This window comes from Prosopis cineraria, unplaced genomic scaffold (genome assembly GCF_029017545.1).
Source record: "Prosopis cineraria cultivar Desert tree isolate PC_DT_omini unplaced genomic scaffold, ASM2901754v1 PC5, whole genome shotgun sequence".
Classification (NCBI taxonomy): Eukaryota; Viridiplantae; Streptophyta; class Magnoliopsida; order Fabales; family Fabaceae; genus Prosopis; species Prosopis cineraria.
In genome coordinates this window covers 38155034-38299212 of record NW_026555336.1, presented here as the reverse complement: position 1 = coordinate 38299212, position 144179 = coordinate 38155034, and the positions used below count along the sequence as shown (strand labels likewise).

General features: G+C 31.9%; 8 protein-coding genes, 1 long non-coding RNA gene and 1 pseudogene across 12 annotated transcripts; 2 read left to right on the top strand and 8 right to left on the bottom strand.

Annotated features, from left to right (window-relative positions):
• Positions 1–268: 268 nt before the first annotated feature.
• LOC129312063 (arabinosyltransferase XEG113-like) lies at positions 269–8565 on the bottom strand. Of its 3 annotated transcripts, XM_054954628.1 has the most exons (14): positions 8118–8565; positions 6857–7132; positions 6537–6742; positions 6030–6135; positions 5325–5581; positions 5008–5143; positions 4630–4724; positions 4483–4536; positions 2876–2989; positions 1748–1846; positions 1530–1649; positions 1234–1273; positions 950–1036; positions 536–673 (listed from the first exon to the last, which is right to left on the bottom strand). In XM_054954628.1, the coding sequence occupies exons 1-13, from the start codon at positions 8302–8304 to the stop codon at positions 954–956; spliced, it is 1773 nt and encodes a 590-aa protein (XP_054810603.1). In that variant the 5' UTR covers positions 8305–8565; the 3' UTR covers positions 536–673; positions 950–953. The 3 variants fall into 3 exon arrangements, with proteins under 3 accessions (XP_054810601.1, XP_054810602.1, XP_054810603.1); XM_054954626.1 differs by lacking the exon at positions 1234–1273 and having other exon boundaries at positions 269–673; XM_054954627.1 differs by lacking the exons at positions 950–1036; positions 1234–1273 and having other exon boundaries at positions 269–673.
• Positions 8566–41469: 32904 nt separating this feature from the next.
• Positions 41470–45294, top strand: LOC129311945 (abscisic acid 8'-hydroxylase CYP707A2-like). Its single transcript, XM_054954456.1, has 6 exons — positions 41470–41757; positions 41839–42231; positions 43447–43621; positions 44263–44369; positions 44458–44576; positions 44923–45294. Exons 1-6 carry the CDS (start codon positions 41488–41490, stop codon positions 45026–45028), a joined length of 1170 nt encoding a protein of 389 aa, XP_054810431.1. The 5' UTR covers positions 41470–41487; the 3' UTR covers positions 45029–45294.
• A 2719-nt stretch (positions 45295–48013) lies between these two features.
• LOC129310622 (uncharacterized) lies at positions 48014–56258 on the bottom strand. Its single transcript, XM_054952519.1, has 8 exons — positions 55980–56258; positions 54963–55031; positions 54396–54425; positions 53664–53696; positions 49845–49915; positions 49421–49502; positions 48539–48631; positions 48014–48414 (listed from the first exon to the last, which is right to left on the bottom strand). The coding sequence occupies exons 1-8, from the start codon at positions 56103–56105 to the stop codon at positions 48379–48381; spliced, it is 540 nt and encodes a 179-aa protein (XP_054808494.1). The 5' UTR covers positions 56106–56258; the 3' UTR covers positions 48014–48378.
• A 7819-nt stretch (positions 56259–64077) lies between these two features.
• LOC129310887 (AP-4 complex subunit epsilon-like) lies at positions 64078–77265 on the bottom strand. The gene is made up of 11 exons (XM_054952787.1): positions 77254–77265; positions 75522–76322; positions 75095–75310; positions 74890–75000; positions 74427–74624; positions 74213–74344; positions 74056–74112; positions 73841–73957; positions 72776–72853; positions 66259–66402; positions 64078–65580 (listed from the first exon to the last, which is right to left on the bottom strand). The coding sequence occupies exons 1-11, from the start codon at positions 77263–77265 to the stop codon at positions 64513–64515; spliced, it is 2934 nt and encodes a 977-aa protein (XP_054808762.1). The 3' UTR covers positions 64078–64512.
• Positions 77266–85362: 8097 nt separating this feature from the next.
• LOC129310386 (uncharacterized) lies at positions 85363–92929 on the top strand. 2 transcript variants are annotated; one of them, XR_008593105.1, is made up of 5 exons: positions 85363–86020; positions 86285–86352; positions 87442–87493; positions 88071–88194; positions 92769–92929. It is a non-coding gene; the product is annotated as an uncharacterized LOC129310386 (long non-coding RNA). The 2 variants fall into 2 exon arrangements; XR_008593104.1 differs by lacking the exons at positions 87442–87493; positions 88071–88194; positions 92769–92929 and adding an exon at positions 86515–87389.
• A 2237-nt stretch (positions 92930–95166) lies between these two features.
• LOC129310886 (long-chain-alcohol oxidase FAO4A-like) lies at positions 95167–101197 on the bottom strand. Its single transcript, XM_054952785.1, is given in 4 exon segments — positions 95167–97088; positions 100257–100397; positions 100399–100508; positions 101182–101197. Coding segments are annotated over 4 exon segments (2124 nt in total). The 3' UTR covers positions 95167–95231.
• An 11582-nt stretch (positions 101198–112779) lies between these two features.
• Positions 112780–113912, bottom strand: LOC129311821 (NDR1/HIN1-like protein 12). The gene is made up of 2 exons (XM_054954294.1): positions 112999–113912; positions 112780–112912 (listed from the first exon to the last, which is right to left on the bottom strand). Exon 1 carries the CDS (start codon positions 113741–113743, stop codon positions 113117–113119), a length of 627 nt encoding a protein of 208 aa, XP_054810269.1. The 5' UTR covers positions 113744–113912; the 3' UTR covers positions 112780–112912; positions 112999–113116.
• A 2236-nt stretch (positions 113913–116148) lies between these two features.
• On the bottom strand, positions 116149–123974 carry LOC129310713 (probable DNA primase large subunit). The gene is given in 20 exon segments (XM_054952629.1): positions 116149–116426; positions 117137–117244; positions 117333–117426; positions 118047–118132; positions 118806–118880; positions 119198–119257; positions 119856–119915; positions 120046–120135; positions 120219–120266; positions 120341–120389; positions 121143–121207; positions 121332–121415; positions 121898–121917; positions 122276–122333; positions 122464–122523; positions 122611–122692; positions 123106–123209; positions 123290–123351; positions 123837–123920; positions 123923–123974. Coding segments are annotated over 20 exon segments (1374 nt in total). The 3' UTR covers positions 116149–116393.
• Positions 123975–126152: 2178 nt separating this feature from the next.
• On the bottom strand, positions 126153–129357 carry LOC129310365 (pentatricopeptide repeat-containing protein At1g77360, mitochondrial-like). Its single transcript, XM_054952187.1, has one exon. It carries the CDS (start codon positions 129045–129047, stop codon positions 127560–127562), a length of 1488 nt encoding a protein of 495 aa, XP_054808162.1. The 5' UTR covers positions 129048–129357; the 3' UTR covers positions 126153–127559.
• A 6106-nt stretch (positions 129358–135463) lies between these two features.
• Positions 135464–137267, bottom strand: LOC129310389 (DEAD-box ATP-dependent RNA helicase 35-like; annotated as a pseudogene).
• Between the last annotated feature and the right edge of the window lie 6912 nt (positions 137268–144179).

Sequence of the window (144179 nt, the reverse complement as noted above, 5' to 3'; positions counted from 1 at the left end):
TAAAATTAAAAACACGACCACTTGAACTGCCACTCATAACTAGAAAAAGCATGTACAATTGTGTGCGTTTTAAAATAAAACTAATATATGTCGCATTCATGATTTATTAATAATAAAAAATTTTTATAAATTTTAATTATATATTGATATTGATAATGCGTATACAAACAAGATAAAACCAAAAAAAAAAAGGAAAATATTATAAAGTGTTTTTTTTTTTAAACCTTCCATCGTAGAGTTCTATTCTCCTAATTTACAAATGCGAACCTAGTCAAAAAATTTTACTAGTGCTAAACAATAATCATATTGTCTCGTCTTTACAGTAACCTAAATCCTCCATATTGATACAGATTCTCCACTTATTTAAGCACATCTTGACTGCCAGTTAAGTGAAAAATAAAATGAAGATTAAAGAAAAAGGAAAAACTAAACCATCTTACTTAAAATCTCTCACAGTATCCCATCCATTAGGGTGGTTTAACAAATATTGACCTAGAGTCAGAACTCACCAAGGTGGATGATCATCCTCAGAAGTTGGAGGAGGGATTGGTTTCCACCCAGGTTTCTCGTCCCAGTACATATCATAATATATGTGACCAGGAATGTGATCGAGCACACAGCACCATATGCCCACATATCGCTTTACACGTCTTCTGAATCTCTCCTCCCTTTCCTGTAAGGTAATTTTTGGGATGGCTTCAACACATTATTAGTGAATTCTTTTCCTCTCGTCCCCAACGTTTTACTCGGAGAGAGAAGGAAAAATCGAAATTAGATTCTTTGCAGCAGTTCTGTAGGACAACAACGTAGTGACTGACACAAAGGAGTAAAAGTTTATAAGGCCCGTTTCTTTTAGCACACTCATTTCATTTTCTTCTTTTTTTTCCCCTCTTTCTTACAACACTATATCCAGCACAAAGAATTTTCACTAAGAACAAAATAGCCTAACCTTATCAGCAAAACCAGTGAAAGCATTTTGCATCGAGGAGAACTGGATAACTTTGACATCTTTGAATGACGAGAATACTTTGATGAACTGCAAATTCAAGTGGAAACAGACATGTTCCTTGGCTCTTTTCGTAAAAAGAAGAGTATCTTTTTGAAAGAAAGTGCATGAGACTATATTCAACCCCAAAAGAAAAACAATTTTATCAAATGCATTCTAATTTGTGGATAAATTAGTAGACTCAGAGACCAGTCTCTGAATGTAGATAGATACAAATGCATTCTTACTTGCAGAACTGGTCCAATACGCTAATATCACTTCTAGGTTCTGCCACAAGAATGTTGTAAAAAGGAAATTATGGTTGGCCCGTTAACTAGCCGAAACAAGCATAATTTGACCCGAACAATTTTTTTAATCACAGTTGTCTACGTGAGCCTTGAAACTAATGCTCTAATGCAGAGACTTAATTAAATAAATGTATCTCACAGTGACAGGACTGATCGACCATGCAGAGTTAATTGTATCAATGTAAGTTGAAAGCTTATTTTCGAAGAATTCAGGCAAAAATATGCACTTGAAATACCGTTTCTTCATCGCTATGCCTTGGAAATCTAAGTACTCCCCCAACAGCAGAATCATTTGATGCATTACAATCATGTATTCCTTCTTCACAGAGATGAACATCAAGCCAAGACTTCTTTACCTGAATTTCAGAACCAGGCAAGCAGATTTCCTTTAAGCAACTTACACCGGGAAAAGAGACCCTGATTCAGAAATTAGATGTAATTGGACACAATTCACCTCTTCGGGCAGAGAGGGATTTTCAAGTATTGAGTACTCTCTGATATTTATTCCAGGGCCAAACTCTTCCTCTGGAAGTTCTTTCAACATGGCATTCACCTGCAATGGTGGTGCATTTCCTTAGCAGTACAAGGCAGTAGCTGAGAAAATGCACTAGTAATGTGGAGAAAACAGCTGTGCATAGGAAAAAAAGGGAAAACAGTGGTCAATGTGTGAAATTGTTGAGTTTGTGGCATCCTTTGCTCAGCACCCTACTCAAATGGCTGTCTTGAATTAATTTGTTATACCAAACTCAAAAAAGGCACCAAGAAAAAAAAAGGAATTATTTCAAAATTGGTCAAAACACAATATATGAAACCATATAAAATAATTCAAAACACATATATGCTCTTCCTTATTCAAGTACACTGTCTAAGCAACAAGTTGACAAATAAGTCGAACACCTAAATTACTCATCTATTGGAAATGTTTTAGACTTTGTTGTGTTTATTGTTATTCAAACACCACAAATTAAAACGTTTTCACAAACTAAAGTGGAATTCAATCAAAATATTCTGTCTTGTAACTTATATTTTACTAGATGTCAGCTTGACCCTGTTTTCATCACATGTTTCTATTATTACTACAGCTACAACCTACAATTGTGATAACAGACTTCCAATCACATATACGAGCTTATTCAAATCTTTATCAACTCTAAATTGATTTTCTAATGTTTATTATATTTTTACAACAACTAACAACACATGAACGTGCCTATATATGAACTTAATTAAATTTCTGTCTCAAATTCACTTTATCAACCCCATAACATGGATTTCTCTTCTTATTTATGAAGAATTCTCCTGAATTTTTAAGGCGGGGACCAATTATCCCCAACAGAGTTGAGGCACCATTATGAAAAGCATCAATCCTTAGGCTATAATTTCAACAGCTAAAGTGTAGCATTACCAATGTCTTAGACGGAGCTATCTAACATGGTCCAGATGCTGCACTAAAATTGTTCTTAAAAGTGCTAATAATGGTTACTTAAACATCAATAAGATGAGTTGTTTAATTCGCCACATTACCAAAAGCATATGTGAAGAATGACATTCAAAAGGAGTCACTTTAAAAAGCAGGAAATACCTCAAATACATGATCCAAAGGGCAAAGAAAGGGTTGCCTAGTCATAGTTCCCTCCAAAACACCAGGATGTGGAAACCATAGCCTATCTAACCTGCACCATAGCGGAGGCATGACCTAAACATACACAAAAATAATCCAGCTTAAAATGTAGTTATAAATATAAAAAGTGAACATGCACTAGGAAAGCCATCACACATGATAACGCAGTTTTTCTTTACATCCTTATTAATTGGAAAGCAATTACATCAATAAAAGTAGGAAATGAAGAGCTTTCTAACCAGTTAGAAATTTCACTTATACTTCACTAATGCAGGTGAAAAGAATGTGCATTCTGTTTTCAACTATAGCAAAGGGAAATGCAATAAAATCTAGATTAACAGTTTTAGAACTCTATACAGAAGATTTTAATACTTGGCTCATTAATTGATAAGGGCATAAGGATCTAGAATAGTGATGAAAGTGACACAAACAGTATATTTCTGCACTTCACAGGAATAACAGTAAAAACTAGCTAAGCAAAAACTGCTTATGATGACAATTACAATATGTGATATGATCTTGTGATTTTAATAAGTAGCACAAAACAAATCTAGTCATAGAAGCCCACAATCAATTATCGTCTGTCACTTCAATAACTGTGCAATATAAAACCCTTAAGCTTATACTGACAAATAAATTTCGTGTACTGCAAAAGTGCCAGGATTAATATGGATCATTGAAATTTTTAAGTCATGTGAAAGCGACTCCTCTACCTTCAAACTCGACAATGAACCCCAAACTCTATGTAGATAAACCTACAGTTAGTGAATCCATTAATTCACTAAAGGGTATGTGTTTGTTAAATTTTTGCACGACTAATCCAAGAGTCTTGTTCATATAACCCCTTAATATGTCATGTTTGGATTGTGAAACAAAAGGACACATTAATGGCAAAGGTTTTTTTTTTTTTTTGGATGAAAATGGCAGGGGGTTACTAACATAGAATCTCAAGTTTTGGGAGTCCATTGTCAATTCTTGGAAGTCAAGTCCATACAGGTTCTATACAGAATGTCATATGAGTTGTATAAGGTCAGGTTTCCAATCTCAGTCAAGATTTTTGGGCACAATCAGGACCTCTAGATGGGGGCGTGCTGGTAAAAATTATTAACGCCCCAAAAATAATAGTCTTCATGTAAAACCTTATAAAATTACATTTTGTTCCCAAGAAAATAAGGCTTTCACTTAATTCCCTAGATTTTAAAAAAAGAAGAAGGAGAAGAAGGATATAGATGACCTTGTCATTCAAAACTGGCCAACATTATTGGCCTAGTGCCCAGCACTCCCCAATCTAATCATTTTTTTCTTAGCCCAATCAAGCTCAATGTTGCATTCTATTTTAAGGTACAACAATAACAAAACTTATCTCATTAAATTGGGTCGGCTATGAAAATTGCACAATGTAAAAGAAAATTTGAAAAACAAAAAGTTTATTCCTATCTCATATATTAGGAGTGATTGATTAGTTCACAGAACTCAACAAATTTTAAGATAATGATAGCCAATAGTGTTAACATGAGAAATTTTGTACTTTAAGTTTTGCAATTATAATGCTGGAAAACAGTACTCACCAGAGTTCTTCTCAGAAGAGAAGCAATAGCAAGTGCTGTCCTTATCAGTTTTATCTGGACAAACCCATGCACAACATAATCAACAAGATGCAATATAATTTTCATTCCAATGCTGAAGTGAAGAGGATCAGGTCAATACATGCATACTTGATAATTGATCAGAGAAAAATGTGAATCAATGGTATGCTTCCCACTTAGTAACAAGCTCCTAGGAATAGATGGCTTAAACGACAAGAAACCCCCTGCAAGAGTTACTAAGTAAGCTTGCAATGCTATTATGCATAGGAGTCACCAAAGAAGACATAACCAGATACAACAACCAGATTAAAGTGTCAATTTTCAGTCATCAGTGTCAAAGAAGAAAGCAAGCTTCAACAACAGAAGGAATAGAAAAACCTCAATACATGATAAGGATTGCTACAAGAAAGAGTGAAATGAGTGTATTGTTACTTGCAAGTAATTTTTTCTTAAAATAAAAAATGAATAGCCTGAACCTAAATTGAGGAAGAAATCAGAAATTATTACCAGGTGGATTATAGTATTCTGGTGGGTCATAGAAAAGCATTGCCTCTCGAAGCCGATGGCGCTTTCCTTCAGTTCCTCCATATTGAAATGTTGTGTGCACAGCATATGGCTCTAGTCTGAGTTGCTGATGCATAGCCTGTATAATATACAAATATATTCCTAGGGAGAACGGATACAAGATTTAACGTTCCTACATTATAGATTTACAAAAAAGATTCCTCCAATTGCATAGAAGAAAGCTAAAGGCATAGTGCGTACAAACCACAAAAAGAAAAGGAAACCAAACTGTTAAAAGCTATTAAATAGGTCGTACCTACCTGCACAAAATATGCATGCCCACTACAAAATATACTTGCAGGCAAAATTCCCAACTTCAGATTTCCATCAAAAGCATAAACAAGTCTAATGGCCTCATCAACAGACGGTCCTAACTGTCTGTGTAGAATGTCATTAAAACCATTCTGATCCCATATCTTGTCATTATCTAGAAGCATTTCTTTCCATTCCTTTGCCAATTTTTTTGCAGACTCTGTAGGCCTCCAACGAAATATTCCTATGTTGTAGGCAGCATTAACTATTCATGATGTAGCACAATGTCATCAGTAAGGTAAATGTCTATTTGAGAATAATTCAATAAGTGCTATGTCTGACAACAAAATGAAGAGAGGAGCAATATGTAAAATTTAAAAATAAATGTAAAAGGCTTCAATGTGTCTCCTCCTTCCAATTTATAGGCAAAGCAGTATAGTAAGAAGGCATTCTAAAGTGAAATGGGGTATCTAATAATTCAACTAATATCAATTGACATAGAAGATCACACTACCATTCAACAGGTCACAGATCTAAGTCCAAAGATGTCATTTGACTGAAAAGTGATCAATTGAGAGGTTTGTGGTATTCATAAGATGTGGCTTGCCTTTAAAATTAAAAAAGAAAAGAAAAGAAAGAGTTTAATATGAGAACTAACGCAAGAAACATTGAAGAGATATATCAGTAAGTTCTGCTCATGGCATAATCATCACCTTCTTGCCAAATTTCCAGACTATCATCAATAACTGTTGGTATGACTTGATCACTTGACGTTAGAAGATCTGCGTCTGCATAACGAGCAATATATGGAAGTGGATTCTGTCCAAGAACCATGTAATGCAATGTATGTATTAGAAATAACACAACAATCACATAACGGGTTTAGAGAGATAAAAGAAGATGAGCTGAAACATGATAATTTATGAAGAAAATGACATAAGAACTCATAACCACGTCGCAAGATAATGTGAAGAAGCAAGGTAAAAAAGATATGACGCTTTAAATGATTAAGAATTGAAGCAGATGTTTTAACAATCAAGAAAAAAATTAAAAAGTTATCTCTGATAATTTTATCTTACGTGGTTGATGGAAAAAAAAAAGAAACTAAGAAAGCATTTACGCTTCTTGAGTATCACTATAAGAAACTATGCAACCATAATAATCACACTCATGCAATTTCACTTATGAGAAAACAAAAATTTAGAAATGGAAAAGCACACCTTCAACCAAACCATGTCAGTATCACACATCAGCAGCTCAAAACCATAAGGCAGTATTGAGTTTATCAGAGTAACTTTTTCTCTCCCCATTTTGTGAAATGTTGGAGACCCCCAACCAACATCTTCTGTACTCACACGGCTGCCCATGTCAAAGACAGGTACCCCTTTCCAATATAATGCCTGCAATAATTTGGCGTCCATTGCACCTAAAAGGGTAGATTTCAAAGTTATTATGTCAATTCTAGTCAACTGTACAGGAAAAATAGTAGCAAATGAATATAACATTGAACAGGACAAATGACAGAAAAGATTACGCTCACCAACAAGAAAATTAGAAAGTCCAAGATCCGCCAAGTGTTTAACCCAAGTCAGAATAAAATCCATGAATGCATAGTTGCCAAAGGTCACAATTACAATATTATCTTTCACCCGTTGTTGAACCAATTCTTTCGTTAATTGGAAAGCCTCCAAAGGAGGCATATTCTTATTGTGTGCTGGAACTTCCCATACAGGTTTAATCCATACACCTTGAGGACCTAGGGCATGTGTGGGCATAGCATGCCCTTCATCTGCCAGAGAAAAGTTGATTGTTTGATCTGTAAGACAAAATCTTCATCAGGAAAAGTTCAGTTAAGCTCTAAAATCAAACTTGCAGATGAAGGGAGCAAGACTACTTCTTGGTGAATTGAAAAGTATCTTGCCCAAGGCGCGGTTAACATAAACTGAGGAAGGTAACTAACAAAATATACATGTATATATATATATATATTCAAAATTCTACTAGTAAGGAAGGAGCACTCAATAATAATTCAATCACGCACTTACACTTAGAGAAACAGAGCCTAATTGAAAGACTGACGAACGACAAAAACATGCTACCGCAATTTATTATAAACAGAACAAAGGTCAGTCCAGAAATCAGACATAATTAGTTGGTTCTCTTCCTCTCTGTCTAGTTATCTTCAAATCCTCCCGTTCTGCACTATCGAGAAGGTTTGTCACATCGCAAAAAACAAAAGGAAAATGCTTGCAATTCCAACTTTCCATGTCCAACGACAAGTAGGTAAACATTTCGAGAAGAACTAGATAATCGATTGCCCATAAATTGATATACCTTCAATTTAATGGTTTAGTTAATGCTTAATGGCTCAAACACCCTTGAACACTCCTTGCATTCCCCACCCCGGCATTTAAATACGTCACAACAATGGTAAGATTAAGAAACAATACAAGAGAGAGAGTAGGAAAGGAGCTTAAGTTCAACGTGGAAGGAAAACATCAATGGCATGGTTTCCCGACAAGGAAGAAGGAGAAAAACTACACGCAAATTATTAATAAAGCGCTAGCATTTCATGTTTCACCTAAAGGGGGCGGCATAAATGTCGTGCAAATCAATGACTAATGTTTAATGTCATTACCAAAATCCTTCCAGCAGAAAAATATGGTAAATTGTTCTCAACGCACCGTTCAAATAAGCTATACCTTCATGACTACATTGTCACAAAAAGAGAACTCGGAAGAAATATGCAGTTAATGCATATATTAAGTGAAAAGCGCAAAGCTGGGAAGTTGAAGACATACGCGAAACTGAAGGTAAGGAAGAAGGAGAAGAGAACCAGCCAGAAGAATCAACAGTGGGCTTGCTTGAGTATATGGCAGAGAAGACATAAAAGAATGAAACCACGACGCCAATTATCACAATAGTGTAGACCGTCAAGAACAGAGGCTTCGAAGGAGTTAAGTCCTCGCACACACCTCTGCAGGCCATCTGATTCCACTTGATTTTCCTCTCTGTCTTTCCTTTTCTATCAACATTACATTCAGGAATTAGAGAAGAACGACCAACTCCGAGTTCTGCATCGTCACTACAATCACCGTCTTACTTCTAAACGCCAAAGAAAACGAACATGACAGTGACAAAGAAGAGAATTGGGGAAGAAAAAATAAAGATACAAATCCCTGTTGAGCAGAGATACCAGAATTTGGAATTGATATTATCAAGGGGGGTGGGGGACAAGAAGAATTTGGAGTCGATCACCATTTCATAGCATGAAGCAGGAGGACGATGGGTAAAGAAATTTATAAATTTGTTAAACTTTTATCAGTGCATAAAAGTTGTTGAAATTAACAAAAATAATAGTTTTCCTTTTCTTTACGGGAATAAAAAATAATTAGAAAATGCTCCCTGCAATGTACGGGATTTAAAAAATTTCATTTATTTTTTTTTTTCCTGAACATCACGTTGGTGTGTATATATTTTCATGAGAAATTTTGATTTAATAGAATGTGACTTTTATATTGTATTTAATACTCCTCTGCTAGAAAAAAAGTTTTTTAAGGGTTGAATATTAAAAATAGTAAGATATTTTTAATCTTTTAAAATATAATTATTACTTTTTTTCAGTATCACTATTGAATAAATTATTTTATATTTATTTTATGATAAAACATATTATTAAATAGGGGTAAATATGAAAAGATAAGGTTAATTAAAGATAAGTAATTACTTTATTGGGGGTAAAATTTGTAACATTTCAAATTTTAATTATTAGATTATTAAAAAAATTAATCAAGTTTAATTATGATAATTGAGTGAATTGATGTCATGTTTGATCAAAGAGATCTAATAAATATATTCAGTTGTGATTTCAGCCCTAATTATATATTCAAAATGAAGTCGGGCCACCTGAGTATCGAAAGAAGAGGAAAAACATGAAGGATTGTCTCTTCGCCATGCAACACGACCTTCGCAATGCATAGACGACAAAAGGATAGAAAGACCTCTCTACGTCATACATCGCGGCTTGTGCTGAATGCGCCACAACGCATGGTCCCTTTTATGGAGAATTTAATCACAAATTGAGATAGAAACAAAGAGAAGAAACAAAGAAACTAAAGAGGACGCCCTTTTGCTCTGCTATGGTTTTCTACATTGATAGTTTGGGAGTATTTTAGTGCTAAAAAACACTTAAGATCACTGTCTTACACTATAATCTTTCTTTCTCTTCTATTGTTATGAGGTTTTTTGTCAGAGTTTGATAATGAGAAATGATTTTTGATTCATATAAATTATATGTTCGAACCCATTGACTTAATGAAGTTAATGAGAGTTATTTAAAGTATTTAAATATAGTATTAATGGTTTTAAAAGTTGTTGGCTGGTAAATGCCATAATTATCTAAAAATGACATTAATGAGGATTGTTGGAGGAGTTGTAATGCTATTAATGAAGGTTTAATAACTCATTAATAATACTGAGAGCTGAAGAGAGTTAATAAATCTATTGGATAAGCCTAAAGATGAGAATTAAGGATATTAAGTATTTTAGAAGTGAAAATTTGAGAGAAAAAATATGTTTCTGACAATATTGATGAGTTTGGATTTAATTAATCATAAATTTATTGTTCGGACACCATATTTGGCTTGCAAATCAAGCCTGACAGCTAATTATTGAGGGGTAAATATTTGACTTCTTAAAAGTTTGAGGTAACTGAAGAAATCTTACTTTTGGTAGTTGTTTATTAATTGTACGTTAATGTAAAAATGAGTTTGCGTACGTGAATGATTGAATGTATTGATACAATAACATGTTATGAAACATGAGATAGTATATTTATTTGATTTGAACTAAAGATGTGAAAATGAATTTGAAATGAATTTTAATTTACAATATTGTATTGGGATCAAGATAATTGTGTTGAGATTGATTCACTTGGGTAGCATATTATTGTGAGCTCAATCTACTAATAATGAATAAATAAAATTGTGAAAATAAGTAGGCATCACATATAGCATGATTAGTTAGCGACAATTCGCCTAAGGAGAAGAGTAGTTAAAATTCATAGTTTGTCCCGTAGTTTAACGTAGGACTATAACTTAGCTATTTCCACCAATTTATCGAGAATATTAACTTAGGGTATATGACACCCAAAGATTTAAGAGTGGAGAAAGTTGTGATCTGAGAGTAAGTCTCATGATCTTTGACTGGATCATACTTCACAATTGTTGAGTTTAGATAATTCAATCACACGAACGAAGCCCTATTTAATAATATAGCCCATGGTTTTAGTTAGAAGAAACAAGAAGGGTATAAGGATGGTTGATCATGCACATGTGATTATATGATACGTCACATTGTTGTTTAAGTTTGTAACAAGTCGTGATAATAAATTAGGTAATTGTCTCATGTCTATGTGTCATGTGACAATATACTATGTGGTTGCGATAAGAATGAGAAAAGAATTATGAGAAATGACAATTTGTGTTACACGTGCTAATGTGTATATTTTGAGAAAATCAACTCTATTTTGTGTATTTATTCAATTGATATACAATTGTATAGAGTATGTATACCTTGATTATGAAGTGGCTAAACTCACTCTTCTATTTTAACATTTTACATGCTCTATCTCTATTGTAGAAAAGGAAAAGGCTCCACAAGTTTAGGAGTCTAAGTATTCCTATTGTGATACCTCTTTAAATCATTTATTTGGTGTAATAGTTTAAATATTATCAATTAGGATGTATTTTATTTACACTTGCACTATATTATTGTTTATGATGTCTGAAATGTATTTTGAATTTTGAGATGTGATTTATAATAAATTATAAGTGTTGATAGGACCAAAATACTAATGTAACTATAGTGAGGTTGTTTTTAAACTTGCTATTGATGATTTTTGAGAAAATGCAATGCTAATAACCTCCCCTTTATGTTTTTAGTATTGAATATAATCTAATGAATATATGTACATGTGCTGTGTTGCATTGTTAATCCCAGATCTAACGAATATGACCTGGGTGTTAGAAATAACTTGTATAGGGTTTTGGATATTCTTTTATTTAGAAAGTTAACAAAAATTGTAAAAATATATTTGGGCGTCCAACATCTTAGTGTGACTTCATTTGGAAGTAAAACCCATGTCATTAGTTAATTTATGTTATAAGCTTTCTGTAAACACCTAAATCATCTCATTCGAATGTCGGATGGATAAATGGGACAGGCCAGAAGTTGCTCGACTTTGTTGTCAATGACAGCAGAATTGCTGTTATGAGCATGCAATACTTCGTGGCACATGACACTTGCCCTGTAGCGCGTGGCACAAGCCACAATACACTGCTCTATTTTAGGAACCTTGAGATTTTTTTCAACTCCTTTTATTCCTTTAAGGTATACCATACTTCCGTAATAATATTTTACTCTAATTAAAGGTTTAATGAATGGTTTTGATTTGTTTTAAATTATGAAAACTTGAGATTTTGTTATTTAAAATTTCACTCTTGGTAATTCCTTTATAAGTCAATCCCTAGATTACCTTGAGTTATGATTTTAAAGTAGAAGAATAATGACTTGATGTCATGTTTGCTTACTTATTGTTGATACTCTTTTAGCCTAAAGATTACTTATAATTACTATCATAATATATAATTGTGATTAATATAATTCAATAATTAATTTTAAATTATTTTAATTTATGTACTTGTGTTGTTTTGATTTTAAATTTAATAAATTATATGATTTAAAATTTTAATAAATATTATTATCCACATCTTTCACCAACATTGTTCGATTTATCAAGACGACGGAATGTCTCAATCTCGTTACAGTCTCATTCCAATTTCTAACGAGATGAAATGACTTTTGAAATAAGATAGAACATGAGATAAAAATTTAATCCTATTTTTTTTAAAAAAAAAAAACTGGACGGCTAGACAAAAGTGTTTTGGACCTTTCTCCTCCCTAAACACCCTTAGGTTTGAATTGGAAAACTTGCGAGGGGAGCGTTTATTTTCAAATATAATTTAAATAAATAAACACACAAAAAATGAAGTCAACTGCAGTCACGGTACAAATGAGTCGGCTAAAAAAAAAAAAAACTACAGAACAAATGACAAAGTTAGAGATATTAGGATGCCTTCTGATTAATTTTTTTTAAATCACTCTAAAATCTAAAATATAAAAAAATAGTATATTGGAAAAGTGACAAGTAAATATCTATAAAATAAGGAAATGATAATTTAATTTTGTGAAATGTGATAATCTCCTTTGAGTTCTAAGAGACTTATCTATCAATAAGTTTTAAAGTGAAATGAATTTTTATTTTTATAAAAGAAAAAAAAAAGAAAAAAAAAAGACAGCAATTCCAATCTAATATGAATCGCATTGATCATCAACAGTATCAAGAACAAGCAGCTAACGATGTTCTTGATGGCCACAACCTTATGCATCAATCTCAAAACTTTCATGTTGACATTGGAAAGCCTGTGTTTCACTGCATAACTTTGCTTCTTCTCCATTCACATTCACTCTCAAGCGTTACAACTCTGTGTGTTTGTATCTTTGAATTTATGCATTGAATCAATATCATGAACTTAATTATTAATAATTGAAATCAAGTACAAAAAGATGCTTCGATGCTCCTTTTGAAATTTGAAACTTAGCGCAGATTCAGAGTTTCACCATGATTTATGAACTAGTAATCCTTTTGAACAACCTTCGAGTGATTATTTTCTCATTAATTAAAACTTTAGGAACCGGCTATCACGAGATATCGTATTTTTCGTTGGCTGCTGGAATTATGGCTTCACGTAGGATTGCACAATCTTGAACCGAGTGTTGTTCCACCAATAACTAAAATAATTTAAAAAATCATAACTTTCTATTAATAATTTTCTTCAAGGTCCAACTAATTTTACATTGATGTGTAAGGTTGTGGCCATCAAGAGCAATGTTGGCTGCTTGCTCTTGATACCATCAATGATCAATGCAATCACTGTCTTTCTTCCTTTCTTTCTTTCTTTTTTTTTTATAGAGTTAAAAATGTCATTACATTTTAAAATTTGTTGACAGATAAATCCTTTGAAATTTAAAAGAGATTATTACATTTCACAGGATTAACTTATCAATTTCCTATTTCAAAAGGATTTATTTGTCATTTTCCTAGTCAATTTTTGTTTTAAATTCAACCTTCTCACGTTTCATTATCAGACTTTGGTGCGTCAATTTTTGTGATAAATAATCTGATAATGTGTTAACAACGTGGTGGGGCTTATGGGTCTTTTTTGGACAAAAAGTGAAGCCCAAAAACGTCTAAATTTTTGGATACAGTCAGGCCCTCGCTAGTTTAGGCTTTGTTGGAAATAAATATTGGACGCAAACTAGAGTAGAGGGCTAGAGGGGAAGGCTCGTGTAGTTGAGCTTATGGATACTCATTAACTCTCATGCATTTTGTTGATCAATAATGTAAAGTTACAGTCATGATATTTATAAATCATAAATAATGGCAGTTATCTCTCAATCTTCCTACATTTATAATGGAGACATGTATACCTCTGCTATGACTCTTAATGGTAAAAATTACCAATGTTCTAGCACTTGTTCATGGATCTTGATGAAAGAGATAACGAAGGGACAGTAAAAGTCCTTTAGTTTCCATTTAACATCGATGGAATGAACGGAAAAAATAATAATTAATGATAACTCTTTTAATTTTACAAATGTGTTGCTAATAGAAAACAGCTAAAAAATGAGCAGAATTTTACTTCCAGCATTTACAATGAAAAAACGCCACCAACCAACATAAATGCAACAAACTTCACACTTATCTATTTGACTTTAGTTTTGCACTTTTAGAATTAATAAAGTGAAAAAGGGTACACCGTAGATGCTGCACTCAATAATTTGATTGAATAGAAAGATCATTAGAGATTTGTTATATGATATTTAGAAGCAGCAAATTCAAATTTTTTAAGAGAACAAACATACGTGATCGAAAAAATGTTTTAATTGTAAAAGTTGTTTTGTTTTTTTTAAAAATTATATTTTAATAATTTTTAAGTACTGATAACATTAAATATATAAATGTAATTAAGATGCTAATTAAACGAGTGACTTGGCGTCTGTGAAAGACAAGTATGGTTTTGGTGAGGCGGTTTGGCCATTGGGAATGTGAGTGATCTGGCAGGAGGCTTGCCTTCACTTGTCAACAACTCGACACATCCATTGATGATACATAGATACTGATTAAACCCTACTCACATGCATACACACACATATGCATATATAGACGCAATATTTTCTTTTGTTTTAATTTAGATGTCAAATTTGGTTGAATTTGTGTGGGTGGTATCTGGTCGGTTGTTTTCCTTTTAGCTACAACACCACCCCTGCTTCTTTCTTTTATTATCGGCCTTTCCACGGCAATGATAACGAGTCTAGTTTTGCCATTTTTAGAGCTTGTGTATGTATAGTATAATCTTCGATTACAATGATATATAGTGCAGTGAAAGAGAGTATATGGACTGGCCATCATCAAATGATAAAATACATAAATTCTGATGAAGAGATAAAGAGCTAAAACCGCGTATGTATAATTAAATGTGGGTATTGCATAGTTGCAAGTGGGTTTGATTTTGCCTTGTTCGTCATTTCGATCGAGACCTGTTTATTTAACTCTCTCGTGCTTCCAAAATCAACATCTCATCATGTTGTTTTCTTTAATCACACACACACACACACACACACGATCTCAACGCGTTCTTCTTGATTTTGCACTCCATTTGCATTCTCTCATCCATTAATGCATATGTTTCTGTTAGTTTTTATTCAAGTGGCTCACTTTTTGTCGTGTATTCCACACGCACACTACACTATACTATAAGACGACTCGTTGGATGTGCTTCAAATTCTTCAATTAAAATTTTGTTGAAAATTAAAACTAGTTTATTGCCATTATTCAATTATGACCAGGAAATTTTGGCCAAAAAAAAATTATGACTAGGAAATTGATAATTAGAACAAGGTTTAAATGTATTTTTTACAAGCTACAATTAAATATGAAGGCCTAGTCGTGGTTTAAATTAGAGTAAGCCACCATTAAATGAAGAGAGCTTGCTGTAAGGTTGACAAAGATATGAGGTAAATTATGACATATGATAATAATTTTGAGACTCCAAATAGGCAAATAATAATCAGGACAAATGCCTAACTGTGATTGGCCAAACTATAGTTTGGCTTAAGAGGGCCTAATCGTAATTCGCTCTGAACCCCACATTGGACAAAAGTCTAATTATGATCTAGGCCTAACCACAATTCAAAAGGGTGTAATCGTAGTTTGGCCCAAATTACAATTAGGCCGAACGTCTAATTCTGATTTTAGCCGACGCCATCAAACCTATGTAATCGGTTAATTATTAGTCGCTGGTTGAACTCCAATTCTTCTCATTCGTCAAAATGAACGTTTGCATTTAATATATATTTGCTCCAATCTTTATTATAAAAAAGAAAACTATGAAAAAAAAACTCATAAAATTAGTAAGAAAAAAAAAATTCTTGCCTATTTTCTCTCCACTTTTCTTTTCATCCAAATTAAGGTTGTGCATATATGCATGTCAATTTGGTCATGGTAGGAGTAGAGGCAAGATTTAATGCTAACGAGAGGAATGAGGTTGGGAAAAAAATAAAAATAAAAACCCACACATACACATATTTCATATGTTTTTGGTGATTTTTATCATCAAAAGTTTCGTTGTTAATAATTTTTAATAATGATAAATATAGTTATTATCAAAAGTTTTTCATCACTAACAAATATTACCATAAAAAGTTTTTTTTTTTGTAAAAACATAAAAGAATCATTACATGTCATGTTACCCCCACATATACACAATACATCTTCTCATGTCATGTCTTTTGCTAGGGTTGTCACCACATCTCATATCACATGTTCATTATGAAAAATGTCAAAATGCCACATGTTCATTATGGAAAATGTCAAAATCAATATTCGAGCCTTTAATTTAAACTTCATCTTTTAAGCCTTTATTATTTTTCAATTGAATTGAAAAGTACTTACTAATATTATATATAAAATTAAATATATATTATTTAACTATATACACATATATAAAATAATATATTATTAAAAAGATATACATATATTTTATTTTATTTTTAATTTTTAATATAATAAAATAATTTATATGATTATATATATTATATTTTTAATAAGATATAATTTTTAGTAACAAATATTATGTTTGTTAGAAAAATGAACTTAAATGAAAAAAATTTAAATATTAAACAATTTTTTAAAATATTTTAACCAATTTTAAAATTTTATTTTTACTTTTAAAATAAAAAATTAAGTATATAAATTATTTATAAATATATATTGTATTGGTTTATGTTAAATAACTTTTTTATTTTTATCTTTATCTTCTCCATATTTTTCACAAAAAATAATAAATAAATGATAAATTTTTACCTTCTCTCAGGTTAAATGTTCCCCCTTATTTTATTAAAAATAATTTTTTAATTCTCTTAAAAAAGTATTTTGATAAAAAAATTGATTTTAACCATTTAAATTTTGTTATTAGTCATTTTGAATAATTTTAAATTTTTAATAAATAATAATAACTTTAACAATACAAAATAATTACAAGAATCTTATATGTGATTGATTGAGCTAATCTCTAATTATTCTCTACCTTATAAGAGCAAGGAATATTTGAATAATTTTTCATATCCTTCTAAGTAATAATATGTTATAAAAATCTCATTGGTAACTTCTTTTTTTATAAGGCTAAAGTATATTTTTAATCCTTTAATTTTGTAAGTTATCTTTTCAATCCTTCAATCCTAACATCGTTAGATTTGAATGATTATTTTTTGTGTCCATTATTTTTATTTTTTTAAAAAATTAAATTTAATATGTCAGTATTTGAGAATATTTTATCAATATTTAAAAGTTTAATGTAAAAATTTATTAGAATAAAACTAATAGTGTTAAGGTTAAATAACTAAAAAGGCACTTTATAACATTAAAGATTAAAATAAAATATTGTGTAAAATTAAATGACTAAATATATACTTAACGCAAACATTAGACACAATTATAAGACATCCTTCAAAAAGTTATTAGTGCTCAATAGGCAGTGCAAACACCATGTGCATACTAGGCCAAGCATCAAATGCATAATATATCAAGTAGTTTACAATGCCATTTGTGCATCTCACAACATCTGTGAAACTTTAATGTCCATTACCATTCATGTAGTTACATGCAAATAAGTATTTATGTAGCAATTTTTCGTTAAAATTTTAATTATGTCATATTAAAATAATAACTTAATAAGCTAAATCTTAAAAAGGATGAACTGTATATGTCTAAAAATTATTATATATAATAAAAAATTTAAAAATAATTTAAAAATTAAAGTTAATACATCTTTATTATTATTTCTTTTATTTCCTAATCTTACATATCATTTATTTTTCATTCTATATATAAAATAAAATTTTTTTATTTAAAATTTTAAAATAATTCATCAAAAAAAAATTTCCAGTAACAATTTTATAAATTGTTTCATAACTTTAAAATCATATTTAATTTTTTAAAAAATACTTTTTGTGATGATAAATGTTGTCACCAAAGAAATTATATGAATTATTTTTAAATTTTAAATTATTTCTAATAAAAATATTTCTAAGGGTGACATTTTATCACTACTAAAATTATTTTTGGGTAAAGGGATAACAATATTTACAAAATAGTCAACCACGAGCACCCAATATTTTAAAGTGAGAAAAAGGGTAAAATAATCACAACATTATATAGATAGGTGCAAAAGTAACCAAACTGTTAATTTTGACCTAACGTCATTAATTTTAACCGTTAAATGTTAACTATATATGTCACGTGTTAATTTTTGTTAATATGAACTAATAAATGGACAAAAATATTTACGAAATCATCGACTAGGAGTAAAAATACCCTTAAAGTCGTAGGTTATGAGTAAAAATACCCATAACATTATAGAATTGGTGCAAAACTGATCAATCTATCTAATCTCTTAAATGTTAATTGTTTAACTGATACCTATGTAAAAGTTAACTATTTTTCACTGATGTAGACAAATAAAAAAAATTCCTAGATGAAATTCTCTGGAGATTAATTGGTCATTGTATGAATATCATGTGAGAAAATATCATTTTGATTAAATATCAAATTAAATCGCATGTTCCTTTTTAGCAGTGGTAAAAATCATTTGAAAATTTTGAACTTATCATAAATGCAATTGCTAAGGTTGTGACAATATTTTTAAGCTAGATATGCTCAATCTCAATTTTTAATTTTGTACAACCTATCTCATTATATTAAATCTCAACTTTTGCAGGCAAGAAAAATAACTAGAGAAGGAAAAAAGAAGGGAGTGAGATATGTGGTAATGGAAAGAAACTATGTGACACTGAGTTTGATTGATTAGTTACTATTGCATCCATTAAATTAACATTACAAGTATTCATATGATGATCGATCAACATTCATAAAAATTCATTTGGGAATATTTTTTATCTACATCGACAAAAAAATAGTCAACTTCTGCTTAGGTGTCAGCTAAACGATCAACATTTAAGGGATTGATATATTAGTCACTTTTGCACCGACTCTAATAATGTTATGGGTATATTTGCTCATAACCTACACTTTGTAGATATTTTTGCTCCTAACCGACGACTTCATGAGTATTTTTGTCCCTTTATTAGTCCACATTAGCAAAGACTAACACGTGGCATATACAATTAGCATTTAATGATCGACGTTAATAACGTTGGGTCAAAGTCAATAGTCTGATTACTTTTGCACCCATTCATGGAATGTTATGAGTATTTTTATTATTTTTCTCACTCTAGAATAATGAGTGCCCATGGCTAACTATTTTTTGAGTATTTTTGCCCCTTTGTCCATTATTTTTTATAGTAACTGCTAAGTCACTACCAAAAAAACTTCATTTGTTTAAAAAGGTAAGGCATTTTTAGCTGAATATCACCCCTCAATAAAGTAGCTACCTACTTTCAAACTAATCCTCTTTTCATATTTACCCTTCTTAAATACCTTATAATAAATATAAAGTCATTCATTAATAGAGACACTTTTGAAAAAAAAGAAACGATTATGTCTCGAAAAATTAAAAATATTTTATATTTTTTAACATTTAACTCTTTAAAAAATATTTTATATTTTTTAACAAAGTGAGTATATTTGATAGTGGCAATTAAAAGTCACTGTCAAAAATCACTGCTGAAAAAGTCGCCACTTCCAAAAGTAATTTATTTTGTAGTGATAATTAATCATTTTCTAATTTGAATAGGAAAAGAGCTTGCAATGAGATTTAATTATTTAAAAAATGACGTATTAAATAAGAATATGAAATAATAATTTTATTTTTTTAAAACAATATTCATAATTTACCTGCCCTCTTTAATTTCAACAGGGTAGTTACAAATGATTTGCATATATGACTCACAGGGTTAATTTTTTTTTATTTGAATGACTGAGTCAAATTGAAAACTTGGGGCCATGACCCTCACGGGTCCTTTTCCCTACCAGTACTGTTTATGTGCGATTCATTCAACTGGTAAAAGCGACCATTACTCGAAGGTGCTGACTTGTGATTTCCTACCACGTTGATCCACCAATCAATAATAGTCGAAAACTTACCAAAAGAGGGGTATGGTTTCTCTCCCTTCCCTACCCGTCTTCTTCCATTCTTTTTCCTTTCTGGCCACTAAATCAAAATTTAGGTCCTGTTTGAATATTTAAATAAAATAATTAAAAAATAAAATAAAAATAAATTAAATTACTCTTTCTTTCATGGTAAGTGTAATAATTCACTAATATATACTATAAATATATAAATAATCACACTCTTCAAAAATATCATGAATCATGATTTTCAAATCTATAAACTAAATTTCCTCCTCTCTTATGAATGCACTCACCTATATAGTAACAATAATTTAAAAATATAATAAAAGTAAACTAAATTGAAATATTTTGAAGGAGATCAAATTTAAATTATTTAAAATCTTGATCTAATAACTAGAAATTAAAAAGAGGAGGGAAAGAGGATGGGAAGGAAGTGAAGCCCCAAAAGAGAATGCCAACACATGCTTAGTGTACTTTTCATCGCTATGTGATTAGTTGCATTTGGTTGTAAATAGTGAATCATGACATTGGCTTTGCGAAATTCTTGCATATTTTTATTGAAAAGAGTATGAATGATATCGCCTATCAGGTCTATACAAAATTTATCAGTGTTCCCCTGCTGTAGCTGACTCTTATCTCAAGTCTAACTTTGTGCAAACAATTTCAGCTGGATAAATTTCAGTGTCATATGGACTCTCTACAAACACTCCACCTAACATTGGACAAACGAATTATGGGCCAATTCACTAGATAAAACGGGTTGAAAAATTCAATCCAACTCATTTTCGCAAAAAATTATTAATTTTTTAATAATTTAAAATTTATATAATATATATATATATATATTTCATATTTTAAAGCAAATTAGCAATTAAAAAATTTGTAAATAAATAAAATAAACATAGAATTTAACAAACAAATTTATTTTGTTAGATTTTTACTATCAATCATCTTCTCGTCTAGGTGTATTATCTTTGTCATTGATAAAGAAAATTTGAATATAAACCCATATTATTTTTCTCAGTGAATTTATATTTATAATTTTAATCAATAGATCTTATGAGATTAAGAAACAATATATATTCAAAATATTTCTATAAAAACTAATAAATCATCTTCAAAAACTATAACAAAAATTTTATTTGCAAATTGTAAAAAAAATTTATATTATATTTTAAATGTAAAGAACATATTTAAAAGTCATAAATTATATATTTAAGAAATATTATCATTATTGCAGATTTATAAAGAGATATAATGTAATTAAAAAATTATTTTTTTAAAATATATTAGCCTGCGGACCATCTCCTTTTAGCCTAACCCGTTTTAAAAAACAGGTCAATTTTTTCAATCCAACTCGTCAAATTATGCGGGTTAAATGGGCTAGGCCGCAGGCTCAACTTATTTTCCCAACTCTAACTCCACTTACTTCGGATTGGGAGAGGACTGGTGCACCCTCTGCGATCAAATATTATTGAAGTGCAAACTTGCTATACTCTAATTGGGAAGTGGAGGTTTTTTATTCTAACAAAGAAAATCTACAAATGACTGACTTTCTAGCCAAAGGTGCTCAACATAGAGAGAAAGATACCTACCTTTTGATGGAACCTACTGTTGGTTGCTGTGTCTTTTATTGGGCTGATAAATTTAGAATTACTTATTAGGTGAATTTTGTGTAGGCTGTGGCTTGTCTTTTGTATGTCCAAAGAAAAACTATTTCTCAGTGTTGTAGTTGTATTAATTTAGTATTTTCAATTTTTCAAATCCAAAATGTCGATTTTTTAAACAAAATTTCCATTAATTAGTAATTATATTAATAATTGCACCTACGTGTGTGCGTGTGCGTACACGTCCATCGATAGGCATGGGATAACACTTCATTGGAAATGTGTAAGTTCCTCCTCAACAAGTAAATGAACACTTCAAAGGTCCTTAAAGCTTGATATGTTATATATATATAATTTATTTGGCTTGTTTCTTTAATTTCTTTCTGGGTAGCTGCACCTTCAGCCTTCAGGGGATATGGTTGTAGCGTCCTCTGGACTAGGAGCTTATAATTAGCTGTGAACTGGTTGTAGAATGTACATATATATGCTTACGTGAATGATAAGATCACCGCTTAATATTTACGCGTGTGTGTGTGTGTGTTCTCGATTTTATATGCGTGTTTTTAAAGTATATGTCTACTATAGTATAGGGTGGCTCATAATATATGTAAATGTTACTGAACTGCATTATTGATGATCTGACCAAGTAGCATGATTAAACAAAAAAAAAAAAAAACAGAGAAGGTGAACCCCGATCTTTATCCATATTAGAAGAATAGATCGATTAGATCGATGCAATTAAGTGCGTCAGGTTTCACGCATTCGAACCACTTAAGTAACAACAACACACATTACTGAGCACTGAGCAGCGGCTCTGATCTCTCTCTCTCTCTCTCTCTCTCTCTCTCTCTCTCTCTCATAATTGTTCTCCCCACGTATGTGTATACACCTGCTGGTTCAATATCAGCCACATATGTATGTGAATCAATCATCGGATATATGTATATATGTCGACCGAAAGGAAGATAAAAAAGTCGATGAATTGGACAATATTATATATATTATTATCATATTTTAGTGTCCTTTGTTTGCATTTGAAATTTTTAGATATACGCATATGCTTGTTCATGCAGTCTTTGCATATCCTTGACTCTTCGGCATCGTAATCTGTAGGTAATTCGTAACCTCTCTCTCTCTTCAGAATATATATATATATATATATATATGTATTTGAAAGCAGTATAGCTATATATGTGTCGTCAAACGTCAATAATGAACCGATCCATGAGTTATTTCAATTATTTGAGTGAGACATAAGTTGGTTCTCGTTTCTACGTACCTGATCTCATCGTCATCATGAAAAATGAACACCGTATTATGGACACGTATTTTCCGATGAAAAAGGATATATATGTGTCTTCGAAAATGTAACAAAGAATTGGTTTCTTACTTTTACATATATCAACTAGTTTTTCTTAGTTTCAGTTGTATAACTAGTATAACGTAACATATTTCCTTTATAATATCTTATTGGGTTTACATATATCAACTAGTTTTTCTTAGTTTCAGTTGTAATATTTTTTTATATTTACATAATACACTTTCAAATGGGAGGTTGTTAAATTAATATTAATGTCAACGCCCTTGTGGAGTACCGTTAACGTACGCCGTTCACCCTCCGCGCGCCTTCGCTAGTGTTAGATTGCGAGTTTAATCCTACCTAGCTACAACCCTTTCTTTGTACAAGGATGGATCTGGAATCAAATTTATGTGGGACCAAAATGCAAAACTACATTATAGTCGAGGGTTAAAATTAATTTTAATATTTTTAATAAATAAAAACAAATTAAATTTAACAAATTGTTTGTACTATGTGGGGCTAGCATCCCTGCTTGCCTCCCTAAATTTGTCTCTGCTTTTGTAATTAAAAAAAATTTAATAATATAACGAAATCAATTATGTGTAGTTGACAATGATTCAAAAGCAATAATTATAAATGCTTTCAAAAGAGTGGAGGAAAAGATAAAACCCGCATTACCCATTTGAGTAAAAAATTGGGAAAGATGGGAAAAAAGAAGGCTTAATTGAGCTACGGTGCGTCGATATTTATCATATTCGTTGATACTTGATAGGTAATGAGAATATGGCGCATAATCTTAAGCCATGGCTTTCTTATTTTGTGTTTTAAGAAAAGTCTCAATGCTGGCTCGATAGTAATAGAAAATATCTCAGTATTAAAGAAATGCTTTTATGTGACATGTACAAATCATTGATTAATAAAATTTTCACATATATAACGTGCGATGAATTGTTTCTTGTAATGAATATAACATAATGGTGACCATGTTGTCTTGATATTCGTCTGTATCCTGATATTTGTGGGTTTTGTTTTGTTTGTTGTGTTTTTTTTTTTTTTTAATAGAGGTACCTTTTTATTCTTAAAATATTCTTTAAAAAACATTCAACACACCTTAAACTATAGTTAGAGCATTAATTTTGCTCTTAAAATAATTAAAATCGAACACTTTCACCCTTGCCGTTAAATTTTCTTACAGTCAATATTGAAGTCTTAATTAACATTTTCTAATAGTTAAAATTTGGAATTTAACGGCAAGAAAAAAAATTTCATTTTAATTACTTTAATAGTAAAATTACTCTAACTAATAATTTAGGCTCTTTGGTGCTCATCGGAGAATACCTTAAGAACAAAATACAACTTTATCGATTTTTTTAAAAATATTCATATAGGTATCTTAGATTTTCCATTTACTAATTATTTTATCTTAATATAAAATTGGTTTATATTAAAAAAAACATAGGAATATTAAGTGTTTTTTTGTTATATCCGTATTGGATTAGTTTTTACTGTTAATTAGTAGAAGATACTTTTAATTAATTTAAATACACACACACTCCCTGTAGTCTGTGGTATAAGAAGTCTTCTAGAAGAATATTTTTATTCTTAATATAAAGTACTCGATGGAGTATTAATTACATTTTTAATATTAATATTATTTAAATTCATTAATTATGATAGAAAATGTAATGTAAATTTAAAAATTCTTCATTTAAACAGGGATAAAATTAAATTTTATTACATTTTCAGATGAAGTGAATGATTTAACCACTTTTACTTGGTTTTGAAGAAGCAATCAGATACTCCCTTTATTTCTATTTATAGTAAAAACTATTACTTTTTACTTTTTTTATATAAGCAAAATTATCTATTACAATAAGTATTTATTACACATTTTCTAAATGATCATTTATAATTTACATTAATAATAAATAATTAATACATGCTTATATTAATTAATATAGGGCATTTTAGTCTATTTTTTATTTTCAAACATAATTATTATGGTTAACTAACTTTCTTAAACTATGTGATATATTTTTTTTCTCTTATAAATGAAAGGGAGGGAGTGTGTCTTCTGATATGGACCTCTCTACAAACCAAAAAATAATGTATTGGTTACTAATTTACTATTCTAAAAAATGTTAGTTAAAACTTTAATTTTTTAAAAAAAATTGCTTCCTTTTAATTATACTCTTATTAAATATCCTATATAAGTGCTTGGTAATAATAATTAAAATTTTAATGTATTATTTTTAAAAAAAAGTCAAAAAGAGAATAGCAATATAATTAAAAAAATTATAAAAATGATCTAATATTTTATATTTTAAATTAAGTAAAAATCTATAAGATATTCTATATTATAATTTAGAGGAAGTATATAAATATGCATGTATGTAAAAATTTCAACATTAAGAGTTAGCAATTTAGTCAACCTCGCGGCATGCATGCACCGGGACAGGGAGCTCGTGCGACGTGGCAAAATCCCAATAATATATAACCTTTCTATATTAATTCATATTAATTGCGTGGGGGTAATGTTGTCACATGGTTGAATATCTAGATCTGGAAGAACCAAGTAGGGTATGGGGGCGTGGGAAGTCAATAATCCAAATTTTACAGGTTTAGTTAAAGAATTAAGGCTGTTTTTTATTTTTAAATTATACATGAAAAATCATAAATTTAATTAAGGGTTAATTTTATTTGTTAACCTCGGAATTTTAATTCCTTTAGACCCCAGGCAATAATTATATGCTAGTGGAATCCACATAAAATATATATATATATTTTAATAATAAAATATAATTGTGAGGTTCACTTTGTGTTTTTTTTTTCTATATATATAAATATATGGCGTGACAGGTCATCACAGCCTCCAAACATTGCTGCAGCTCTTTCTATCAAGGTTTCTACTACGTTGTACCAACACTTACCTTCTTCTTCCACCTCTTAGATCAAACCCTCCCTATGCACTCAATTCCTTCATCTCCTCTGCTGCTCGTCTCATCAGACTCCTTATGTAACTCTTTACCATCTTCTACTATGTCAAATCCAACATATTTGTCACTCGGACCATAGACCACAACAAGCTCACCATCACCTTCTTGAAGAAGCTCTCATTAGAGTATCAAACAATGTAGTAACTGTACCAATATATATGTTGCAAACAAATTACATGCCCTTGCCCAAGAAATAGTCAAAGTGAATACATTTCAATCCAATCCACCTGTGAATATTCATTTGTTGCTTATCAACCTGTCACGTCGTATCACTCTCGTCTTGTTTGCAAGCATTTACAAGCTTCCTAATAAAATTTGGGATGTTAGATGCATCACAAAGGGACTCAAGAAGAGCAAGGTCAATGACGATAGAGTGCCGACTGACATGGGAATAGTGAAGGCAGTGTCTACTGGGTAGGACAAAAGAGAGTGTGTGAAATTATCTTTTGTTATGACGCTCTCCTAACAATGAATAAGAATGTAGGCTTCCCAACATCACCTACCTACATAAATGAGCCCTTTCACGTAATAGATTGACTCCATCATTGCACCACGCAATCGTCTTCTCCGAGTGCCCTATAACGCCTCTTGAGGCATCTTTGCATATGTGGGTGCCTTAAATGCCGCTGCTTAATGTTGGTGCATTATGCTTGTGCCGGCTAAGCATGTTAAATGAGACAGAGCTTAGAGAGAAAGAACGAGAGGGAGATGTGGAGAGAAGAAAGAGAGAGTGGAAACATGAGAGAGAAGTGAGGTGTGTAACATCTTCAGTTTTAAATCAGGTTAATTAAGTTTAAATAAATTAATTAAGTGTATTAATGAGTTGTATGGCCAGAGGGGTTTAACTTGGCAGGCCAGAGGGGTTTAACTTGGCATAATTGTTGTGATTTCAACCCAAGAAGTGCATCTAGATCGATAGCAGGCTACCCAAGTAAGGAAAGAAGAAGAAAAAGTAAAGATTTACTCTCTGTGCTAGATGTCATGACGCGTGGTCAATCCCCACGGTCCATAAAGACAGATTTGAATCCAACAGGCTCCTCTATGCCATGTGCCACAGCGAAAGGCAATGTGCACTGCGGTGCACGGCCAAAATTTTAATATATTAGTTTTATATCTATGCGAGAAAAATGAAGAGAATTAATGAGCTAAGCTAGGGCTTGAAGAAACTAACTTATAGGACTAATTTGGAGTTCATAAAGACCAGAGGTAATCTTCCTTATTTAAATATTCCTCTCTTCTTCCATTTTCTTGATAGTAAAAGTTAGGGTTTGAATGATAATGGTGATTTTCAATTCATAAATGCTATGGGTCCAAATCTATTGACTTAAAAAGAATTAATGGGAGTAGATTTAGCTAAGTAAACTTGGTATTTATGGTTTTATAATAATTAGTGATTAGAAGACATTAAATATTCAAAATTCTCATAAATATAGTGGTTAGGAGCAATGTGGTTTCATTAATGATCATTTAAGAGTTCAATGTTATTAATGAGGGTTAAAGGAAACTAAAAAGCCTTATAGATACTTTTACATGAGTCAAGGTAGAAGCAGAGAAGATCATGGAGAGGAAGGCCCAGAACTTTGTTTGGAAGTCTATTGTGTGCCGCTTCGAGGTATCGCGGATCTTAGTTACCAATAATGGGAAACAATTTGATAACAGCTCATGAAGAAATTTTTGCACAGAACTTGGCATTGAACACAGGCTCACCTCGGTAGGTCATCCCTAATCACCCAACCAAGAAAATGGTCAGGCTGAGGTAACCAAGCGCACCATATTGAAAGGGCTCAAGACTAGATTAGATAAGGCGAAGGGCTATGGACAAATGAGCTGCCTAGTATAAGTCTTGCGAAAAAGGGCTCACTGGGGAAACATTCAGAATAGCTCAAATAGCTATTAAGAAATGACGAAGTGTTAGTAAAAAATAGCTCAAATATGGATACTGATATTTTGCATGGTAAATGCTTATAGAGTAACTACCATTGACACCATTCAAGCTTCTTGGAAGCTTTAGAAGTGAGAAATAAAGGGGTGAAACCTTTGACCTCTCTAAGGTTTAAGGTAACTAGAGAAATTCTATCTTATAATTTTATTTATTAGTTTATGAATTTATGATTGATCATTGAAATGTGTAAATTAAAATGAAATACAAATATGGCTTGATTTGTTAGAAAACTCACTAGATCAAATTTGTGAGTTTTATGCCTTGTGATGTAAAATTTTTTTGAGAACAATATAAGTGGATTTTTGTATTACGTTTATTTAAAGTTTGATGACTTTGCGAATTGAGAAGTAACATGAATTTTTATTTATGAGAAGTTTAATAATGTTAAAAATAGTGGAGTTCAATGATTTTGAAAGTGTAAAGTACAATAATTGTGAGATTGGAGTTCAATGACTTATTTGGTTTGAAGTTTCATGAAAATACATTTAAGAAGTCCAATTATTTGTGTAAAGATGAACTGCAATGAAATTGAAAATGTAAAGTTCTATTAAAGATATAAAGTGTGAATTATGGCAGGAATGTGCATTGCATGATCTTGAAAGGTGGGAGTTCGCCTAAGAAGAGGAGTAGATGATAAAATCCATATGGTAAGGCCCATCTGTGAGATGATTTACCAGATTGATTATATCTATATTGTCCTACTTATTCAATGAGAGACTATCTCACTGGTTCAATGAGAGACTCGAACCTAGCTAATTATCCACTGGTTCAATGAGGAGGCTAGTCTAAGATATATGACAACCCATAGTGTGAGAAATGGGAAAAACTTTGTTCCCTAAGTGAGTTGGGTATGCCTTAATTGGTTAATCCCCTTACGAGTATTTAGGCAAGGGAAGTCATGGAATATGAACTATCCCATCATATTATGGCCCATAGTTTCATGTCAGAGAAATAAGGAGGATATAAGGGAGGTTTGGTCATGCATATCATGAGTAAGGGCATCTGGTTGTCTATACTATATCCCTAATGATGATCTCACGAGTTGAGCCTTAATTTCTTCTAATGTAATTGTCAGTGAATTATGTGACCAACTCTCTTTATATGAAAAGTGCTAAAAAATATTTTTTCTCAAGTAAATGCTATTATGTGTGTAGACTTATGAATATCTATTTTTAAATGTTTTACATGGATTAAAGTATTAATATTATTTGTCACTTGTATTTTAAATTGATTAACATGCATTAATATGGGTTAGTCGGACCTTGGTTACTGAGTGGTTATACTCACCCCACTATCTTCAATATTATAGGAAATAGCTTAAGAGGTGTAGACAAAGGAAAACACCTAAAGGCTTAGGATCGTGTTCCATTTATAATAGGCCACTTTATTTTGAGTAATTATATGTATATGACAATTTCAATTGTCAATTAGAAATTCTCATTTGTTCCTTACTTGCATTATATGAATTGTATATTATAAATTTATTTTGAACCTTAGGGAGTAAGTTGATGAATATGTGTTATTGTAATAGGGCCAAAATACTTATACAAAATACTTATATTATGAGATAATTTGGAAAACTTGATGAAAATTGTGATAAACTCCCCCTTGTATGTTTTTGAGTTTAAGGGGTTGAGTAGTGTGAGTATTTATGTGATATGATGCATTGCACGAGCTAGTCTTAACGATTTGTATGTGGTCAAATTGGTGTTGGTGGCTATTGGCATTTGATATTTGGTTTGGACACTTGATTTTGTAAAAATTGTTGCAAAAATGTAAGTTTTAAAAAGTGTGTTCAATTTTTGTTTTAGAAAGAATTTGAACTTGAGACTAATGCCATTAGTTAAAGTTTAGAAAGAGTTTTTTATAAACACCTAGTTCGCATAATTCGGATGTTGGATAGAGATTTGAGGAGCATCAAAAATTGTCCCTAATGCTATCAAACTGACAGCAAAATTTGTTGTCAAAATTCGTGTAATTGCACCGTAGCACATGTTCAACAAGCTGTGGCACATGCCTCAACTTTTCAAAAATTTTCTTATTTTAAATTATTAAACAAATGCACTCACATATGTAATGATCCCATACTTTCGCATATTGTGAACTCTAATTTGTCTAATTACAAGACTTTAAAAATAATTTTAGTTTTGTAAATTTGGGATCCTCATTTTGCTAACTATTAAAAATTTGATATTTTGTTAATTAATATAATCCATTCTTTAATTACTCAAGATTTGGTTTTAATTATGGGATTAGAAGGAGGAGGATATTACAAGGTGAGGTAAAAAATATAATAAAAAATATAAAGTGAGTTCCACTATTATATTTTATTATTAAAAATATTTAAAAAAATTTTATGTGGGTCCCACTAATAAATAATTAACACCAAGTATACTTGAATGAAAATTATGAGATTGAAAAATATAGTTAACCCTTAGTTAATTTTAGGATCATTTGTACACTTTTACATATAAATTAAGAGCAAAAATAACTCTTAAACTTTAATTAAAATCAGAGTGGGGACATTAGTTATATGGTATGGGGGCGTGGGAAGTCAAGAATCGATTCATATTGATGAGGATAAACGTAACAATAATTGAATATTAACTGTGGTTATTAATAAATTAAAATAATGACAATATACACAGGGATCTTTAATGACACACTCCTTAACGTAAATTTCATGTTTTTAAGATACGTATGTTATGTATTTATCTTATAATTTACTAAACATAATAAACCATGTTGCTACTTTCTTTTCATACATAATCTCTCATTTTTTATTTAACTGTCCATTTAATTTAATTACTCCTCCGGTCCTTATATTAGTCACCTTCTAAAAATATAATTTAGTACACTTTATAAGTCACTAGTTGATGGAATTGTTTTATTTCAAATTAAAATTTTCAAACTACTCTTAAAAAGTAAGAGAAAAAAAGATAAAAAATAATATTATATTATTTATTTATTTTTTGCTTTTTTACTTGAGGCTAGATTTGAAATTTCATGTACTTTTATTTCTTATATTTTAATTGTATTGATATTGATAAAATTGATAAAAATAATTAATAAATATAATCAAAGGGACTATACTATAGAAGCATCAATGACGGTGGCATTAAATCAGGTATATTATATTATCATATATTATAAGTAGTCAATGGCAAGTTGTTTTGGTGGCGGCTACATGGGTTCAGATCTACATGGGTTTGAATATGGCATTGACATATTTTTGTGTGCATCTATTTAATTTAATTATATATAAAAAAAAAGGTGTATTATTCTTTCTATCTTATATCATAAAACACTCACGTGAGAGATTTAATATTTTAAAATATAAAATATTTTAATAATATTAATTTTTTATTAAATATGTTTATTTTAATAGTACATTCTCTTTTTATTTAACTTCTATTACTCTTTCTTTTCAATATATTAAATAAATAATATTTTTAAAAGTTTATATTTTTATTTTAAAAAAAATAATATTGTGTTTTAATAATATTTATTGATACGTGATATTTTATCATTTTATAAGAGGAAGTATTATTTAGTCAATGTTTATAAAAAATAATTATATAATCTTGTTTTCAATCATTATGAATTGAGCAAAATAAAAATTGTGTGCAAAGATTGGTGTAAATCTTGAGACCAACCACTACTGATTCAAACTCTTGAGATAAGATCGACTTTTTAGGGCAATGCAAATTAAGAATGTAGATTACCCTCAGTTTAAGCCACCGTTTTCATGCTATATTTTAAACCTTGATTTTGATGCTAGTGTTAAGATCCATTGAACCATCTTTTTCATCGTTAGACTCTAAAATATACACAAGTAAACTTGATATTTTATCTCGATCCCATTTAAATGTTAATTCATTAAATTTAATGTATCGGTCTTTTTGCAGGTCAACGAAATATCGGTGGTCTTTTAATCTACATATACTTCTCTGTGTTTAAATACACGCCTCTTCTTCTTCTTCTTCTTGTTTTTTTTTTTTCCCCACTCATAATGTTCTGGATCCTTTGGAAAAGGCTAAAAGCTATTGATTAATTATTCTTCATTAACGTACGTTGTAAAAAATTACGTAAAATTAATATGCTAATAAAATGTTATATAGAAGAGGGAGGTATGGTTTATGAATTGAACAATACTTAAAAAAATATAGCACGCTATCTTCACACATATCAAATACTAGCCAGTATTGATTCAATCATTTTAACATGGAAACCAAGGAAATACAAAACTTAATTTGAGCCATGAACAAAAATTTATCGATGCAAATTCAGTGTGCGACATGAAAACGGATTTACGTGCGCCTAATGGAAGTTTCTTTTTTTCTTTTTTTTTTGGGGGGGGGGGGGGGGGGAAGCGCGTAATGGAAGTTAAGTCATTGAAATGACAAAACTAAAGTAGGTGCACTAACATTAGAATTGTCGCGACACAGCGATTTAAACTATATCCGGATTAGCATGCCAGCTTATAATGTGACTATCCAAGTACTATTTATAAGTCTTAAATTATAATAAACCAAAAAATATTTTTTTTTCTGGCGAATGTGAGCAAAACCCTACTTTATTCCATCACTGAAACTTCTTTTGAGTGAGTAACACCCAAAAAATCATTACACAATAAATCCTGTAAAGGATCAGGAGGATCCCACAAAGAAATAAAGAAAAAATCATGAGAAAAATTGTAATTAACAAATCAATCCGCACACTGGTTGCCTTCTTTACACACATGACTAAAAACAATATTTTTAAAAAAATCAAGAACTCTACTAATATCATCAAGAAAAATACTATCAGGCTTCTTCTCCACCCAAGCATCTTTCAGCATTGATAAGACAGCAATCGAATCTCCTTCAATGATTAAATTTTTTACTAATAGCTCATTCGCTAACCTAACTCCCCAAAGCACGCCCCATGCATCTATAGCTGAACAATCACCTATTTTTTTAAAAAATCAGTCATCCAATCTTCATTATTGTTTCTTAAGAGACCACCACACCCAGCCATACTTAAGCTATTTTTTCGCCACACCATCAAAGTTTAATTTAAATCATCCCAAAGGGAGACAAGACCATCCAACATCAATAGTGATTTTTCTAAACATAATCAAAAAATCACCACTCTTTAAATTATCCAATTTTCAGATATAATGATTTATAATGCCTGTTGGGTTCTTCGGCATCACAAAATTAGAATCAAATAAAGTTTTATTATGCCAAAACCATTGCCACCAAGTAGCCATGGCAAAAATTTTGCTCCAATCAAATTTACCCCTCATATTTTTGAATGAAGGGAGTATAGCATATCTAGCCATAAGATACATAAAGGAAATATCAAGAAAAGTATACTCATCAATATAAAATATAAAATTTATCAGGACATGCTATTTTTGTTGGCCAAATTGGAGGATCAGTGTTTCATTAAAAACTCAGTGAACTCACACCAGATCTAGTGTGTGCCGGCTAAAAAGGATCCTCAACTAATAGTTAACAAGGAGAAAAAGACAGCACCTGGCCATCAAAAGAAAGCCTGAGTTATTTAAAACGTGATCAAACATATCGAGTTCGTTATAGAGCTCACAGTCTCATACTCTCATTTCTTTTATTACCTATTTTTAAATACATTATAATTATGCGCGCGCGCATGGATAATATTTGAATAATGTTATGAAAGACATGTTCTAAATTATTAAACTCGAGAATTTAAATAAATTTATAATAAAAATGTAAACCCATAAATTTATAAGATTTTACTTTTATTAATAAATAATCTTTAAAAACAGAATTAAATAATTAAGATATTAAATATAATCATCATTTAATTTAAATATGTTTTAAATATAAATTATTTAAATTAAGTCTATCTATATTTATAAATTATTATACTCAATATAAAAATTTTAAAATATGACAACTTATTTTTAATTTTTTTGTTAATATTAATATTTACTTTTTTTAAGTTATATTTTTCATTGAACGAATTCTACCACTTTTATAAATTAAAATTTACATAATATATATATATCTTATTTAATGACTTTGTAAGTGAATTAATATAATTTTATAAATTAAAAATATAAAAATAATAAATTTAAAAAGTTAATTCATGAATTTAATTAAATTTTATTTAATTTAAATTGATGAGTAAGTTAATAAAATTTTATAAATTAAAAATATAAAATCAACAAACATTTATAATTAACTCAAAATTTGAGATAATGATGTAGCCACCTAACCTGTCTGTGTTTTTTTTCTTTTAATACTAAAGAAATTATTATATTGTAATAAAAAAGACAGCTAATAAATCAATATCAAATATCAGCTACTATTAAAGTAAAATCTATCACCTTAGCACTATCGAACTACAGTGAATACACTATAGAACTGAAGTAGATGTAGACGCTTCGATTTGGTAGTTATTACATTGTCAGGTCTTGCATTGCTTTTTTGTGCCTTGTGGTTGCAAATGTGTGGGCATTGAGAAGGATAGAAAAAATCGCACATTTTTTAAACGGTTGCAGCTAATGTTTGTGGTCCTCAAATCTATATCAAAATCTTGTTAGTTAGTAACCTATTTGCCTTTCCAACGTTAGTCTATTAGGGACGTACCTATGTCATAGGTTATAGGGATAATTGTCCCCCACAAAGCAAGAAAAAATTAAATATAATTTTTAAATATTCTTTTACCTTTTTTAGAGAATTTCAATTGCCCCTCCCCTGTGAGGAAAAGTTCATTTTCTCCCTTAAAAATTTTTTTATCTTCAACAAAATTTATTTAACTCAAACCTTATCCATATGCCATTTAATATTAAATAATGAGAGCTTGAAAATGAAAGGAATAATAATTAATTAAAAAAATAACTTTCTTTATTTATTTTTATACTGTTATAATACATTGCCTTGATCAGGGGTGAACCCACGTAGTACAGCTTGAGGGAGGAAAGCCCCACAACCACAGCCACGTGTATTTGCAGCATGGATTGGGTTAGGTGGGCCCCTCCTTTTGTTTTTTGTTTTTTTAAAAAGTTCTGCTCTTTATCCCCACCTCATACGAATAAAATGTACACACGTATAATTATAATTTTTTATTTGTATATTAGATAGAAATAAATTGTACACTATATTGTTTATATACAAGAATATTTTTATTATTGATGCATGATTAATATTACCTTTTCATTGACAAAAAAATATAACTTAATATTTATGAGTAAAAATACACTACCATTTTTCTATTTTGTTTTAATTGTATATGCATCTCTTCTATTTTAAAAACGTATAAAAAAATTTTAGAGAATGAATGTTATAAAATACAAACTTCTCAACTATTTATAAAATTTTGTTTTTATCTATCTAAATATTAGTTGATTGTTAAATTATATATATTTGATCAAAATACTTCTCTTTAAACATTGATGTTTTCTAAAAGTTATTCAAATTATCCAAAAAGAATTTTTTATGATACATATACTTTTTACTTTATATAATTCTTATGTTAAGATTTTTTAAATTATAAAAATATTTAATAAAATTTTTATTCTAAAATTTAAAAATAAATTATTGACATATATATATGTATAATAATTTTTATTTAAATTTAGCCTCCACACTGGTTTCCTCAATGACCTTGCTATCATAAAGCAAGGGAATACGCTGTAGAACTACAGTAGATGCAGACACTTTTGTTTGCTGGTTGTTAGGTATTACATTATAAAGTCTTGAATTTTATTTATTTATTTATTTATTTTGGCTTGGTGATTGCAAATACATGGCATTATAAAAGAGAGAAGAAATCATACATTTTTTAAATGGTTGTAAATAATGTTTGTGCGTCTCAAATCAATATAAAATTTACTCCCTTCATTTAAAAAATATCTTATTTTTAGATAAATTAAATTTTAAAAAATATAAAATATTGTTAATATTTTAATATATAATTATTATATTTTTCAAAGTATCCCTAATAAATAAATTATTTTATATTTATTTTAAAGTAAATTTTCTATTTAATAGATAAAAATAAAAAGATGATGTTAGTTTAAAAATAAGTATTCAAATAACTACTTTATTATAAATTAAAATTTAATTAAAAATATTTTATTTTTTAAATAGAGGAATTACTTCTTTCATTTTTTTTTATAAAAAAATTATTACTTTAATTTTATATAAACAAAATTAAATTTTTAATAAATATTTATTATAAATTTTTTAAATTATCCTTCGTAATTTTATTATTTATAATTATAAAAAATATTTTCTCAACAAATAAATACGTAGTGAGTATCCGACTATCTGTTAGTAATCTACTACCCTTTCCAACACTAGTCTGACATGCCTACATTATAGTCTATGGGGACAATTACCCCCACGAGGCCATTAAAAAAAAAATTAAAACATAATGTTTACCCTTCAAAAAAATGAAATTACCTCGCATTTCAAAGGAGGAAAAATCCCTCCTTGGAAAATTTCATTTATCAACTCCAATCTCATTTATATGTTATAATTTTAAATGATGAAAGTTTGAGAATGGAAGGGGCAACAATTTAAAAAATAACTTTCCTTGTTTGTTTTCTTACTCCTATGTCAAAGAGATTATTTAAATATTTAATAAGAGTATATAGATATAATTTAGTAACCGCTCCCTCCATCTAATTTTATAAAATTTTTTTAGTGATTTGACATTTTATAATACAAAATGTATTAAAAAAATATGAAAAAAAATCCACCGAGCACCCCTTGATCAAATTTATCCATGAATTTTTTATATCACTAAAAGTCAAAGCTACTGATTTAATATTAAATTTTATAAAAAATTACAATATTATCCTGAATGAAAAAAGATGGATGTAGATGAACGACAATCTAGAAGATGGACAACTTATATAATGACATTGGAGATTACAAACACCTTCGTCATCAGAGATGAATCCCTTGAAGACATGAGGCGTTTGAAGATTAGTGACACCTCCGTCGATTGAAACGAATCTCTCCATAACTTGAACTAAATGATAAACTTTAATATATAATTAACTACAAGTGAGATTTATTCATCATTTTTACAAATCTTAAAATACAAAAAAGTATAAATAGAGATCCGAATTTCTTCAGGACTTGAACTAGGGTATCTAAAAATCAACGATACCTTCATTGTCAGAGTTTCTGCCCAAGAATCATTTGACGAAAGAAGAACCATGGGTAATGTGCAAACAACTACAACCAATTCAAGACGAAGAAAACACACCTATCACACCAGTATGTCATCATACCTTAAAGTTTTTATCATATTGGTGGCTTCCCAGTCTTCATCAACCTCTGCCCCAATGGTATGTTGTTTTAATACCAATGTGAGTGATTCCTACCCTAATGGTTCTTAGATATCAGTAAGTCTCCTCTTTTCTCCTTAATTGTTCACACTAGTGTGTATCAATTCTAGTAGTATGAGTGTTGGTTTTATATTTAAATGACTTGTTTGTCACTTTATGTCAATTATTAATTCTCCTGTTGTACTTATTCGTTATAACAGTAATTTGAAAAAATGCAACCTCTAATTGTGGATCTCTTATTAGCTTCCAATTGTGATATGTTTTATATAATGCAACAATTCCATTCCAAAGAAATGAACATTGAACAAAATTTAGTAGGGGAATAAACAAAATTTGTCTATGGTCTAATGAAATTTTAGTTCATTTATTCTTGTTTTTTTCATCTTTCTCATAATCCTCTATTCTAGATTGAAATAGAAGAGAAATGATAAAAGCATAAAGACGAGGTGGTCACTCTTGTTATTGTTTTTGAATTGGGAGCTTCGTTGTTTGACTAACGATTTGGACAACTTGTTTAAAGAAGATGTGTTTGTATTATAGTTGAGTCAACGGATAGTTTTTTTTTTTCCCTTACAATAAGAGACAATATTATCATTTAGTTATGAATTTAATATAAAATGATTGCTCTTGCCTTACAGTGACATATCATGAATTTTGAATTTTTTTAATATTTATGGTGAACGGATTTTCAGTAAAATAATTTCAAAAATATGACTTCATAATGAAGAACTACAGTAAATGCATTGTTGAACTTAGTAGATGCAGACACCTTTATTTGGTGGCGATTGCATCGTGAGGTCATGCATTGTCCCCTTCCCCCTCTCTCGTGGTTACAAATACGTGGCATTCTAAAAGACCGAAAAAATCGGACATTTTTTAAATGGTTGTCTAAGCTCTAATCTTTGCGGATCTTGAATTTATTGAAATTTCATGGGTCAAAAACCTATCTGCTATCTGCCTTTTCATCATAAGTCTATCAGGGAAGGCTGTACTTGCATTATAGCATATGAGAACGATTCGCCTTACAGGATGTGAAAAAATAAATAAAAATGTAATCAGGAGAATATCATTTAAAACTCTTAATATCAAATAGGGATAAATATTAATAATTAATAAATGAATTTTAAATTGTAATGAGTATTATATCCATCCAAGTCATTATTTGATATTAATTTTTTAAAAAAATCCTTAATTAATATTCTCCCAAAATAATCCAGCACATCCTCTTTGTTCTTGTCAGAAAATTACAATTGCCGTTCTCTCCGTACAGAGAGACACGCAAGAGCTGTTTGGTTTTTATTCTCTCTTTTATTTTAAAACTATTTTACAATACCGTTTTTTAAATTATTTCTTCAAAATGAAAAATAATTGCTTATATGTGTTGATTTAAAAACAATTTTAGAATTGAAAAGTTGGTTGATAGTAATAGTTATCTGCAATTAATTGTAATAGCTTGTGATAACTATTGGTTAAAGATTATAGTTTTCAATAATTAAATGTAATGTATTTTAAACATAAAAAATAAAATAAAAACAGATTCAAGATTTTTCTATTTTTTATTTTTAATAGTTTTGTAAATAATTATATTCAAAATACTCATCTAAACAATTTTTTAAATTTTTGTTAAAAATTATTTTTTGAATAGAGAAACCAAACAAACCTTAGCTCTCTTCCTTTTTAGAACTTTAAATTCCACACTACCGCTTTCAAATTTTGAACATTAACCCCCTAATGTTAAAATGTCAATTAAATTAAATGGAATTTATGACACATTAACCTAATTAAGATTATTTGGCGAATGAAACGAAAGTTTTTGTATTTCTTTAATTTATTTAAACTCAAAACATAACTGGGATCGGGTAGAATGTAAGCATGTAAAGCAAAAATTTCATAGAGGAAAAAAAAAATACCGTAAACTGATTTCAAGACGATGGAAATGTCACGCAGATCCATGAAATTTAAAAGCAAGTTAACTTTTCGTTCCAAAAATAAAAGCAAGTTAACTTAAATGGCATTTCAGAAGCAAGAGTAGACATCATATTGCAGAATAGAATTGAGAGGACATCTGAACATGCTACAAGCTGCAAGGCGGAGACGCTAATACTTGATGACAAAATTCCCTTCCATTAAAGTTGTGTTTTAAGTAAGTACAGTAAAATTAATTAATATAACACCAACAATTTCATGTCATTTGTCAAGTAATCTTAATTAAGCTGATGTGACATAAATTTTGTTATATTCAACTGTCATTTTAATGATAAAAAAATTATGGCCAAGCTTAAAAAATGAAGGGTTGGATTTAAACTTTCAAAAATAAAAGAAGTTATGTACAATTGACTTAAATTTGAGAAGAGTTACAATGTTTTGGTAAAAAAAAAAAAACTAAAAACATCCCTATTTGAATAAAAAAAAAGGTTAATGAAGATCTTAAACTCTAAATTATTGTGTGTATAGCATCATAGACTCTGAACTCTTGAAATATGCAAAAAAAAATTTAATTTTTAAATTTCAAACACCTGAAACCTCACTATTAAATTAAAGAAAACAGTCATTATTTTTTTAATTGTGGGGTTTAATCACACATTGATATGATACTCATCCTGATTTTAAAAATAATAGTCATTTTCTTTAATTTAACGATAGAGTTTTAAACACTTGAGATATAAAAGTTGAGAAAAGTTTTTGCATATTTTAAAAGTTAAAAGTCCATAATTCTATTTATATAATAGTTTAGAATATAGGATGCTCATTAATACTAAAACATATAATTGTTTATGCTTTCATGCATTTTCACAATTATTTAAAATGCATGTATAATTTTATTTTACACTTTCTAAATACCATTACTGTTTATAAAATTATCAAGCTAATGTTTATTCAATATTTAACTTAGGATAAATGAGAAAATTGGTTCCTACACTATATATCCAAAAGCATTTGGGACTCACAACTTGTCTTTTGTGTAATATTTTTTTTCAACGTTTAAAAACAGTGTGATCTTATCTAAAATTACAGCAAAGGGTTCAAAAATTATAGACAAGGGCCCAAAATTATAAAAAACAGACAAAAAATTTTTTTGGTTACTTTACATAACTTTTGAGATCATTTTTTAGTTAACTACTACTCAAACTTGGAGAGAAAATTGATTGAATCGAACATATTAGTTTTTATCTTATTTTTATTTTTAATTTTTAATTTATATTTTTGAATATAATTTATACATATTTATATCCAATAACATTGTGAAATGAAGAAATATAAAAAAAAAGTATGAATTATGTATATATGTATATATTTTAAATTTATGAATTAGAAATTATCAACTAAGTATATATTTTGGAAGAAAATAATTTAATATTGATGGATATTATTTTTTATTGTATATTATTTTGTTTGAAATTTCATCAATAATTTTTGTTATTATATATAAGTATTTCTTTCTATTTTATAATATAATATTTAAAATATAATAATTTAGTCATGACTGATTGAATCATGATCAGATCATTGAATGATAAATCAATTTCTTGATTCAATTTCATAACATTGATATCAACTTCTACCCATGTATATGTAAAATATTAAAATATAGGATTTTAATACTAAGTAATGAAAATAAAAAAATTAATAATACCAAAAACAAGCGAAAAAAATATGTTAAAAATTTTACATATTTCATCACCAAATTGATGCTCCGAAGCCAAACGGCATACTCGTACGGTCAACCCAATCTCTCCTTCTTGAGTCGTGACACGTGCTATCTCTTCTTCCCCGTCGTCGTTGTCGTCTTCTTCTCATCTTCCCGTCTTACTTACATAAAATCAAAATTGATTCCGTGTGTGGACGGGGATCTAAAATGGAAACTCCACTTGCTCTCCCCCCCCCCCGCCCCTATAAATACCTCGTTCTTCAACACCTTTTCTCACTCACCCTACCATGGATGTCATCTCCTTCTTCGCTCTCTCTGTTCTTTTCTTCTTCTTCTTCTTCTTCTTCTTCTTCTTCTTTCTCTGCAAATCCTTCTCCTTCAACCTCCCCACTTTGCCTCTCCCTCCAGGTACTATGGGTTGGCCTTACATCGGCGAAACCTTTCAACTTTACTCTCAAGATCCCAACCTCTTCTTCGCCTCCAAAATCAGCAGGTTCTCATCACTTGTTATCTTCTTCTGATTCTGAAACTCATTCACTAATTCTCATCATGGCTTGCTCTGTTTTACTTCTTTTCTTCCCTTCACAGGTACGGCTCTATTTTAAGTCCCACATTCTGGGTTATCCTTGCATCATGATTTCAAGCCCCGAAGCTGTGAAATTCGTGCTCAACAAAGCTGATCTCTTTAAGCCAACTTTCCCTGCAAGTAAAGAGAGGATTCTGGGCAAGCACGCTCTCATGTTTCACCAAGGAGAGTACCATTCTAAGCTCAGAAGACTCGTTCTTCGTACCTTCATGCCTGAAACTATTAAACACATCGTCCCCAACATCGAGACCATCGCCATAGTTTGCCTCCGTTCCTGGGAAAACCGAGAGATCACCACCTTCCTAGAAATGAAGACTGTAAGTCACGCCAACGCAAAACAGAGCAAGCTAAAGGCAAATCCTCTGTTTCACTGACGGTATTTTTATTATTTGTTTTAGTTCACCTTCAATGTGGCTCTGCTTTCCATCTTGGGAAAAGAGGAGGGAGGGTACGGGGAGGATCTTAAACGGTGTTACTACATTCTGGAGAAAGCGTACAACTCGATGCCGGTGAATCTGCCGGGCACTCTGTTTCACAAGGCAATGAAAGCGAGGAAGGAGCTGGGTGAGATACTGAGTCGAATTATGGCGAATAGGAAGAGGGAGAAGAAGACGGAAGAGAAGAAAGACTTGTTGGGGTGGTTGATGGAGGAGAAAGCAGGGCTCACTGACGAGCAGATTGCAGATAACGTTATCGGCGTCATTTTCGCAGCCCGGGACACGACGGCGAGTGTGCTTACGTGGATAGTCAAGTACCTCGCTGAGAATCCCTCGGTTCTACGAGCAGTGACTGTAAGTATCTCTTGCAGTAATTCATGATACAGTCTGAACATGGAATATTCGAAAGTTCGAATCTGTTTGTTTTACGCTCTTTGCTTCAGCTTTATTAATTTGTTGTTCGGCCCGTATATTTTTGAGCTAATTTAAATGCAGTCCCTGAGTTTTGATTATTGCAACTCAATCCTGTAATTTTAATCCAATTAAAATTTAATTTTTAAATTTTAACTTAGTACAACTTAATCTTTACGGTTTTAATAATTCAAAATGTTGGTCTCTGTAATTTAAAAAATAAAATTATATTTTTTTATTAAAAAATATAAGATATTTTCAACCAAATCTCATCCCTCAATAAGATAGTTATCTACTTTTAAACTAACCTTATCTTTTTATATTTATCTTTATTAAACTCTCTATAATAAATATAAAGTCATTTATTAATAAGGACACTTAAAAAAAGATAATGATTACACTTTAAAAGACTAACAATGTCTTACATTTTTAACATCTAACTTCTTAAATTCTATTTTTGAATAGAGGGAGTAAAGATTGCAATTATTTGTAAAAGTTTAAATGATTAAAACTATAGAAATTGAGAGTTGTGTTAAAATTCAGAGACTCACTTTTTTCTAAATGAAAGCTATAGCGGTAGCACTGACATAAAATTAGGAATTAAGTTATAATTAAATCATAATTATAGGGACAAAATATTAATGTTTATTTAATTATAGTTTTTTTCTTTAATTATAGTTGGCTTGGCTAGGAGTACCAAGGGATTTGGATATTCCAATTTTATATTTTTAAATTTTAAAAAGTATTTATTATTATTATTATTATTATTATTATTATTATTATTATTAAAGAATCTTTAAAAATCTGTTGTGAGGATCTTAGTGAATATATGTGTATATATATATATATATATATATCAAAGCTAACATAGATTGGGAACTTCATTTATCCCATGCAACGCAAGACAGCAAAATTAATTGATTAAAATTTGGCTAAACAATCAAAAGTCAAAATCTAAACGGGCAAAAAAGTTAATCATAATTAATTATTATATATATAATCACTCTTTTTTATTAAAATTAGAAAATTAATCCATAATTGTTTTATCTTAGTCGATTTATTTGTGGTATTACATGAAGCTTTTATTACAATCAAGTCAATAAATTAAAATATAATATTTGAAATCAGCTGAATAATGAGTCCGAGATTGTACTGCAGGAGGAGCAAGGGAGGATCATGAAGAAGAAGGAAGAAAGTGGAGAAGGGAAGGCTCTGAATTGGGAAGATGTCAAGAACATGGCCTTAACTTCAAGGGTCATTCAGGAGACTCTTAGAATTGCCACCATTTTGTCCTTTACTTTCAGAGAAGCTGTCCAAGATGTTCAATACCAAGGTTAGTATTATTTGAAAGCCTAACATAGTATATTTTCTATGTTCTCTCAACTAAAAACCAATATAAAAATTTGAATGTATAGCCAGTGGCCTAATGCTGCAATAACATCGTGCCCCATTCTTCAGGGGTTACAAATGTTCTTGAATCAATATAAAAAATCTCATTAGATAAAGGTAAGTTTAATGATTAATATACTCCATCTTGTCTTATTTATAGGGTGGAAGAAATTTTTTTGTGTTTTATTTATAAGTTACGTTATTAAATTTTTATCATAAATAAATTATTCATTTTACTTTCCATGAGATGTAGGAGAAAGAAAATATGATATTAAAATGTATATATAAAATAGAAATAACATTGAAAACTTTGTAAATTTTATAAACAAAGTTAATGAATTTTAAAATTTTTTTAAACTTTGATATAATATGTTAAAAATAATTTATAAATAAAATTAAAAAATATAATAAAGAAACATTTAAAAAAAAAAAAGAATGCATCAACTCCGGGATTTGAACTTTTGAATTAAGAGGTGATGCTCTTCCATCATGCTTGTCCATTTGCTCTCTTCTTTTTTGTTTTAGGTGATTACTTCAATTTCCTTTCAGATAAAAATTGAATGTATATGAAATTGATTTGGTCAGGATTCTTGATCCCAAGAGGGTGGAAAGTTTTGCCCCTCTTCAGAAACATACACCACAGTGCAGACAACTTCAATGAGCCAGACAAGTTTGATCCTTCTAGATTTGAAGTAATTAACAACGATATGGCTTTTATTTTTGTTGCAACTGCATATACTTTTACTAGAATCTCGATTCCACTCTTTTTTGGTACAATAGGTTTCTCCAAAGCCCAATACTTATGTGCCATTTGGGAATGGGACCCATGCATGTCCTGGGAATGAACTTGCTAAGTTGGAGATCTTGGTGCTTCTCCACCACCTAGTCACCAATTACAGGTTCCTCAACTTTCCCTTATTGTCACAATCAATGCTCATTTTTATCATATAATGAAAATTTGGGTTAACCAATTTGGTTAACCCAATTGGTTAAACTGGTAATTAAACTGATAAAATCAGTGTTTTAATTGACTTAATAAAATATTTTATTTATGATTGATTTAACTATAATTTTAATTATCGATTATCAAACCAGTGTCTTAATTGGTTTAATGATTAGTTCAATTTTCAATACTTTAATTTTTACAATAATATAAATTCAATCTTTCTTTTATATTTGTGCATGTGTTTAAATATCTGAGTGATTAAGTGTGGGTATATATATATGTATATATATTTTGTGCAGGTGGTCCCTGGAGGGAGCACAAAATGGGATTCAATATGGGCCATTTGCACTCCCCCACAATGGCTTGCCCATCAGATTGTTTCCCAAGAAGCAGATTCCTCACTAAGATTATTTCAAATTTATAAATATATATATATATATATATATATATATATCAAACGGCCTCAAAAAATTATCTCCCAAATTGGTTCCAGATGGTGAAGATGAATCATCAACAGTTCAACACCACCACCAAAGGCAACTGTATATAGCAGAATAGTATTCATGAAGCCTGAAAATTTCAGATTCCAGAGTATTCGATTTGTAAAATGTTTGCATTGTTTAATTGAAAAAAATTAATGGAATGAAAAACTAAATAACAATTATCACATATTTTCACTGTTCATCCCACCTTTCAAAATCTACACAAGTTTTTTAGTGAGATGCATGGAATATCCTTTGCTAATAGTAGATATTAATTTCTATTAAGATATTGAGAGTATGATAAACCTTTTTAAATTATAGCTGTTCCGTACGCTAAGGTTACTAAGTAAACTCTCAACCGCTTTGGTGTATGAGATTATCAATCATGTAATCCTAAATTGATAACGTTTACAGGAATTTTACAATTAAGAATTGAAGAGGATGCAGTGATGTCACCAAATTACTATTATTACATGTTCTGACACCCAATTTTGTAACAATACTATTAAACCGCAGATTAAAAATATTCAATTGTTCATTGAAATTATCCACTGCACATGTCAAATTAACTGTCCAATAAATTTTTTTCTAAACATATTTATTGATAGGTCCTTAGTTCCAAGTTTCTCTTAAAATTTTCGGTTGATGTTGATTGTAGCCCATACTTTTCATCATATTTTTTTCGAGACACTTTGATTAGAGAGGCGGATTCAGATCGGGAATGTTTTAGGAAAAAATTCATTTAAATATTTTTTTTATAAAGTTCATTTAAAATTTTTTGACCACAGTTATTAATAAAAAAGAAGCCCCTTAAATTTTAGAAATTCTCTTTAGACCAAGGATACTAAAGTAAAATTAAAATATAAAGTAAAATTATCTTATTGTCTCCCATCCTCTCTAATTCTCTGTTGAAGTTTTTCATTTTTTTACATCAAGTTGTTCATTAACTTATAAAAATTTATTCATTTTTCTATATAAAGTTATTTAGTAATGACACAAACAATTTTTGTAAGTCAATAAATAACTTGATGTAAGTCAATGAACAACTTATTTTATTATGATTAAAGCACTTGAAATAAAATCAAAATTAAGTAATGGCACAAATAACATTTGTGAGTTAATGATCAACTTTATGTCAATGATCAAGTCATTTTATCATGATTATAATATTTAAACTAAAATTAAGATTTAATAATGGCACAAACAATTCTTATAGACCAATGAACAACATCATATCATGTAAGGAGATGAATAACTTTAATAAAGAATTAGAGAAATGTTGAGGGATAATGAGATAATTTCATTCTACATTTTAATTTTACTTAACCTTTGATTTAAAGTGAATTTTCAAAATTTAAAGAGCTTTATTTTTTTTATTAAATATGATTAAGGGTCTCAAATGAAATTTTCCTAATTTCTTAACAATTAGCCCCCTCTTGAAAATGACACAGGAAAAGACATCAATTAATAAAAAAACAAAGTAAATTTGACAAAAGTTAATAGTCGATAAGCTCAAAGCGCCAGGTTGTTTGAAAATGACAGTTAGAACCTGACAGCAATGTGAAAAAATCTAAAATACACTCCCTCTAAGACATATTCTAAAAAAAAATTAATAATTTTTAATTTAAGATCTGAATAAAGTATTACTTATTTTTTTAATAATATTTTTATATAAATCCTTTAACAATGAAAGTTAATATAAGAGAAATTTAAATTTTTTATTTAAATAAGTGTAAAATTGAAAGTTTATTCTTTTTTTTATATAAAATTAATGACTTAACTACTACTTAATTTACATAAAGTGGCTAAAATACCTTGTAGTAGGAGATTAGAGAGTAACATGACAGGTGTAGTAGATAATTTCAATGAACAATTACAAATATTTTTCATGATCAATAGATCCTTCTCTCCAAGCATGCTTTTTAATAGGATTTGGATTCTCTCCACTTTCTCTTCATTTCTTATATCATCAAATCATAATTTGAATAGTTTATATTTAATGTTTTATAAAATCGTTGATAAAATGATAAGTTATTTAAAAATAAATAACTGTTAAAATTTGGTCAGGGCAGTTTAGAAAAAAACTATTTTAGAAAAAATTAAATATGAACCACTGAAATTTCAAGCTAACAATTGAGATGGAAATTAGAGGGGAAGTGGAGAGGAAGAAACGAGGAGAGACTTCAAGTGCCTGTCCTCCAGTATCCCAAAAGAGAAGAGAAAGATAAGGTGAAAGATGTGCAATGAATCGTCATAAACTAAAGGCTAAAGTTGGCTCTCTAAAGAAATGTAATAATAATGAATCGTGGAGATGAATGGCTCTCATCAGATTGGATATTTTTTCAAAGGGAAGCATGTGTGAGAACATACTTATCATATGAACAATGGGTGCGTAAAAGCTAACGTGGTGACAAGAGAATGAGGAAGATAAAGAAGGAAAAGTGGTTGGAAGAGGTGGTCCTGAATCTTCATTCTGAAATGTAATCACCGCCGGATGAGAATGCTGTGTTTTGCGCCATCTCTCTGCTCACTCTAGTGATGATTGAAGAAACCAAAAGCCCTATATTAATAGCCATACATAACAATTCCTTTTGTTTCTAAACCAATTCCATATAACACGAAAACTAGAGTAACTTATTTTGAACAAAGTCATAAGAAGATGAAAACCTTGAGTAATAATTATAGATAATATGAAAATTGTAAGAAGAGGATAAAGAGGGAATATCTCTCTAAAAGTAAAATACCAAACCAAGCCAATTCTACCATGGTTTACCGAAAATCAATCTCTGTTAAAGATGAATGACATGCAGATTGAGGTATTGATCAACAATGCTGAGCCAAAGTTGGCAATATTCGGCATGCGTCAGACTCAACACATTTCCCTGAGGGTCAATATATAAGCAAGCAATAAAGCAGATCATGAAATTGCATTTCAAATGATGAGCTAGAAACCCATCGTATCATACGCTTCGGCACAATTAATTAAAAAGCCCATCAACCCATGGCACCACAAAGACCCAATGTCACTGTCACACGCGTTGATGTTTACACAGGGCAATACTCGGCAATGTTAAGATCTTTGCTTTTCAATACAATAGAAACCAGTTATATCACTGGGCCTTAATAATGATACTATTCACAAGGGATCTCTCCGCTAAGATTTGCCATACTAGGTTACTGCCTTAAATGCGTAGGGCAATGATACCCCAAGAGAACTTCAGTCAATATAACAGAATGTAAACTTAGAGGTTATGTACCGCAGATCCCTTCACGTCAGTTGGCCCCATAAGTTAAATTCCTGCTCCTGAACTGCCAATTAAGCATATATGCAAAAAATGAAAAAGAACCACCATATGTCAGCCAAAAAAAAAAATCTTAATAGAAAATAAAATTTCGAGGAATTATTTGGCTAACAATGTAACTCGAATCATACCTTCTCAATAGCATCTGATGCACCAGACATCGCTTGCTTTCCTTCTCTAAGGAGCTGCAATTGTGTGCGAATCCTACTATTATGTTCCTCTCCCTGACAAATAGAACAGCGATTAGAGCAGTGGATTATGAGGCCAAAAGACAAGTAAATGACACGTTCAAGGGTCTGCCGTGGCCATCATAACCAGAATCAAGGACATAAGCCAGTTCTAAAATCTTCAAGACCAGTTGTACTTTTGTGACCTAGCTTGGTTCGCTTTGTTCCAAGTTCGAGATATACTCCATTCAGCTCTAGAAACCACTGCTTCGATAATAGTGTTTTATTAACTTGGTGATTTGAATAAAGCGAGCCTTTTGATACGTGGTTGCCTTATAACACCTCACCAAGTTGAGGCTGCCAAGACTAAAACCTTTTATTGTGGAAAGCATAACTAAGCATTGGACTCACGATACAGTGCTATTAAAGAGTATCACCTCAATAATGAACTGAAACTTTCATTTCAAGCATCCAGCAGCCAGCAGGAAGGAGAGATTTTGATTGTCCCACTTCCAAATTTAACACCCCCCCAAAAAAAAAACAAAAACAAAAACAAAAAAGACCTCTTTTGGAAACGAGGGAGAAGGCAAAAACAGTGTCAAAAGGAAACAAGAAAGTGATCCACACAAAATAAAAAAGAACCCCAAAGTGAGCATTTTATCCATTTAGGAAAGTTGGAAGGTAAAAAAACTGAGAAAAAATCATGAAATTTTTGACATAAAAAAATCAGAAACATTCAGTTCAACCAATCACCAATGGTCATGAAACTGCTCATTTTTAATTCAATTTGAGCATACGGTTTGATGAAATAATAGAGGATTCATTAATGCCACACAGCACACTAACCAATTGTATCATACGCATCAACTGTTGGATTTCGTCCTTCTTTGCGTTAGACAGATCCTCAGCTACATCCATTACATTACTCCTGCAATTGTGCCAAAGCTCCTCTACTGAGTTCAAATAATCAACAGATTGGGATGGCAATCAATAATACAAGCAGGAACTTATTGCCACAAGACCCACAGTAAAAAGTAAAAACAAAGGCTGAGAGAATAGCTACACAGAACCTCAGTGTTGTCTGAATCACTTTTCTCTCAAGCTACACTTACTGTTTCCTAGAATGAGAAGTATATTGATTCATTCAAACAGGACAATCTTATATTAACAATGATAATTAAATACTTTAGAAAAAACACTTAACATGATCTAATCAATCTTGATTCAACTATGGACACATGTATTGCTGATCAAATCAGATAATACCTACTTATTTGAGAACAAAAGATCCAGCTCTTGTTCTTCCACCATTTCCTCTACAGCATCAAGAGTGGCCCCCACCTACAAAAGGGAGAAACATGACAGACTAAGATTGAATATGGGAGCATGCATGCCTGTATACAAACGGTAATTCTGAGAGAGTGTTATGATTTAACAGTCCAGAGCCTAACAATCACAAATGAGCATCACTACTGATATCAACTTCATCCACAATAACCAAAGTACTCTGTAACAATGAATTGACCTGTGTTCCGCACATCAAGATATACCAGGAATTACTATAAAACAACAGGGGCCTCTTATGCATTGCATGAAATTTAATGAACGAACTGCATTGTTCACAGCTTGTGAGCAATGCAGCTAGCTATAAATTTTATATTTCATGTTGATATTGATTTATTGACGAACTCCGCCTATGTTTATAGCCGATCCCAAGACCGGGTAAAGGAGGAGGGTTGTGTTAGGCCATCAACAGCCAATGTAAAACTTTGTTGAATCTATCATGAACATGGACAATAGACGTTATAATGTTAATGCTAGGTCGTTACTCGTAAGTAACGCGCTGCATGGCTCGAGTACAGTGATAAGTGAGTTAGAGCCGCTGCATCGGCGCCCGGATGTAGTGTTAAATGAGCAAGGGCTACCGCGTCATTCTGGACGCACGCGGCTAAAGAAGTTAGTTCATAAGAGCAAAATTAGATTTGGTACTTGGAATGTTGGGACTTAAATTGTAAATCTGTAGAGGTTGTAGGGGTTATGATTCAAAGAAAAATCAATATCCTTTGCTTACAAGAAACAAAATGGCATGGGGACGAAGCTAAGGATATTCAAGGTTTCAAACTTTGGTATACAGGAAAAGTAAGTGCACGCAATGGAGTAGGCATCATTATAGATAAGGAGTGGAAGAAGAACGTTGTAGAAGTTAGCAGAATTAGAGACAGAATTATTTCCTTAAAAATGATAATTGAACGTGAGACTGTTAATATTGTTAGCGCTTATGCGCCGCAAGTCGGGACAGAAGCCAGTCTTAAGGAATTATTTTGGGAGGATCTGGAGGGGTTGATTCGACATATACCACAGAGTGAAAAGATTTTTATTGGAGGAGACTTTAATGGGCATGTTGGGAGGGAAGCTGGTCAGTATGCGAGGGTGCATGGTGGTTTTGATTTTGGAGAGCTAAACAATGAAGGACAAACTCTTCTTGATTTCTCATTGGCGTATGATTTTAAGATTGCCAACACTTATTTCAAGAAGAGAGATGAGCATCTCATCACTTACAAAAGTGGAGCCTCAAGATCACAGATTGATTTTCTTTTGGTTAGGAACACAGATAGAAGACTTTGTAAAAATTGTAAGGTGATCCCCGGAGATGCTGTAATGACACAACATAGGGTCCTAGTCCTTGATGTGTGTATTATGAGTAAAATCCAAAAATGTCGACAAGTAGTAACACCAAGGATTAGGTGGTGGCAATTAAAAGGTGAGAAGCAAGATATTTTCAAGCAAAATCTTTTGGATAAAGGAATTTGGGAATCCCAGGGAAGTGCTAACATCATATGGGAGGATATGGCTAAAAAGATACGGGAGGTTGCAAAAGTAGTTTTGGGAGAATCGAAAGGTTCTGGTCCGAGAGATAAGGAGTCTTGGTGGTGGAATAATAGTGTACAGGACAAAATCAAGTATAAGAAGAACTGTTTTAAAGCCATACATTTGTATAACAATGAGGAAAATTGGGAGAGGTACCGTATGGCTAAGAAGGAAACTAAAAGAGCTGTGGGTGAAGCTCGATCTAAAGCTTTTGAAGAATTTTATAAGAACCTTGAGACGAAGGAAGGAGAGCAAAATATTTATAAGATTGCCAAGAGTAGGGAAAGAAAATCAAGAGATCTAGAACAGGTAAGGTGTATTAAGGATGAAGAGGGAAGAATTTTAGTTACAGATGATGAAATTAAAAATAGATGGGAGACTTATTTTTCTAAACTTTTCAATGATGGAGAGGATTCATCTAGTAACTTGGAGGATTTAGTAACTGGTGAAGGAGAACAAAATTTGTCATTTTATCGAATAATACGTGATAAGGAGGTAAAGGAAGCTCTTAAGAAAATGGCAAATAGTGGAGCCAACGGACCTGATTGTATATCTATCGAAGCGTGGAAATGTTTAGGTGAAAAAGGGGTGAGATGGTTAACTAAGTTATTTAATGTGATTTTACGGTCCAAAAAAATACCTGATGAGTGGAGAAGAAGTACATTAATTCCTATTTATAAAAATAAAGGAGATATTCAGAATTGTACTAACTATAGAGGGATTAAACTCATGAGCCACACAATGAAATTATGGGAGAAAGTAATTGAGCACAGGTTGAGATTGGAGACAAGTATTTCTGAGAATCAATTTGGTTTTATGCCAGGTAGATCAACTATAGAGGCGATTTATCTACTAAAGGGATTAATGGAAAAGTATCATTGTAAAGATAAAGATCTACACATGGTTTTTATTGATTTGAAAAAAGCTTATGACCGTATACCAAGAGAAGTGCTTTGGAAAGCGTTGGAAAAAAAGGGAGTACGAATTGCTTATATTAAAGCCATACAAGATATGTATGAGGGGGTAAAAACTAGTATAAGAACACCTAGTGGTCAAACAAAGGATTTTTCTATAAAGATTGGACTACATCAGGGATCATTTTTGAGTCCTTATTTGTTCAACTTGATTTTAAATGTTTTGACGGAATATATTCAAGAGGAAATCCCGAAATGTATGCTCTTTGTGGATGATATAGTTCTTATAGCAGAGACAAGAGAAGAGGTTAATTGCAACCTTGAGTTATGGAGGAGGATATTGGAGTCGAAAGGGTTTCGTCTGAGTAGAAGTAAGACGGAATATTTATATTGTAAATTTGGTAAAGGAATATTTGACAATAATTTGAAAGTGAAATTGGGAGATCAAATTATACCTCAAGTGGAAAAGTTTAGATATTTGGGAGCCATTATTCAAAATGATGGCGAAATCAGTGGAGATATTTCACATAGAATTCAAGCTGGGTGGTTTAATTGGAAAAAAGCTAAAGAAGTTATTTGCGACCGTAAGGTGCCTAATAAACTTAAAGGAAAATTTCATCGCACTGCTATCAAACCGGCAATGTTATATAGTAGTGAATGCTGGGCTCTAACGGGACAGCAAGAGCATAAAGTTGGAGTAGCAGAAATGAGAATGTTACGATGGATGTGTGGACATACACGTAAAGATAAAATTCGAAATGAGCACGTACGCGAAAAAGTGAGGGTGGCACCTATTGAGGAAAAAATGGTAGAAAATTGGTTGAGATGGTTTGGGCATGTACAAAGAAGACCAAGGGAGGCACTAGTGAGAAGAGTGGAACATATAACTTTGAATCCGATTAAGAAAGGTAGAGGAAGGCCTAAGAGAACACTCTTGGAAGTTGTTGAACGCGATCTCTTAATTAATAATATTCCTAAAAGCTTGATAAATGATAGAGCACAATGGCGTCTTGCAATCCATGTAGCCGACCCTACCGAGTGGGATAAAGGCTTGTTGTTGTTGTTGTTGTTGTATTGATTTATTGACGATTGATATATTGATGGTATTGATTTAAAGGCATAGATTTTCATCTTATACTTTCATAAAACTATTTGAATGTGCAAATGCAACAAAATTTCCAAGAATGATAGCTTTGATGTGAAAAACCTATTTTATTATGTGAGTGCTACAAAACTTCAACACAGATTGCACATAAATGATAGGAAGAGAAAATACTTGTACAACAGATACAAAAGCCAGGTAATACCTGTGTTTCATGACAGATTGATTCATACTCAGCCTGTACAAATTGATTTGACATAGCATTCAGATTTCATCTTTGTCAGATAAAAATGACAAATAAACAGTCATAAATGGCTAAAATTCTTGGAAAAGCCACTCAACTTGTTTTTCACGCTGCACACTATACAGATGGCGTTCTTAAAAATTTTAACATTTATTTTATCAGCAACTGCAGTACAATGTTGCTAATAAATTGATTTTATAACAGCGGGCTTTCAAATGTCAGGTTGTGGGCTAGTATCATGAGTAATTCATTGTGTATATAATTACACTAACAGGAGCTGTTCCATAATAAATTTCTCTGTTAACAGCAACAAAAATAAATAAATAACATGCCTCAAATAAGAGCCAATGTCATTATTTCAGTATTTAAAAAAAAATTAAATCATACAACTGTACAGTACAATTTCCAAAATGAATTGTTGTTGTTAATTTCAGAGATGTTTTACAGTCTTTAAACTTAAGAGAGAACACTATCAAAAGAAGTTTGATTTCAAACGCCTTCCGCTGCATCTGAAAAATTTGCCTTGGCCAAACAGGATCCATAGTTCCTTTAGGAACAAACTAAATGAACACTGCATCTTCAGCATTCAATTTTGTTAGCAGTGTCATGGAACACAAAATTCTACTCAATATTACTGTGCACGGTATTGACCAACCAAGACCACAGTCAGAAGTCATAACAAACACTACATACCTCTATATTTTCATGCAATGAAGTGATGACCTGAAATGTTTGAAGACATGAAAGGATTATCATCTCCAAACATATCATTTTTTTTTTTAAGATATGGAAAGGGGAATTTAAGGGTATTTGCATAACAAATGAAGAACCAGAAATATAGTTTTCTTCGTAAGTTAAAATAAAAATATTAAAAATGAATATCTTCCAACACCTTAAATTTCATATTACAAAATATGTCTGCCTCACGTGAACAAAATTTCCCCATATAATTTCCTGCTGATAAAAAAATATATCCTTAGCTATTTATTTAATATTAAGTGGATGACAAATATAAACAGGTTATTTCCTATCAACAATGTGGCACCTTGAACTTTCAAAGATTTGCTCAGAGATAGGAAGTCAATGTACATTTTTATCTGAGTATATATCTATGGCACTAATTCAAATCCTGCACAATGACGGCCCATATTCAAAATAGATGAATGAGAAACTGAAGAAACAACAATGCAGTCAATTAAAAATGCCAACACAATTCTGAGATATATTTCTGTGAACTATATTAATATCCAGAGATTATACCTGAAGATAGAGGCGATGCAGCCATTCTTTTTCAGCAGTTGTGAATCTCAGAAAAGCTTTGTCAAATTCCTATAAATAAAGACAGCAGCGTAAATTCATAGTATCAGTGTATAACCATTTTGATTCTTGATGAATTATGCAACGGAGGGGGTGAGAATGTTGTAACAAGCCACGAACTCACGCCACTTCCTCTGAAGTCTGAACATAATGCAAAGTATCAACGGTAGTAGAAGACTGTAGTTGAGCATTTAAACCATAAAATATTGGGGTGTCAGGTGTGTGATCTTCCAAAAGCATATGACAATCTAACCTAGTTACAACCTTAGATGGGCCATGCTGGCCTAGATTTCTATTATAAAACAGTAAACTAGGGTGATACCACAGGCACAGGAAAAAGAAAAGAAAAGCAGAGTGATTAAGTCAATTCGATGACATTATAATTTGCCAAAACATCATCTTTATTGTAAATATGAGTGGACATAACTCCAGAAATCATGGTTTAAGCCTTGCACATGACTTGCCAACGAGCTGTATCAGGCATTTATGGTTCAAATTTTCAACTACTATGTAACTAAGAAAAAAGATTTCAATTTTTGTTTGGCTAGCTTCCAGTTCGCAATATCATCTAGTACCTTCGACACATCATCAACTTCTCCATATGTTAGTTACAAGACTGGAACATCAGGTGTAAATATGAGTGACGGTGACGGTGCACGCAACTATCAACAATCATACAGAGCATCAGTATGGGCCGGACTAAGCCCAAAATAAGGTGTTTCGTGCACGTTTTATTCTTTAAGAAAATAAGCAAAGATTCGAAGTAGTTTGCATTTCAATTGGGACCATTCGATATTCTTAATAACTTCAAAATAGACATTTGCACAGTAAATTTTAGTGGCAACAAAAGGAATGCTAAAAACAACAGTTCCAATTTCTCATAGAAAGTGGAGAATCGAATAGAAGTATGGACGTATTAAAAAAAAAAAAAGAGGGAGTAAAAAAAGCAGGATTACACACCTCCTTTGGGCAGGCAGTGAGCAAAGAACGCAAAGCAAACTTGAAGGACTTCTTCAAATCAAAGTACCTGGATCCTATTCCAGCAGAGGCTGATGCATGGCCAGCAGGCCCAGAAACTTTCTCCATGAATTCAGAATCAGAGACGGAAGAGACTCTTGCATCAACGACTAGAAGTCTAGAAAATACTATAAAGAACAATTTTAGACCCAGAACAGATTAAATATGAAAAGCAAGAAGCAAAGCACTAGCGGAAGTTCACTCTCCTCTCACCAGATCAGATGCGCGAAATGCGAAGACGAAGAAGCAGGTCGCTTTATTTTGATTCTGGATTGAGAGGCAAAATTTAGGGCCTCATGGGTCGGGCTGTCTGTCATTCGTGTAACACTGGGCCGTTTATAGATGGTACGTTTATCCATGAAACCTAAAGGGCCATCACAAACTCGACATTTTTGCACACAAAAAAAAAAGACCAAATCAGGAAATGATGAATCTTTTTTTATATTTTGAATAAAAATTATAATTTAAAAATACACAATATAATAGGATAAACATTGTATATGATAAGAAAAAATAGCAAAAAATAATCATTGAGTTGTAGAAGCAAAGACATAGTTGGGGAGAGGAGTCTCTCCACTTTTTCCCTTCCATTTCCCCCATTTCTATCATTCATTAATTTTATCATTTAAAAAAATTGTTTGAATTGTAGAGATTGGGGAAATGAAAGGAAAAGAAGTGAAGAGTCCCCAAATCCATGTAGTTGAGGAGGTGTTAATTAATGTGGAAGGCTTCTCACATAAATCTGCCATGTTTGATGCCATTGGGTTGCAAAAAACTACTGTTAAAAACAACAACAATAATCGAGCAAGGGGGAAGCCAATTAGGCATCGAAGACTTTCTCCAATCCTGCTTATAAAAATATTCATTACTCTTTAAAACAAGACCTCTGACAAAATTTAATTAAACACTTGTGGCTTGAAAAAAATGCAATCATCTCTTTCTTTCCATCCCTTTCTCTCTCCATATAACGGATTCTATTGATCAAAGGATAATTTTGAAAATTTATTTTTTTAGGGCATTGAACTAATTCTATCTACTTTTCTTAATTTTAGTAAAGTAGTTAATATAGCCTTATAAAAAGAACCAAAGCAAGTATTTAATTTCTCATAGAGGAGAAAAGACTAATGGCTCTAAGCTTTACCCATACTGGACATCGGTCTAGTTTGAACTTGTGCATGATCAAATTAGGAGTCTATGGTTTGATGATGAGCAGAGAGTTGTCATTTGCCCAAGGACCGTGACAATGAACAAAATGCATGTCATCGTCATCAGTGAAGTTGATAAAGAAGATGTTTTCTCTGCGCCACATGATTTAGAAAGAACCTCCGAGCCACCATACATCATTTAGGATAGCACTTATTTCCTCTTCCTAGAAAACTTTAGAGTCAAGACAAATAGCGAGCACACATTTTTCCTAAAAAGGTTGATTATATTGAAAGATAAAAGGTTCAGGGTCAATGGTCAGACAAAAATCTTGAGTCAAGAGAGGCCACAAAGAAGAAGAGAATAGCAACTGGGAACATGCCATGGTATTAAAAACGCAAATGCATGAGCGAGAGAGAAGAAATTTAAGGCAGAACAGGGGAAGGGAAGGTGAGAACCAAAGAAGGAAAATGAAGCCACGTTTGCAAGCTTGGGAAGCAAATATGAAATTCTCAAGAAAATTCAGAAGCAAGAGAGCAACCTAAAACATAAGCTCGGATCAATGAACAAGTGAAAAAACTAAAGGTGAACCAATAAGCATCAAGGGTGAAACGTTAGAACTCAAGAAAACCACAACTTCTTGTTGGCAAAAGCTGGTAAACTCATGGTCTAAGTCATGCCTGAAAATACTACTCTTAAGAGTTATTCTATCATACTGGGTTGATCACATGGCAGCTCCCCAATATTAAATAAACTCTTCCTGTAAAATGAGCAAGGACATAGAACAATGAAAATTTTTAAAACAACTTAGGCAATATCAACGTTGATGAAGTAATGGAATAGAGGAGGAGAGAAAGCCCATCATAGAGGCTCCCCACAACACATGTGGCAAGCATTGCCTTCTATAAGCAAACATCTCAAAGATTAGGCAATAAAACACATTTAACATAATTAAAAAATAGTTTCATATAATAATGTGGTTTAATATATATGTTACAACATAAATTTATTTAAATAGTATTTAATAAAATTAATGTATAATAATTCTTTTTCAAATACTAATAATTATTTTATAATATCCAACACTTTTGACACCAACAAAAGCAGAGAATGATTGCAAGAGAAAACATGAGAGATAAGAACATGGAAGAGAAAGAGAAAAGTTCAAATGGGACTTTTACCCTGCTATTCTCTCAGAAGAATAAAGAGAAGCTAGAAATTTTCTAACTAGCCAAGAGGCCTTCTTCCATCACTTTGTCTTTTTGACATAGCTTCAAGAAATCCAATCACATAATAGTCAAAACAATTTTTTTTGGTTGAAAAGAGCAAACATATCTAAAAGAGAGAGATTACATCAAAGAAGTAGCACCTAGTAGGATTCTCTCATCAGCTACCTCCGTGATCAAAGATGCAAAAATTAACATATAAACTATGAGACAATTTTGCTAAAAGGTCAGCATAGGTATTGGATTCTCTATTGATATAGTAACTACGAGACAATTTTGCTAAAAAGTCAGCATAGATGTTGGATTCTCTATTAATATTGTGGATAGATACACACTAATTCCTATGATATAATAGACAGGCATCATCAACAATATCTTTAAAAGGGTAAGAATCCTCACATCCTTTGGTCACAAATAAAATAGCCTCAATACAGTCACAAAAAATATCCACAAAATGTATGCCTTCAGCCTAGCAAAGATTCAACCTATTGATAATTGCAAGGAGCTCCGCAACTACAGTTAGTACATTGATAAGTTTCACATTGAACCCCTTAATCCAATTATCATGAGCATTGCTAATATATCCTCCATGATCGCTACCACATTCATGATAATAAAACCATCCACTTTCAATTTATAGTCATTATTTCTATCTGAGAAAATTACCCATGAGCGTTTGGCCTCAAAGGACAAAGAAGGGGCTAGCCTAATAAGATTTGAATCCGAGCAATCTCTAAAAAAGATGAAATTTGCTAGGACTTGTTCCTGAGGTACATCCTTATCAAATACATGCTTACACTAGTCCACCTAAATATCCCGTCAAATATAACTAAATAGCATTAACCATTGTACCTTTCTCGTGAATCCCTTGCCTGCTTCATGCTTTAAGTGTCAAAACAAATTAAAGTAGGCACCTCTACTTCTGACAGAAGAGGAGGAGAAGGAGGAGGAAGATTCGGAAAAAAAAGAGGCAGGAAAAGAGAAAAGGAGTTTCTAAGTGGTTTTTTATTTTGTAAATTATGGATATTTTAATCAATTCATTCAAAATTTTATTTACAATTAAGTTGCTAACAACCTCACAACCATTTATACATTTGACATGGGACTTTATTATGATTTTTTCATGTTTTTATAGAAAAATATAAGAGAATTACAAGCAAGTCCCACACATAAAAATTAAATGCTATAATGTTTATTGACAACTGTACTAAACTCATTAAAATAAATTGTTAATGAACTTTAGAGTAATTAATTTTTTAATAGTAGTTAGTTTAGTTGTTAATGGATTATGTAATAATTAATTTTTCTGTGTAAGACTTCAATATAATTCTTTCAAAATATATTAATTTTTTTACCAATATAAAAATATATTAATTACCGTCTAGATTCTATAAATTGTTTTATAAATGATAAAATAAGGTAAAAAAATTAATCATGACAGCTTAAAATTAAATATAACCTTAATTTCCTTTTCTATCTTTTCTTAAAGAAAAAAAAAATCATTGCAGAAAACGAACATTCTCAGGAGGAAAAAGAAAAGGAAGAAAGAAAATAATTTTATTAAAAAAGAAAATAAAAAAAAAGAATGCTATTGCAAAAGAGAAATTGTAGGGTTGTCAAGTTGTGACAACTCATAGATAATATTTATGATATCTCAATGCCACATCCCATATTTGTTTGCCACTTGGAAAGTTTTCTAAAACTCATTTCCCTGAGTCAGCATCGCAGGGATGGTTTTGCTGCGAGTTGAAAATGTTAGGAATTAACTTGGCAATTTATGCATAGTGTAGAGACGGATTCCAAATAAATTATAAAGAAAGGGACCTACTTCAAAATCTACGTGAACTATGGGGACCAAAACATTATTTTTCCTTTTTTAACCTTTTTTTTGGGGCCAAAATCCTTTTTTAATCTTTATTATCTTTATTTAATTTTTGAATATTATGAGCTATTAGTTATTATTCTTCAAACAATATTTTCATTATTCATCAATATATATTGACAAATCTTATAAAAAGACATTCTATTGATCAAATTTTGAACCTTGTCATTGGTCATTTTATCTTGATTAAAATTTAGTTATCTTCTCCTATTAGTTCAATCAACTGTGACCTCTCCTATTTTTAATTTTAAATTTTGAACTGTAATTCACAACTTAGACATGAGCATTAACTAACTTCATTTTCCTATTCATGATCCGTGTCTGTTGTGTTTCCCTATATATTTTGGTTTTCCTTTTCAAGGCATCTTATTTTATCATCAATATTATCACCAATCATCATCAATCAATATATCAATATATATATCAATATATATATATATATATATCTTGTAGCTTCAATATAATTGGCAAAAAGAATTAACTCTCATTGGTTAATAGATTTTAGATTAATATTAATATGAAAGTTTCTCTTGATTCATTAATGATATTTAATTAACTTTTTTATGTATTTTCAGTCTACTTTTATGGAAGTATTTAATAAAATTTAATTTAATTTTTTATTTTTCACATATTTTTATTTTAGTTTCATGAGAGCATTGATTTAAGAGCAATCCCATTTTTCAAAAAAAAAATTGACTCTCATTGGTTAATAGATGTTAGGTTCAATTCTCTCTGCTATCTCGATGTAACTTATGCAGACTGCGATGTTGCCTATTTCTATTTGTAAGGATGCCGAGAAGATTACTCGTAACTTCCTTTGGGGCTCTATTGAAGAGAAAAAGAGAATTCATGCTATGGCTTGAGATGGAGTTTGTACTAACAAAAGGAATAGGGGCCTGCGGATCCAAAAAATGTAATCTCAAAATTAGGCTTCTTTAATGAAGATTGGTTGGGGACTTATAAAAAATAAAGAGGATCTCTGGGCAAGAATGGTTAGAAGTAAATATAAGTGTGGTTCAAATACTATTCTAAAGATTGAAAGGAAACACCCTAGTTCACGCTTATGGAGCAGTATTAAGAAAACTTGGGATCTCTTACACTCTGGAGTTGAACATTGTATAAGGCAAGATGGTACAGAAATTGTTTGTTGGAAGCATAAAAACATGGTCAATTTATAGTCAAATTGGCATAATTGTTAGTTGAGAATGAAGTCCCTTCTCAAACCTCGCTCTGATCTAAAATGTGAAAATTGGTTGCTCCCCAGTGGTGTAAGAATTTCCTCTGCTTGGTGCTTGATAACTGTCTCTTGACAAACGCAGAGAGAGTCCAGAAATGCATGACTGATAGTGCATTGTGTTCAGAATCCATGAGGGATGATGCTCTTACCGTTCTTAGAGATTGTCCTGGTGCTTGTAAACTTAGGGAGAAATATGTGAAACCTGAGTATGTGAGATGCTTCTTTACTATAGAGAGGTGAGACTGGTGTAAACTTAATCTTACAAAGAACGTGGGGTGGATAGGGGAGAGCAAGGACTCTTGGTTCACTACTATATGCTGGCTTCTCTAGCAAAGATGAAATGACCATATTTTCCAAAATAAGGAGGGACTTTATGAGTCTATCAGTGTGCATGCGTTGGCTATTCTTAAGTGCATGCGAAAAACAAGATCAAGAATTCAATAGAATTGTCTCATGAGCAGAATACATCTCAAGAGGTGTGTTAGAATAGTTCTGAGATTTTGAAAGTGTTTGTAGATGGAGCTTATTCAAAGATGGTAGATGCCACTGGTTATGGGGGTAACCTAAAGGATCAGAAAGGGATGACAGTGGGATCTTTTGTGTATTGACTCCAAGATATGGATGCCCTTGCTGTAGAATTGTGGGCATGTTCTACGATATTCAAGTACACTTGGGATAGAGGTTAGAAAAATATCATTATCGATAATGATTCCATCGAGGCTATTACCTTAGAGATCAGGGAATTATTGCATCGTAGTTAGGTTGTGAATCTAAGAGATATAACTCATCAAGATAAATAGGAGGCTGATGCAGTTGCGAAGCATTCCCTCTCTTTGCTTCCTGGCCTTCATTTCTTTGTACTGAACATGCCCCTTACCTGGTAGGACTTTAGACCTCCCTAACTTTGCTTTGTGTTTTCTTTTGCCTTCCTTTTTTTATATAAAAAAAGGACTTTAGGTTAATATTAATATAAAAATTTCTCTTAATTCATTAATGAGATTTAATTTATTTTTCTATTTTTCATGTATTTTCAGTCTACTTTCGTGGAAGCATTGATTCAAACGCAGTCTCATTTTCAAGTTTCCCTGATCGTTAACATTAGCTCCATCCAGCTATCCTTCTCCATTTGCTGTACTTTTTCATGCCTTTTTAATTTTCTTGATTAATGAGATTTAATTTATTTTTTTATTTTCATGTATTTTTAGTCTATTTTCATGGAGCATTGATTTAAGAGTAGTCCTATTTTTAAAGTTCCTTTATTGTTAGCATTAACTCCATCTAATTACCTTTTTGTATGCACTATATTTTCCCATGCCTTTTCAATGTTCTTGATAAATGAGATTTAATTTCTTTTTTTATTTTCTATGTATTTTTCTAATTTGTTATGCTTAATATCAATCAATTCTCATCAATTATCATCCATAAACATTATCTGTAAAAAGAAAAAAAAAATTAAGTTTGATTTAAATCATCAATCTTGATCTCGTGATCTTGGCCCTTCAAGTTATGGATATTTCACCATATATTTCGTGCTGACAAGATAATGGGACGACTACTTATCGTAGAGGTATCTTTTTTGTAGCCTTTTGTTTTGCACATCAAAAAAGAAGAAGAAGAAGAAGAAGAATAGAAACCAAAAAATATAAAAGAATAGAATACAATTAAAAAAAAATATCCCTTTGGATTCGTTCTTATATTCATATTTATATAACATTTATGTCATAATTCATAAACTAGTGTCTAATTTTTTTACGTAATAAAAAATGAGGGGTTATTGAAAATTTTAAAGTATATTTTTTTTGTCAATATTCTCTAAACACTCTAAGAATAGGTATTTTTTTAAATCAGTTTTTCATTATAGGATCTAGAAATGAAGATAGGATATATACAAAGAAAGTATTCAACAAAAAAAAAATGATTGAACAGTGAAACTCTTAAAAATTTAACCATTTTAAATGTGTCGACATCAATGATATTTATCCCACAGGAAATTGTCTAATTAAATTAAAAAGGCGTAATAGCGTAATATCACCCGGGACGGGTAAGGTATGGAGGGCCGTGATGCGGGCAACACTCAAAGGGATGCCAGTTTCCTTGCCCACGATCAAACGTCCGAATACCCCGAATCAATTCTCGACATGGTTCCCTCCTACAATACTCTTCTTTATTTACAGCAACAAAATTCAATCGAAGGTCATCAACCCAATGGCAAATTGCCTAACTCGACAAACACATGAACCAACAAGTTATCAATTTGTATTCTGTCACACAGTCCTCGAACACTAATGAAGAAGTTAGAAGCCAAATATATGATCTATACTGTATTGAAATCAGAACCAAGACAAGCACACAAGCTCGATTGGATACACTGACTTTCTGCTTCCAAATGCATGGAGCTTTAACATTTTTACTAAGTAGCGCCTTCATATGCCATTCTCAGATTAATTCAATTCCCGCATGCAAGAGAAGAAATACAGCGCAGCCAATCAGGATTTGACTTGAAGAAACATAGGAACTCACCCTCATTATCTCGGTAAAGTTATCAGAATACAATTTACAAACATCAAACTGATATTGACCGCCGCAGCATTGGAAAACTTGTCTGGACATGGATAGAAAAATGCACAAAGCTTTGAAAACGGAAATAAATGGAAATTACACTTCTGTATTAACAACAATGATTGCTGTGAGGTTTTCCTTCGGAGTCCAGAGTGGGAAAAAACCTGGCTGCAACGAGGGAAACCTCACGTCCATTGGCTGGTCTACAACTGAGCGGATTATGCCATCACATTTCATTCGTGCAAGTTGAAGTTGAATGGCCCCATTTTCAGGTCTCTGTGATCAGTCATGTCCGAGCACTTTTTTTTTTTTGGTATTCAATTGTTCATAGCAGACAATTGTTTCTGGAAAAACTCCACAACTAGCAAGTCGCAAAGCAATCTATCCCCAGTCCCCAAGCTATGAATTAAAACTGCCTTTCTAACAAGGTTAGCCGATCAAGTCTCGGAACAAGTTGGGGTTCTGACTTGATGGAGTAACGCCCATCTGCCTCACTAATGCATCCTTCTCCAAAGAATCTGTAGGGTTTGAGCCCTTTCCATGTTGTAATGAGGATGCCACAACTGTTTCTCCAGGAGTAGCTCTGACCTCAACATTTGACCACTCAGATAGGAGATTTACATCAGCACCACTCACAGGAAAAGAATAGCCACCACTGTCACTCTGTCCACTTGTAGTTGTCTCCTCATAGATTGACATAATATCAGGGGGTTTTGAAGCAGCATCTGCACTGCAACTAGTTGAGCTTAGGCTCAGGTCAGTAAGTCCTTCCAATTGCTTGAATGGGTCCACATAGGGAGGAGCAGTAGTGACAGTTGGTTCACCCAGGTCAAGCAAATCAGGAGTAGGAGGAGCCTGATCGGCTGCAGCTTTTGATTCCTGAGATCTTTCTGCAGCATTACGCGCCTTTGGAACCTTTTGGCTGGCTGATGGTCTTTTCTCAGGTTTTGTTGAACCACCAAATAATGAGGCAGCAAGCTTCTGTTTTTCTAGAGATATTTCAACCTGTGTCTTCCTCGAATCATAATTATCATGTGTTTTTGAGTTTCCAGCACTTGCACCATCCACCTGTTTCACCCCATTCAAAGCTACCTGGGAACTAGAATCAGACATGGATGGTATTGAAGATGAAGTTGGCCTACCCCACTTCCTCTGAACACCATCAAGACGTAGCTTAAGTTCCGATTGTCCTACCTCTGACGCTGATGCCCCTGATGGAATCTGGTGGGTCTCCCTAGAATACAATACCTCAGGAACTGAAACAAGGTTAGTTGAAGCTGCAAGGGAAACTGGAGTAACTGTTGATGGCATTGCAGGTTTTGTAAGTTCATATGCCTCAAATCTCAGAGCATGCTGTGAAGATACATTCTGTTCTTGGCATTTGAAGTTGCCCATGTTCCCCATTCCAGAGCGCACATCCTCAGGAATATAGGGCTGAGCCCCCTTTTCTAGAGACTGCTGGACATATATATTGAGAAATGAAAGGTTCTTGTCAACCTGTGTTGAAGATTCAGCATGTCAATAACTTTGATCAGAAAAACAGGAGCGTTAACATGGTAATATATATTGTCATCAAGCATGCTAGAATTAGTCTTTTTAGTTAAAAGGAGGATATAAGTATGCCTATATTAAAGTTTTAAGTTTTAACAAAAACAGGAGCTAAAAATAACAAAGACAACAAGCACAATGCACAATGTACCTATAAAATAACATAATAAATGATTTGATGGCAGTCTATTTAGCCAAATCAGGTTTCATCCAGTCTTTCATCCCAGAGATCAAGATAACAAAGGAACTCTTATTTCAGGTTACCATCTCAACTAAACAGGCATTGTGATTTGCCTATGAGCCAATTGACACCAAACAGGGCCAGTCTTGCCCTTATCCTTGATAATTGTACTTTAGACGAATAAGGCATCGCCTATGGTAACTAGTGTCTATTGACCAAGTATTAAGGGAATTCTCCCATACAGGTTTATATGAATATTTGTTTTGATACTGCCCCTTAAGTCTTGGAGGAATATGAAAGCTTACTTATCACGAAACACAACTGATATGCTTTCCCTTACCACACCTTTTTCTTGCTCCAAACCCAGAAAGTGTTCAAAGTAAAATCAATAGATATGGATAAAAAAAATTATATATTAGACTGATACAAGACTCTAGGCTTAAAACCTTAATGTCTTCACAGCTTGAATCTCGTGGCATTATTGTTTCAATAGCATGTGCTTCCAAAAGAACAAAAGCTTGCAATTCATAGGCACGTTGCTGTAGATCTGTAGAATGGGACACTAGTAATTCTTCAACAAAAGATTGGCACTGCAAGAAGACACAAAAGAGCAACTTATTATTATTGTATCAATCAAATTTCAGCACATAGTTTTCCTATCATAAATATTATGGTTCATTAACAACTTATATATGTGGACAATAACATTTTAAACTAGCCAAGCAATTCATGCTTTGTGAGCATTAGGTTAATGGTCTCACTAGCTTCAATTCATCACCAACGGAGGAAAATCTAGGAAATTGATATTCATAAAGATATATAGCCTGAATTAATTCTCTTCGTCTGTGAGAGCTCTGAGACCCTCTCCACAATAGGTGTGTGAGAGCTTGAGATTTGTGAGTGTGTGTGTGTTTGTGATTGGTGATCAGAGGATTGGAGGTTGTGGTAATCGGCATAGCTCTACCTGTGAGCTAATAATGGAGGAGAATGCTGGTTCTGATGATGTGATTAATGAAGATAGTTTGGGGTGATGGTTTTGGTTGGCAAGCTGCTAACTGAGAAGAGCATGAATAAGCCTGCATTTGAAATGATGGTGCATAATGCTTGGAATCAGCAGGACGAATTGAATACTACTAAGTTGCAGGGAAATGCTTTTGGTGGAATGAGCTAGGGAGGTTTTCCTGAATGCTAAGAAACAAGTGGAGTTGCCAACACAGAAACTTGACGAGCGTCATAGAGGCATTTGGGATGAGAATAAGAGAGCTATGGGAGAATCTCTTGTGATACAAATTGAGAAAGCTTGGGATAGGAAGGGGAAGTTTTGGTGGCAGTGTTGTCATGTAAATTGGCTGTTTACTGGTGACAAAAACACCATATTTTTTCACTCTTGTACCATTCAGAGGAGAGCTAGAAATAAGGTGGTGAAGCTCGAAGGGGATGATGGAGTTTGGATTGAGGATATGGATCGGATTAATGATGCATTCTCTAATTTTTATAATGAACTTTTTGCATTTAGTGGTGTGTCAAATATGGAGAAGGCTTTGAAGTTTGTGAAGAAGCAGGTGGATGATGCTGACAACATGCTTCTGGAAAAGATTGTTTCTGTTGATGAGATAAAAGAGGCTGTGTTTCAACTTGGAGGGACCGAAGCCCTGGGCCTAGATAGGTTTTCTGGTATGTTTTATCATTCAACATGGGCAGAGGCTAGTGTTGAGGTGGTAAGTATGGTGACTGATTTCTTTATGAATAATGCTAGTCTGAAAGCTGTTAATGAGACAAATATGGTGTTAATTCCGAAAGTGGATAAGGCTGAAACTGTGGGACAATTTTGACCTATTGGATAATGTCAAGGGTTTTCTGTGTAGAATTATCTCTGGTAATCAGAGAGCTTTTGTTGCTCATAGATTTATTCAAGATAACATAATCATTGTGCAAGAGGCATTTCATTATTTGAGAAATAAAAAGGAGGGAGGGAAGGTGGAAATGGCAGTGAAAGTGGACACGAACAAGGCCTATGATAGGTTGGAGTGGTGTCTTATTGAAGAAGTATTGAGGAGGTTGGGGTTTTGTGAGAAATCGATTATGTGGGTGATGGAGTGTGTTAGTTCGGTTTCTTTGACCTTGTTGGTCTCAAGGAGGAAGATAGCAAGATTAAGGATGGGGAGGGGTATTAGTTAGGGAGATCTGCTGTCTCCCTACCTGTTTATTCTTGTTATGAATGTATTATCTGCTATGGTTCAGCAAGGGGTGGATGAAGGGAGGTTGAGGGGTATAAAGATGGTGCAGAAGGGTCCCATTTTGTCTCATTGTTTTTTTGCTGATGATGCATTGTTTTTTGTGGATGCAAGGAGGAGGAATTGTAAAGTTTTGAAGCAGATTCTTGATGATTACTGCAATGCCTTGGGACAGTCAGTGAATCTGAATTAAATCATGTATTTTTTCCTCTGGAAATGCTGGTCCTGAGGTTAAAATTGTTGTTTTCAGGATATAGGAATTGATGCAATAGATAATCCTGGGAAGTATCATGGATTGCCTATGGTGTGGGGCAGATCGAAGGTAGAAGCTTTGGCTTTTGTGAAGAGTAAGATGAGTGGTAAGTTACAAGGTTGGAAGAAGCAAACCTTAACTTTTGCAGGTAGGGAAATTATGGTTAAAGCTGTGGCAAATGCCATTCCAGTATTTCCGATGTCTATCTTTAAATTCCCTAAGAAAGTTTGTGCTGAGTTGGATGGTACGATGTCTAATTTTTGGTGGGGGCAGAGAAGTAATGAGGGAAGGATTCATTGGAAAGCATGGAAGTCATTGTGTTTGGCCAAGTATGAAGGTGGTATGGGGTTTAGGGACTTTGAGGCTTTCAACAAAGCCTTGCTTGCAAAAACAGCAAGGAGATTGCTTCAGAATTCTGATGATCCATGGTGTGCAATTCTGAAAGGTGTGTACTTTCCTAAATGTGACCGTGATAAGACCGCATCTCCTGTCACTATGAAAACTCACAAAAAGGAGATATAAAAAGAATGGCAAAGGGCAGAAAATATGGAACTATGGATTTAGGAGAAAATCCTATGGGTAAAGACCAGCTGACACATCAGAGTAGGGGAGTAAAGCTAGTGTTTTGGCAGGGGCAATCTACTTTTTGGCTTTTTAAATCTGTTGAGAGTGTGGAGGATTTTTGAATATTGAGAGTGGTGAGGAGAGCTCTGGCCTCTCGAATGCCAGGTTGGGGGTGGAGGAAGTCATCTTTCTTCATCATTTTATCTTCTGCTTAGTGTATGTTTGTAAGTGAGTGACTTATATTATGTGATTGTTGTTTGGTGGACTGTATTTTGTGCTGTTTCTGTTTCAGTACGCTGTAATTTTCAGTTCCTTATTTCGCTGTAATCCAACTTTGCTATTCGGTAATAGTAATTTTCAGTCCCCATTTGTGGTGTAGTTTCTGGTTTATGCTTGTTTAAAGCTTATTAGAATAGAGGGTTCCATCAGACTGTTTGCAAGCTAAAAAGCGTAGTAACTTTGGGGTCGGTCAAGTATTTTGGAGGGAAGGGACTTGATTGAAAAGGATATTTGCTGGAGGATTGGGTTAACAGAGAAGGTGTCTCTGTTTGTTGATAAATGGATACCTTCTGTGACCGTTTAAGTCAAGCAACTAGAACTTTGACTGAGAAAATGAAGCAGTTGAAGGTTCAGAATATTGTTACTGAGGGGAGTTGGGATTTTGGCAGATTTCATAGTTGGTTTACTGATGAGGATGTGGAAATGATCAGAAGTGTGGGAATTCCAGTAGTGAATTCGGCTAATAGTTTTGTTTGCCTAAGAAATAAGGATGGTATGTATAGAGTAAAGAGGGGTCATAAGGCAAAAGAGGTGGTTAAGGTGGGGGGTAGGAAGGATCTTGGTGAGCCTTATGTGGCATCAAAGAGGTTGTGGAATAATATTTGGAAGATTAAATTGCCTCCAAAGGTGTTGCCTTTTTTGTGGAGGGCTGTTAGCGGTTCCATAGCTACTAAGGAGGCCCTATGTAAGAGGAAATGTACTGATAATCCTCTTTGTTATATATGTCATTCTAATGTTGAATCTGTTGTGTTCTATTTTTTTGTCCCTGGGTTAAGAGTTGTTGGTTTGGTTCTCCTCTGAATTTGAAGTTCAATATGGTTGGTATGAGGAGTTTTGGGAAGTGGATGGAGGATCAACTGTTTAGCAAGTTTAGAGGTGATAAGATTGAAGTGGCTTTTTTTGCTGCTATGTCTTGGGGCATTTGGAAAGGAAGGTGTGCTTTTGTGTTTGAAAATGCTGTCACAAGGCCTGATGTTTGCTTGAGTAGAGCTTTGGGGTTGGTTGTTGAATATTGGTCCGGTTTGATTAAGAGAAGGGTCGTGTAGGAACCTGTTGCAGTCTGTGGGAGGGCTTTGGTTTGGAAGCGGCCTAAGGAGGGAGTGGTTAAAATTAATATTGAAATGGTGCTATTGGTTTGGTAGGAAGAGATAGTAGTGGATGGTTTTTGGCTGGAATTGGTAGAAAGGTGCAGGCTGGATCTGCTTTTATGACTGAGTATTTGGCACTTGTTGAAGCTGTGCAGGCGAGGGATATCTTCAGTGAGGAGCATGTTATTATCCAGACTGATTGCTTGGAGTTATACAAAAGAGTAAGGGATTTTGATGCTGTTGGCTGTGAATGGGACTGCTTTGATCTTCTGCAGAAGTGTTTTGAACAAAGGAGAGCTGATGAGAGTTGGTCGCTGTCCTTGATGTCTCGCCAGGGCAAAAATGCTGCCGATCATACGGCAACTTTGGTTATGAGGGGTATGGTATCACAAGGATGGCTTTGTCAGCCACCATCCTATCTGGTTTCAATTTTGCAGTTGGTCGCTTTATTGTTTTTGATAGGTTGTAACCTAGGCTTGATTGCTTTATCTCTTTTATAGGTTGTACCATTAGGGGCTTTGGTTTTTCTTTACAGGGCATTACTCTGTGTAATGTTTTTTTTATGATATTAATAAAATTGGTTTAGATATTCAGAATAAAGGAGATATTCAGAATTGTACTAACTATAGAGGGATTAAACTCATGAGCCACACAATGAAATTGTGGGAGAAAGTAATTGAGCACAGGTTGAGATTGGAGACAAGTATTTCTGAGAATCAATTTGGTTTTATGCCAGGTAGATCAACTACAGAGGCGATTTATCTACTAAGGGGATTAATGGAAAAGTATCATTGTAAAGATAAAGATCTACACATGGTTTTTATTGATTTGGAAAAAGCTTATGACCGTATACCAAGAGAAGTGCTTTGGAAAGCGTTGGAAAAAAAGGGAGTACGGATTGCTTATATTAAAGCCATACAAGATATGTATGAGGGGGTAAAAACTAGTATAAGAACGCCTAGTGGTCAAACAAAGGATTTTCCTATAAAATTGGACTACATCAGGGATCATCTCTGAGTCCTTATTTGTTCAACTTGATTTTAAATGTTTTGACGGAACATATTCAAGAGGAAATCCCGAAATGTATGCTCTTCGCGGATGATATAGTTCTTATAGCAGAGACAAGAGAAGAGGTTAATTGCAAACTTGAGTTATGGAGGAGGACATTGGAGTCGAAAGGTTTTCGTCTGAGTAGAAGTAAGACAGAATATTTATATTGTAAATTTGATAAAGGACTATTCGAAAATAATTTGGAAGTGAAATTGGGAGATCAAATTATACCTCAAGTGGAAAAGTTTAGATATTTGGGAGCCATTATTCAAAATGATGGCGAAATCAGTGGAGATATTTCACATAGAATTCAAGCTGGGTGGTTTAATTGGAGAAAAGCTAAAGGAGTTATTTGTGACCGTAAGGTGCCTAATAAACTTAAAGGAAAGTTTTATCGTACTGCTATCAGACCGGCAATGTTATATAGTAGTGAATGCTGGGCTCTAACGGGACAACAAGAGCATAAAGTTGGAGTAGCAGAGATGAGAATGTTACGATGGATGTGCGGACATACACGTAAAGATAAAATTCGAAATGAGCACATACGTGAAAAAGTGAGGGTAGCACCTATTGAGGAAAAAATGGTAGAAAATCGGTTGAGATGGTTTGGGCATGTACAAAGAAGACCAAGGGAGGCACCAGTGAGAAGAGTGGAACATATAACTTTGAGTCCGATTAAGAGAGGTAAAGGAAGGCCTAAGAGAACACTCTTGGAAGTTGTTGAACGTGATCTCTTAATTAATAATATTTCTAAAAGCTTTATAAATGATAGAGCACAATGGCGTCTTGCAATCCATGTAGCCGACCCCACCTAGTGGGATAAAGACTTGTTGTTGTTGTTGTTGTTGTATTAATAAAATTGGTCTGTTTTGTTCCCAAAAAAAAAAAAAAGAAGATATATCCTGAGAAAGAAAGATTTCCAAGAAACTAATGAAAACATGAGACTAAAAGATCTAATCATATTTCTCAGTTTAATTCTACTTTATAAACTTTTCAACAATAAAAATCTGATAAAAAAGATAATGTAAATAGGAAGTTAGCAACAACATTTATGCAGCTAGCAATGCCTAGAAAGGAGTTCAAAATGGCAATGTTATTGGGGTGATATTACTTTCTATATGTCAAAAATTGGCATATTGTTTTACACATGATGCAGGACGTCACAGCAAGGAAGGGAAAGGAAGCGAGATTTCAGGGAGTTCAAAGAGGTGCAGGAAAGGATCAAAACTCCATAGTACTCTCAATTATATTCAGGTTTAATAAATCAAGCACAAAGCAGTACTCAAACAAACCCAACATATACTTGATAACTATAATCCTAACTGGTAATCTCAAATAATCCCCACTGATTAAAATATCCCAACAAGCATTATCCCCGTCAAACATTATGAATGATAGAAAGAAATTATATTATTCTCCTATAATCATTAATTTAATAACCAAAAGGCAAAAACCCAGGGAAGACCAAAGATACAGGATCTCATACAGCATATACCTCAGGGAGCAAATCCAATTTCTTTCCTGCTGCTATTTCAAATGCATAAAATTTGATCAACGCTGAAATTGCATATGCCTTCAAAAGAACAAGTTAGTTCCTCTACAAAATTGTGCAAGCCCAAAATTTCTATCCAATGAAAATGACGCATAGAAGAGCAACACAGGGAGCAAGCCCATGAAACAATAAATGTAAACCTCTTTCATGATATAGAATGATGGAACAGCAAGGCAAAGACTACTTTGGTTTCCAATGTAGAAACCTCTAGAACATGCCAATACATCCCATGACCCCCTTAACAAGAATCAAGTCATCAGATATATAGGAAAATCACTATAACACTTGCACACACTTTACTAGTAAAACAACAAGCTGAAAAACTTATTGTTGCTCACACAATTAAATTCATCAGAGAAGTTTTAGAACATGGTGCTTGTCGAGGCATGTATTTTTCTTGGCTGAACAAAATTCCAAACAAGAATTTTTTCCTCGTGTCACCAGTTCACCACATACTGTATATTAATACAGACAATGAGAAGAAAATATTTGCATAATGTCAAATGCAAACTGAAGTAAATGATCCCTGAGAATGTGAACCGCTAGAATTGATGAGAAAGAAAGAATCAAGTGAAGACACATGCCAGGAAGGGCAAAAAAAGGAGATAAAAAACTAACAATCCCTTAAAATTTTGTGATATTACTACCATGCAGCTTTGAGATTTAATAGAGACTCTAAGAGTTAGATTATCTTTATGAAATAAAGCCTGTTATGCTAAATATGAAGTTAATATCTAGTCTTTCCCTGATGACATAGAAACATTTAGATAATGGGACAAACCACTCATTGACGATCAAAATTTATAGGGCACCTTTTGGATCAAATAGAAACAAATAGTTAGATTATGCATAGACCATAAGTTATTCATGCCTCAGTTAAATTGATATCATGCTACTTCTATCTTGATGATATTAAATAAAAACATTTATTACAAACCATCCAAGGACAATTAAAGTCTCATTTTCCCTCCTTCTGCTGTTCATAAGAAATTAGCTTTGTACAAGTACCTTAACAGTTTCATCATTAGAATATGCCTCTGCCATGTCACATAACTTTCCAGCGATATAGGAAGCAGAATACTTTCCATCAGCTGTGCCATACTCACCCAGAACCCAACAAATGACCTGAAATCAGCATTTAAGATCATTACAAGGAATAAGTCTAATTTCTTGTAAAGTATAACAAGTACAGAACCACAAAACCTAAGTAAGCTAGTAAGTACTTGAAGAAACATTGATGGAAGCTTTGGCTCTCCAATGATGCGCAAATATGACTCAACCTGCACCTCAGAAAGAAGCTCCCATAAATAACTCATGCGTGCACATGCATCTTGGTAGTAAATATTTGAAGAAACCCGTGCAAGAATCCAAATAACATACAGCTGATGATCTCAATTGACTATCTGTACCAGTAGCATCCTCCCCAAAACCTTCTGCAATCAACCGCATTAAATTGTGTGCCACCTTGACATTCACAAGATCTCCAGCATGCTCAAAAACTTTATTCATGGCCTGCAATCATTAGTTATCAATGAAGATGTGTGAAAATGGAAAATTGCAGAATGAGAAACCTATATGCACTAATCCTCATCACCTGTATAAACCAATGATTAGTTGGAGCAAATTGCTCAGCAAGCTCCACACACCGTGATGCTATGTAGGTCTTATAATGAGAATCACTAATACTAATCATGTAATCAATCATGCGTTCAACAATAACTTCCACATTGGAGGACTTTGTCATTTTGTATAACAGTTCAAATGTTTTTCGCTTCAGAGTATCATCAGGGTCCTGTACCAAAAATTGAGATTTAATTAGAATTGCAGAGTACCATGACCATAGGAAATTATCCAGAGGCAACTGCCCAAATTGAAAGATGTAGAAGCATCATACAAACTCAGCCACATCCAACATTTTATTCTTGGCAGATTCAACGTGACAGAAGCAGAAACAAAAATGATAATCTAGAGGACAATAACAAAATGATTACAGTACCAAAGTGAGTACTTAAAATTGTTCAACTTAACTGCAGAAGAGCAAATAAGAACATGCTCACCTCTAAGCAGTCAATGACAGCCAGTTGGTGTTGTTCAGCAATACGCGGACTTGATTTTATTAGCCGACCAAGAGCATCAATGCCCAAGTATTTGAGATTATGACTGTCGCTCTGGCCACATGATAATAATATATATGTGATATGTGACATCCAAATGCTGCAAGATGCATGGTAAAATCTCCAAACAGGATTCACCAGAACAAACCTTCAAAAATTTTGCAATAACATCTGCAGCAACAGCTAATAGCTTGGGATTGGGATATATTGAAGAGACGCAGCAGATGCACTCATAAAGAATAGCATTCCCCAAATTATTTGATGAATCGCTCTTGCTGATTATATCACCAATAATAGTATACATGTTTTCACTAGCTTGTTTGTCACCACTTCCCAACAGTGCCAGGATTCTCAGTAACCTAATCTGCATATTCCAAAGAGGAATTCTAGTTAGAAGTAAATGACATTTTAGCCGCGGAATAAAGAAAGACACGAAGATAAGCAGAAGGCAACGAAGCAGAACAATAACAAGCTCCATTATGTTGCTTTTTTGTGAATTGGAGAAAGCAAGCTGCGGCATTTTAAGACTTGGATGGAATTTATATGGATATTTGTGATGAGTAGATAGAATGAACCTGAATGAATGGAGCGGGGATATGATGATAATCATAGCTCTTTGGCAATCTGCGTTCAGCTACTTGTTTAAGAATGTTGACAAAACTGATGACAAGGTCCTTGTAAGAATGAACGTCGGTCGTTATAAGATCAACAAGAGGGCACAACGCAGCACCCATTACCCCTGGATCGTTATCACCCAGTCTCTTGCGAAAGTTAGAGACCAAATGGGAGACGGAAGGAGCCGATTTCTGGTGGAAACGATGAAGGGCCATGATAGCCTTCTTCCTGACGGCCTCTTTGGAATGACCCAACAGCTCGATCACCTGCGGCAGCACAGCTGGGATAGTTTCTTCATTGATCAATTTACAAACAGCATTGAGGGCAGCACAGATGACCAAATAATTGTCAGACTTGAGGTCCTTCTGGATTGTATTGACTATGAGGATGATCAAATCGTGGTCTTCATTCAAGAAAAGAGTCACAGCCAAATACCCAGTTCGTTTAAGAAGTAGATTATCGTCATGGGTCATCTTAACAGCGTGGATGTAGCCGAAGGAGGCATCATGACCCAGCATCTCCACATAAACAAGGCGAATGATATATTCTTTCATCTTGCGCTTGGGAATGTCAGGCTCAATTATACGATGCTTGAGGGTTTCGATCTCATGAAGGACTATTCTGTCTTCCTCGGCCTTGGATCGAGCTTCACCAATGGACTTGATCAAATCAAGGAACTCCTTGGACTGCCCGAACCCGCCCTGGGAGCCCCTGGCGAGCTCCCTACCAATTGTCCTCAACTGATCCAGCTTTACTTCTAGCTATGTTACACAATTTATTAATAGGCGAACGGTTTCAATTCAGAATCTATAGCATTATTTCTGCTGCGTGAGACCAAAGAAAGTGAAGTCTGAGAGTGCAAGCGAAGATATCTATGTGATGCAGCTGAAGAGACAGAGAGAGAAGGCAAGTAAGTGGAAAGAGAGAGGGAGGAGTAGAAGTTAAGAAGGGGTTTTCCGTGAACTGAGATGAGAGGTGGAGACTGGAGAGAGCTCTGGGCATCCTATAAGGAGTAGCACCGTGTGACGCCCTCTCAGTTGGCAGAAGCACATGCTACCCAGAAGGCCAGAACATTGTCATCGTATTACTATAAAAAAATAAAAAAAATTATTTATAATAAATTATAAAACACATTGAAAACTGAAAACATAAGTCATTTAGCATTGCTGAGTATAAAGAATAATTTTGATCGAAATTTTGGCTTTTAATTTTTTAACATTATGAAGCTTAAGAATTTTGTTTTTTCCAACACTGTAAAATTGATGGGATTGTAAATTCAGTTTTCATTTAATTTCATGAATTTAAATTTAAAACCGGTGATTTTCAGAGAAATTAATTGAAGTGAAGAGTTGCGAAAACTTAACTGAATTATTTTTGGTAACAAAATTATTAATGCGATGACCTTTTTCTAATCTTTAAAAATATGTAACAATTATTTTTAACATACTAAAATTTCTACTCCAACATATGCGTATAGATACTAGTTTTGTCGTGTTATCATATAAAAACAATACGCCACGTAACACGTTAATATCACCCTTCGAATCCAAGAGGATAAGATGCTCTTATATATTATTTTTTTTAAAAAGTAATATAACGGGGATCACACAAGAGATGCACGTGTTTTTCGTTTGAATAATTAGGGCTATAAAAATAAAATAAAATTGGACCACCACTTGAACGCTGTCATACTTTCCTCGTCATGTTCGATGGAGGATTACTTGCTTTATCTTAAAATAAAAAATGTACATCCTCTTTATTAAAAAATATAAAATATTTTTTTAAAATTGTATAATAATATACTTATTTTTTAAAATATAATTATTATTTTTTTAAATATTTATATTAAATAAATTATTTTATATTTATTTTAAAGTAAAATATTTTATTAAATTAAAATAAATATAATGAGATATACTTAATTTGAATATAAATAGTTGCTTTATTAAAAGTGTGATTCTATTAAAATTATTTTATATTTTTAATAGAAGGAGTATGAATTAATAAATTAAAAGTGATCCTCACTGCCTCACGGTACGTGAACTTTACCTTTGCCATTTATTTTCACCTGTGGTATTTATTATTATTATTATTTGCTGAAGAATTCTTCATTAGTTCGGTGGTTTCTCCATTTTTTCACCGTTGATGCCATTAGTATTAAGAATCCGTGACATCTTAAAAAGATAAATATAATGCTCCCTCCATTTAAAAATATAAAATATTTTTAACTGAATCTCAACTCTAAAAAAGTAATTACCTATTTTCAAACTAACTCTATCTTTTTATATTTATCCCTATTAAACACCCTATAATAAATATAAAGTCACTATCAATGAGAACACTTTTAAAAAAAGACAATGATTACATCTCAAAAGTTTAAAAATGTCTTGCATTTTTAAACGAAGAGAGTAATAAATGAAAAAAATTACATTCAAAAACATAATAAAAAAACTTATTTGTAGATAAGGACGAATGATAAGTATTATTTAAGAAAAAATAAGTACATATTTTAATTTTAATAACAATTCATTTTGTATGAGTCATTTTTTGTGAATAAATATTTTAACGGGTTTTTAAATGTAATTCTCCTTACCAAATGTATGCTTGTTTTAGATCACTATTGGAGGGGTAAAAACGAACTCTAGTTATCTTTGGGGGGAAATTCACTAATTATCATTATTCTCGGTTAAAAATGTAGTTTTTATTATTGATTTGTCAAATTATAATTATAGGTTCATAGATTAGGAGGGGATTAATTGTTTAGCTTAATGGTAATACAAGTCTTGGCGGCGGACAACAAAGGGGATACACGTTTCAATGATGATAAATCAATAAAAATGAGTTAAATATGACTACAATGTTTCTTTATTAATGTGTGTAATTGACTCCCTGGACAAGTTATCCATTATATGGGAGTCTTCTTGCATGGCTCATAGACAACAATAATGTTAGTATATAATCTATAAATACCTCATAATTTTGCTATGCGGTCGTGTTTGTCGTGCTCATAGGTGCCACTACAGCGACCACACAGCACAAGCTGTGTATAGTATTCATCAACATGATCTGTGTTTATTACGCATTGAGATTAAAAATATTTTTTAACTTTGGAGATTTTTTTTTTTTTTTTGGGGGGTAAAATTTAACTTTGGAGTTTGTTGTTACGCAAAAGAACAATATTGCTCCCAAGAAATCCTATTGGGCCTTTTAGTCTATTGGACAACTTTGGAAGGAAGCATGTACAAGGAGGCCCGATGCTCCTCTTTGCCCCAAAACTTCTAACATATTAAATGTATGTATTTTTTTTTTTTGGATTGAGTAGCAAATTACAGCCTAAATTATAGACACAAGAATAATATGAACTCTAAAATTATATTTGGTATCCTTTAACCCTCAATAATAAAACTTGGACAATCTAATCTCTACTGTTAATTTTAAACAAATGCGGTTAATCTAATCTCTCTCCCCCTCTCCCTCTTTCCTCCTTGTCTCTTCGTTTCTCTCCCTCCTCTAGCTTGCTCCTTTTCCTTCAAAGCTTTTATTCACGAGCTCTTTCCTGAAGTTCCAAGAAACATACACAAGTTTGGATGGGAATTTTGCAATTTCTGTCACTTATAAAAGGTGTTTGGGTGGAGAGAGAGTTTGTCAGAATTTCATGCTGCCAACACGTAAGAATTCCTTCCTCTCTCTATGTGTGTGTGCGTGTTCTTTTTTTTGTTTCAAGAACAAAGCTATAAAAAATCATTAGTTGACGAGCTATTCATTTTAATTCATATCCAGATGCACACAAATTTCGAGAAAATGATGAGAGGATGAGAAGTCAAAATTTTGATGCCACCACAAATGCTCTGACTCCCAATTTTGATCCTTTGAATATGATTATTGATGTAGGAAATGAGTGGAATTTTAAAGATTCTGAGATGTATTTTCGAATCTCGTCACCCTCGACACACGTTCTTCAAGCTCTCCTACTCCCTTGGATCTTCACACTAGAAATGTGAAGATTGATGTGCGGCAATTTAAACACATTACAAGTGTATAGATCTAACGTAATACAATGAATCAAGGTCATCTCACAAAAAACTAAAATAAAAGATGTTGGGCACAAACAAAATTTGTTATCGCCTTAATTAAGCAAATCAATCAAAGAGTGAAGGTTTTATGAAACTAAAAATTAAATTAAAATAAAGGCAATAAAAATGACTCCAAAGTAAGATAAATAATCAAGGAACACCCTAGGAATTCTAATCTCCTTATGTATCTTGCAATTTAATTTATCCTAGTTATCAAGTTTAATTTTAACTTTAAAATTAAGACTCTAGTTTAGATTTAAGTGTTTGTTGATCACAAAAACTCATAATCTAACTATGCTGTGATGTCTCATGTAAGTCAAAATTCAATTAATGTTAAGAAAATCGAACTAATCATTAAACTGACCAACGTAGGTACTGGTTTACAATTCAATGATCAAATCATAATTTAAACTATTGTTCAACAGGTCATGAATAAATAATATATTTTAAATAATATATAATAAAAATAAAAATAAAAATACAATAATAAAAATGAATTTTTAAATTTCAAACAAAATAATAAAAACAAAAAATGTAATATCCATCAATATTTTATCATTTTAATCCAAAATATGTACACTTGTTTTATAATTTATGATTTATAAATTTTAAATATAAACACATATACATATTTTACACATATTTCTTGCATATTTATTCATTGTTTTTCATTTATCAATACTTATTAGGTATAAATATACATAAATTATAGTTTATAAATATGAATTAAAATTTTAAAAATTTAACAGGACTGGTTCAACTAGTTTTTCTATTGGTTCCATTGGTTTTGACTGGTTCAAGACCAATTTTGCTGATTCTTGACTAGTTCTTAAATTGATTAATTTTCTCCTATAATTGGACTAAGTTTATGATCGATTTCCTATTCAACTGATTAAACCAGCCGGTCCAATCTGGTCCTCATAGCAGTGGATTCAATTAATGTTATTAAAATTAAATTAGTCATTGAACCGATCAAAATATTGGTTCACGGTTCAAAGATCAAATCAAGGTTAGAGTAGGGTCAGCCATTTGTAATTAGTTTAATATATTTTAAATATTATGTACTAAAAAAATATAGTTCTTTTTTGTAAAAAAAGGCAATAGTACTAAAAAAAATTATTAATAAACTCAAGGAAAGTTATTACTAATAAAGTAATAATCCTCCACATACTTCAAATTTCAAAGTTATAAAAACACAATTTATTAAAATTCAAACACATAATCCAAGTATAACAACATATCCAAGTACACACTAACACCAATAGTCTAATATAATAACGAAGGAAATCATAAATATGATAATCTCATACTGTCATACACGCACAAGAGTCAGCAAAGCATTCCATGGTTAGCACCCAATGCATTTGTGAACTACAAGCGTGAAGTATCAATATTCAAGTTGAATATGAAGGATTGAAGGTCGTGGTTTGGAGCTCTGACCTGTTAATCAAAAGAAGAGGAGGAGACGCACTTGACAAGGGATGAGGAAAGATATATAGAGTTGTGACTTGCAACAGTGAGGAAGACAGAGACGGACCTGCTCGCGACTTGTGATGAACTGGAGTAACAGAGCATGATTAACAAAGCACGAGGCCATAGAAGAGGAACAAGTGTGATGAGGGAGGGTGGAAGTGGAAGACTATTGAAGAAGAGGAGACTAGAGGTGGAGAGAGCTTCCGCCACAAGAGGCTTAGGTCTAGGGTTTGATTTGTTTGCTTTGCGTGACTCTGAGCCGAAAAAGTAAAAAAAAAAAAAAAAACCTTCATATTGTGAAATGGGGAGAAGCATAATAATAATAATAATAATAATAATAATAATAATAATAATAATAATAATAAAATAAATAAATAAATAAAAGGGAATCTTCTAGATCATCTAAACTATCAATTCTCCTCTCCCTGACTAACAATTTGGTTGGTTCCCAATTAAATTGGTAGAATTGGCCAATCTAGTTCTAATACTATTGGATTCAATTATGCAAGGCCTTGTAAAGATTACTTAGAACTCTTTAGTATATATCTATCTCAGCATAAATTAGATCAATTTTAATCTTAAGTTACTTAATAAATATTTTAATTGCAATTTCTTTCTTTCAAAGGCGAATTCTAAAACACAAACACATACTAGAATTATTTATCCAATAGCATGAGAATAATAACTTGTACTAAAATATTCATTAAACATCAACAACCAAAGAAAAATCTAGCTACATCGCATAAAGGTTCATAGATTCAAAATGAGATCTCTTAAGGATTAAGAGCCAAGCTCATATGGGTTAGGCCCATTCATTTCCCAACTTTAGTTCAGATTGCTTTGGATTTAAATTTTTAAGATTCAAAATGTATCAAATACAAGTTTAAAATTTAAATAACCCTTAAATCTATAGTTTATGGTCCATGTTATCATTTAATCATTTTTCTTTTTGGTGAGAAGCAATTCAAATTTTAAAATTTTGAATTTGTCTCAATTATTAATTTAATCTATTAAATTTAATTCTTATTAATTTAGTTCCTTACATTTTTTTAATTATCACATTAGTTTTTTAAATTTTTAAATGAAGATCGACACTCAAATTAATATAATATATAAGGCATGTTAATGACTTGACAATTGACATGTATAATGGCTAAATGAAAATAAATTGATTTTCAAATTAGTTTAACTTTTATTAATCTAATTCCTTAAGTAGTATTTTTTTTCTTTACTTCTTTTTAAGTTTTCAAGTTTGTTTTCTTTTTCTTTTTTCTAATTAAATAATTAATTGCATTTCTTTTCACTAGTTTACTTAATTGTCAACTAAATATTCAAGTATCCATATCAGTAAATTTTAACAGTGTTTCCCTTTCCAAACAATAAGGGATCAAATCAATAACTAAAGCAAACTTACATAACTAAGTTAATAAAAATTAAACTTGAATGATCAAATTAATAATGAATATAAATTTAAAGGATACTACAAATTTTATCATCACAAAATTTAAATGTTGAGCTCCTACATATACTTTATAATACCCATACCACCTGAATTAAGTTTATATGGTTAGTTTTTGTGTATTTGTTGCCCATACGCATACTCTAATTCAATTTTATCTCATGCAGGATTTGTTGTACTTTTTATGCAATCATATTTTACTTTGTGCATATATTTCTTGCTTGAAATATAACTATATGAAAAAGTAGGGAATAGACATGCAGAAGATTGAGGTGCTGCCAACTAGGGGATGAAAACTAGAAGCTTTGCGAAAACAGGCATGTTGAACTGGAGATTTGCTGCTCTGCCTACAACTAAAGAATGATTGGAAAATATGAAATTGGCCAGAAGTTGGGACGCACCCAAGCAACTCAAGGCTGCAATCACTAATCAATATATTATGAAGGGCTTAATGGGGCATGTGACACAGCCTTTCCATTCCATCTGATCTCACCTTCCTGCCAAATTAACATATAAATGAATGTACAACAGAGAACTATATATATATATATATATATATAAGGGTAATTCAAAAACACAGCAACCTGCCTTATTCATGAGGAGCTCAACCACAATACATATGACGAAGGAAATGAAACAAAATATAGGAAAGTCGCATGTGGTCGGAAGATTTTCCGTCACAGTGGTGGTGGGATGGCTGTTGCTTCTGCGGACGAGAAACTTGAGGGCAAAATGATGAACATGACGAGTTGGTCATCATCTTAGCCTTTTCCTTTGGTTAGAGATCTCCATCTTATTTCGGACTTTAATTATATTGCCTTCTAATTAAAGAGTCTTTCATTTCATTGGCTTTAAGCATATATTAGTTCAGAAGTGAAGGTGTTAGACGGTTTTAGAAATATATATTTCAATTGAAGCTGGTCAACTTCGGAGTTCATTGATGCTTCTCAGAACGCAGGGACATCCAATTTTGCTCATTATAATAATATATTATTTTTTTGAGTTGAGTACTGTGGATGTATAGTTATAAGATTAATGATGACTGAGTTAAGATACCTAGACCCGAGTGATTTTTTATGTATGCATTTCATGCTTAATTAAGTAGATACTTTGCCCACTTTCTCCACCTATCTTCAATAGTAATAATAAATCTTCCAATTTGTTCATTAAAAAAAATCGTCAATAACGATATAATTGATTTAAATGGTTCAGAGTATCCTGTGCTTTTAAGTAGAGCCTCGAATTCAAGTCAATGATTTTGGAAAATATTTCTAGAGCTTAATATTGCATAATTGAGAATAGCAAACAACAAAAAAATCATCTATCATATAATAAAAATTTATTAAACTAATATGGGAGGTGCACGTTTATGTGTTTTTCTTTATTTTATAAACATTTGTCTCACAAACTTTTAAATTATGTGTCAAATTTTTATCATCTAGATTAATCTTTATTTTTTGTTCATGTGTTTTTTTTTCTTTTCTTTTTTTTTTTTTGGTTGTTGTCAGGGCATGTTCATGTAATGGAGAATTACATAAGAAATAAAACTCAAGCTTTGCATTCTTTCTCTCCAAATAGGCTTGAATGAACCGTTAGTGATTCAAGCCAATCTTAATAGGCCATCCAAATAAGATATAAAAAATATTAACGCTGGGTTTGATAAAATAATATATTTTAAATGTTCAAGCTCATTCAAATATGTTCAAAAAAATTTGAACCAAATTCAATCATATTCAAGTTTGGGTTGGATATAGGCAAGATATTTAAATTTTTTAAAAATATTTAAAACATGTTAAATATTAATTAATCATTTCAATCTTACTGCCATGTATTACAATACATTATTACATTATTATTTTTAATCTATAAATATTTTACAATAATATTTAAAATGTATTTTAATATTGATTTTAAAACTTTGAAACTCACAATTTTTTTAAAAAAATATTAGCTCTCTGCATTTTTTATTATGTATCCCAAAAAGTATATTTTATGTTTTTTGATAGTCATAAACATAAATAATTTCAAAATAAAAGTTGAAAATTGTTAAAAAAAATTGACAACTCACGCATTCAGGATAACTTTTAAGATCTGAAAGCCCAAAAATTTAAAGGATTAGGGTCATACTTAATTACATGAGTTTAGGCTGTCCGAATAAACCTAGCTCGTTTAAATTATTCGCTTTAGTTGAGGATATTCACCTTCAGGCTGAGAGCAAATGGTTTCTTTCCCATTCCTTTTTTTCAGAAGAATATCAAGTAAAACTGAAAAAAAGTAATTGGCTTTATCCCACTACCCTTGAATTTTTTTTTTTTTTTGTGGCCAACACTATCCCTGAATTGATGACTTTGAATTATTCGATCCGCTCCGGTTTTATTCCATATCTGATTTTTCTATGTTTATCTTTAGTTAATTTCATATATATATATATATATATATATATATATATATATATAATTAAAAATATAAAAAAGTACAATATTTTTTCATGAAAGTGAGAGAAAATTTACTCTTATAATAATGAAGAATATTTTAATAAAAAATAAACTTTGATTCAGGGAACGTTGGCTGGGTTAGGCGCTTTTTTCTACGTTTGTCTTCACAAGGGTGATAAATCCGTAACGTTGATTCAGTGATTCACTCAGCCAACGGTCTTGGCGCGTAGAAAAAAAGCGGTCTTGGCGCCTCACTCAGCCAACGGTCACTGAATCACCAGCCGTTGAGAATGAACAATCAATCGTTATAAGATCAAGAAGAGGGCATAACGCGGCGTCCATTACCCCTGGATGGTTATCACACAGTCTCTTGCGAAAGTTAGAGAGCAAGTGGGAGACACAACAAACTGATTTCTGGTAGAAACGATGAATGGCCATAATAGCCTTCTTCCTGACGGCTGCTGTGGAATGACTCAACATCTCGATCACCTGCGGCACCACAGCTGGGATAGCTTCTTCATTGATCAATTTACAAGCAGCATTAAGGGCAGCACAGACGACCAAATAATTGTCAGACTTGAGGTTCTTCTGGATTGTATTGACGTTCATTCTTACAAACCAGGCTATTAAGAATATAATCACCACCAAGGATTTTCGTCGAGCAGGGGTTAGGTGTGGTTCGCTTCGGATTTTCGCTATTGAATATCCAGGTCTGGGGGCATCGATCAGATTCAGAGCTCAATTTACCTTATCATTTCTATTTCGTGCCCAAAAGCTCTCAGAGTCTCTGGCATGTGTGCTTGTGATTGCCTAGTTTGTTCTTGTGAATCCTGTTTGGAGATTTTACCATGCATCTTGCAGCGTTTGGACGTCACATATTACATATATATTATAGTTATGTGCCCAGAGCGACACTCATAATCTCAAATACTTGGGGCAACGATGCTCTTGGTCGGCTAATAAAATCAAGTCCGCAAATTGCAGAACAACACCAACTGGCTGTCATTGACTGCTTAGAGGTGAGGATATTCTTAATCGCCCTTCTGTTGTTAAGCTGAACATTTTAAGCATTCTCTTTGGTACTGTAATCATTTTGTTACCGTCCTTTGGATTATCATGTTTGTTTCTTCTGAAGTCATGTTGAATCTGCTAAGAATACAATGTTGGATGTGGCTGAGTTTGTATTATGCTTCTCCATCTTTCGATTCGTGCAGTTGCCTCTAGATAATTTCTTACGGTCATGGTACTCTGCAATTCTAATTCAATTTCAATTTGTGCTGCAGAACCCTGATGATACTCTGAAGCGAAAAACATTTGAACTGTTATAAAAAATGACAAAGTCCTCCAATGTGTAAGTTATTGTCGAACGCATGATTGATTGCATGATTAGCACCAGTGATGCTCATTTACATAGCAATACGATTTGCGGAGCTTGCTGAGCAGTTTGCTCCAAGTTATCATAAGGATTAGTGCATATAGGTTCCTCATTCTGCAATTTTCCATTTTCATACAGCTTCAACGATAACTAACGATGGCTACTGATTGCGAGCCATGAATAGGGTTTTTGATCATGCTGGAGATCTTGTGAATGATTATCAAGGTGGCACATAATTTAATGCGATTGATTGCAAAAGGTTTTGGAGAAGATGTTGCTGCTGCAGATAGTCAACGGAGATCATCAGCTATATTGCAAAAGCTTTTGGATTATTGCACTGTTTTTTTCAAAATATTTACTACAAAGATGCATGTCGCCATAAGTTATTTATGGGAGCTTCTTTCTGAAGTGGAGGTTGAGTCATATTTGCGTGCCATTGGGGAGCCGAAGCTTCCATCTATGTTTCTTTAAGTACTTACTATCTTACTTAGGTTTTTGCATTTCTGTACTTGTTATATTTTGCAAAGAAATTAGACTTGTTCCATGGCATAATCTTAAATACTGATTGCAAGTCATTTGTTGGGTTCTGAGTGATTATGGCACAGCTGCTGGACAGTGTTCTGCTTCCTATATCGCTGCAAAGTTATGTGACATGGCAGAGGCATTTCTAATAATGAAAGTAATTCCTTATTAAGATGTTTTTCTCAAGAAAAATAATCAATGAGACCTCAATTGTCCTTGGATGGTTTGTAGTAAATGCTTTTGCATTTTACATTATGGAAATATTTTCTTCTCATTGTCTGTATTAATATACAGTATATGGTGCACTCGTGAGTGGACAATTCTTGTTTGGCATTTTTATCAGCCTAGAAAAATACATGCCTTGACAAGCACATTGTTCTATAACTTCTCTGATGAATTTAATCGTGTGTGCAAGTGCTATAGTGATTTTTCTATTTATCTGATGACTTGATTCCAATTAAGGGTGTCATTGGATTTGTTGGCATAGGTTTTGAGAGGTTTTTGGATTGGAAACTAAAGTAGTTTACATTTATTCTTTTAAAGGCATACGCAATTTGAAATAGCAGCAGTAAAGAAATTGGAGACGCTCCCTAAGGTATATCCTGTATCTCGTCTCCCCTGGGCTTTTTGGTTCTTAAATTAGTGATTATATCTGGAGAATAATATAATTTCTTACTATCTTTCATAATGTTTGATGGGGATAATGCTTATTGGGATATTTTAACCAGTGGGGATTATTTGAGATTACCCGTTAGGATCTTGGTTATCAAGCATATACCGGGTTTGTTCGAGTACTGCTTTGTGCTTGACTTATCAAACCTGACTATAGTTGAGAGTACTGTGTAGTTTTGATCCTTTCCTGTCTCTCTCTGAACTGCCCCTGAAATCTCTCTTCGTTTCCCTTCCTTGCTGTGACCTCCTGCATCATGTATAAAACAGTAAGCCAATCTTTGTCATGTAGAAAGTAATATCACCCCAAAAACATTGCCATTTTGAACTCCTTACAAGGCATTGCCAGCTGCGTAAATGTTGTTGCTAACTTGCCATTTACACTATCTTTTTTATCAGATTTTTGGGCCGAAAAGTTTATGAAGTAGAATAAAACTGAGAAATATGATTAGATCTTTTAATCTCAAGTTTTTATTATTTTCTTGGAAATCTTTCTTTCTCAGGCTATATAACTTCATGAATATCAATTACCAAGATTTCCTCCCTTCCCCTTTGGTGATGAATCTCAAGCTGTTCATGAAACTTTGCACAGTGAAGGCGGATACCGGAACATCTTTGGAAGCTGAGGTGCGTCTTTTAGTCATTGTTTCAGTTTCTACATTTCATGGGGTTTATTTGCCAAAGTATTTTATTTTGCTTTAGTCATTTGTTTCTTTTTCTTTTTCTCTTGCCTAGTTTTCATGTTCACATATGCAGAACATATCAATTTAGCATTTCAATTCAGCAACTTGCTATTTACCCCCTGATTCATTGATTAGGAGTGAAATGGCATCACTTTGAGTTTTGTTTACCGCGTTGTAGGTTCATGCATCCTTTATATTGAGGGGAGCTTATTGTTTGAACAAGATTAGAATTTAAAAAAAAAAAAAAAAACTGCTATGTTTTGTAAAATAGTATGTTGTATCTAAAGTATTAAGTTTTACCTATAAAACTTCTTAATTAATCAAATAAATTTTATGACAGTTTTTTTTTTAGTGAAAGTAATTTTAAAATTTCATAAAAAGTAACTATTTTTAAAGTTATGACGATATATGTTTATGAAAAAACACCTAACTACACACATACAGCATATATGTTTATAACATCGATCATCTAAGCATATATGATGTTCATATGAACTCGATATTCTTACATATATAATGTTTTTTAACATCATCTAAAAACTTAATTTCTTAGAATAACTTGTTATTTTTTTTTTGTTATTTTTCCAAACAACAACAAAATTGTTTTTAAATTGTTAAATGATTTTAAATTTCAAATTTCTTGAAAATGATTCTATATTCTTTTAATATAAAGACAATTTATGTTAAACATTATTTAAAAAAATCAAACCAATATTGTTTTCCTTAAAATAAACCATTGTCCTTAAAAATCCTCTCTACCTCTAAAAAGTATAAGGAATCAAAATGCAAGGGAATGTCTAAAACTCAAGTTTAGGAATGAACAAAAAAGTAATAGAATTTTAGCCTAACCCAAAGTGCAACACTCAAGTCAATTTTTTTTCACAAGACTGGAATAGGTTTACACTTAAGTTCCAAGAGAAAAAATAAAATGAGAATTGTGTGATGCACGCCATTCAAAACTCAAAAATTGGATTGGGCCTAAATGTAATCTAACTTGGCATTTGTGGCATTTTTTTTATATTGAGAGTTTTAGCCACTTGCCCATTTGTTCTCTCTCCCTATCTCAAATAGTCACTCTTTAATTTCTAATAAGTGGTGTTAGACTTGATGTGAATTCACACTTCGTCCATTTGTTCTCTCTTCCTTGTTTTTGGGTCTTCACTCTTTATTTTTAACAAGTAATATCAATGCCAGGCTTTTTCTTTTGAAATAAAATTACTATTTAAAGTCTAAAAATTAGGTTGGCTTTATTGGAGTAGAGACTTAGTGTTTGATATTAAGAACCTTTGAACTCACACTTCACCCATTTGTCTGAGACTTTGTGACTTTAGAGCTCGTACTACACATACCTTTGAAAACTAAAATGGGACTTGCGTACATCACATCATTTGAAGCCTGAGAGTTAGCCTGGATTACATGATAGAAGGCACAACACTTGTGACTTCTTTAATATTTGGAGGTTGTGAACTCACACAAGTCACAAACTTTTTTTAGGAGTTCAAAGCCGATATAAAACACGTTCAAAGCCCATAATAAGATTTGTATACATCTTACTACTTAAAATTCAAAAATTGGGCTGGCTTTAATTATAGGAACAGAAACTTGGTATTTGTAGTATCTTAGATATTAAAAGCCTATGGATCCACATTTAAGGGAGAGATTATTAAGTTTAACAAGTATGAATGTTTTCTTACTCAACATAGGAACAAGAGGTATCAAAGCAAGGGCTAGAAATTGAATAGTATTAAGCATACTTTCAAAGTCTAAAATGGAAATTGAGTTAGCCCTAATTATAGGAGCTTTCGAATTAACACTTCACTTATTTGTTGCCTCTCTCTATTTTCAAGTAGTTGGCCCTCATTCTAAACAAGTATCAGAGAGCCATGTTTCATCTGAGGCTTGAAAGCTTATATTGCATGTACGTTTGAAGCCTAAAATGGTTGTGTTCATTACGCCATTTGACATATTTAGCTTAGCTATGATTGTAGGAACAAACACTTAGTGATTATGACATATTTGATTTTAAGAGCTTGTAGACTTATATTTGAGGGAAAGATTTTTGGGTGCTTTAAGTATGAGTACTCTGCCCTTAGCCCATTTATTCTTTCTCTATATTTTTGAGTGGTCGCTCTCCATTACTAAAAAGTGATATCATAACCAGGTCTCATTTAAGAATTGAAAATCAAGATTCCATACACATTTGAAGTCTAAAATGGGACTGGCTCTTATTATAGGAATAGATTCTTGGTGTTGGTATCATTTTTAACATTTGGATCTTGTGGACCCATACTTAAAAGATTGTCAGGTTGTTAAGTGTGAGTGTTCCATTATTCTCTCTCTATGGTTTTAAGTAGGCGTTTATAATTTTTAAAAAGTGGTATCAAAATTAGGTTTCTTCTAGACTTGAAAACCGTATTACTTACAAGTTTAAAGCCAAAAATAGGAATTGTGTGCATCTGAAACTTAAAAATTAGGATAGTCCTGATTACAAGAATAGAGACTTAGTGTTTATAACATCTTTGATGTTAGGAGCTTATAGGCTTATACTTCGCCCATTTGTTAACTCCCTTTAAAAAAGAAGAAGTCATTTCTTATTCAGGGATAGGTTTTATCTAGGACTTAAAAGCTCGTATTGTGCATAAGTTTAAAGCATAAAATGAGATTTGTATGCATCATATAATTTAAAGCCAAAAATTAGGCTAGCTTTAATTATAGGAACAAAAATTGGGCTTAAATCTCACACTTTGCCTATTTGTTCTCTCTACTTATTTTTCGGTTGTCTCTCCCCATTTTATATAAGCAATATCAAAGGCATGTTTCAATTGGGAATTGAAAGCCTATATTTTTTTTTTTGCACACACATTTTGAAGCCTAGTATAGGACTTGTGTCCTTTTAAAGTTGGGTAAATAGGCCCAACTTGACAAGTTGGTCTAGCCTGAACAATAAAATAGGCCAGTTGAGTGGGTTAGGCTATGCCTATACAGCTCAGCACATTAGGTCCCAAGCTATTTGCTATTGTCAAATCCCTAACGTTGTTCGCTTATCTCCTATACCTTGTCACCTTTTAGAATCTCACCATTTGATTTTCCATCATCATGCTTCTTTTGCATCACTTCTTTCTTTGTTGAGCTTGACTAGCTAAGATTTACAAGTTGAGTCATCTCCTTATCACATATTTTCACTTGCTGCTACCAACTTCCTCATCCTTTGCTCTTCTTTAATAGTGATGAAAGGAAGAGGGTAAGGCGAAGTTAGCAAAGAAAGGAAAGAACCAGTTGCCCTTTATCACATTCCTTCATACCACTTTGAGGAAATCTAATGAGGTTATATCACCTTCATCACATGGAAATCATATGGCCTACCAACATTTAGGTTTAGCATGCTTTTAATAGTATTGGGTTTACTGGGTCTCTCTTCCCACAAACAATATCATCTTTATTTTTTATATATTTTAATTATTTAAAATCTTAGAAAGTATTATTTATGGACATTGATGGCACATTGACAAAGTATAGTGAGTATGAATTTTTTATTAAATATATGAAATTTGAGTGCTTAGAAGAATGATTGTGAAAGTCTACAAAAAAATTAAACGGTGTTGCTTTTGCAGGCGGACCCGCTAGCTCGCATATATATGGGTTAAGCTGGATTTTTTAAGCTATTTCTTTTTCAAGCTAGCCCAAACTATCCTATAAAATGTCCAACCTATGTGGGCTACCTCGCACAGCCTGTATTTCCAGTGGATTTAAGCTAGTGTGGAAAGCCCTACATTGAATAAAGTTATGTTTAATAATTAATACATATAAAAAGAGACTCATAACTTAAGTCATAAGGTTTTGGCAATAACAGTCCTGTACGAGAAGAGTTTGGATTAGTCTAGATTGGAGGTTTTTCAAGATACCAGATGATGAAATACGAAAAAAATATATCTTAACGCCTATTTTAAGGACAAATGTAAAGTTTAAATTTGAAAGGGGGAGTCAAGAAAGACGAAGTACTAAGAAAACTATATCTCAATATAGAAGACATAAATCCAACAATGATTTAGCTTGTTATTATTGCAAGAAGTTAGGCCATCTTATTTCTAAATTTTGTAACCTTAAAAGGCCATTAAAGCTAGTGTAGTTAAGATGAACTCAAATTGGGGTGTGGTGTTGTGTTGTTTGATTTCTCTAATGATAGGAGGTAGGAGTAATAGAATTAATTGGATTCTTGATTTTGGTTCTTTTTAAAATCCTTTTAAAACTAGTGTAATTGAGATGCATTTGCATTGTGATGTTTTGTTGTCCATTGTCCTTATTGATAGGAGGAGTCAAAATGATTGAGTTCTTGATTCTATTTACACTTATCATAGATGCCATCATAAAAATTGGTCTACCACTGTTGAACTAATCATGTTGTCTTGGTAGATGATGATAATGAATATAAAATTTTAGGACTTAGTACACAGTGAATACTTACTGCTTCAATGTTTGATTCTTGATGATAATTTTACTTTAATGAAATTTGCTTTTTAGAGAGAGAAAGAGAGGAAGTAAACATGGAAGCTGGGGAAATAGGAATGGCAAAGCCAACAAAATGAGGTTCTACTTATTGCTTCAATGTTGTTTTTTAGAAGGCATGGATGCCCAATTTTTAAATTAAATCTATGGACTCATTCATGGTTGATAGAATCACATGAAGATTCATCATATTAATAGAGATTTAAGTGTACATGCTAACTATTTATCCAAACTATCTCATAGATTAAATATTACCTTTTGTATTTTTGATCATCTCCCATCTCTTCCCCAAGAAGAGGTGGATGATGAGAATGTTCAGGATAGACCTAACTCTTTTGGTGTAAGTTAATTGTTTTATGAATGCATTAATTTCAGTATAAAAAAAATCACATAAGAAATTAAACTCAAATTTTGCATTCTCTTTCTTAAGTGAATTTGGGCAAGGACACCAACCTTTTAAGTGAAAGCAAATGGTCTCAACCCTTTCCTTTCCTTCATCACATTTAGAGTTGAAAAAACTAGCCAAGCCCATAAGGTTGATTCATTTAAACCTAATAATTGCTAGAACTAAGCTAAAAATTTAGATCTTCAAAATATAAAATAAACTTAAATGGGCTAGCTCTCAGTTTTTTTTGAATATTAACTATCATGCTAATATAATTGATATTTTTGACATTATTGATAATATTTTAAACACTTAGTTGTTATCGTATTTTTTTTATAATTGAACTTTGCATAATAATTTGATTTGTTTAATTCTAGATAATGATTTTTTTATCTAAACTTTAAAAAATTGTTTGATTTAATTTAAACTAGAGAATGATTTGATTTATGTTATGTATGTGTTAATATTTTTAAATTATATTTTTGACAAAAGAGTATTTTTACTCTTATACAATTTGAGATTTTATGATTGGAATTAGAAATTTATAAATTTTAATACTTTATTACTTGAAATAGGAGGTCTTTTGCATAATCATGATGATAATGTTGTAGCTAATGTTTAAGTTTTATTGTCTTATTGAGATTTAGAGAAAAGTCATTTGAATTAATTAAATTTTAATAATGGTTAATATTTAAGTTTATTAATATTTATGAAATGAATTCAAAATTTTATAATATTTATTTTTCTATTTTATGTATTTATTTAAAAGAGAAAAGACATTAAAAAATATATAAAAAGGCTTAAAGCCCATTGGACCGGTCTTGGGCTAAGCTTTATAAATATAAATGAATCTTTTTTAGCACAAGCAAACTTTTTAAGCTAAGCTCATTTAAACTTGAGCCCTCATGGATCAGCCTTTTAGAGCCAAATTAACTCATTTTTTTCACCTCTAAATTCACATTCACATTCCCCTTGATCAAATCAATGTTGATTTGTACTTGAAAATAATTAACAATATTTACATGGCCATATTTCAAACTTTGAAAATCTTCAGCACTTGTATTGTATTTATGTTAATGATAGTCAATTCAATGCATGGTTTTAAAAACTAGGCTGAATCAGTCGATTTAATTAATTAAACCAAAAACCACCACTCAGCCTGATCCGAATCAACTTGAAAACCACCTAATAAATTAACTGATCAAATACTGGATAAATCAATCAACAACCAATGAAAGGAGAAAAAGCGAACCGGTTTCTGTTTCGAAAAAGACCAACAAAGAAAATAGAAAAGAAAAAAATCTTGGCTCACGTGTAGAAACGCTTGGCCAGCAAAGTCCAGGTTAAAATATTTCCACCTACCCTTTGCTGCCCTTTACAGAGTCCCCCACCTCTTTTCATTTTTCAAGGCAAACGATGTGAGACTCTGTTAGCGTACATTCATGATGCATCATCTTGCACACAGTTGTTTTTTTTCCCCTATTTTTCTCTCATCTTTGGTGAATTCTTTTGTCGATCTTCATGATTTTTTTTTATTGATAATGTGAACATTTATTTCACATTTATACTCCATAATATTATATCTATATACAATTTTTTATTTTTTTGTATCGATCTTTATTGATTTTTTGTTTTCATATATTGTTTTTAAAAATGTGGACAAATACTTTAAATTTGTATTTTAAATTATTTATCTCTATTTTTTAGATAAATTATATAAATTTATATTAAAATTGCCTTTCAAACATTTGTAAATAATCATCCCATGTATATATTTATATTTATTGTTGTATTATTTTCATATATAAAATTAAAAATATACTATTTTATTAATAAACGGTTCGAGTAATAAATCATGAATCACTGTCTCAATTGATTTAAAAATCAGTTTGATTTTTAAAACCTTGATTCAACGCGTAACTTCATCCCGATCAAGATCTATGGAAAGCATGCATGTCTGTTCTATACTTTGTACGTGGCAACCTTTCAATGGTATACCATCTGAATCACCATTAAGAATCACACAACTTACCAAAGCATCATAACTTCCTTTGTTATTCATTTCCGGTTCTCTTTTATATATAAACATGTCTTTATCTACTTCTTTTCCTTCGAAGAACTTCAAGTACAGATTGTGCTGTACAGTAAGCAATCGCCTGAACAGTGACCATCGGATTCACACCCAAAGCCGTCGGAAACACACTCGCATCCGCCACAAAAAGCCCCTCTACGTCCCACGTTTCTCCTTTCTCATTCACCACCGACTCTTTCGGACTCGTCCCCATCCTACAACTTCCCATCTGATGAGCTGAGCATAATGGCGTCGACAAGTCTCTCAATGCCCTTGAACTTTCCTTCTTCACGAACTTCTCAAATTCATGGTAGCTCACCTCCTTTACCTTCAACGTCCTTCCTTTACTATGATGGGTCCCGATTTCTTCAGCCCCAGCTGCTGCAAGAATCCTCAGCACTTTCTCTATTCCTTTCTGTAGATTCTTCTCGTCCGCTTCTTTCATTTGATAGCTGATCGAGGTTGGTGAGTGAACAACCCCAGATCCTTGATCTCTTGCTAGTGCAAATATATGAGCTGTTCTTGAAAACTTGCGCATTCGATCTTTGATATCAGTTCCAGAAACCCATGGCATTAGGATTGAGAACATGCCAGGATGTAGGGATGGTGTTTGTATCACAAAACCATACCCTGAGTTTTCAAAGTCTACATTAACAGTTGACATTGCTGTCATGATCCCTCCTTCGTAGCTCTTCTTATGTGCCTCAGGCCAAACCTCAGGTGAATTCGAATCTGGAAAATGTCCCCAAGCCATTGTCACTGGGTGAAGATGCAAGTGTTTCCCTATATTTTGATTCTTCAGGCCACTCTTTCTAAGCAATGATGGAGTACAGAGAGCTCCACAAGCTACAATAGTGACCTTAGATTCCACGACGCAGATTTCCTTAGTTCCTCTATATTCATATTCAAAAGCTACTCCATGTGATACCTTCCTGTCTATACCTTTCTTCTTCCTATGTAGAACTTTAATTGCTTCACAGCCTGGAAGAATCACTCCATTACCAGATTTCACTAAGTCCACAAGCCATGTTTCTGATGTGCCCTTCTTCTTCCCATCCTTACAGCCCATACAGCACCAACCACAGTAATGATCTGGTGGGGAATTTCGAGGAATATTACTCACTGGATAGCCCATTTCTTGACACCCTCTTCTTAGTATCGCATTGTTGAATCCTTCTTCTTTGATCTCAGATTGAACTCCCATTTTCTCAGAGACAACATTCATGGCTTCTTTGTACAGCTTGCTTTTGAATAGCTCTAGCTCATGGTGATCGCACCATTCCTTGCAGACATGCTTAGGAGTTTCAATGCAGGCTGACCAGTTTATTGCAGAGCCTCCTCCAACAGTGGAACCTGCGAGCACTAACACACCCATATCATCAGTGGCAATCAAGCCATTAGAGAGGTACATTTGATCCATCGTTGGTCCTTCTAGAAGAGAAAGATTGTTCCTTGCAGAATAGCTTCCTTTCTCCAAGACTAGCACTTTGTAACCAGCTTTTGCAAGAACTCCCGCGACCACACCACCACCGGATCCGGAGCCTACCACCACTGCGTCACATTGGATAACTAAGGAAGGAGATGATAAAGTGGATGGTTTAGATTTTCGACGACTAACAGAGACAGGGAATCCGGATCTTCGAAGAGCATCTGTAGTGATATCTCGAGGATAATCTAAGTGGACAAGACCCTTATAAAGAGGTCCAATGATGTCTTCATTATCGTCGTCTTCGTCGTCGTCATCATCATCTTTATGTTCTTTGCCTCCTTCTTTTGACGCTGCCATTAGAAAATGCTTCTTTAATTGCGCTTTGAACTCTGGGTCTGGTCCTTCGTATCCTATTGCTTTCCATGACGGGTTGCCTTCTGATTCATCTAACTGAAAATGAAAAGACCTGTTTCAGACGTACAAGGTTCCTAGCAAACAGAAAAACATAGTGACGAGATTCGATATAGCCAATCTTTTCACATGTTAAACTAATTAATTAATGTGGTTTGATTTAAATTTTAGCCAATCTTTTCCTTCCTTCTCAAATTTTATAATAAATCTGTATTCTATATGATAGATATATAGAATTAAACATGTGAAATCGAGGTTAATAAAAAAGTGGGTTTGTTGTGTGCCTGTGCGTGCTGTATTTGAGCCCTGTTCAGCATAGAAGCTATGTGCATGTGGATCCTCGTTGAAATAAGTTTGTCTTGTTATTGTTTTAGATCTCAGCTATTCTGTTTCTTTTGGAGGTTTTATTTAAGTTCGAGAGACAATATGCATGGGTCCGAATCCTAATTTGTTGAGATTCAGGATTTTTCCAGTTATATATGTTAGGTGCACGTGAAGATGCACGCATAATACTGAACCTGATCTTCTCTACTTCTGTGGTTTAATTAAATTCAATACTCCTCTCCTGTTAAGTATAAACCGTTTTCAAACTACTTCGCGCGCGCGCATATATATGATAGTTAAAGACATTAAAATTAAAATTGTTAAAAAACTGAAGTGGCTTCTGATATTATCCGTATTAATCATGCTAAACTCTATGATTATATTAATTTTTACTCTCTCTTACTAATTGACATTGAAGATTTCAATATAGAGTATTGTGTGGATAAAAATATTTAGACTAAGGAATACGAGCCAAGTTGATTATATAAATTAGATTGGATTCAACCCACACCTTTTAACTTTTTGACTAGTGAGTTAAATGGGCCAAACAACTAACGTACTTAATTTTTTTTTTTGCATGAATTTTTTAAAAAATTATACCTAAATGGTAAGTTCTAATATAATATTCTATATAGTTAAAAAAAATCACATCATAAATATGAAATTAATCAATTCTATCATGATTAATTCCAAATCCGCTTGTCTTGTGACTTGTGGTGCCAATTTTAATCTATTAGAGTTAGCCTATTTGATTCACGGACTATTTGTATTATAGAAAAAAAAATTATTTGAATTAATTTTTTTCCAATCTAACCTAGCCTTAGAATAGGTTATTCAAACCCACACATGTTGCAACTAAATATTTAACACTCAAACAAATTTACATAAGGCAACAGTGCTAAAGGGCACTTGAGACACCTAGAAGGTACAAGGAAACAAATTAAATAGACCAAAGACCAAGCTTTTAAATTTGTTTGACACAAATAATTGCATGGTAATTAATATTACGCTCATAATTAACCAGAGTCCCACCCACCTGGCCCAACTTGCGTGAGGAGTTGTTAGGTTGGGTGGAGAATCTGTCATGCTCGATTTGGTATCCTTACCCGCAGAGAGGAATCCAAGTGACTAACTTATCCTCGGATGTGACTCATAACGCTCTAAGAATAGTTAAGTGAATTAAATATGGATCAACACTCTCTAACCTTGACATAATTTCATTAAAATCCGCAGGTTGTATGAAAGTATTGGGCAGAGGTGTGAGTAAAATTAAGTTATATATATAGCCGCTATATAAGTTGACAAAAATCATAAATCTATCCAGTATATATTCTAAAATTGTTGAAAGCAATTTGTGTTTTAAACTTCTAATATATATTATAAAATTCTGCTAAGTAGAAAGACCAATTCCCTTTTCAATTCGTGATAAGGATTAAGAAATTAAAGAATTGAAAATGTACATGCAAATCAATTAAACTGGACATGATTTTCTCGCTTTATACATGATCCACTATATTTTTAACTAAAGCCAACAATATTTGTCACCTTAAAAAGAGAGAGAGAGAGAGAGAGAGAGAATTTGAATTAAGGACTAAGGATGTAACTTAATTATTAGTGAGTTTAAAAAAAATTTAAATTTCAATTCACTTTAAGAGAACTAAAATGAAAACAATTTTAATTATGAAAAGATCAAAGTACTCTTTACTTGTTATGTAAAATTATTAGTTGTTAATTTTTTTACTTTACTTATTAATTTATCAAGATAAGTGAACGTCAATTGTTAATTTTTTAACTTTATTTATTATTTACTAACATTAGTTATAAATTATAATGTCTATTGGTAATTTACAATTAATATTAGTAAAGAAGCAATTTAGTTACAATATTGCTATTTGTAATTGAAAAATTAATATTAAGTCTTGTATAATTATTTACATATAAATTCATATAATTTATAACTCATGTTATTAAATTAATAAGTGAAATAAAAAATTAACAACTAATAACTTTACATAATAAGTTAAGAATACTTTAATTTTTTCATTATAAATTAATGCTATCATCATTGAAATTATTTTTACTTTAATTTTTTAGACTAAACTAAAATTTAATATTTTTTAAAATTCACTAATGATTAAGCCATATATATATGATCTTTAATTAAAATTCTCCAAAAAATAAAAATATAGAAGCAGTGCAACCATACCTTGTTAATAAATATTTTAATTTTGAAAAGGTACGGTGGGCCCTGCGCGCTTTGACAATATTGGCTAGCTCATGTATTTCTCTCTCACAAGAATAAATCCTCTTATTTATAGTATTGTCGATTTCTTCTTAATTTCAGAAGAGAGAGTGAGTCTCATATTTTCACTTCTCACATCTTAGTTTTGGTGACCGTTAATGTTGTTAAAATGAAAGCTATAGGAAGCTATATTATGTGAATATAACTTCATTGTTCATGTATACCTTAGAAAATTAAAAAATATATATATATAATACTAGTTTTGGTAATGGATATACATAGATGCAGTACTATATATAAGATTTCATGCACACACTCTATTTTGGTCTAAAATATAAGTGGTTTTTGAAAAAAAAATTACATAGTAATAAAGCTATCATTTTTATAAAAATATATTATTTTTTATTCTCAATTTTAATTACCACTACATTCTATAATAAATGCAAGATATATTTACACAAAAATCTAAATTAATAAATATAAAGGTAAAATAAAGAAAAATTCCTTATATATATATATATATTAAATTGTATATATTGTGAATCAAAATTAATTAAAATAAACTGCTCATTTTTAAACAGAAGAGAATATGATATAATAGATTGTAGATTCACATGAACAATTACAACTTAATTATATACCTGAGTGAAGAAGACGAGGAGAGTGAGAAGCTTGAGGGTCTTGAACAGCATGCGGAGGTGGCGAAAGTAACTGCGAGACCAAGACGTCACGATGCGTTGGCGTTGCTCCAGCGGAAGATCTGGAAAGCTATGGAAGAAAGGGGAACGCCCACGTCATGCTCTCTACGCCGCACAGGATCACCGTCCCCAGCCACGTCGACAGCAGCCACAGCGACGCTCCCAGCATCCACGTGTTCGGGTGGCGCAGCCTTTCTGCTTATCACTCCCCCTAGCTGCCCCCCCCCCCCACATCACCAATCCACTTATAACTTTAAAGGAAAAAGTCACGCTAAACAATATCACACCATTTTCTCAACATGCATGCTACCCTAAGGATTTAAATTTATGAAATTGAGATCGATAAATTTTATAAACTCTGCCTTTTAAAGAAAAAAAAAATTTTATATTTCTCTATTCTATTTATAGAATAAAAACAAAGTAAAAATAGGACACTTATTAACTTTTAATACTCTTCTTTATATTTTTGCCCTGGTTAAATGTTTTAGATAAACATTGCTAGTAATAAAGTTAAAATATTTATTATGAGTAAATATAAAAATTATTAAATTTTAAGATAAAGTTAATTAGATTTAAAGTTTTTTTATTTAGTTAAATTAGTTTGAAGTGATTATAAATAAAACTACTGGAGTATTTTATAAAAAAAATAATAAAAAAAACTTCATATGAATTCACTAATATCATATTTAAGAATTTAAATCCTAACAAAATAATATGAAAACAAAGTTTTACTTGAATGATATAAAAAAAAAACTATAGTACTTTTTGTTAATGATTATTAAGGTTAGATGTTGAGTGTAAGTAAACTTGAATTGATGTGATTAAAATCTTCGCATAGAATAAAATTAAGATTAATAAACAATACTACGTTTACAGACGACCATAATACATCATTTGTTCTCTCTAAGTGGGGTAAAAGGAGTGGTGAAACCCTACATGGTCATGCGTTCCGGCCATGGAAGCGGAAGTGCGGTAGAAAGCAGCGGAGGAGTGGTTGCTGGCGGCGACGGAAGGCAAGAAGAAGGTATCACAGAGAGAGGAGAGGATCTCATCTGGCGATGGGAGAGAGAATTGGTGGGTAGGCTCTGCCGTTTGAAGTGCCTCTCATCAACACCACCGTCACCTGCAAGAAGAGTGGTGTGTCAATATTCCCAACCTCTATCACTGTCTCGCTCCCTTCTCTGAAAGCTTCCTCTCTTGTTCTCCATTTTTTTTCTCTCACTGCCTGCTTCTCATATCACACTGCAACATGCACCTTGTGGGGTTTTATATACACTTCACCAGAGTTAAGTTGTGATTCGTAGGAATAATATATCGACGTGGCCAAGAGAAGGTGGCGAGAAATAATTAGTTGGATGTTCAATATGGAGAGGGAGATCATAAAAAGGAAAGGAACGTACACGTGGGCAGTGAAGAATTGGTGAGCACAAACAAATTCCAAAGGGAAAATGATGACTGATCTAGTAATAGCCGTAGAGGAGAAAAGCCTTCTGGAAATAATTAAATGTAACGCATAACGCTACGCATTAACTCACTCCACCTGCCTCCTTTAATTGAGGTGTTGGCTCTCCAACAAAAAATATTCGTGTGTTTCTTACTATGATCAATTCTTGATAGTAGACAAACACTGCTCAAACATTTTTATTATCGTTTGTCCTTGTCCAGCTCTTCTTGTCCTTTATAATGCCCTGCCAAATACTTTCTCTATTCTAAATTAAAAAAAAATGAGATAAAATTATACATATCAATAAAATCATAATATACTAATATTTTATTAATTTTTTCAAAACAAAATTATAAAATTTTAAAAATGACCTACACAATTATTATTATAATACACTAAAGTATCATTTTAATTCTCTACCCACTTAAAGAGTATAATATTAAAAAGTACTATTAATGAAACCTTAAATTTTTAAATTAACTTATATTTTAGGACAAAAAATTCCTCCAACGTTGAGTTTTAATTTGGTTGGGATGGTGGGAGTACTTCTTCCATCTTAATTAGTCCCTCACTCCAATTTTTATTATAAGATACATTTTAAAAAATGTTCTAGTCCTTAATATAAGGTACATAAAAGGTTATTTATTATTATTTTTTAATCTTACCTCTATTGAAAATTTAATTTTATAACTCATCGTATACTGTATATTTTTCTCTTTCTGTTTTAATAGGCGCAAAGTTAGAAAGCTAATTAAGTAGTTAAAATACCTTATAAAAAAGGAATTAGAAAGAGTATAGGGCAAGGCTAATCAACTTTAGTTTTTTGAGAAATATTTACTTTCATCCCAATTATAAGACACTCTTGGAGGAGGGTTGACATTATAAAATATGAGACATTATATTTTCACAAAAAAAGTTTTGTTAATGGAATTTTTTTAATATTATCTTTCTCATTTATATTCTCTCTTTTAATATTCATTCAAAAATAAAGTATTAAATAAAGAGTATTTTTAAAATTTTATATTTTATCTTGAAAAAAATTTATGAGTTTTATTAATATATGTGATTTTGTGTCTAAAAATGTCTCATAAATTGGAATAAAAGGATTACTAGTTAATACACTTATTTTTTGTAAAAAATATTAATTTTTTAATTGTTTCTTTCATTAAAATTAATATTTTAAACTTAATGTAATTAAGAGGAGAAATATTAAGGAAAAAATAACTACTATTGGCCTATATTTAAGATAACATAAAAAAAACTTTAAAATGTCACCCTAAAAATAGGAGAGGAAGCAGCAATGATTTATATATTGTAGTTATATATATACCTCAATTCCTAAAAAAAAAAAACTAGCTAATTATAAGTTTGCCATAATTTATATGGTACTTATATATATACCCTCAATTTCTTTTATATAAAACACATTTAAAATTTTAAGTTACATGTAATATTTTTTTAAAGAAAATTAGTTTCCACTAGCAAGCAGCAATGATAGATGGACTTATGGGTCTAATTTTATGAGCCAACTTATAATAATATTTATTATTTATTTTGTCTCAAATTATAATACATTGCATCAAAATATTGCATACAAATAAAATTTATTAAATAGAATTTAATAATTTTATTTTTTAAAACAAATATATAAACTTAAAAAAGTCCTTCATTTAATACTCCATTTATTATAAAAAATACTAAAGAGAAAAAAATAATAGGAATGGTAATATTAGAAGATTATCATCAATGAAATTTTCTTTCTATCAAAGTGTATTATATTTGGTCTATTTTATGAGCCACTTAATAAAATATTTATTATTTATTTTGTCTCAAATTATAATACATTTGCATACAAAATATTGCATACAAATAAAATTTATTAAATAGAATTTATAATTTTATTTTTTTAAAACAAATATATAAACTTAAAAAAGTCCTTCATTTAATACTCCATTTATAAAAAAACTAAAGAGAAAAAAAATAATAGGAATGGTAATATTAGAAGATTATCATCAATAAAATTTTCTTTCTATCAAAGTGTATTATATTTTGCGATACTAAATTTTCCTAAAAATATCTTTTAATTTAGGAAGAGAGAGTGTATTTTTTCTACTTGATAGTAATGTGCTTAGAAGTGTCTCATGAAAAAAAAAGAAGAAGCAAAGGGGACACAGTAGTACATCATTTTTTCTTTCATTCAATATTATAAGACACTTTTTTATAAAATACCATGTTCAAAAAATATAAGGTAGTTTGAGTTTTTTTAAGGTACATACTCCTTTCTATGTAAAAATAAGCAATCTTTTTTAAAAAAATTAGAATATCAATAAAGTTCCACTTTCCAAAAATATATATATATATATATATAATATTTTTTACCCCTTATTCCAATTATTAATGTATTACATATAATGAGTAGGAGATACCCCTTTTTTTTTTCATGAGAGAAACTATCACTTTTATTTGTCTTTTATAAAAAATTATATTTTTCAATAAATATTTATTATAAATTTTTAAATTACCTCTCATAATTTTATCATTCACAATCTTAAAAATAATTAATGAATACTTGATTGACACAAATAATGAAAGGTATTTTATTTCAAATCTTTTTTTAAAACACAATTAATATAATTAATAATTTTTTTAAATATGTGATATAATTTTTTTTTCTATAAATAAAAATGGAGGAATCAATTTATATAAAAAATTGAGTTAGTAAATATAAGGCATAAAATGAAAAAAATTACATACATCAAGTTGTTTATATTTTAAATAATTTAATTAAGAAGAAATACATATATTTTAACATACTCCCTTCCTTTCTATATATAAAAGAAAAAATTATATTATAGTTTAAAAAAATTAATTAACCATAACAATCATGTTCAAAATAAAAAATTAAACTAAAATATTTTATATTAATAATATATTTATATATTAATTATTTTTTTGTTAATGTAAATTATGAAAGATAATTTAAAAAATATAATAAATATTTATCAACATATATTATTTACTTGTATAAAAAATAAATAAAAAATAATACTTTCTCTGACACTAAAAAATGAAGAGAGTAGGAGTACAAGTTTTATTGGAAAACGGGAAATCCACAGATAGGTGAATAACTGTAAAGGTCGCTGCAAAAACGTAGTAATGTAAAGTACTACAGATGCCTGAGGAAGAGTGCCATAAAGTTGACGGGCAAGCCCTTCATCCAAAGTCATTGTTGATGGGGAAGTGGGAATTCTAGGAGAGGATCCTCCTTTTTTTTTCCCCTCTTTTTTCAATCCTCACCATTATTTTATTTTATAAATAATTTATTTCAATAAAAAAAAGAAGAAAAGGAGAGAAAACAAAGGTGGAACTCTTGTCCTAAAATCACTATAACAATAAAAAATATTGACACGCTGATTTTTTAGCAAAGTTAGGAAGGATTGTTAATTTAAAAATTATATTGATAATTACAGTTTCTTCAAGATGTTTGAGATAATATTTAGAAGATAAACAATATGTCGGCTACTGTATTTCTTATTTTCTTTTATTGATTTTTAGGTTAATTCTTAATTTTTTAGTCCTTTAAGTTCTTGCCTTTGTAATTCAAAAAAAAAAGTCATTATTGCAAGAGAAATTCATGGTTGGTCGGGTCGGGTTTCTCCCCCATATTCTTTCCATTACTTTTTCACAGTAATTTAAATAATTTAAATTAAATTTATTTTTTAAAATTATAAATTTAAATCACAAATCTAATTTAATAATTCAGATGTACAGTAATAATTTTTTTTTTACTGCTCTCCTTTGCGAAGGAGGGGCCAAGCCCAGGCAGCATAGGGCCGCTTCGTAAGGGCATTACAAGGCCACTTTCTTGGTTTTTACGATGGAGCGTTTCAAATTTCAAACATATATAGGTATATGTGTCAGGATGCAGATGCAGCTATCTACGTACGTACACATCGATAAAATAACAGCAGCACAGTAAGGTAATTTTTAAGAAATTAAATATTTAAAAATATAAAATATTTTTAATTTTTTAAAATGTAATTAAAGTGTCTCTATTGATAATAACTTTATATTTATTATAGGATATTTAATAAGAATAAATATAAAAAAATAGGATTAGTTAAAAATAGATAACTATTTTATTAGTGGGTGAAATTCAATTAAAAATATTTTATATTTTTAAATAAAGAAAATAATTACTATAAAGTTCGTTCATGCAAATGCAATCCAATTAGATATATCTATCACTATTGTTTTTGTTTGAATTTTTTTTTAACTATACATCACGACTATCCAGGGCTTCCTTTTAATTTATAACAACATCACATTTTCATCGGCTGGAAATTTAATTTGCATAAAAATTTAATCAAGTCAATTTCGCATTCAATTAAAAATCATGTCTTTTGCGTACTCCGTCCTGGTGGGTCTCAAACCCTGATTCACGCCTAAATTCTAAAAGTGAAAAATAGCGCAGATTAAATTAAAGAAAATAAATATAATTTGAAAAAAAAAATAAAAGTTGTATTTTATGCAATCAATTCGCTCAATTTAATATTTTTTTAACTTATTAAAAAGCATATAATCAATTATAATCCCACCCACTATTTTTCAACAAGTCTGCTCCATGAGTCTCTTTTCAAAGTCCAAAGAAAAATTTAGCATTTTCTGCTTTCATGAATTACTTGTTGCGTTTAATTAATTTTCGGGTCAAAGATGTAAAGTACTACTGCCTTCATTTATTGGCCAGACAATAGTTGATTGATATAATAAGCAAATTGGTTGGAATGCAACTAATAAATATATAGAGTACTAATAATAGTTGCGCTCTCTCTCTCTCTCTCTCTCTCTCTCTCTCTCTCTTCTCTCTCTCTCTCTCTCTCTCTCTCTCTCTCTCTCTCTCTCTCTCTCTCATTTTTAACGTATTTTTACCTCAACAATGAAAAATTTTAAAATTCATTGATTCTGTCAATAAATTTTAGCTTCGTTCCTATTTATATAATGATAAGTGTGCAAATTAAGAGATTTTTTTCACAATATATATGTACACTAACATTTAACTGGAATAAATAAAAAATTAATGACTTGTGTTGTAATTATAACCGGAAAAAAAAAAGATTAATCTCTTTCTACTAGCTTAGCTTATAAATGGAATTAGAAGGGCCATGCAATGCACGAGCCATCTTTTCCTTGACAAACACATATAATTATACTCTCTATACATATAACTGTATACATCTTTCTACACACTTGTCTCTTTATACACACAGACACATGTAAAAGATTGAAGTCGCTATATATTTTCATGATGGTGTTCTTATTTATATAATTTCCGATTTTTTTTTTTTATATTGTCTGTCAGAATGAGCCATATCTTCATGTCACGTTCTTATTTATTTGGCGGGCACTCACACTCTATAAATATATATATATATATATATATATTATATAATGCTCGTGCAGAGGAGGTGAGACATCTCAGGAGACCAATTAAAGTCCCATTTATTTTATGTTCTCTATATATTGATAACATTTATATTATGTGGTTGGAAGAAATTTATGTATTTAATTTTATAAACTTAATGTAGCTTTTTTAAAAGCAAATTAAAACATATGATCGTTTTCACTTAAAAAATTAAATGCATTAATAATAATAATTCATTAAAAAATACACATGTAGCGTATAATTTGATTATTGGAAGTAGGCAAGTTAAAGATATGAGCCTATATAATATTTTTTTCCATATATTTTCGCACAAGTGAGAGAATTTTCGAATGGACAATAATGAGAAACGTGGAGAGCTTTTCACAACATGCATTTGCAATGGCAATTCGGTTTAATTTGATTTGTTAGGTACGAGTATGGCTACCATAATTTTTTGGCTTAGGCTTAGCTATTTATGGATCATAGAAATTAAAAGGGAAAGTGAATAAAAAAACTTATTTATCCATCTTATGAAAAATATGATGAATTGTGACTTTGAATTTTGATATTTAAATTCTATGTAACTCTTTTGTTTTATTCATCACTAATGAAATTTAAATGTAATTAATATTTTAGTTATATGTATACATATATATATATATATATATATATATTTCAGAAGTTGGTTTTCTCTTCCTCATCAGGATTTAATGTATACTACTTTTTGGGCCATGTAAAAGTAAATCACATATTTAAAAAAAATTATTTCCATTCTTAACTACATTTTTCCTCAATTTTTAAACACTGCTCATCCTCTCTAAAAATTTGAAATTTGAAATTTTTTGAATATTATATAATAAAATCTATAATAGCCATTCAAGTAAATTAAACAGTTTGTTATGGTGCCATGTAAAACATTGGTGGGGTGAGTGGACTTAGATCCAAATCCCTCTTGTTTTTTTTTTTTTAAACTGTTGTTTCACTGCTCCAAAGTATCATCAATAACTTATATATATAATTATATTATATATATATATATATATATTATATTATATCATAAGAGGAAAACAAGGAAAAGAGTTATGAAACAGATCAAATTCAAAACATCAATTTCATATTTCTATTTTAAGGATTAAAACTGGAATCATTGATTTGAGTCCACACATACACATTCATGTATGGTAATTAATAAATTAAAATAATCAAATAGTGGCGATCGAGTTTCTTTATGGAAAAGAATGAGTAGTTGATTTCAAACTAGTTAAAGAAACATATCCATTTGGTCCCTCATCATCTGATCTGTTTCAGAATCGGGGAAAAAAAATCTATAATGCGTCATTCAATCAGATGTGTTGCTTGATTAGTTAGGAGTTCTTTCCTCTTAATTAATTAAATCTACGTGTTCACCATTTATTTTATTCACCGAATTAATTAATTTTAGTGTTATACATTGTATTTGTACACAATATATGCATTAGCCAATCGGGGTCTGTTACTTTCGGTGCTTTTAAATTAAGTCTTATTTATCAATGTCATGTCATAATCTTGCAGGCAAAATTAAAAAGATACTCATACAAAAAAAAAAAAAAATACAACTACTCCTCTATTCCTATTTATAGAATAGAGAGAGAATATTTATTTTGATCTTTTTTACAAGGCACCTCAAACATCATTATATTTATCTTTACCATTTTGCTCTATCAAATATAGGAAAATTTATTAAATGTTAGAGGATTTTATTTTAAAGTAGGTATATTTAATAGAGTAAAGTTAAAAATTTATTGAATTTTTGGATAGAGTTAGTGAGTTTTAAGATTTTTCTTGATTCCTGTAAAAATGTTGAAAGTGACTTATAAATAAAATTAAATAAAATATATTTTTAATCTTAATTATTAAATGTTCTAGAGCACAAAGAAACCAAGTCCATTGGGTCACAAGTCTAACAAATTAATTAAATCATATTTCCGTTGAATCAATTCAAGTGTTATGCATTGTATGCGTGCAATTTGCCAATTAATGTGGGAAATAACTTCAGTGTCTATTAATTTTGCTTTTATATAATTCCAGGATAATATAACTTTTAGTATTTCAAGTTTTTCTCATATATCAATTTGGTCCTTCAAGTTTAATTTTTATTAATTTAATTTTTAATTTTATTTTGGTTATCAATTTGATTTCCAGTTTAAAAAGAAGTTTACATTGTTAAAATTTAATGACATAAATAACAGAATATGAATGGTAACCATGTAAATTGATGAAATGAAGCATAATAATTTAGGTAGGAAAAAAAATAAACTCTGAAATTTTTAAAAACTAGAGAACAAAATACAATGCAAGACATCATATTGTTAAAAATTGAACTAATTTAAGGGTTAATTTATTCCCATTTAACTACAAATACATGTTACATTATTAATATATTTTACACATTAAATTATTTTGAGAGTCAATTTGTGTGCTAATATTTAAAGGACCAAATATTAAATATTAAATATTTAAAAAAACATAAAGGACTAAATCAATAAAAATTAAATTTAACCAACCAACTTGATAACGAAGGCAAACTTAAAAAATTAAAAGTTGCATTATCCTTTTAGTTCCTATGATTTGGTTATTATTCGCATATTTGTGCTCTATAATTAATTATAAAGTGCGAAGACGAAGACGAAGGTCCTAATCCGAAGAATCTATCACCGATAGATTTAGGATGTCCTAATAATTAAGGAAACCAAACCTGGCTACATCCTTAACAAGATTTAATCATACATTTGAGAAGTGAGTAAGTTAACGATGTCAATAATAAAAGTCTAGATGCATTTTCTGTTTTCACATTTATATTTAGCTTTTCCATATTCATACGGAGAAGTCGACACAGCTTTGATACGAAGAAAGAATGGAAAGCTTTTGTTCAAAGTATTTTTGAAATGTATACCATAAATAATTACATAGTTAACATAATGAATAATATATGAAGAAAATTCAATAGTTCTAATTATCGGAATAAAGTACCTTAATTATGAATTTGTGTTTAAATTCAAGTATTCTTTCTCCTTGAATATGGAAGAATCAATATACTCACTGATAAAACCCCTGAAATCTTTTGAGCAGCTAACCATTTGCTCTTAATTATTTCTTCAGCCACTCTCTACACGCCCCATTTCAATTTGAATAAACGAGCCGGATGTTGTTGTTGTTGTTGTTTTTTTTTTCTATTCCATATGTCAACATACAATAACAAGATGTCTTAGACACCGATCAAACTGATCATTGGTGGCTGAAAACATGGAATCGATCTTCTGAATGACTATGTGGAGACTTTGGTCAAGCATGCGTTTAGAAAGGTTAATATTTGTGCGGATTGGTTTCTAAATTAAAGAAGAGTGTGAACCAAGCTGATAGATAGATGGTGATAGAGAGACCTCCTGATAAAATTGTGTCTTTAATGAATATAATCAAGATTCTTGGGGAGATTTCAGTCCCTCGTTTTATGTATTGGTGAACAATAATATTTGAGCTTAACCTTGTTTTCTAAAAAACAAAATCCTGAACTCAATTTTAAACCTTTCAAACATGTGCAAGAATGTTCATTTTGAAAGTAATTAATACCTACATACATTTTATGTTCAGAATTATAAGGTATTTTAAACTAATTTACATCTTTCAATAGTTAGTTAATGAAATTTAAAATTACACATTTTTCATGTTTACTTTTATATAAGGTTTTATTTTTATCCCTTAACTTTATAAAGTTTCTTTCTAATCCTATAATTCTAATATTATTAGTTTCATTTCAATAAATTTTTACATTAAATTACCATCAAATTACCAAATATTGACAAAATATTATCAAATGTTGACGTATTAAATTTAATTTTTTTTAAAATAAAAATAATTGATGCAAAAGATAATCATTTAAAACTAACGATATTTCAGTTAAAATTCTAAAAAAATACTTTATAAAATCAAGGGACCAAATTAAAATTTTATATAAAGTTAAAAAATTAAAAATATACTTTAACCTTTATTTAATAGAGTCTTTTAATTAGAAAATTTTATTAATTATTCTGCACTTTAAAAGACCCAAAATATTTTATATTTGACATGAAACTTTAAAAAAATAAAAATTGTTTTCTTTGTCCAAGAAGTAGAAGGGATGGTAGCATGGCGCATTAGAGAGCTGAGATCAGAAAATGGTGAAGGGCCGAAGGCCAAGGATAGTTATGGGTTAACATTAGTTTTATAAGGATAGAACAGGAATAAAAACTATTTCCTGAGGAAAGTAAGGCCATATTTGATATATCAGAATTGTGAAAAAGAAAATGAAATTGACATGGAATTCTTCGGTTGGCTTGTTTGGTATACCAGAATTGCTTTCTTGAAGGAATATGATTCCATCAATTTTGATAGAATTCAATTCCATTGTAGAGACCATGAAATCCACCAACTCAACATAAAATTAGCTTATGTGTTATTAAAAAATAAAATAAAAGTATTTTGAGCTTTAAAAGTACATTCTTTATTTTTTTATTGTTAAGTTTTTCATTAAAAAGATAAAATAAAGGGTATTTTAATTTTTTATATTTTAAATACATATACTTATCAAAATTATATCATGATTCTATTTTAATATCAAACACACTTTTAAAACTCAATTCAATTTCGATTTCGATTTTGATTTCAATTTCAATTTTGATTCCGATTCTATCAAAAACTCTTCCATCATATCAAACAAGCCTAAGATTTTTCTTTATGGGTTAGCTCTTGAATCCAAATTCCACTCTCTTTTTCGGCCCAAAAAAAACTTCACTCTCTTTCTTGAAAATTGCTTCTCAAAAATTTAAATTCATTCCAATAAAAAAAAAGGGGGGGGGGCCTTTCCCAATAAAAAACAAACAAGCAAACAAACGGGGCCTTAAATTCTCAAATAAAATTTTCCACTCACGCGGAACTTAATTACTCCTGAGCAGCAGACCAAACGCATAACACTTCCCAGATTAAGCGCCTTGGGAAAGGCGTTCAAAGAAGGAAAAGTTGACATCTTTGAATGCCTTTACTATTTATTTATTCCTTAATTTATTTTAATTATTAAGGTTTAGGTAGGATTTGCTTTTTCTAGTGCCTTCCTCTTGCTTTAATCATCACTACCTTCCCACTTTTGCCGGCAATCGCATCATCCCATTTTCATAATAAAGGAACTGACACCATATATTTAAGGCTAAAACTAATTAACCCAAATAAACTAAGCTAATATACTATGTTAAACTTTGCTTTATCTGCTAATACTTTTACATCCCATTTTCTCCCCCCCTTTTTTTTTAGTTTGGGGTGTTCTGACATGATGATCACTTGCAGACCCAGGCACCATCTTCAATGAATTATCAATTATGTATACAGCTCCCAGCACTTGCTTTCTGCAAAATTTATCTCAACTTTCGCTTTTCTTTTCTAGCCGCCTTCTTTGTTTGAATTGTTGTTCTATTTTAAATTTGTCCCTGGCTGCATGCAACAAAACTAACATCACCGATGTCTGGCATGAAAAAAGTAAATATTGTTACTTTATTTTTTGCATTTAACATTAAAATCATTAATAATCATAATAATTATGACAAATGATCAGACTCATCATATTACAAGTTGAAAATGAAATAGACATCAAAATATAATTCACCTCCCATGAGACTGTAATATATTAAGTATTATATCATTCTGAAGATCAAGGTTCTTCATCAGTTCCTGGACGATATATAGAAGTGCAGATTAGTCTAAGACGACCTTTAAAAGCAAGAGATGGAATCTAAGGTATCCACTAATCTTATTACCTAAACATCTCCACTTTGAAGGAGGAGGAGGAGGAAGAAGGTTTTATATATGTTGCTATATGGAAAGAAGAAGAAACGAGTATGATATATATATATATATATATATATATAAGAAATATCATTTTGACTTGGAAGTGCAGCGCGAGGGAATGTAAGAGCCATTCATGGGATGAAACTTGAGCCTGCAATTCAAATGGCAAGCGAATTTTACAGAACCCAGAGGGCCGACCCTCCACTGAGTTCTGGCATCTCCTTTGAGATCAAAAGCAATCTCATTCTGCTTCCATGCCTGGTTTATTCGCTCCATCTGATCAGGAGTTAACGGAATAGACGAAGACTGAACCACATAATTCAGATCCCTCGAACTGTTCTTGGGAACCTCAAAAGGGTCCGCAACAAGCATCGCGATGCCCTGACCCTGGAACGTCAGGTTGAACCTGATATCGGAGAACGTCGCGTGAGCCTTCGCATTCCCGTTCTGAGCTCTCACCACTACGGTGATCTGCGTCTCCATAAGACCTGCGTAGTCGTTTCGGAGGAGGTCTAAGTGAGCGTTGGTGACGCTGATCACCGGAACCCTAGGGTGGATCACGAGGTAGCCGATGAAGACGACGAGGCCGACGATGACAACGGCGACGGCGATGATGACGCAGATGACGGCTAAGAGCCAGATTAAGGGGTGGGTGCGGCGGCCAGCGCCTTCATGAGGGATTTTTCTCTTGAATCGGGGTAGTTTTGGAGGCATGGAGGTGTTGGTGATGCGGGCCACAGGGGGACGGCATCAACGAGGTCGATGACGAAGAGTCAGAAGGCTAGCTCATGCTCTTGTGAATTTTTATGTTGAAGCAGGAAATGGCCTTCACAAGATTGTCAAATTTTGGTTCTTAACTCCAATTGGTGGGAAGGTTTCAGTATCTTCTTTTCCCCCTCGCTAAGCATTTGGCGTGTTCAAATATTTAAATATTGTTTCCACTGTTATTTCTTAAAATATTTTAATATATTTTGGGAAACAGGGAATAAAAAAATGGGAAATCCATTCAAGTGATGAGAAACTAGACTGCACAAACTAAATCGTAAGCCCCGTCATTTATAGTAGTGATTCATAAATAATATGGCCTTTTTTTAATAAATTTTATATTTTTATCAGGAGAGTCATTTATATTTTGTATCCATCCCTGCTTAAAGTTGACATTTACTGGGAGGTGAACGCATAATTGAGTTAACCATACTTTTTTTTAAGGGTAAATGAATAAAAATATTCAAAAAATATTAGTCAAAAGCATCCAAAAATTTAAAGTGAAAAAATGTGCATTAGTGTTCACAAAATTATTTTTTCGTTGCATTTATAACTAAATTATTAAAACCCAAAGACATTGGCAATTATGTTTTGAATATGAAATTTAATAGTTTTACTTACAGATACATTAAAAAAATAATTTAATAAGCATTCGTGTACACATTTAATATCAATTTTTTTATAAATTGACTTTCTAAAGATATTTTGAATCGTACAAGTTTAATATTAACATTTTTTATAATTTTTATAAATTAAATATGAGCCATTCATATTAAATTTGAATGGTTCAAATTCTACACCTCCGCTTCTTACCTTTGAGGAGGGAAGCTAACTCTACTTTCGATAATATAAATAATCGTTACACTTTTAGTGTGTGTATTTTTTGTTTTTAATTTATCAAAAGTTTATTTACTGAAAGTTTATTGGGCAAAAATTAATTTAATAAAAATCAATTGTTATAATGAAATTTGTATTTAGATAAATTTTTTTAAAAGTTAATTTAATAAATTAAAAATTATTTGGATTAAATATAGTGAAATGTAGTTTTAGATGTATAATTATCAAAAAAAATATTAATTTATGATGATTTGTAATGTTTGTCATACAAATTTAATATATTAGAGATGTTTAAAAAATGTGATAAAAATTTTGAATAACATAAAGTTTGATATGTTAAATAATAATAATAAATATAAAGCTTTATATGTTGAAAAAATTATATAATAAATAATTCAACATAAATTAATATTAAAAATTAACATGATTAATTATTCAATTTATAACGTATAATCTGGTCTTTAATTGAATGGCGAACTTCATTTATCTTTTTATCAAAAGTTACAATTAAAATATTAATAGTAAAATGAAAATAATTGTATAAAAATAGTCCAGAAAAAAATATAAAAAATTTTTTTGTGACAAAAATATAAAGAAAGATTAAAAGTAAAAAAAATCATTAAAAATTTTAAATAACATGATCATATCAAAAATCAAAGGAATTACATTTCAAAAACATATTGCAAATACTTCTCTTAATTTTTACCAATTTTACATTCAACAATATTTAAAAAATTTTTTGTAAAATTAGTTTGAAGTGAAATATAATACCTAAACAATATGTAAGAAAAGGTGAGATGTGTCATAATCAAACCCATCTTATTACAAACAGGTGGTGATGAGTGATGAAAGATTGCAGTACAATACTACTGATATATACTTTTTTTTCATTAATGCATCTCTTCCATTAAAAAACCATAAATCTTTCAAAGTTTAATTGAAAAGAAAAATATAGACAAATGATTTGGAACTTTCATGGACTACCAAAGATGTTATCTCTTCGATATTTTAAATAATTGGAAACGGGAAATGCTGCGGAAATATTTCACGTAAAAGATGCTGAAATCACCCACATTAAAAACCAAAAAAATGGAGGGGAAAAAGAAGGTTGGTTCCATTAGAAGGGCAGCAAGCACAGGCTGGTAAACAGAAGTAGAGGGAGTTACATAAATCTTCAAGTTCTTTCATCAATGCCTGTTGCAGCCATATTTTTATCTTAATATTTCCAACTACGTTGGCGGGCAACACTAAACAGATTATCTTCCTTCAGGCCACTTGGCTTTATATCTCCTTCAGACCTTCACCCACTAATCCATCGACAGGGATTTCCCACCTCAGATATCTTAAAGAAACCAACATTATCGACCACATTAAACCAGGTAGGTATGTTGCTGGTTTCTTTCTATTTCTGCTTAAAAAAAAATCGAACTCATTATTAAGGGGAGATATTCTCTCAACTTTGCCCACTAAGGCAACTCCTCTTTATGATTTTTAGGTATATTTCTTGATTCTTGATGTAAGTTGCAATATCAGGTATTAGACACATCTTGATTAATAACTGAACAGATCAATACATAAAAGCAAGCATTCCACAGTAAGAATAGCAAATAGCAAATAAATATACATTTGAATGGAGATGCTTCTGTGTAATTCTATCAGTTCCTCGAGTCATTCAAGGCTCGTCGCTCGCTGTCCCTTGAAGGGAGGGGTCCAAAATCATCATCACACCTCTGAGGTCAGAGACAGCAGTAGATCTTGAAAATCAGGATGCGCCCGGGGGATCTTGCGACTGCACCTTTCAAGCAAAAGGACCCATTAACGAGATGCCATTCGTCACTTGTACTCTCATAATCTAATCTAGAATTGCAGGGGAACCCATGTGCTTCGCCAAGATTTAATATAATTAGTACGAGTTATTGCATGAAATTCGAAAAATAAGTATACCATTTTTAATAGATACATAGATAATATTCTTGAGTTTTCTTCTCCATTTCGAATACGTTTCTAGTTTAACAACCTATCTAGTTTCCCGGCTATCCTGCTGAGCAATTCACCAACTCTAGGATTAACCGTGAAGACATTCTTATACTGACACGCTTCCACACTTTTGTAAACTTATGCTTACACTTGCATGCTTTCAGATTAACGCCTTCTCCTACCCAAGAATCTGCAAGCACTCCTTCCCAAATTTTCCAAGATTTCCCATGATACTGTTATCAAGTGAGACAAACGCACTTGCATTGACTCCTTCCCCTTTTCCTTTCGAAACCATACCGTATCAGTGGCTGGTCTGTTCATATATTACTCGATCTCTAAAGCTTAAACCTCTATTCCCATAACAGCAATTGATTCCCACAGTACACAAAATATAGGTGAACCTGTGCGGCACAATTTTATGGACATAATATACCCCCTGCTACAATTTGCATCTTGTACTTATGATTTATTTTTAATGAGTTTTTCACCAATATTTGTTTCAGCCATGATTTGCAGTATAGGTGTTACCTTTGGCTTCAATATCTTTTGGCTGTCACTAAAGTATTGATTTGGATGGTTAATCCCCGCATCACATTGCTTGCCATGGACAGCTTCAAATGTCAAGGTGCAAGCCAGCTACACAAACGATACCATAGTCGGGCATCAAGCCTCAAGGATAGAAAGAGAATTGAAACTATAAGCAGTTAATGTGGTCGAGGTCTACCTGATAATGTCTATTTCGTACTTTGTCCATTATGTCTTCAATTTCTCGACCATTCACCCCCATTCTGTTAAGAGCAGCTCTAAGATTCTCCTCACTAACAAATACAAATGGCATCAATCAAATATCAACTCATAATCAGGTAAAATAAATAAATGATAAAGTCGTGCGTTTTTAGAAGATAAGAAAGGGATCGAACAACAACTTCAGCTCAAAGTTTAAAAAAATATTAAATGCTATCTCATTTATTGAATAAACCAATGTTGGATTTCTCGTGAAAAATTAATCTCCCCGAACGGGTGATAGCTGACAGATTTATATTAGGCTTCAACTTCACGCCACTAACATCAGATGAAACAATCTGCAATTCGATTAATTAATTAATGATCTCATTCGAGAAAAACTTTTTTCTTTCATCATAGACCTGGATTAATTATACAAGGAAAGAAATGCCAGGCAAGTTTACATGCTAAAGTGTATAGGAAAACCAAAGGTGCTCTTCAAGCAAGAGAAATAAATAGTATGGTTCAGTGAAAAGTATCACATAACAATAATAGATAAACTCCTTTAGCTCAGCAAGACAGAATCTCTTGTCCTAAAAGCGAGAAACGTGTTAAATCAGTGATCAAATATACCCAATAGGTTTAAAAGGCCATCTAACTTGTCTGGCAAAGCTAAAATATCCTCATGAAGTCTGAAAATATTGATAAAAGTGACCTGAAGTGTCGATAGGGGCATCCATGATGATCTCCAACCCCAGGAGTTGATGAAATAATCTTTTGACAAGAATAGGGACTATAATCCTGCAACATCCATTGAATACTAGTCGTTTAAGTTTGACTAACCATGTATACAAACAAGCATCAGGAAGTCTAGATTTTCAGATTAAGTCTTCAAGTGAATCAATGACAATGACAACTCTAAAGTCATCAGCAATACCCAGACAAGCAGACGGGCTCATACCCAGACAATGCTAACCTCCTCTTATGTGAAGGTTAGCATGCTCTAAATTTTATAATAGACCAAGAAACTCTCTTTAAAAGAAAATAAATATAAAGACATATGAGTCAATTTCTTCGAATGCGAATTCTGTAGAAGTTGAATTAAATGACTTCACATTGGTTGTGTCTTTTAAAGTGAACAGTTTTACCCAACTACAGACACGCAGAATGGTGGATGCTAAGTTACAAGCAATGTGTGCGTGTGCCCGGTGAGGGGGTATCATGTCTAGTAAGAAAATTTATTAATCACTATTTGGTCAATATCAATGACCTAGATTACCGCAAAGCCATTGTGGTTAACTATGAATGTGCAATCACATTCGCTGAGTTTTGCATTAAATCATTTTACATCCTGACCATTAATATTTGATCAAATGACTTGCAATGTGTTTCACATACGATATTTGGATGTCTGTGTTCCCACATGAATACTGGCCTCACTAGTTCTGTATTCAACAAAAAGTTAACAACTTACAGTTCTTTTCCCTTCCTTTCCATAATTATGCCGTATGCTGTATGCATATTCTTTGTCAAACCTCTCCAGGCCAACCTACAACAGATTAATTACTTAATGAATGTAAACTGACAAACATAATGCATCACATATGAAAATATATCCAATGACTACTATATACCAAGTTATGTAGAGAGAGAAAGCAAAACTATAATAGCAGGAAGACAGACAAATCCACAGCAATTTATTCTGAAATAATCTACGTAAATCCAATGAAAAACTAAAGTGCCTTTCATTCAAATTTTTTTGTTCATATAATAAAAATGCAAATAATTAGCATCTTTAATTTAACAAAGATTATGGAATTTGTAAGATTTTATTGCCATGAGGATATATACAAGCACCATAATTACCTTTTGAGAGAATTCATGTCTCCAGAATGCAAGGGCATCATCCAGACTCAAACCAACTCCCTTCATGTATCATACAAGGGGAAAAACATGAGAAAAATATGAAGACAAAAAGGAAAAAATGCACATAAATTGGATGGTAGATGAATTGAGAAAACATTAATTTTATCATTGCTAACCTAATATGTTCAACCATAAAATATTCAATTTTTTTGAAAGGAATATCCAAATTCTATCTTTGAAATATCACATACAAGCACCAATATTTAAGAAACCATGATCTCACCATCAAACCTTGATCATCAATGGGGAGAAAGGCATCAAATCCTGACACCACCAGTCAGTATGAAATAGCAATTATTTCAGTTTTTTAAACAAAGAACTGAATGTTTCTTTGCATATATCTCTTATGGACAGGAAACTAGAAAGCACAGCTTTTGCCATGATTCCTTCCAATCATAAAAATTGCTCCTACCCAGGAGGGGAAATAGAAAACTAGAAAAGAAAAAAGGATTGGCTGTATAATGGATGTCCAACCATGCAATGCTGAACACATGTAAAGAAACAGCATGACAGCATGCAGAATTTCCAGCCCAATGAACTAAACCCTGCTGTCACTCATAACTTAATAGAATATACTCAGACAGCTAGTCAATGCAACCTTCAGAAAGAGACCTAGTTGCATCCTTCCTCCATGCTTTAAATGGTGATCCTCTCTCAGCTGCATTAAATAAGTATAACATCATGTGAAATGAGACCCCAAAGAAGTCTAAACAGAAAAAGAGAAACAGAAAGAATAAAAAAATTATAAACATGTAAATTGGTAGCATGATTCTGAAACTAAGTCTAACCTTTTCAAATAAATGACGCATGCACAATGGGAATGAGCTCTTGGCAACTTGATCAATGTCCTTTAATGATATCTGAGCATACTCTCTTGGCTGCAGAAACACTCAACCAAAGTGAACACTTTAATATAACCCACTAGTGATAGAAATAGACAAACACATACGGCATGAATTACCTGAGAATAGTCAGGACCTAGATAACTTGAACATAGGGCTTCCACAATCTACACATAGAAAACTCGTCAACTTCGACACTGATAACAAATTATCAAACCTACAATATGCTAACTAGACTTACAGGAGTCAATCTATCTTTTTCTTGTTCTCTAACTGTAGATGTCCATTTTCTGCAACAAATAATTTAAACTCACGTTTTTATTAAAAAGTTAGGCTTAAAATTGCTGAGAATATAAATGAGAATATATGCTTGTATGCAATTAAACTTATGCAATGATACAAGATAGTAACATCTTCCCAAACAGATGGGAATTAGTTTACAGTTCACCAGCCAGGGAAGGCAGAAACTTCATCAATTCTTCTACTAATATGGCAAAGTTGATAGGCAAGAGTTAGAACCATATAGTGCCAGGGAAAGAAGTTTAGGAGAAGGTTTACTATTTTGAGCAAGCACAATTTCACATACAGTGCACTATAATCAATAAACTTCAGTCGATAGACCAGAAACATGTTTCAATTAACATTACCTTGTGCCAAAGGTAACAAAGTATACTTCAAATTTTAGGAAGACAGAGCAAATAGAAATGGAAGAGAGATTCAAGGCACAGGCACAATTTGACTACTATAACAATAATGATGACAATGTCATTACAGATATCTACAGTGAATGAATAAAATCTACATATTACATAACGTTATATTGTATCTATGTGTATATTGTTACAACAACCTTTTAATAGATAGTTAAATTAAAATGCTGATGAGAAAATAAAGGAGAATCTGAAAAAAGAAAAAAATGTTGACAAAGCCATGCTTTTCTTTCACTGAGCTTATTGCTTACATATATTCTGAGACTGGACAAATTAATAGGTTTTAAAAAAGAAAATCATGAGAAAAGGTTAACAATGAATGGCCAGTCAAACCTGTTTGTGAGTATGAGTGCCTTGGATAGCTGACTGCGGAATATTGTGGCTACCAATGAGACAACCTATGAAGGAAGCAGAGAAATATAGAAAAGATTTCTTTCAACCATTAGCCCTTGAGTTCAAAGAAAGACTGAAGAGATAGCAATTGATGCAGAAGAATAAATACCAGAAATTACAATATCTAACCTGATTCATTCCAACATAAGCATAACCTTGATTTATAAATACTTTCCGACCAGCCACAAGCTCTGGAACTTCTTCAAATGGTACCTACATGGCAGTGAAAAACATGTTAAGCTAACAAAAAAAGCAGGAGAGGTGCAGAGCAAGTAAACACATGAAGTGACGTGTCCAGCAAAAAGCATGAGAATCAGACAGACAGTTAACAGGATACTCTGCAATTTGCTAGAGTTTCTGCCTACACATCCAACAGTATGACTGATAAGTTTCGTGGGAGATTCACACTTTTTTGCTTGATTCACCAAGAACAAGGAGCAGGGGAGGGAGTGGGGAAGAGTGTCAATCAGGAAACTCCTCCATATTAAGGAGGCATATGTGGGATCAAATAACTTCATTGAAGATATGAAAAATATAAAATCATTTATTAAAATGGTATTTCTAGGAGAATAAAGGTCATTTTATCCCAATATACACAAATTTAGATACTGCAACTACTAGCTCCAATTGTAGCCTAAGATCTATTGACTTGAAAGACACAGGTCAAGAATGGGGGCTAAGAAAAAAACACATACCTTGTAGAATATAGTGTCAGCTGCAAAGGACAAGCAAACAAAAATGCAGGCCAATTAGCTTTAGATGTTATAACAATAATTTGGATTGAGTTATGAACTTAAAAAGAAAAAAGCAACATTAAGAATCCTAGACTTCTCTTTTGCATAGGAACTTGCAGGACATATATCCCACTAAATGAATCACCAATAAATATATGCTGTAATCTATTCATGCAGAAGCAAGCAAAGTCCAAAAGTCAGGGCCTTACGTAGCAAGAAATAGTTAAACCGTACAGTGTCTACCTCTAGCATGATAAAATGAACAATAAAATCATTACTGGAAAGATAAATGGTGAATGAGGCAGAAAAAAGAAAGAAAGAACAGAGTTTTGCTCCTACTGTCACGTAGAGGCTGGCCAATGGACCGTGAAACTTGTTCCAATTTGTCCTTCACACTCTGAAAATAACAACTTCATGTCATCATCAGTTCTGAAAAGCATTTTGCATCTATAGAAAGCTGCAAACATTCCCTTCATTTGCAAAACTTGTAAAGGTTAAAGCCAATAAAACAAATGACAAGTAATTACCTCAAATTCCAGATGGCTAACAGCCTTGTAAGGAAGGTCAAATTCTGCCATGATTGCCCTCTGTGAACTCACAAGAAAAGTACATGACAAATTAGCATTTAGGGCTGAAATGCAAACTACAATACATGTTACCTAAGATGATTGTACCTGAGCTTCAGCACTTTCACGATGAAATCGGTAGCGAAATAGTGAAGTTTCCATAGATAGGAACCATTTCCTCAAGTCCTCACTAGATATAAAAAGTGAATATTTTAGTACATAAGAAATAACGTTAAAAAATAACTATAAATTAAATTTATTTAACAATTATCCAAAATGATTTCAATAGTTGGTTGTGCTAGACTGAGGGTGGCATTTCTTACTGTTTCAATTGTGACATCCAATGCTAGTGCATGTGTTGAAAATGTGAGAGATGACTGATGTAAACACATGCTAAATTGCGTCCAGTTTCACCATGAAAAAAGAGTGCTAATAGTTTCAAGTCACACATCATTGACAATAAAATTCAATTACTGAGAATACCCCATTCATGTCAATCAAATATTTTAATGACAAATCACATAGTATGCTTATAATCACGGAAATACGAGGAACATATAAAAGACATGCAATAACAGTAGATAAGGGGGGCCACAGGCTTACGTTCGGCAATACACAAGCCGTAAAACAAAATGAGATATAATATCCTTATTTACAACTTCAGATGCCTGTTGATGCCTCATATGTGCTTTCCATAGATTGTGTACCTGCATAGAGGATATTCCATGGTAATGACCTGTATGATTGGAAATCTAATAGTAAAGTGATAATCAATGTGGGATGTTACTAATTGATCCATTTCTTCTGGTTTCTTTCCCCGAGACAAACCATCAGATATCCCCTTGAGAACTGCAACACACGATAATAACCATCAGCCACACAATTTTGTACAGGTCTAAACTCTTGTTCCTGGAGGAAAAAACGCTCCAAACTCTTGCTAAGTACTGATGATACCTCCGCTACAATAGAATTTGAAAAGACAACACATTGGAAAAATGTCGGCGATTTGATACTTGTTCAGTACATTTTTTGAAACTAATCAAGTCGCTAGCCAATGTTAATACCACGTATTAGAATTAGGCTATATAACTATTTCCAGTTCACGACTGAACTCAAATTATGTTATGCCCACTAACCAGTTAGCTTTTTTCTTTAATTTTTCATTTCTGGTATTCAATCATGAAACAACAATTGCAGAACTCAATATCAGTTAAAGACATTGTAGATAAGCAATGCTATTCAACTGCAAAAGCCTGGACACAAAAATCGCCGCCATTCCGATGAACATATGCAATCAGTATATCGCTGGAATTCGAGGAAGAGAAAAATAAAACCTCGAAGACGATCCAAGGCGTATAACTCGAAATCCTCCAGCCTGACGTCGAGCGGTGGAGCAGAACGATAGAGTGGAAGGGTGTAACAGCATCGTTAGGGGAGATATTCCGATGGCTCTGAGATCGAACAATTTCCATTTTTCTCTGTCGCACGTGAAGCCAGCCCTCGCTGGATAGAGTTTTAGCTGCTTCACTGTTCCCAACGGAAGCGCCAGATGATAGACTGGGGCACAAAATGGCGGGAACGTCAGTCTGTTAAAGTCATTTTTAGGCGGGAGAACTTAGAAAAACGAAGAAAAAAAACGTTTTAGCCTGTTAGTTTTATGGGAAAATTGCCAAAAAAATCCCCACTTATATTGTCGAGGAAATTGTTTTGAGGTATCAAGACCAGTACAAAATGCACACTGGATTTATTACCTTTTACACTAAGCCTACCACGGTATCACCTAATACACGTTGTACCCCAAGTTTTTAACCTTACATGCTATAATAAGGGACAAATTTCATGAAAATACAATTTATTATTTTAAAAATAATGATCTATAAAAAAATAATAACATGGATGATAAATTGTTCAAAAACTAACATGCAATTTGTTGTGCAAAATCATAGAAAATTAGACTATAAAAAAATAAAATTTGTTTAAAAAAGAAGTAGGAATGAGATGCTATGAAGTTAAGAATTGAATATGGAATAGTATTATTAGTAGAAGAGCTTTTGAAAGCAATGTGAAGCAGGCTTGGTGTGTGTAAAGTTATAGGTTTGGAAATCATCTTTAATAAAAGATATGTTTTATAATGATTCTCTTCTCTTTTTATACTTCTTAACCCACATAGTTTATCATTTATAGTACCACAGATAGAACCATTTTATTGTCAATGTAATATTGTCACTTTACCCTTTTTTGAGAACATCTGCCATCATTGTTTTAAATTTAAAAAATTGAAAGACCAAGGTCTCTTGTATTAAATGATGTCTGGTTTCAAAAGATTTCACATTCTAAATAGAAAACATGATGAAAAATGATTATGAAAATGCTTCAAGTCTTGTTCTTTTTATAATTAATGTAAAAATATAAACATAATTTTGGTAACAACAATTCTAACATCACCTACAATGCTAGATTATAAAAATAAAGCTACTAAATGGTTTCCTTAGCGTTAGAAGAGGAATATTTAAAGGTAATTTCATTGAACTTAAATTAAAATTAAGCCCAAGCGCCATTTTACATATTAAAAGGCGTATTCAATTTTAAATTATAATAAAACTAATCCTGTTTTATTTTATTTATTTCATTATTATTATAAATAATTTTTATGCACTGATCCAATATCAATACTATTTAGCGTATAATTCAAGCATTATTAACCGTATACGAGAATTCTTCTGTCATGATTTTTTTATCAACCAAAACGGAAAATTATTTTTTTAAAATATTTAAAGCATTCTATTCTATATAACTTAATTGAATTTTTTTTACCAAACTTAATTTGAATGTTTATGTTTATTTTAAAATATTTAAAGCATTCTATTTTCTATATACTTAATTTGAATTTTTTTTTTACCAAAAATTAATTTGAATTTATGTTTACTAAAGAAATCATTTCAATTCTAAAAAAAATGTTAATTTAATATGCTTCTACCTACAGATTTCACTATTAGTTTTTTTTTTGGTACCATTATTATTGTTGTTGTTATTATTCTGGCGTATTGTATAGATTTCACTATTAACCTAATCGGGACCCAGGTTATTTGCGACAAAAATCCCACAAGCTCGAATGGGTATCCAAATTTAGACAAAGTCCGGAGTTCGACAGAGAGTAAATCAATGGAGCTCACTTCGTCGTTTCCTCCTTCACTTTGTGCTGCTTGCCGTGGATGGCGGTGTCGTCAATGGCAAAGATTGGCTCATTTTTTTTGGGCCCGAATACATGGGCTTAGTTGATCTGGCCCATTTTCCCCCATGAATGAGGGCATTTTGGCATTTTAACATTGTGACAATACATTTTGAATAGAAACCATACAATAATTCCATATATATACACCAAGCATCTTCTTAAACCTCACTTCTATTTCACTCACACTTTTCATTTGTCCTTGCATTTCCACCTCCACTTTCATGAAAAACACAGCAATAGATATTGTTAGCAGTATGATGCTCCTGAAGCAGCATCTCATAAAATGCAGGCAATAAAAGCCATCAAAGCACAAATGAGTAGTTGGAGTCTTGGAGACAAATGACCTTATGATATGTAATAAAAGAGCAAGGGCAAAAATAAAACAAAATGGAAAAAAATGCACAACCAATAGGAATCATTGACAAATTCAGACTCACTTTGATACAACAAAATCAAGTGTTCATTTACAAGTTGAAGAGTACCATGTCTATACTATACAACAGAACCACAGTTCTTCAATTTTAAGCATCCATGCTTCACAGGGCATAACTTGTAATGGTACCAAAAGAACCAGAAAACTGTTATCCTCGCATGCCCATGCCTCCTTGTTGATCAAGCCATGCCTTGAGATAGAATAAAGGAAGGATAGAGTGAAAATAAAGAAAGGGGGGGTGGTTCGAGGAAGAGAGAATGGCAATGGTTTTCACAGCACTGATGCCTGTGTGCTACATATGAAGTATGAACCAGTGAAGAAACTCACATGTTTCATTGAAATCAATGTAAGGTCTATAAATCCATCCTAAGCGTATACTGCAATATAATAGTGTGAGATTAAACAGGGGGCACCTAAAGAGAGGTGTGTTAACTGTCACCTCTTGAGGAGCGTTATCATTAACATTAAGCAAGGTCTTCTCTGTAATCACAAGGTAAAATAAGATCCCAAAAAAAAAAAAACACAAAAACTATCCTAACAAAAAAATAAAAAATACAATAGCGTTATCATATCGCCTTAGCATCCAAATGTAAATATATTAGATACTCCATGTTTACGGCATGGTGTATGGAACCTCCACTTTTTTGGTAGTGTGTTCGGAAACACGTTACTACAGCATGTTAGCTACTTACATGCATGGTTCCAAACCGTTTGTACGCCTGGAAGTGGCAATTTGTCAGTTCTCGGTAAACGTGGTTTCACAGTGTCCTCACAATGAAATCAAACTCGCCCTTAGCATGTAAATAAGTATTGTCAAGGTCCAGGACACGAAGTTAATCCGGACACGCCAAAGAATGTTATATATCACATTCTAAAAAATGTGAACAAGTAACGGGAGATTATACAGAAATGACAATCATTAACTGATTGTCAATTCTCAAGGCAAGATTTACAGTTGCCTCAAGTATGCTCACACTCATGATCAGACTGTGATGAAAACAAAGCACCAATCACTTCCATGCAAATCACAAATCAACTACATTTCATGAACGTCCCTATCTGGAAGGTCATCTCATTCTCAAGTAGCAGAGTGAAGCCAGCTTCAAAAAACTTCACTCTCACAGCAAAAAGCGACCGACACATAGGAAGTAGGAACCAGAATATTTACGTCTATGCCAAAGAGTTCACTATGAGAAAGAATCAACAGGAAAAGAATTTGGAAGGATCAAGTGTTGATGGAAGTGAATCAGGATGGGCATATGGAGTTTGTAGGACACTACTTTAAAGGTGCACCCAAGATGGGCCAAGAACAAAAAAGGCCATTCTGTCTTTAATAACTCCTCATGAATAAAAAAACTAAACGGAAAAAATATTAAGGTATAGTGTTATATATTACACTAAGATACGAGCTCTCCGCCTCTTATAGAGATGATCATATCTGTCTCTTCCACTTCTACCTTCTTTATAGAAAGCATCTTGCAACCTCCTCATTGTTGATTCATATATATTAACCTTTCTCTCCAGCATGTCTTCTGCAGATCCTTTTAGCTCTGACAACCTATCTAAGCTACACAGACCCAAAAGCAACGCATTTGCACTGTCATCAAGTGGCTTGACATGATTATCAACCATGTAACTCCAAATCTCGTTGGCTGCTTCAGGGTCATCACAATTAAAAAACATCGTGATGGCTGCAGCACAATTAGAATGCGTTGGAGGGCACTCATTCTTGATCATCTCAGTGAAGAATCTTTCAGCTTGACGAACCTTTTTGTTCTTCACCAAGCATTCAAAAATCATGTTGTAAGTTAAAGAGTCAGGAAAAGCACCATAGAAGACCATCTCATCGAGTAGCTGATATGCATGACCAATCTCATTGTTGCTGCAAACCAAGCCAATCATGGCATTGTACATGATCAAAGTGGGCAATAGTCCACCGTCCACCATTATATTCCAAAGAAGGATGGCACGAGCAGCATCATTTTGTTTCGTGAGAATATCAAGAGCGTCTGTAAAGAATTTCAAACTTGGTAAGCAGTCATGTTCCTTCATAACTTTAAGAAATTTCATGGCCTCATCAATCTGCAGCCCACGAACAAGGGTTGTCAGGAATGTATCATAAGCAGACATATTTGTTGGGCTCCATCCAACACGAACAATCATCTCATCAAAAACAGTCTTAGCTTTGGCTAGATTCCCTTCTTTCTCCCACCCTTCCAATAAAATACAGAACGTGTCACCGTCAGGAGGTATCTCTTCCTTTATTTTTTCGAAGAATTCCATGGCTTTTGAAGTCTGATTATCTTCACGACACATTGCACTCAATAACGAATTCACTGCAACAACATCTTGCTGAATCCCGTATCTGTCCATCACATCAAAGCTCATCACGGCCTCATTAAACCTACTAGCCATGCAATAACTCTCAAATACCGACACAAATGTGGACATAGAAAGCGCCCCTTCCTGGTTCATCGATCGAATTGCATCCCACATGGGTTCGAAGAGTTGGTTCTTACCCAACAGATCGACCATCAAGTTCCACGCATGTGCCGTATGCTTCTTTAGCTGCCCGGCCCAGCGGAAGAACTTCACCGCAGAAGAAGGGTAATTGTAGGAAAGTTTGAGAACTTCCTGGACAGTATTCGCAGAAGGTTCGATTCCAGTGGAGGAAAGTGTGGATTCAATATTATTAGGCGATACTCGAGTGAGAACATTGCAGATGGTTCTGGCTGACGATGAAACTTCCGGTGCGTCTAAGTGGGACGGAAACTGATTGGGTTCGTGGGATTTCGGAATAGGAGATGAATGCTTAGGGTTTTCCGATGAAATGATATCGGGCGGATTTCTTAGTCTACTGTTTCTAAGGTTACCAGCCATGGCGTCCCAATTATGTTTGGAGGAACAGGCAATAGAACCCTAAGAATCGAAACCCGAAACTTCAAATTAATGAGTATTCTGGAGTTAGGGCGTGCATTGAAGCAAGATCCAAAGCTGGAATATTTGAATCGAGCAAAAGAAATTGAGAAACAGAATTGATGAAATCCTGGAAGAGAAGAATTGCTAGCACAACACAAGGGGCTTTACTTTCAAATTTTTCTCGGAACGGAACGCACGCCGTGACGGTGAAGTCGAAAAGTGGGAACGAAGAGAGAGATAGATTCAACGGCCACGTAACATACTCAAATGGTACATGACCTTTGCTAAAAGCCCGGTTTAAATCACAAGCTTACTTCTAATTAATTCAAGTTATTAATTCACGTTCCAGTCTGCTTGGATGGCCCCAGTAATCGACTATTTGAGTTAAATAATCGATTTCAATCAAAATTATCCAAACATTCAAAAATTGAGATAATTAATTATTGAAGCATAATTGTATTTTCAAATAAGCTGGCTCAAGCTGATTATAGGAATTAATTTTACTGTTAAAGCATTAATTATTCCGTTAAAATTAATTAGGAGAATGACAAAGATGTCTCAACAAAATTAATTAATTTAAATTAAATCTCAAGTGTTAAATTTTATAAATATGTAATTCATTCTTTCAATTTTATAACTGTATTCTGATAAATTTGTAATTTAGTTTTTAAATTTTAACATGATTAAAAAATAAAAAAATTATTTTCCTATTAAAATTTGAAATTTTGAGTTACAAATTCATTATACGCATTTGTAAAATTGAGAGATTAAGTTGTAAACTTTTGAAGCTTGACACTTGAAATCTAACTCAAATTAATTAGTCATTTTGGAATTTTTCTGTCATTTTTCCAAATCAATTTTAAAAATAGAGTATCCCAACAGATTGCGTTATAATATAATTAATTATAATTAAAATTAATTATATTAATTAATGATTTTCATAATCAATTATGCCCAACTGAAATATAAATGGACTCTTGTAAATTTATAAAAATTTACTTCTATTAATAAATAATTATTGAAAATATATGATTGAATAATAATATAAAATATGATCATAATTTAATTTAAAAATATTTTAAATATAAATTATTGAAATTAAATTCATCTATGATGATAGATTATCATACAAAATATAGAAATTTTAAAATAAAGTAACTTATTTTTTATTTTTTTTAATGTTAGTTTTTGCTTTTTAAGGTTTTTAATTTGAACCAAGTCATATCATTTTTATGAATCAAGTTCTACATAGTATATATTTAATTCAATCAACTACGTAAAAAATTAACAAGCTTAACCAGTTTAATTAATTTTGCATCTAACCCAAAGTTTATGAATTAGCTAATATAATTTTATAACCCAGAAACATAAAATAATAAATTCATGAGTTTAATTGAATTTGTTTTTAGTTTAAGTTTATAAATGAATTGACAATACTTTGTGAGCAAAGAATGTAAAAATGTTAAATTCTAAGAGTCAACTTCAAAGTCTGTTAATTATGATGTCACTGATATTCCATTCTAGCATTTACTCTCCCATTATACTCAATTTAAGAATTGTATGAATAAATATCACCTCATCTAAATCATACTATTAAAGGAACTAAAATTCAAAAAAAAAATATCTTCTTTAGATGTGAAAAAAAGGAAAATTATTAAAAAAAGGTATGTAAAAAATCTAATACTAAGTTATGCAATTTTCTCAATGATGAAAAAATTGATCTCCTTGCATTTTTTTATCAATAATAAAAATATGTTTTATAACAAATCAAATCAGTTGTATAAGAATTTTGCGTTTAAAATCAAGCAATATAAATATTAGTTTTTTTTTTAAATAATCTATAAGTGTTAGTTTTTAGCTAAACAGAGTGGATTTCACTAATTATATTATAGCCACTTTCGGCAGCCTCCACGTTTAATGAACTGAGACATAAATTTAGATATTTTACACTCACGCATTTATTTTCATGAAAACGAGTAATATTATTAAAAAAAAAAAATGGGACTGGGTGGAGCTCGCATCTAATCACTGACCTCTATGTTTATAACATCTTTTCTTTTTTCTTCTCTTTCTATTTATTTGATCTCTTCAGGGAATATTCACTACTATGAAAACCCCCTTATAGGGCAACATCTATTCACTAATAATGTATGCAACTGTAGTTTGACGTGCGCGCGCAAGTAATAATCCACCAGGATGGAGTTTTTCAAGTGACGTGCATAGAAAATACTAGAGGATGTCTCGTGTGTGGAATAGCATCGCTAAGGTTTGGGAGGTGTTCATCCAGGGCACTGGTAAAAAGATCAACGATGATGCAATAACAAGCTTTTGGTGGGATCGGGCGCCTCTTGTGTAACACACCAAATTTTTTTTTTTAAATAATTTAACTCAACCATAGTTGGGTTACAGCCACCCAACACATTTTTATATCAATAATTTTGATATAAAATTTTTTATATTTTGATATAAATATTTTATAATGGCTTCAACTCACACACTATAACATTTCAGATAAATTTTTACCTCCCATATGCCATTAGGCTAAATCACATTTGTCCATCCTTATACTCCCAACAAGTAAACTAAATCACATTTGTCCATCCTTATACTCCCAACAAGTAAAATAAGCAATTTAATCAATTTTCAACACAAGCCAGTTATTTGACCTTATAATCATGCCATTTTAACCAATCCAAAGTAAACCAAATATTAAAATTACAGTCATCCAAATTGTACCAAAATAGAAATAGTTTGAAAGGCATGATTACATTTATATATTCATATAATTGACAATAAACATAAAAAAGTCCTAATATTGGCAATATAACACATTATAAATCATAAATTAAATACCCAAAAGAGACAGTGGATCTATACCACTAAGCCTCTGGGACTCCTCTACGTGTCACTCGTGGCTCTTCTCCTGAAAATTGTTAACCACATAATGAGACTCAAAAGTCCCAGTAACCAAAGCCAATTTATGATAGTGTATACAAACAGTTAAGTGTGTGCTTACTAAGTGAGAATTAAAAATAATATAATTCCAACAAATATAAGAAATATTATAATAAACACAAACAACCATCCTTAATCCCTCCATTAACCTCGAGCCGTAGCCCTCACTCGGTGCTAAATTACCCGACCAAAGGTAGATTAGCCCGAGCCCTTACAAGCCACCTATTGAGCTACAATAGGGGCGTACCACGTGGCACATAAATACAACAATAATAGCAAGTCTCCCAACACCTCCCACAATAATTAAACAATTCATAATAATATTGCACAATTATACAATATTACAAAATTCATAATTTTCTCATAATCACCCAATTACAAGAAAAAACACTAATCATAATTAAAAGCATGGTTACCTTGTGGCTTTTTCATAATTATTCCTTAAAATTTCTCTCTCTCCACAATCTTCACCAGTAATACAATCTACAATAACATATTATTTATAAATATTAGTTTCAATTTTTGAAACTAATAAAATAATTCTAATAATAGAATTAAAAATATAACATAATTCCTAATCTCAATCTTAATACAAATCTATAGTTAATACTATAAGTAAAATTTTTAACTCCTCTTTTAATTATCAATAAACATTAATAATCTAAAAAATCAAATTTTAAACTAATTTCTATTATCAAAATTTTTTTTTATTTTATAAATTCGTACCTAAAATACCCAAAAATTAAAAATTGAGTCTTTAGCTTAGAATCATAACTTATAACCATAATAATTCATTTCTCATCCCAAATAATCATCTAACTCAATAAATCAACATATAGTTTCAGATCTAGTTTAGAATTTGATCCATAAGCCACAGATTCAAAGATCATCAATAATTTATACTCTAGAACTTTATTATACTACTGACACCTCAAAAATCAATTTATTTCAAACATAAATCATCCCTCTTCTAGATCTTAAATTTTCTACCACACAAACTCAGAAACTAAATAAGAAGGATGACTAAGAAAAATTTTTAGAACTTACTTAGTCTTGAAATCGCGCGCAGAATGAATGAGGAAATGAAGGAAGGTGAGTTTTTATAAAAATTCAGTGGGTCCCACACACTTTTTTTATTATTATTTCTTCTTCTCTCTCTTCCCCCTTTTTTTTATTATTATTTATACTTACTATTCATGCGGCGCCGAAAGCAATTCGTTTTCTCTTCTTCTTCCTTTTTTTTTGTTTTGGCATCCTTTTTCCCTTTTTTTTATTATAATAATAATTAATAATTAATTTTTTTAATTAATTTTTTTAATAAATTTATTTATTTTTTTTTAATTTTTTTTTTAAATTTAGAATATATCCTAAATTAGATTTAATAATCATTTTCTACTAATTTTCTTACCTCTAATATTATTATTTTTTTTTTTAAAAAATTTCTATTAACCTAAATTAACTATTAAAATTTAAATGGGATGTTACATCTTGAATAGCCTTGATTGAGTACGTGACTAAGTTCGATTTTCCATAAACCCAAACGCGATGGTCTGTGACTTTCTTCTTCCTTCAGTTTTTGGAATAGAAATTATCTGTACCAACACTTCTCTATGGATACAATTAATCAAATCCCTCTAGTCCAACCTCACATGACTCATCATGATTCCTTTTGGTGTAGTAATGCAAGTGATGGAAGGTTTTTGGTTAGTTTAACTTACAAGTTTCTCGAGAACACCATGTTAGCTGACAGAAATCCATTGTGGAAAAGCCTTTTTCGGAAAAATTGAATCTTCTTTTGGCAGGTTATATAGAGAATTCCTAATAACCAACCAAAAGTGAGAAGGGGCTTTACCATTAATGCTTTATGTTCATTTGAGTGTGACCAAGAATAAAGCATAATACATATTTTGAGATATTGTTTGAGTGCAAAAAACACATGAAGGAAATTATTAATCTTGTCTATGTTACCATTTTTTCTCATACAGTTTGCAGAATGGATTAAAAGGAACACAAAACACCAGATTGGAGGAGGCTGCTATCAAATTGGCTTTGGATTAAAGTTCTCGGCAACATATGTTGGCTACTGTGGGTGCACGGATGCAAGGATATATTCGAAGGCACCCAACACACTCCAGCGATAATATTAATGCATGTAGAGGGAGACTCGTGGAGGAGCGACACTTGGAAGTTCTTCAAATACAACACAGCAATAGGACAAGAAATCATGGACATCACTGGATTGCACCACCTTTGGGTATTGTACAGGTTGAGGGGATACATCTTGAAGCCGACTCAACAATGCAGCTTGTGGGGGGCAGCCTCGAAATTCTCCAAGTAAATGGTTAGGTGGTTTTCATTGCAACTTGGGAAATTTCCCAATCACCATAACTGAAAGCCATTAAACATGGATCAACCTCTGTTCAATCCTCAATGTTGAAAGGCAATGATATATTCAAGCTTTACATATGCAATCGTGTTTATAAAGGAGTAGCACTAAGCAACACTCCTAGAGGAAATATTAGAAGTGCAAGAAATGTTATTTGCACATACATATTTTTAAGTTGATATATGCTCTAAGGGAGGCAATGGTATGTGCTAATCACTTGTCTCAACTTGCTCAGAACTTCACCAACAGAATGGTATTCCTTAATGAGATTCCCATAACCATCTTTTTGCTCGACTATCGTGGGAGTATGTCACACACACTAATAGTTTTTTTGTTTTGTTTTTTCTCCCAAGCTTTGATTTGCCTTGTTGACATTTTTGGGGTGGGGGGGTCAATCAATAAAACACAAGGTCTATATACCTTATACATGTAAATTCAATCTTGATGTCAAGGAAAAATCCTTTGAAGGGTACATTGATAAATATTTTTAAAAATACTCCTTCTGATATTATTTATAAAACACATTTTAAAATTAATTTTTTTAAAATATAAAACCCTTATAATATTAAATTATTTTTTTTAATTTTATCATTTTTTAATTAACATAAACTATTTAATATAGTTATATTATTATTTAAAACCAAAAAATAAAAATTAAAGTACATCTCTTTTTTTATGATATAAAAAAATATTTTTTAACACACATGAAATGATTAAAATATTTTATAATAAAATAAATAAAAATCTTCTTAACCATTAGACATGCATTGAGGCCACTCATTTTTAACCACCCAAAAAGTAGACTTTTTAAAAAGTATACAATTGCAGCATGCAATTTGAGACCATTACTTATATGGGGACAGAGGAATAAGTGCAGCAATAGAAACTCATTTTAAGAAAAGAACCTGTTGGGGCAGAAACCAAGTGTTCTAACTACACTGAATCTTTCGAGACCACATGACAGATGAAGATCAATCCAGATGAATGGAGCATAATACTGGTCATCCAAGACATGAAATAAGTTATTACATTTCATCCTGCAAAAATCATTTTGTCGTTATAATACATAAACTGATACACAATGAAGCGGTGCTTTTTCATATTTCTCCCCTGTATCCGCCAGAACCAAAATAATCCCTTCTGTTATTTGCAATTGCCATGCTCTTCTGATGTTCCAATTTGGGGCAGTCACGAATGCGATGACCAAGCCCACCACAATACGCACAGCCCTTGACCCCACTTTTATCTGATTTCCTCGTTATATTCCATCGGATCATTCAGCTCTGCTAAAACTGGGGGTATGCGCTGTTTTGCTTCTTGCAACAGATGTTTCAAGTCAAGTAAGGTTGTCTCAGTTTGATTCTTGTTTATGAACGTTGTTGCTATGCCAGTCTTGCCACATCGTCCAGTTCGTCCAATCCTATGAACATAGTTTTCAATTTCAGCAGGCATGTCATAGTTGATAACATGCTGAATATCAGGAAAATCCAATCCCTGGATGCAACATCAGTTGCAACCAACACATCTTTCTTTCCAGACTTAAAGGCTGCAATTGCATACTCTCTCTCTTCTTGGTCTTTGCCTCCATGGATAGCCACTGCTTCCACTCCTTTCAAGAGAAGATATTCATGAATGTCATCCACATCAGCCTTGTTCTCACAGAATATTAAAACCGGAGGTGGGGTTTTTTGCAGGCACTCAGGAGATACACAATTTTTGCCTCTTGCTTAACATACTCTACCTCCTGGATTACGTCAAGATTTGCTGCCCCTGCTCGCCCCACATTGACAATGACTGGTTTACTAGACACTTCTAGCAAAATTCTGAATTTTGGTTGGCATAGTGGCAGAAAATAAGAGTGTCTGTCTTTGAGCTTGAAGTGAGAAACACTTCTCTAATGTCATCTTCAAATCCCAAATCTACCAATCTATCAGCCTCATCTAGTGTTAAATACCTGCAATTATCAAGATTCATTTTTTTCTCGCTAACATATCCTTTAATCTCCCAGGGTGGCAACAACAATGTGAACACCCTTCTTCACAACCTCTAGCTGTGATCTCATATCTACCCACCAATACAAAGCAATGGCCTAAGCTCAGGATATCCAGCTTCTCTCAGAGGTATCAAAATTGTTCAACCACTTCATAAGTCTTCTAGCCAGTTCCCTTGATGGGCAAATAATCAAACCAAATGGACCTTCTCCAGGAACAATAGGCATCATAATTTCCTCTTGCAGTGCCACCATGATCATTGGCAACACAAAGACTAGTGTTTTCCCTGATCCTGTGAATGCAATCCAATCATATCCCTCCCAGATAAGATCACAGGAAGGCCTTGTACTTGAATAGGTGTGGTTGCACAATCCCTTTTGCTTTCAACTCTTCAAAATTGGCTCAGGAAACCTCATTCCTTGAAATTCTTAATGGGGGAGGATGTCTTCACCATCAACTATTATATGCCACTGCTTCCGAATCAAATCACATGCCTTTTTTGAAATTCTTCTAATTGGTAAAGGTGGCTTCCATCCAGTAGGCAAGGCTCTGAATAGGTGATTCCCTTAGCCATTCCCGAACAGACATAAGAGTTTTTCGATCTGATAAGTTCTCAATCTCTCTTTTTCTTGTTGAACAAGCTGCTCTGTCGGACTAATCTCAGGCTGATCCCGTTTCAACTGTGATACCTTAACCAAAAGACTTGGCTTGGCCTCTGCACTCTTGATTTCTCCAAATCATCATCCATTGTGGAGGAGGATTTTCCTTTTCGCTGAAGAATTTTCTGAGCCTCCATGCCCTACGCTTGGCCACAGGCACATACTCCACATAGTCATCCTCTTCTTCCATACTACTATAAAATTGACTTCCAAATGCAGTTCATAATAGATTTTGGGAAAAAATTATTGCCAGCACAAGCAACACAAGTAATGACATGAAATTCACTAATTTCAGTATCCTACAAGCTAAGATGGCAATGAGGAAGAATAGGGGTGAGTTTTACCACTGTCCCTGTCTTGTTCACGTCACAGGTCATTTGGTGCACATAAAGTAAAAGAATGAAACAGAAAATTAAATGAAAAAAATTGTCAATAACCATCGTTTTGAAAGTGTAATGAAAAAGCAATGACATGTTCAATAATGAGAACAAGACAGACATTGCATGTGGGGTCTGTGCATTGGAAACTAATTCTGTTTTCCGAAACATACCAAATGGGCCAGATACTGCCCCCTCTCTCCCCCATAGCCCAGCAAGAATTTTCTTTTCTTTTTGCATACCCAGACCTGGGGGATCAATCCTTCCCACCCCAAATACACATAAAATGGAATTCGGCAATGAAGTACTAAGGATCATAGGAGGACCTGCCCCCACTGAAATGTTTGAAATATGCATGGTTGATAAATCCCTATAATTTTTGTCCAAAATACTTTGACACAACCCCGAGCCAAGTCATTTACAAATAATAACATCACAAATACATGAGAATTTTCCTAAATTGATGATAATATAGAGAGATTAAACAAAGAGTGTCAATCACAACAAATCCAACATTGCAAAATAACACAATCCAAAGCATACAAGTCGCTAGTAACCAAAATGAAAGGGCAGAAGTATAAACAGCCAATTACACACCATTCAAGCGTAAACTAGTAAAAAAAAAAAAAAGCAAAAGAAAGAAATCTGTAAATATTCCAAAATTCAAAAGCATCAGTATTCAAATGATTACGTGACCAGATTCAAAGCCAGATTAAAATGAAAAAATTTAAACAAAACAGAACTACCACTCAGGGAACAAATGATGTGGGAAGAAATTCAAACCTGGATTCAAATAGCCCTACGTATTAAGTGCAAATAACATTTATGTCTATTATATTTAATAAAAATGCAGCGTATCAACCAGATTGAACAAATCAATCTCACCAAATTGTGGGAAATGTGGGAAGAAATTCAAACCTGGATTCAAATAGCCCTACTTATTAAGTGCAAATAACATTTATGTCTATTAATATTTAAAAAAAATGCAGCGTATTCAACCAGATTGAACAAATCAATCTCACCAAATTGTGGGAAAGCCAATGTTATTAGAATCAGGCCGGGCATTGAACCAAGGTCGGACTGTTTGTAACTAAATTAATATATTTTAAATATTATACATTAAAAATTATAGGGAAAGTGATAAACTAAAGAAAACTTATTACTAATAAAGTAACAACCTCACCATACATCAAACTTCAAAGTCATACAAATCCAAGTACACATTGATAGTTAGACACTAATAGTCCAATACAAACGAAAAAAACAAAGGAAAGTAGGAAACATCCACATTCAAACTTCAAAGTCATCCATGGCCACACACAGCACAGCGCCACAGCCTAACATTTTCATACAATCCAATAGTCATATTCAACTAAAAAACTACAACATAATTTCCATACAGATCTTTTAAATTAAATTCCCCAAAATCATGCTAGAAGGAGTGCCAATGACAGGCACATTAGGGTCGGAAGGAGAGTAGGAGGTTCCATATCCATAAAAATATAACTGAGCGTAATCAAAATTTACAGAATCGAAATCAGCACAGCATTCAGCATTCACCAGAATCAAAATCAAAATTTACTAATAATAGATAATATTTACGAAGTATGAAGCATTCAAGCTTCAAGAGTAGGAGCTCTGACCTGTTAAGGAAGATTGAAGATGGCAGACGAGATGCACAGGCTGGAAGTGGAAGAAATCAGGAAACTCGAATAGCAAGAAAGCAATCGAACTCGTCTTGAAGCCCGAACTAGAATCTGGAACAAAGGAGTCCCCCGTCGCGACTTGCAACCCGCGAAGATGAGAGGTCGGTCGAGCACGAAGACGCTGAAGAGATCAACGAAGACAAGGTGAACAGAGGAGAGGTCGGACGACTGAAACAGTGAGACGAGAAAAACGGTGAGATTGAGAAACAGAGCAGAGGAACGCGAACAAGATGACCAGATGAGAGCTCCTCGGGTTCGCCGGATCTGGTTCTGCTGCAACTCGAAGACGGCAAAGAGTGACTCGGTGAGAGCTTTAGGGTTTAAGAAAGCCTGGACAGAAACAACTCAGCCTAAGAAATTATCTCATATTCCCGTTTGTGTCTGCCAGAAAAGGGAAGGGGGGAGAGAGGCCGGTTCCATCTCCCTCGATTTGGTACCATTTCCGGAACAGCTACCTGGCAGGTTCCCGGACGATCCGGTCCGATTCTGATAACCTTGGGGAAAGCCCTGGAGTTCGAACCTTCTCGACTACTTGCTCGAGAACAACCACGCAGGCTGACAACAATGACGGCGCCTGATGGGGTGTAGAATGCTGGTCGTGGACGAAGAAAACTGGTCCGCTGCTTTTAATACCAGATGGCGTTTTGGTCGGCTATATGACTAATTTCAGGGAGCACTTGGTAAAATAGAAGTCGAATATTCAATTAATTACTCAAAAATACTTTATTTAATTACATTTATAAATTACTTTATTCAAATCAAGAAAAATTTTAAATTTTATTAATTTTATTTTAAATTTAATAATTTTTCATTTTTTATTTAATAAATATTTTTAAATTTTATTATTGATATTTTTATTCAAAGTATGTAATAAAGGTATAAATGTAAGAAAAAATATTAAAAATTGTCAAGTATTTTGTAAATATGATCAAACTTTTTCTTTTATCTTTACCCTAAAAATAGCATCAGAAGAGCAAATTTTCATGCTTTTGATTGTTTTTTTAATTATTATTAAGATAAGATCAAGAATCGATCAAACTAAGTAAACCAAACTGATAATAATAAATAATAAATAATATAATTTAAATAGAAATACATTAATTTTCAATGCATTCATCCTCTCACCACATACAACAAAACTTATAACAGGGCAAAACGCATAAATCAGGGTAGAAGAACAAGGAAATTTGAAAAGATAACACTTGAACATTAGTATTCAAATCCAAAACACAACATTATAATTTACATCTTAATATAAACTGGATAAAATAATTTGATTTCACAACTTGCAAATTCAAAACACCGCTCAACAATGATTTAGAGGTATTTTAATGACTTTTGTCCCTAATAAGGAGAAAACAATGTGGATTCAAAATAGTCCTATAATTATGGCTTCCATTAACATAGCATCAGTCTCCATAAAATAATTCAAGGATGAACAACAAATTCAAGGTCAAGACCCACAGACCCACAAACAATCCTACACATAATTAATGAAGTGACAAGACAGAAGGGTAGGAGGGAGCAAACCCAAATCGAGTGGGGAGGGAAATAGAGAAGCCGTTGGACCCACGATGACAAGACACTGAGACCCAGAGACCCATGGCGTCAAACCCACTATAGGGAATGCTGAGAAGGTTGAAGCCACCAGAGGTGAAGCAAATCGTATACAAGAAGTAGATCACGGAATGCCAAGACCTACAAACTGCATGCAAGAACATTGAAAGAAGGAGAAAAATGACTCAAATGAGAGCTTTAGGCAAGAAAGTGAAGGCAAGGCCAAGGAGATGTTACGATTTAAGTCTTCTGCGTGTGTGGGTGTACATGTGTGTTTTTTTTTTTTTTTTACAACCTAAAATCACGTTGTTTTGCTTTGATCCAGTTTTATGAACCATGATTATCGTTTAGGAAAAAGAATATTACCAAGTGACTTTTTAAAACCTTTTATTTTTTATACCTAGCTCTTTCATACAAAATTGTACTAAAAAAAATGTTGAATACTAAACAAGATTTTTCCATACAACGTGCTTAAAAAGATTTTTTAGTAAAAAATATTTAATAATATTTTTATTTAAACTTTAGATTTAGTTAATTAGATTACATTAAATGTACTTTTAAATTATTTTTTATTTTTTAAAAAGAAGTGAAACTAACTAAAATAAATCAAGAAAATAGAAACATATTCTAACGTATATAATTTTACAATGACAAAACATACTTGAACAGTAATAATTCAAAATACACGTGAAATAGTAAAAAGTAAGAAGAACTGGTAAAAAAGACTTGTTTGGAAAGAAAATTGTGTCTAAGGTTCAAATGAAAGTTAAGGACCAAATGATGTAATTCCTATGGATAGGAAGGAGGGCCCAGTAGATGTTTGTATGATTGAGCTTGGAAGTACTATAGGTAAGAAGTTTTGTGAAATCAATATGCTTCTTCTTCATCCATGTTATCTTAGTCAATTCATCACACAGGAGTATATTTTTTTTATTTTTACAAGTGACATTGAATCTAGTATATTTTTTATTTTTACAAGTGACATTGAATCTATGGCACCATTTATTGAGGCTTTATAGCAAGCGTCCTTTTCTTAGTTATGTAAAGGACATTTTGCAAGTGTTTCTAGTTCTTCTTATTTCAACTGATTTTATTGTTTGGTCATCTATTTTTAGGATCTTAATGTAACTATCTTGCTTCATAGTTTCATAATTTCTTAAATATCATTATGCAATTATTAACCATTTTTTATAGCATTATTCTTTATTATTAATTAGTCTTCCACGGTTTTGATTCTGGTTCTTAATTAGTTCAACGATTATGATATAATTGTAAATCATCTATTTCTGATATAACTGTAAATCATCTATTTCTACTATGATTGTCATATGCTTTTATTGTTTATAACAAAACTAAAAGCAAATCACACAATTAAAATTGCTTTGACTGGCACAATTTACCAACTTGTGTTGAGAAAATATTATTTGATTCGCAACAATGGTCTAGAAACTAGAAAATCTTCTAATATATTGTATATAAATTGGAAGAATAGTTTGATTATTAAATATAGCCACTTTCAAAATTTAGCACTTTAAGGCATAGTTTATATAAAATTTTAGTTCTTACTATACTCTTATTTTCTAGCATAGTTTTTATATCAAATCCTAAAAAGTTATTTTACTACTGAATGTTTCTTGTATTTTTTGTACAACTTTTGTTGAGAATCATGAAAGAAGTAGAAGCAAGATCTTTGCTTTCTAGTGTTGCTACTGGAATTGAGGAATTGTATAAAAACTATAAAAGTGCAGTATGCCATTTTTGTTGATTTTGTTTATTAAAATAAATATGTGCTATATTTCATATGCCTTATTTTGAAATTTATATGAGCTTTCCATTTTGTCATATGCATACAAAATGCAATCATTTTGTTTGAAATCACTTTATTTCATAATAGATATGATGTAAATGAAATACTTGACCATGATCTACTTAACTAAATCATTCCTAACATTATAATGAAGTCATGTAAGTATTTATAATTTCATAATGAACCTCCAAAAATTTATTTATTAAGTATCAATAAAATCTTAAGTTTGTCATCTCTTTTATCTATTTATTTTTTGTAACCTTTTTTTTTTGCCAAAATTTATGTTTGTGCTTCATATTGGTGATTTGTCTTTAACATGTTTTATTTATTATTTGTATAATAAAAGGCAAACTTGTTATAGCATTAAATCACCTCATGTCAATTGTCACAGGGAATCTAGATTTCTCACAAGATAATTGTAAATTGTAATGGCTTGTTTGATATTCTTTTGAATTGCAGTTGTAATTTTGTGGATGTTGTATATTAATGCTTGAATGACCCACTTGTGATGGTTATTAATTTTTATTTCAAACATAATATTTAGACACACTAAAGCATAAGATTTTGGTTGAAGATGAGAAAAAAATAAGTTCAAGTCAAGAAAATCTTACATGCATGTCATAATTCAAGCGAGCTACAAGAAAATGTTGATCAAAGGATTCCCTTGAAAAATTGAATGAAAATATAATTGTATTTTGATGTGTACTTCTAGCCATCTCTTTTATTTTTTTATAGGGTATGATTTAATTTAACCTGAGCCTGATGTTGTTTTTATCCCTCATGGTATATTTTTTAATATGAGGGGCCCTGTGATCTTTATTTATTATTTTGATTGTATTTGATAGAAAAATAGACCAAATCTAATGGAATGATTGTTATTTCATTAAAATTTTTGTTGTTCATTCTTCCTCTTCACAGTTCAGTCATCTTTTATGTTACATTATTGAATCCGTATCATGTACATGTTAATATGATTTGCTATTCAATATATAATACTTAAATAAGAGAGAACTGATTGTGAGTGTTCTCTTATTTTTTTTTTATACAGGGTAGGATATAGTTTGACATGTGTATGATGTTGTTCTTACTCCTTATGGTATAATTTTTTTGATTTGGAGTGTTAGAATTAGAAGGTGCAAGGATTTTGGCTTAGAGTGCAAGGGTTTTAGTTTGAGTGCAAGGATTCTAATTTAAGTACAAGACCTGTGGCTTAAAATGCACATGTTATGACTTGGATGCAAGAGATATGACTTAGGTGCAAAGCTTTTAACTAGGTGAAAGGGATCCAATGTAGGGTGCAAGCTTCTGGCTTAGTCATTTTCATATAATTCATAGTCGTTTTCATGTGATTCAGTGGCATTAAGAATGGTGTACTTTTTGTGTGTTTGATTTACATGCAATTCGCTAAATATTATATATAAATTATTTATCAGGCATGCTTGTGAATTCTTCATATATTGATTTACATATAATTTGTAGTCTTTTTCATGTAATTTAGGGGCATTGACGGGGATGTGCTCTCTGTGTGTTTGATTTACATGTAATTATCTAGAGATTACATGTAAATTATTCTTTAGTCATGCTCACGAGTTTGTTCACATATTGATTTACATGTAATTCATACTTGTTTTCATATAATTATAGGGGATTGACAA

What these genes read in the sequence shown, in the direction of transcription:
- LOC129312063 (XM_054954626.1), bottom strand. Translation starts at nt 8,304, where the DNA reads ATGGCCTGCAGAGGTGTGTGCGAGGACTTAACTCCTTCGAAGCCTCTG. An exon ending in AGAATACTATAATCCACCTG is followed by an intron (nt 4,725 to 5,007) that starts GTAATAATTTCT and finishes TAACTCTTGCAG; the next exon opens with GGGGTTTCTTGTCGTTTAAG. An exon ending in CTTTGGATCATGTATTTGAG is followed by an intron (nt 1,847 to 2,875) that starts GTATTTCCTGCT and finishes CCACCATTGCAG; the next exon opens with GTGAATGCCATGTTGAAAGA.
- LOC129310887 (XM_054952787.1), bottom strand. An exon ending in CTAATCATTGGTTTATACAG is followed by an intron (nt 74,345 to 74,426) that starts GTGATGAGGATT and finishes TAATGATTGCAG; the next exon opens with GCCATGAATAAAGTTTTTGA. An exon ending in AATTGGATTTGCTCCCTGAG is followed by an intron (nt 66,403 to 72,775) that starts GTATATGCTGTA and finishes GTCTTCTTGCAG; the next exon opens with TGCCAATCTTTTGTTGAAGA.
- LOC129310622 (XM_054952519.1), bottom strand. Translation starts at nt 56,105, where the DNA reads ATGGAGAAAGTTTCTGGGCCTGCTGGCCATGCATCAGCCTCTGCTGGA. An exon ending in CAATCTGTCATGAAACACAG is followed by an intron (nt 49,916 to 53,663) that starts GTATTACCTGGC and finishes TCCCTTTTGTAG; the next exon opens with GTGGGGGCCACTCTTGATGC. An exon ending in GATCTTTTGTTCTCAAATAA is followed by an intron (nt 49,503 to 49,844) that starts GTAGGTATTATC and finishes GCACAATTGCAG; the next exon opens with GAGTAATGTAATGGATGTAG.
- LOC129310365 (XM_054952187.1), bottom strand. Translation starts at nt 129,047, where the DNA reads ATGGCTGGTAACCTTAGAAACAGTAGACTAAGAAATCCGCCCGATATC.
- LOC129311945 (XM_054954456.1), top strand. Translation starts at nt 41,488, where the DNA reads ATGATTTCAAGCCCCGAAGCTGTGAAATTCGTGCTCAACAAAGCTGAT. An exon ending in TTGATCCTTCTAGATTTGAA is followed by an intron (nt 44,370 to 44,457) that starts GTAATTAACAAC and finishes TTGGTACAATAG; the next exon opens with GTTTCTCCAAAGCCCAATAC. An exon ending in CACCTAGTCACCAATTACAG is followed by an intron (nt 44,577 to 44,922) that starts GTTCCTCAACTT and finishes TATTTTGTGCAG; the next exon opens with GTGGTCCCTGGAGGGAGCAC.
- LOC129311821 (XM_054954294.1), bottom strand. Translation starts at nt 113,743, where the DNA reads ATGCCTCCAAAACTACCCCGATTCAAGAGAAAAATCCCTCATGAAGGC.